We start from the raw sequence: 144,179 nt of genomic DNA, 5'->3' as shown, positions 1-144,179 counted from the left end.
TTCAGATGAACCAGGATGAATCCAATATACACAAACCTGAGGAGCAAGATGTGAAAGAATCCCAGATGTGGATTCAGAACCAGTGTTGTTTATTCAATGACATTTTAAGAACTTATGCTGCGCTGCTACAGTGCCAGGTGACTCTCTTCCCAAGAGAGAGATGTCGGGGTGGTCTTTAATAAATAGTAGAGGTTTATTCTGGCCTGTACTTCCAATTTGAGGGGTAAGTTGTTTCTTCATCTGAGAGTCATATTTCCATCTTTGGTTTTCACTTTGCTTTTTTTCACATATTTCATTTTACGTTTATTTATTTGAGACACTCTGATTTTGATTTTGGACTTAAATATGTTTTATGTGCCCAGAAGAGACACTTTAAGCTAGCTGGACAGGAAAGGTCAGGGTTGAACAAGTGCTCATAGCCTTAAAACCTCTGTCCAGTTAGGTCTTTATGTAGTCTGGCATGATAGTGAATATCAGAATTATGGACTTTACAGTTTCTATGCCTCAGTTTCCTCATCTCTAAATAAGAGTTGATGATAAAGGTAAAATTATTCATGTACTTATATAATGTGTAAATTAAGTGTCTAATATATATATAATCTCTCAACCTAAAGATTTTTTGAATTTAAACGGTACATGAAGATCCACCATAGGTTCATTTCTATCAGAGGGAGAAATCTTCCCTCAATTCTACATTGTTATACATAAAATATTCCTGCTGGCAAGCTGCTGGCTGAAAAGCATGGTGCTGGGATGTAGATGAGACACCAGGGACTAAGCTGCTCTGCAGTACAGAGTAGAAATAATCATTTGCATGCCAGCACATCGAGGATGGCAATAGAAGGGACAGAATCTCTGAAGGCAAGAAAGCTACCTATGGGCAGGACACGACTCCAAGAGGACCAAAGAGAGAAGGAAAGGTGAGACAGGTAAAGAACCAAGTAAGAAAAATTAGAGAACTGGTAGTCTTGCCATGACCAGAGGGCACTGGGTGGCCAAAAGGGCCATCATCTCAGCTTCTTGTCTATCATAGAAACATTTAGGTTGGAAAAGAACCTTAAGATCATCACAGCTGGATAACACTATAAGAAAGGTCAGTGGACTAGGGCTTTTCCTGAGCATGTGTGATGTGTTGGTGCCCAACTCCGGGGAAGAATGGAGAAGAGGATATGAAAGTAGTGTTAAATGTAGCTAGACTAGAAAGAGAGAAGAGTAAAAACACAAATAGAAGGAAAGAAGAAATAATGACAAATAACTATCTAGCTGAGCAAGCTACATAATCATGAGAGGGTAAACCAGAAATAGGTTAATATTAGGGTGGGAACATATCTCGACTTTCTTCCTGTGAACTGCTCTGGCTCATCAGCTATGTAGTCAAAATAACCTCTAATTTGAAAACAATGCATAGGTATTATCCAACCCCAACATGCAGACCACCTCTAAACCCTTATCACAGGCCATGTTTACAGACTGTACCAATAACTGCCTTTATCTGCAGTGCAGCCAGGCTACAAAATGAAGCAGAAACAAAACATTACTTGAGGTCATGGAATCCATGTTACATTGATTTCATTTCTAGATGTAATCAGAAAGATTTAGGATTTTTATATGTATTTTTCTCATGCTAACCACTGATTTAGGCTGGAACTACAGTAGACAGTTGTCAGTATGACAGTGTCTTCACTAGTTTTATTAGTTTGACTGCTTTTGTGGTCTTTATATACAGGAAAAGCCCTAAAATAAATTTAAATATGTCAATTAGCACTTTAAGCAGTAGAATTTATTTCCTTAAGGGAATTTGTATTATTTATGTATAATAATGAAAAGATATGTCTATTAACATTTTTTTGGTCATACAATTACAAAATACTTTAGGTTGGAAGGGACCTCTGGACTTCACCTAGGCCAGCTTCCTGGGCTAGTGATGTGTGGCTACCTTCAACGCTAAATCAGATTTCTCAGAAGCCAGCACTTCTCCAGGTACCTCTTCCAGTGCTCCACCAACCATTGTGAGTATTGTCTTTTCATACACACATTTCAAATCAGAATTTCCCCTTCTGTACTCAGTGATCATTGCCTCTGAGAAGAGTTCAGGAAGTGGAATACAGCAATTAAATTCACCCCTAAGCCTCCTCTTCTCCATACTGAACAAGGCTGGAGCTCCCTCAGCCTCTACTTTTATGTTGGATGCCTCAACCCTCCCGAGCAGCTTCATAGCCTTCAGCTGAGCTCCCACCCCTCTGCACATCTCTCTCTTGTCCCGGGGGACCCAGAGCTTGATAAGGTATTGCAGACGCAGCATCACAAACACAAAGTCGTTGTCCATTATCACTTCCCTTGACTTACAGACTAGGGTGCTATTAGTCTTTCTCCTGTAATCATATTTTAAGACCAATGCTTACTCATATAGAAATCTCTTAGAATACTAAAGAATTAGACTAATGAATTATTGAAAATATCTCAGAGCTATAATTTTTCTTCACGAGTCTATTTTGGGAATTTCTCGAGGCTGTGTGAGTTTAAAAGATCTTTATTTGTATCTCAGAGTAGCTCAATCCCTAGTATAGACTAATCCTTAAATATAAGAGGTAAGTATTATGAAAGAATTCAGGATTAGCCTATCACGTGTCTATAGAACCAACCATTTTTTTAATGTTTATTTTTGTCTAATTTTACTTTGTTTGAAATCAGAAAACTTCTGAAAATACTGAATAAAAGGCAAATTTTTCTGTTGGATTTGCTATAAATCGAATATAATTCATGTTGTATTTAAAAATTTTTTTCAAGAGCAATATGGATAGAAAAATGCTCGAGGAAATTGGTCTATTTTCCCCAACAGTCACTAGGTGTGAAACTTCCCTTAAGAGTGGGGTGAAGAGTTCCTCCCCTTCCAGGAACACTTGAGCAGAGGGAATGCAGCTGAACTGCTTTGCTTAATTAGTCAGTTTATCTGAATTAAGGATGGACTAACATTCCTAGTACAAGCAGTATAAAAGAGGGTTGAGAGTGCTGAAGAGGAAATACTGAAGACTTGTTGGAAGAACGTGTTAGAGAATAAATTTCAGCCTGAATTAAGAACCTAGTAAGTAGAAGACCATATCTAATAAAATAGGTGCTTTTTACTCATATACTTATGTATTTTATAAACTGGCATATTGAAATAGGGCATCATGAGCTAGCAAGTTAAGAGAAGAGTGTATGTGTGCATTGGAAAGATGGGTGATTGTTTTGTGTTCTTTCAACTGTATATGAATACTGCAAGCTGGCATAGGTTTGTGATCTGTTTAAAACTTGTATGATCAAACTCCTTACATACTAACTAATACTGCCTCCTTAAAATCACTTAGATGTCTCCATAGATATGTTTTTGTCTTGTATATGAGCTAATGGTTTAATTCATGGTGTGTGCATATTTTCTTTTTAAATGTATCTACTACAGTTGTCTTGGCAGAGATCAGATTCCATCTTCCATTTGTATGTCCAACTTTATATCTGTTATTCTGTTCAAATTACTCAGGATATGGCTTTGGGGTCAAAAAAAAAAATTGCTAAGCAACGGTAAACTTTTTTATTTATAACAGACCTTAAAGTTATGAAATGCTTATGTGCCTTGACCTGCCTACAGCACTTGCACAGCTTCCAAGAAGGGTCTTTTCCTTTGGATAATTTTCTAGTTGCTAGTACTGCTGAATAACTGACACTGTGGCTATTTGCATTAGCAATGAGAACCCCAGAAGTCCCATCCTTTTGAGACAGATAATTAACCACAATTTATTCTTCAATGAAACTTAGCATTTACCATAAAACCCCAGAGGCATATTTTTATTCCACAAAAATCTTAGCTCATCACATTATGCATAATGGAACATATTTATTAACATAATCTAGTCTAGTAGTGCTACCTCTTGTATGAGCATGCATTTAGTAGGATCAGACAGGGGTCTTAGAACAGGAAGTTCTCATGCAAGACTAAACTCTGGTTTAGGTGCAGGTAATCTTCATAAGTGGAATAAAGCAACAATCAATGCAAATATGGAAAGAGCGGATATATCTGTTACAGAAATGTTGCAATACTAAATAGAGCTTGTGCTTTTTACAATTTCAAGTAAGCATTTATGCATGGTTAACATAGTTCTTAAAAAAACAAAGCAAGTTAATTTTAAAGGCCAAGTCTTCAATTATTTAAAACATAGATATCATACACTGAATTTGGGGTTTTACTTATCTCCTAGGGTTATTACTTACCTTCTACTCGTTGTTCCATGCTCCAAGATTAAGTATGGCTTGTTCTGGTTCAGCATAAGTTTCAGATACAAATAGTAAAAGATTCCCTGTGGACAATAAGGATAGAGGACTGGACCGTAAATATACTGGAGTGAGTATTAAAGTCCATGAAATGTCTTCCATTATTTCACCAAAGTTTTAGTGTCTGGATTAACCACTCATGCAGTTCCACTGAGAAGCTGATCGGGTACAGGAGACATCATGAATGTCAGCACGCTCTCTTGTGATCAGAGATTAATCACTGGGTTAAATACTTTGTATATTGTTTTCAGGTATGGCTTGTGGCCTTCCAGGATACATCTAAGCTCAGTTTAACTTGACCAATGAGGGTTTTAGCAGCCTTTGATAGTCACCCTGCTGACTCAACACTTTCAACATTTTGTCTTGTTAATAGGAAAATTTCTCAAGACTCATTTTTGCGCAGTCTGTGCACAGCCTAATTTTCCTATCTGCAGCTACTCCTGCAGTGACTATAGGAGTGTAGTGCCTGAGACTCCCATATTCACTATGGGAGTGACCTGGTACAACCCCCCAGCCCAATGTGAAAGGAGAGGTCTTGGGCTCCGGTTTTGTGTGATGCTCTTCCCTGCGTGCAGCTCTGTGGCTACTGTGGGCTGCTGTGCCTAACATTGCCTCTTGTCTCTGAGCCAGTTTGGAGCCTCTCCTCTCTAATCTCCTGTAAATCTGACTCCAGGCTGGAACAATGATCAGTTGGTGACTGCAGATTAAGAGGATTACATGGGGGTTTATGTGGCATATTAGTTTTAGTTCAACACACAATTTAGATGAAATTGGAACATTCAAAACTAACCTAATAAAAGTCCAGTCAACTTTGACTCTGTAGTTGTCTGCTGTTTCTGCAGTAGCCATAGTGCTTAGTTTAGGCTAAAGTGAGAGAAATGCTTTCAACCAGGACTCTGCTCTGAGCATGCTGAGAAGCTCTCTGAGCAGGTGTACTTAACTGCATGCCCTAATGCAGCAGCTTGGATCAGACCTGAGAAAGAGGCAGCCAATGACATGTAGCTGGAGGAGCAGCTTCAATGATCTCTTCACTCCAGTGACTTTCAAGGGCTTGCTCATGCCCAGTCACAGGCTGTTGGCTGCTCTTGAATGGCTGAAGGGTTTAGAACTGTGTCATTCGACAAAAGATCACACCAACAACAGTCTTTCTTGTACCTGTCTGGTAAGGGTGTCTCCTAGGCTGTGAACCTGGCTCTGCACTGGAGTGCCATACCCACTTATGCCACTGCCTCAAGCTTTCCCTTGGCTACACATTTTTCCCTAGTGAACCTCATCTTCACTGTTGAACACTGAGTGCCACTTTATCAGGACAAGCTGGAGCAGTGCCTTTTCAAGTCTCCTGTAGCCTAAGCCTGATTTCTGCAGGAACTAGAGCAATAGGACTGAAATTCCTTGTGCTGACAAAGATACTGAAGCCAAGTTTCCCACTTCCTAGGCTGTTATGGGTGATAATAGTGGCATTTTTGGAATCATAACTGTGTTGGGTTTTTAGGGGAAAAAAAAACCAAACAGGCAGGGGGTGTTATTCTGTTCCCACAAAGAACAGCTGCTGGCATTGTCCTCACAGCAGGTTTCTGAGTTGTAAATCTCCAAAGCAGTAAGAATGACATTATTATAAGAGTCAAACTTGGCAGAACACTCTGACTCACTGTCCGTGGCATATGCTTGTCTGTAAAGCGTATGCATAGTCCTGAGACAAACTCCTCAGCAAACTCTTTATGACTCAGTCAGTCTTGAAAACTAGTATAACTGTTCAGTATTTCCTGAAAAACTTCACCATTTTAGAATAATCCTGTACTGTGGTGGTCAGGAGGTTTGAGCAGGATGAGATGAAGTGTATTGCATGACTACTTGGGACTTGCCCTTTCTTCTTTTGTTTGTTGTTCTTATTTTCTTCATTCAAAGTGCTGTGAACTCCCTACCAAGAAGTATTTATCTACTAGATAGTGAAGTAGAATACTAAACCTGGGGCTTGTAGTCACTACTGTGTAAATATTTAATATCATTGATAATGGTTCTTTGGGAAAAAGGGTGTATCACCCATAAGTGTTACTGGCACTGCTATTACATCTCCTGGATCCAAGCCAGAAGATCTGGCAGATGTTAGAGGAAGGACACTCAGACCCTTAAGTGAGGCACTAATGTAAATACAACAGCATGTTCTCTGTCAGTGACTGTTCGGTGTGTGGTCACTTTGGCTGGATAGTGCTGAGTCTGTGGAAGTTGCTAATATCTGTGATAGTTGTGAGTCCAAGGCTGAGTTCCAGTAAAGTTCAGACAGGGAAATATACTGGATTTGAAAAGAATTCTGAAAGAACCAACTAGATTCTGGAGTCATTTTCAAATTTACTAAATTTGTTAGCATCCAAGTGACTGAAGCTATAAAATGAAGGATTTTCTAGATGTGCTTATTCTTTAAATACTCAGCTTGTGTGTTCCTCAGAACTCTCTGTAAGGTAAGATCAAACAAAAAATAGCAAGTACAGAACTGGATATTTCAATGAATATTTATTCCATATTAGTGTTTTAATCTAATATAGGAAACTTTTTCTTGGCTCTAAGATCTTCTAGGATAGGTGTTACTGTCTTTTTAAAGCTTGTGTTGCGGTAAACCAGATTGACTGACAGGAAAATTAATGAAACAAAGCAATGCATGGTTTGTCTATACTGATTTTTCTTTTTTCATCTTTATTTTAGTACATTTGTTTGCTTAATATTAAGACAGATTAGCTTAGTTGCTGTACATTACTTCCCCTACTAGCTGATTTTGTTCCTTATATACCATTCAGCTGCTTCCCTCCTGAGAAATTTAAAGCTAAGTACTTATCACCCCAATGCAGGAAGGGAATGTGCAGGACATAGGGAGAGTTTTCTTGGTGAAGAGAGGTGTGTTTTGTGATGAATGTGGTTACTCTACTCGAGAGGGACAGAGTGAGACCTCAGTAGTTTCTAGACAATCGGAACGGCAAGGCACGCCTCCCCCACCTCCATCAGCCACGCACTGATAGAAATTTGACTGGCCAATATAGGCTTGGCTGTCCTTCCTAATACTGTCTGGAGCCCATTCTGCTGACTAGGAGGGAAGGAAGAGGCTCTTTCTTCACTTTCTCATCCTTTCTCTTGAGTGCCAGCACAGCAGAGGATGCCCAGCAATCACTCATCTGTTTACTGATTCAAAAAAGGTTTGTTTTTAAGGAAAATCTTCTCATTGAGAGGAGTCTGTGCATGTAATGCCATAGCTTTTATCTTCTGAAGGCACTGTTCTGTAACCACGGCATTCCTTGGAGATGACAAATTCTCTGATGCTTTCTTTAATTGATGTAAGTATAGATAAATCATATGCTAACTTGGCAAGTGGCTTTATGGTAAATTGCTTCTGTCTTCAAGCACAGTAAAATGCTTATTTTTTAAAAAAAAAATAAAATGGGGAATTTCAGTTCCTTGGCACAAATTCTGAGTTATAAACTTGGGGTCCGGCATAAGTATTCTAACCAGTACACAAGGAAAAAATCTTAACAATAGTAAGACCTAAAGAAAAAAGGGAGTAGGTATGGTGGTTTCTTAGAGTGTGTAGTAATGTATATGAAAGCTTGCAACAGATAGTTAGGGACTCTTGTATCCTTGCTTGCTTGTATTTAAGAGGGCTGATCAAGTATTTATGTAAGTTAATGGGAATTTCTCCACTTGATCTTATGGGATCTAGTTTAGGTCTAATTACACTTTTAAAACTGTGAAGGATATTTCCTTAACTGGAAGGCAGGATTGGGAAATCTTTGCACCATATCCTTCATAATAAAATAAAGACCTTCCTTAGTCAAGAGGCTTAATTCTGTTTTACATGTTACTTATGGTGAGGCAATTCATGGAGGAAAGATTTAAGCTGTTCTCCTGAAAAACACTGAAAAGTTCTGTAGGTGTAAGTTGAGGTTCTGATCTTGTATCTCTATCCATTATCTCTTTGAGTCCTAAGATAGAAGAAAACAAGAAATCACAGAAAGCACCCCTTGCTTAGGCACACAGGGTGAAAGGTAAACAAAGATCAGACTGCCTGAAGTTGTCAAGTAGATCAGAAAAACAAGCCCATCTCTTTTCACTAACCTTTGGTGTAATTGATTTGGAGTAAATTTTCACTTCAAGATTTTAAGAGGAACAATATCCAAGGCCTATAAAATACCTTCCTCCTGCAAGTGCTTCTGGGGGCATCTGTCCTCAGAGGCAGGAGGCAATAACTGACAAAAGCAGACATGGAATCTGTAGGCTTGCTTACTGGCTTACTTTGAGCTTTGTTTTTCTGTGTTGGTTCAGAAATGGTCTCATTGCTTGTCCCCAGTGTTTTGGAGTGCCACATAATGGCTCAATCCCGAAATAATTTATTTGAAAGAGCTAAAAAATCCATTTGCACTAAGTCACAGAGTTCAAAGCTCTAAGGCTTCAGAGCTGGAAGTTAGGCTGGCCAAGAACTATAGTGTGGCAGTAAGCACTTCCCCCTGGTATTGGTGACTATCCTAGTGGATGTTATCTAGCTGTAATGTAAGAGGATGAATTAAAATATGTATACAATCCAAATGTTCCTGTTAGTCTCAGATATCCATAATGGTTGGCTTGGCTTGCTCAGTGCCACTGGCAGGGAACAGGAGAGCGAGCTGATGCTAGCGGCTGCATGCAGCCCTGTTTGCTTCTTAAACACCAAGACCTGATAACTCCCAGGCTCCTAGTCCACACAGTATTAGCTCTCTACCTATAAAATCATGTTCTAGTCTTGCCAACCTCATATTCCCCATTCACCCCTTCCTTTCCTCCTCACACTGAGGAAGAATTTTGGCCCTCAGCCTGGAGATGAGATTTAGTCTGTGTTGCTCAGGCATAGTGGTGAGAGGGCAAGGGGAGAAGAGGAGGCACAAAGTGGCTGTACAGAGAAAACCTAAGGATGGAAAATGTCTGCTTCTCTGTTCTGGTAATTTGTGTGGGTTGTGTTTTTTTGGGTTGCGCTCTTTTTTTCCTCTCAAAACCAAAACCTTCTGAATAGCACTGTGCTGAAGCATGGGGTGGTCTTCCCTATCCAGTGCCAGACCCTCATCACTTGTTTATCTCTCTGTACCTCAGGGATATATGTCTCTCTGAGTGTCATGTTACAGTAACAAAACATCAGATTATACGTTCAATAAACATACAGTAAATCACTGAAGATTAGTCTTTAGTCCTCGTTCATAGTAAAAAGTGGCAGATAAGAGAGAGAAATGAACTCCTTATTTCTGGTGCTAGGCTATAATTCTATAATCTGAAAAGAGTTTATCTTTAATTCTGGCTTTCAAGTCAGACAAAATTAGTCCATGAATGAAAAACAAGAAAATGGACAAGTAACGAAGCACAGGGTTTTCTTTTTCTTCCCCACTGCACTGAAACAAAAGAATCCTATCCAGGGACATGGCTCCCTCACAGATTTGTCTTAGTAGCCAGAAGCTCTTCCTCATTCCTAACCCTGGTGTTATAGTGGAAGGGGCAACGAGGCTTTTGACTCATCCTAGAGTTTTACTAGGAAGAAATTTTATGAACAAACATCACCAACAATGGGTAGGAGGAAGAATAGTAGAGATTTGTTTAACTAGTGAGTTGTCAAATCAACTTGCTATCATTGCAGAAGGATTTTGAGTTGCGCCACAGAGTTTGGGGAAGAAATGTTTATTGCTGTTCTATTACTTTATTACTGCTTCTTAGTTTACAGATTGGTAAGGGTTCTTCGTGGTCATTCAACAACTACACATTTTAAGTTTAAAAGGAAGAACAAATAGGTAATATTGGAAGATACCTTGATTTCCTGCTGAAAAAGTTCAGGTTCTATAAGAGGAAACTAATTCCTGTACAAATTTTTTGCATTGCAAACTGGTTTCCAAAAGGATTAAAAAATAACTTATTGAAGCCTTTGAGCAAGTGAAGCAGATAGAATGAGATCATAACACAGAGCGTGTATTGCCAGAACACTTTGAAGAGTGGCATCAACTCTTACACTCAGACAAAGGGTTTGGAGTCATCCTACACTGATACAGAAACCGAGTGGTTCCATTTCATGTGAAAACGCCTCACAGTAACCTTGAAGGGGAGCAACTATAGTTAAATAAATGTTTATCTGCTGAGCTGTCAGTATCTCAAGGCAATCCCTGCAAACATGAAAGAACATGTTGTAGAGAAGAGGGCAGCTTAAAAGAAAGTCACAGCCAGATTCCTCCCTCCTTGGGTTTTGGAAAAAAAGTTAAGCAGCATGTGATCGAAAGTTGTGAGGTCTTGTTCTCAGTCTCAGCAGTTATTTGAAGCTGTCAAATTATCCCTTTCACTACTCATATCTGCAAACTCCCTTGCTTTGATCTCCAAGCATTTCCTTGGAAACCTGGATAGAACAACAATTTGCATCAGTAGTTGAGATCAGTTTAGAGGTGATGGTGAATTAGAATAGGTTTGGATGGTTGGTGCTCAAATGCAGTCAGTCTTCTCCATATTCACTTCCACATACAGCCCAATGCAACAGACAAGTGTGTATCTGAGGAATAACATCATATATAATCTGCTGTCTCAAAAATCTGTGGTCAGACTTGCATAACACAAACAAGTCTTGATTTAGCCAGAGGGGGCTGTGGCTTCTGTGGAACTATGTGTACAGGCATGAGTCAGAGCAAAGATGTGCATGTAACTGTGCTGCAATCTAACCTCAGATTTGAGAGGTTATCTTGTCCTTGGTATAGCCTATCCCACAAATGATACTAGGCTTTAACCAACCAATGTAGGTCAGGACAGAGGTCACTTAATGAGGTCTGTATGCTATAGGGTCTGATGTGGTAAACAGTCTTTGGCATAAGTATCTGCTGTTGTGGATTTTGGGGTAAAGTGTGAGCATAATGTAATGTCCCCAGAAAGAGACAAGGAACAGCACATCATATATTTATTCCAGCTGGGAAGTAGGTCTAAATTACTTCTACACAGAGAAAGGAGTTGAAGAGCGAAAGCTAGGGTTTCAAGCAAAGTTGAGGCCAGGATAATTGCAGACAGCAGGATGTTGTGGTACAGCTTTGCACCTACAGGGAAACAAATAGTAATCAAAACCATCAAGTGACAAACCAAGCCACGAGGATGTGGGGGCCATGGGGCAGAACTGTGCTTCAGATAACATCATGTTCTGGTCTTGCAGAAATATGAGGAAAGGCAAGACAGGGGCAGCAGTTTAAGGAGCTTCAGGAACTAAATTTATGCTTTGACCAAATTCTGTGAGGGGTGGAACAGTAAACCATAGTAACAAAAGAACAACCACAGGAGACTGAATGGAGATGATCACCAAAATTTTCCAAATTCCTATTTTGAGAGAAGTGTAAAGTTTCTTAGATACACAGAATATAGCATTTACACTACTTTGCTGCCTTGAGGATCACTGAGAACATATCAAACTAGAGCTGACACCAGCACTCCAGTACTGAAGTGTTTCAAGGAGTTACATATGTTCAGGGTACTCCATGAAAATAGCATGTATGTTTACAGTGTATGGCTTATGCGTCCACCCAAGACAGTTATGATGGCAGGTATTGTAGTGAGAGAGGTTATGTCTGTATGGTATGTCATCATTCTGCTTCCTTTCACACAGTAAGAATTCATACAGGAGTAACAGTGGCTACATTAAAAGTTTGTCTATCTTAATCTGGCACACTAGATAGCTATTTCTTACAGGCTGGCTAGAAACAGCATGACTCTTTTGCAACAGTAATTACACAAGTTAGATTTCTACTGTTCCCATTTCCCTGAGTTGTGCTTTTGCAGCCTAATGAAACAATCAGGCAAGATTTCCAGCTGTTATTAACTGCTTGAGAATTGATTTTTTTTCCCTGTTAGGGAAGAAGGGGAAATAGCAAACAGAATCTGTACTAAGTAGGGAAGCCTAAGGAGCTTCAGTTTAGGCAAATTCATGGTGTTTCCCTCTTCCCATGGTGGCACTTCTCTCTATGTCTATTAAGATTTTTGAGAACAAAGTTGGAAAAACTGAGTGCAGTGGCACTATCATGTTTGCCTGGAGATTATCAGCTTGTTCTGGGGCAGTTGATAAAACAGTATTGATTCTATTTAAATGTCACACCATTTGTTGATAATTGGTTATTAAACTACAGGGTGGATATTTGCTCTCAGTGTTTCTTCAAAATACCATGTAGTGTTTTTTTTACACTGTTTAGTCTGAAGATTAAACACCAGAAGATTCTTTCAAGGACAGGATTAATATGTTGTCTTCATCTTAGTTGATACATAACATGTTATGGAAGATCAAAGAGCAGTTTTAAACTTAATCTATTGAATAGACATCTTACGATTGTGTATCAGACTTGCAAGTTTCATGTTCAGAATTTTACTATATATATTGCTAAAAGCTGTCAGAAGTTCTTATAAGACATGTCTGTTGCTGCTGCTACAGTTACCTTCCTGGCCGAGCTCTTATTTTTAGACCAGTCCTAGTCTCACTAATTGAGAATCCACTCGATTTTATAAAATAAAGGAACGGAAAAAGGTGAATGAGTTTGCCAACAGGCCTGTCTTGCGTGTAGCCCTCCATAGTGAGATTTGAGAGTAACAGGACTGCAGCAGTTTGCGGGGCTCAGGAGCACACCCTACACATCTGATGTGCACAAACCTTTGTTGTGCAATGTCAGTGAACAAAAGCCCCTCTGAAAGCCTAACGTGTATGCAGTCCTCTGAGGAGGAGTTGGGCTGGGAAGGAAAAGGGAGCAGGCATGACAGACACTTGTGATATTTAACACTGAGCTGTATTCCTCAACCACATAAATGCGGCAAATTACAAGAATCTAGACTTTTTACATAATTACAATATTTCCTGTTCGAGGTCTTTAGGAATAGACAGCCAGGAGCTGTCAGACCCCTCCCCCCAAGAGACACTAAAGATCTGCTGTACCACAACTGATAATTATCAAGTAAGATGGGAGTGAAGGGGACAGGACTTTAATTAAATCCATTCTGAGATGAAAGTACACAGCTGAGCAAGGAGTTTGCAGGAACACTGAGAGGATAGAAAAAAGTGAGGAAAAGGAAATTAATTAAATATTGCCCCAAAGACAAACTAATAACTCAAAGTAGTCCGATAGTCAATCTAATCTTGAGGAAGACTGGGCTACTTCCTCTACTTTTCACTTCCCACTCTCAGCCTCTTGCTCTAGCACAGGGTATTTATATTGTGGGACTACACTAGTAAACTAGGCTGCTTTTTGTTGATAATTCCCCTTTGCTGGATTCCCCAACAAGCAGTACTGCCTGCAGTGCTCTGCTTCTCCCTGACCTGGAGCATCTGGCTCCAGCTTGGTTTTGCCTCTGCTCTGAGTGATCTCTTGCACCAGTTCCTGGCAGTACTGCAGCACCTCAGGAGAAGTGGAGAATTTTACCAAAACAGACATTTCCTATGCAGAACAATTGTTCTTTAAAATAAACACATCAAACCACCACTGGTAGGGGAGAAACCTAAGGCTGAGGTTGCCTGTTACAGCATTAGATGAGGGGAGATTCCTTGGGCAAATTGGGATGATTACTGTGCAACCAGAGCGGTGTGGGTTTTTTGAATTGCGGTAAACCAAGATGTGTTCTGGACTGTGAGGCAGAGAAGTCTTGGAGCACGTGAACTGGATGTATTGTGAAGTTTAGGAAAATGGGAACACTTTTAGTGACTTAAATTAGTTGCATAACACAAACAAGTTATCCCTGTGAGGCATAATTTCTTAATGTGGCACAACAGGAGTGTGCCCAGGGAACCAAACCGTTGATGAACAAATGTGTGTGTAAACCAGCACAACTGGTGGTGATGTGACTGGGGGGCTGGACAAAATAGAGTGCTGGTTAGTCAAGGGAAAGGACACATCTCATTCTCTGTAATAAATAGATCTGGATTAATAACAAGACTCTTAAAATTCCAATTATAGTAACAAGCTCAGTTAACAGTAAATTCTTAGTAGATCTAAGGTGTGCTTCCTCTTTGCCAATAAGCAATATCTTGAGCATAACAGTGTTTCCATTCCATGTTTTTGTGCTCTGGAAGCCACTCTAGTTAGGACACATCTCTTTTGGTCGCACTCAGAGTTACGGTCAACAACTCAAGTGACTAGTGGCGTTCCTCGGGGGTCAGGATTGGCATCAGCGCTGTTTAACATCTTTGCCGGTGACATGGACAGTGGGGTTGAGTGCACCCTCGGCAAGTTCACCGACAGCACCAAGCTGTGAGATGCAGTTGACACACTGGAGGGAAGGGATGTGCCATCCAGAGGGAGCTAGACAGGTTTGAGAGGTGGCCTGTGCAAACCTCATGATGTTCAACAAGGCCAAGTGCAAGGTCCTGCACATGGGTCAGGGAAATCCCAAACACGAATACAGGCTGGGCGATGAGTGGATTGAGAGCAGCCCTGTGGAGAAGGACTTGGGGGTATTGGTGGATGGAAAACTGACTGTGAGCCAGCAATGTGTGCTTGCAGCCCAGAAAAGCAACCGTATTCTGGGCTGCATCAACAGAAGTATGGTCAGCAGGTTGAGGGAGGGGATTCTCCCCCTCTACTCTGCTCTCATGAGACCCCACCTGGAGTACTGCATTTGGCTCTAGGGCCCCTAGTGTGAGAAAGACATGGACCTGCTCAAAGCAGGTCCAGAGGAAGCCATGAAGATGATCAGGGGGCTAGAGCACCTCCCTTATGAGGACAGGCTGAGAGAGTTGGGATTGTTCAGCCTGGAGAAGAGAAGGCTCTGGGGACAACTTATAGCAGCCTTCCAGTATGTAAGAGGGAGGTACAGGAAAGATGGGGAGAGACTCTTTATCAGGGAATCTAGTGATAGGATGAGGAGTAATGGTCTTAAAGTGAAAGAGGGCAGATTTATCTTAGATATAAGGAAGAAATTCACTGTGAGAGTGGTGAGACACTGGCACAGGTTGCCCAGAGAAGCTGTGGCTGCCCCCTCCCTGGCAGTGTTCAAGGCCAGGTTGGACGGGGCTTTGAGCAACCTGGGCTAGTGGAAGGTGTCCCTGCCCATGGCAGGGGGCTTGGAACTACGTGATATTTTAAGGTCCCTTCTAACCCAAACCATTCTATGATCTCCTTCCTAATCTAAGGAGTCCTTAGTATACTTAGTCTCACACAGTAGCATTCATTATTTCTGTCCTCTACGTCTTTTGAGAGGAAAGATCCATAACAGAATGTACTGTTGGCTGCAGTCTGGATCAGTACCAACACAGGGCTCTTATTAAGATTGATTTTAATGCTTTTTTTTTGTTTTGTCTGCCTCAGAGAACTGAACTGACAGCTTCCTAGGACTATCCACAATGGTTTCAAGATCTTCCCAAAACAAAATAGCTACTTGTGAGTCCATTACTCTATATGTATTGTTTTTTTCTACATTGATTAATTACTCATACATGTATATTAATTTTATCTGTCACTTAAAACACAAAGTGACTTTCTACAGTCCTCTGCAATCAGCTTTAGATTTGACCATCCCCAGTACAGTTACGCAAACATTCTCCTCACATCTGTCCTCTTTTTCAAAATAACTCAGTGATAGGTTGAGCAATACAATCCCCAGATAATGGTGGCATTGTGCATTACTTTAATATGTGATGGGATTTATGTAGAAGTAGCTAAATTCAGCAGTATGACCAATATCCAGTTTATCATGGTGTTTTAGCACTTGCATAACTTCTTTGTGTGCTTAGATAGCATGTTCTTGCATCCTATACTGGTCTGGGACAGTGAATTACTTTCCACAGACCAAGTCACGCTAAGTACTTAAAAACCTGATTTTCATTACAACCATAAATGGGAGGTGATACACAAAACTCTGCTATGCAATTACCAATTATTTCAATATTCACTTGGGGAATAAGCTCACAACTTTGCACTTTTGCCCCAATGGCTTAGTGTGTACTACCTATAGATTCCTGTTTCTGTTCTCAGGTTAATGTTTTATTAAGTAACAACGTAAGTCTTAACATTAAAGTACTGCCCCTTGAACCAACAGCAAGTGGAATGCAGTAACATAGTGTTGTTCCAGGATTTTTTGAAATAAATGGCATGAGTCATGCACTTGGATATAATTCGGTCACTATCACATCCTGTTAGTGTAATTGGCAATAAAACTTGAGTCTCGTGAAATGTCCTAGGTTCTTCTGATAAGCTAGTGACAATCTTACTGTTAATGACCTGCCTCATTTCATATCAGTGGCTTTCCTTTCATATACTAGCTTACACCGTGAAATTACTGTAGTTTGCTGAACTGGCAAACCTTCATCAGCAAGAGTGGTCAGAGGCCAGCTCTGAACTTAAAAGCCAGTACTTAAGACTCAACAGACCATGCTACGATGGGAAATGCTTGACTATGAGCAAAGCAGGAATGGTGGAAAGAAACCTTATATGGTAGCTGTCAGTAGCAACCTAAACAGAGGATACTGGCTATCACAGGGCGAAATGCAGATTTATAACCTGGTGCTTTTATGTTACCTGAGAAGCTGTGCATACATCTGTCTGGAAGCTTGTACAGTTATAGGGTAGACTATCTTCTCACTGGAAGAGCTTTCTTGCTAGTAGCCACTCGCCAAATGCATGATACCTTCCCGTGGGGTTTATCCATCTTCTCTGAAGGCTCAGGATGCATTCTACAACATCAGTCATCAATGCCTGCAACAGTGCAGTGTAAAACACAGTAACAGTCCTTGGGTACGCCGCTGTTCCCATCCTCCCCTGTCCCCACGCTTAATTACCAAGTTGTGTTTTGTTCCTTACACTACAATCAACACCACAAGGAGAGCACAAGAGATAAGTTTTATGGAGCTATTTCATAACATGATGTAAAGGATTTGAACTGGTGAGCAGTTACTCCTGAAAATGTCATCTTCAACCTTCAGTCCCACTGCAGGAGACATACTCAGCTCCTTGTAGAAATGGGCTTTAAATGTAACAAACCTTGGGTGAGGAGGTGCAACATAAGTTTGCCTGTTACAGAAGTTATTCTTTCCATAGGAAAAGTCTGGATACAAAACTTCTGTCACTGCCCTTTTATTCCATAAACTGAGTACAAAGATACCGTATTCACTTGAAATCACAGTGAAATTAATTTCACTTCTGTCTTCCCGGAATATGCTGTTCTGATTACATAATATTTAGGTGGACTAATAATTTGTAGAAATTAATTAGGTGGTTAAGAAGTATTATATACTTAGCATCCTGAGCAAAAACTGACAACAAGGTTTACTGCAGAAAAATTATTTTACCATTTGACTGCAACTGAAGCAAAGACTATCTTTTCTAGTGGAGAATTCCACTTGCTGTTTCTAGTGCTAATGACCTGAAAAACTCCTGCTTTTGACAAATAAACGTACTAAATATACAATATACTAATTGTAGCATCATGCACCTCCATTTCTGGATATCACGGTTCAAATTACTCTGGTTTCCAAAGCAGGAAAACATGGAACAGAAACACTGTTATGCTCAAGATACTGGCAAAGAGGAAGCACACCTTAGATCTACTAAGGATTTACTGTTAACTGTAAGCTTGTTACTCATAGTCTTGTTATTAGTCCAGATCTATTTATTACAAAGAGAATAACAATGCAGTCACAAGTGTTATACACACACTCCTCAGATCCTGCTCCTCTCCCTAGCATTATGCTCAACCATCCCCTGCTCCTCTGGGCTCTCAGGTTGATGGTTTCACACTGGTAGGGAGTGGGTTATGACAAATCATCTGCACCTCCAGTCCTTTGCTCTTTTTATTGGTCTGTAGCTCCACATGACATCTGAATTTACTATATAACAGTGCCTTTTATGCAAGTTACATGTAATTTCTTTGACTATTTCTTTGTTTGGCTGCCAGTCATCTGGTCGCAACAGCCAGGTTAAGCCAAGAGCTGCAATCTGCAGACAACCCCCTGGTGTTGAGGCAGGTCTGGGGTTCAGATGAGAATTAAAGTCAGGGTCAGGCCTGTGACCCCAGCACCCAAGGTCGGGCACAACAACAGGCAAGAAAGACCACGGTGGCAAGGCAGGACTGAGATTGAGCTGCAAAGTCAGGCCTGTTAGTCAGGATAAAGGTTTGGATCAGCTTGACCTGGATTGAGGACAATGGCCGAGAGTGTCCCCTTACCATGTTCTCCTGAGTGAAGGTGGAGGGGAATCCTTGCTGCTCAGATGGGGTCCCCTACAGCTGGGTGCCTGCACCCATTCTCTGAGCTGGCCCTGAGCCAGGATGAGCTATGTGCTTGGAGCCCTAACACCAAGAAATGCTGAAAATAGTAATAACTAACAGACTTTGACCCCAGTACCTTTTGAAATGCAAAGCAGGCCCTTCAGACATCAGCCTTTCCAGTATTTCATAATCCCTGGAAATGTAAGGGAGTTTCACATCTTTATGTTCATGTAATTGAAACCTACAGAGTGTGACAAAACATTTTTTGTAACATTTTTAAAGCTACAACAGAAGACATTTAAATGTCCCTGGAAATCACAGCTAAAGCTTGGGAGAGGTGGGAGGATCTATCATCTCACTAGTCTTTTCTTTCATTCTCCAGTTCCTGGGAGAAAAACACCTATGTTCACAACATGTAGAGTTTTACCATATTTTTATATGAAGCTTTAATTATACAGATTAAGGTAGTGACACTTTAAAGCCAATTTTTATATTACATTATCTTTTCCTAATTTGAGGGGAATACTTTGGTAATATCGCTTAGCCTTCAAGAGAATAAATGGTGAGCTGCTGCTTGCCAGGTTTCATGAATCTGTGGACAGAATAATGTGTTACACCAATATTTTTGAATTATTTTTAGTCCCTAGATGAAGAAAAAATATCAGATATCAGACCTAAAACTACAGCCAGACAAGCTAAAAGGGTCTGGCAGTTTAACGAAACTGGGATTAGGGCTATTTAAAATAACTGGACAGGTTGGGCAGGGCAAAGTTTGACAAAGTTATTTTCCTAGCTTGATTTCCAGGACCAACTTTGAAAGAAAGCAACATGAGTATGCAGTTCTACCCTGGGCTTGCTCTGCATCCTTTTTAGGCACATTCAGCATTGCGAGGAATGCATGGACTCTGGGCTTGAGCAGTGTTTGCTGTTCCCAGGGGGCTGGAGCTTTAGCCCTGCAACTTGAGTTTTGAGCAAGCTAAAGACTGGCTGACAGTGCAGTGCATGCAAAGGCATTTTATTTCATTTCCTCCTCCACAGAGGTCAAGAGCCATGTCTAAGGCTAGAAGGAGTCATTATATAGATGAGGATGATCCTCGTGTGAGTCAGAACATGGAGGTTCACCTGGAGGGTTAGCAATTTAAATGATCTTTCAAAAACATCACCAGTGGTTCTTCTCTGAAGGTTTTAAGAGGAGTAGTAAACTAAGTGTAATAGGACCGCTGATCGGAAGAACTGTTTTGGTAGAAATTACCTGTCTGTTCTTGATGTCTGTAATAAGACTTCAGGAAAAGATGTGTAAAGAATCTATCTGTCAGGGTATATTTGCCTGCTGGAAGCAGGTTTTGCTACTTCTTGAAGAGAGAAGGAAGTGTCAAGCCCTCTATTGCCCTGGTGAGATGATTCCTTCCTTACAGCATTAATAAAGACAACAGAAGCCGCTCAAATATATCAGTCTGGGGAATTTTGGAAGTATTCTCTGATGTTCAACTAAAACCCACTTAGATGCTGGGTACTCTGCCTTCTTCAAGAGTGAGACCAAAATTCCCATCCTAGAAGAGCTTCATTTTGGAGCATAATCCACCACTTTGACGGTGTTTCCTTTCTACCTGGAATGAACCTGTACCCAGGAGTAGCTCTGGTCTTAACTCAGGGCACGACCTTACAACATAAAAGCTTTTACTTGTCAATATTTAATTCAACATTTACTAAATGGCAGGTGGATGCTAGGCTGACTTCACTGGAATTAATTTGGCAATGTTTTAACTAGCTTTAATCTACATGGAAGGTAATTTTGGAAATAACCCTAACATAATGATAACATTATACTCATAGCTCATAGGATTTTTCCTAAATGATGACATACCAGACTTGCATGTGTAAATGAGAGAAAACAGTTAAAACAACACTAAAACACCACTAATGGCCAACACAGCAAAGGGTAATTATTAACCACATTTTCTTGCGGAGAACTGGGAAATACTCTGCTGTAGCTGATCCAAGGCACCGTTATGTAATAATCAGTAAAAACTATTTTAAAATAGTCAATATCCTTGTTCTGTTCCACTCCCCCCCATCCCCCGATCTGTTAGATCTGCTTGTACTGACACCTACATATCAGAAACTCTGAGATTTTTAAGCTGAAAAGACTACTAAATAAAAATGGTCAGTGTCCTAGCTTTTCTCTCAAAGCTATGATTTTAGCAGTACAGGAACACAATACATTTCCACTGAGGACATGAAGCCATGAAAGACACCAAATTCCAGTTTTGGGGGTTTGAGTGAGAAGATAGATGTTCTCACTTTCACTGGCAAGCATGTACATAAATACTTTAATTTTCCTATGGAATTAGGTATAAAACTAAGCTATACACTACTGCTTTGCCAGATCAGGGCTTTTTATAGAACCAAAATCTAAGCATCAGTTTTGCTTACCAATTTGAGACTGCATTTCCAAAGGGGCCTATCTTTACATGTGTAGTTCTAAACACTGTATACTCTCTGGTTATCACACTTATTCCAACATTTCTGTTTCCAACTTTCTAACAATGAAAAAAAATATCATCTTGAACCTGAAATTAAAATTTCACAGACTTCTGTCTGAATATTCAGTTGGTAAGCTTTTAACTGAGGCTTGCTTGTAAAGATTCTCTCTACTCTTTCTTTTCTGTTTATCATTTCCATGAAAAAAAAAAAATCACTTCTTTCTAGTGTGGTATGTAACAAAGCAATTCTTGGTTTGTTTGTCCTATTTCTTGGTCATGACTGCTCAAGTTGCCCCTGAGATAGTTTATTTGTAATCTTGCTCAGGTTGATACCGGCCAAATTTATAAACTTGAATCAAAAACTTGGATCAGAGATGTAGCTTTGTTTAGTCTGAAAGGATTAGTTCTAGCACAGAGTGGGCCGCTCTTCAACAATCATTGAATTCAAGCTTTTTGAATAGGCATGTCTTCCTGAAGCTTATATAACCACACATAACTTGGTTTATAATGTAGCAGTGCCAGCTTTGTAGCCTTGTCTTGCTTATTTTCCTGTCCTTGTGCTAATCATGGGACATGATGAGCAAAAAGTCCTTTCCACAAATGATGGATGCTACTAAGTAGTGCATCTTGGGTTTAGATATCACAACCTAATCATTTTGGATTAATTTAAAACTTGTGAAGTAGATTTAAAACATAAATTAAATGTATATAGGTCTGGAAGATATCATCTGTCACTTGTATCTGAAATACAAGATTTGTTTGAAACTTGCCTGTCTGCTCTCTCACTCTAGTGAATGAGGAGAGAATCTCTTATTTCCTTATAACCACCATGTTACACAGAGCTAAATTACAAGACACTATTTTTTACCTGTTAATTATAAGATATTGGATGCCAAGTCTAAAGACATTTTTAGATAAAATATGCTAGGGGACCTTACAGAGAACTTCATTCCTGTCCCTCAAAAGCAGTGTTTTCATTGATTGGCATCTTGTAATCGGACAAGAATGCCTATTTCGCTGAAGTAAATTTGATGGTAATATCTTTTGAGAACTTCATTGAGATTTATGTAACAGGATCAAAAGTGATCCGTACAGCTGCCACAACAATCATAACCTGAAATACAAACCAAGTACCACATGTTCAGTAATGCCACCTTCCCTAAAAGAACAAGGTTACTTCAAATCCCAGACAGAATTTACAGGTTCAGCCAACTCACATCTGTACAGCTGCCTCTCTACCTAAAGTATCTTGGATGGTTTAGTATCTGCAAGTTTACAGATAATCCAGCTAAATTAGCTATAAAGGTCCTTGAGGAAACCCTGGCAAGCCTAATTCAACATACGCTGGATTTTCAAAGAAAGCAATACACGTACAATCAGGGAAAAGCCAAAACAGAGAGCATCTTTCCACACCCAAGAGTGTTCTTATCTCTGCTTAGCGTTGGGACATAAGGAACTGATAGCAAAAGCAAGACAAAACTGTTTTGGCTCAGTATTTAAACTGTTATGGAGTTCCTGTCCATGGCATAAAGCCAGAAGAGCAGACAAGGTAAATATTTTTACGAACTACTGTGGTTTTTGTTACTGTACAGTATGTCTTGTCGCAGCCTTTCAAAATCTTGCAAAGGGGTGACTCCTGACACCACACACTGTCTCACACACAGAGTACTGGCCCAACACATCACTGTTAAAAGCCATTTACAGCACATGGAATGCTGTGGGTGTTCTTCCACCTGGTCACTTGTAATCGAGTAAGAGTATATGAATGAGTCCTAGCCTTAGGCACTTGCATTTCAAATGTCTATTGGTCCGAATGTGGGAAGCAAAGCTTTTGTTTTTGTGGCAACTGAAACAAAGACCTCTTGTATGGTACTGCAGCTATACAAGGCACATTGTTTCCTATTGGGTAGAAAAGATTTATTGCATGAATTCCAGCTGAAGCATCATACTATGTTTTTACTGTTAATTATTTATTACTTCTGGAAAGGTATAAAAGAGTTGAAGAGTTGAAGCTGGCTTTGAATTTCATTCAATGATTTAACTGTCCCTGTTTCAGAGGAGAGGTCTGATAAGCAATCCCGAAGAGGGCTGCTTCTGAACTGCACTGAACTTTGGAAATCACTGGAAGTGAAGAGTACTTCGGTTAAGCTGTGAGTAGAGTCTAGAAGTTGGACTTGATACTTGGGAGCAACTTCTCAAATTTAGCAATGTTCTCAAGGGTTTGACTTGGGGAGGGAGGAATAAATTTCCCTTGGTATAAACCAATTTGTGAAATTCGGAAACAAATTATTTCCTGTGCTAGTCAAGTACTCAGCTTTTATATAAGCAGTCATTAACTCTGAAATCTGTCTTCCTCTCCTGGTTAACAGATTTCAATAGAAAATAGCTTGGGTTTTCCCCCCAATTTATATTTAAAAAAAAACAAACAACAAACCAAAACACAAAATGCAAACAAAAACAAACAAAAAAAACCAAAACCAAACTGACCAAACTGAAATACTTAATTTTGAAATAGAAATTCAATCCTTCTCCTTCTCAGTATAAGAGATCAGACTGTGACTTGTATGAAGTACTGAAATCCAGATATAATAATCCATTATCTTTTAAACACACTTTAGGACTGATACTACAGATATAGGAAAAAAGAGACATACACATTTTTCAATACTATGTAAACTGATTACTTGAGAGAACAGGTATTTCTGGAAGCTGGGGTGTCTACAGTATTTGAGACTAACTCTTGCTAAATGGTTCAGCATCATAGGAATGCTCTGTGCTAAATTGAAGTCATGCCACACCTGATTCCAGCAATGGTATTTTAATATGGGGACTGTTTGACATTTTCAATAAACAGTATAAGAAGTATTGACTTGTACAGTCTCGCTTGCACCAGACTAGACCTAGCTTAACAAAACTACTTGAGAAGAAAATAATCCCTTCAGTTCTTAATGGCATTCCAGAACATCTATTTTAACAGATAGTTATATCACTTATCAGGATCTAATACATAAATTATTCCTGATTTGGGGGATACAGAAACCTGAAATGTGTTCTTCACATTGGGTGCTCTAATAAATCAATCTTTTGATTGATCAATGGTGGATTTCTTTTGTGTGAGTGTGTATGTATGATTTACAGTACCAGGGAGAGGAGCACATTCATTGAAGTACACGCCATAGACTACTGACAGAAGCATCTAGCTTGAAGCACAGGGAAGTCCTCAGCTTAAGTCTGCTTAACTGTAAGTACAGCCCCTTTTTGAAAGGCACAAGTACTCAGCCATAGTGAATTTTGGCTGTAGCTGAGTTGAAAAAAGGTAACAGTGCACAAGCTACAGGATATGAGTGAGATTCAAAACTTTTCTCCTCTGTTGTCTTTTACTACGGTTTTAGTGTTGAATCAAAAAAAAGATCTTCTGAAGCATCTACCTATTTCCAATACCTACATGCACAGCGAACCAAAGTACTTAAGTTGGACGATTTTGTCTTCCCAAAAGCCCACCGGGACTTACCAACTCTGTCTGGGTTATTTTTATACCAATGCGTTTTCCAAAGCTTTGTGGTTCTCACCCTACTGCAGTGTTGTCTCACTGCTTCTTTTTCCTCATTTTTAAAAGAAGCCAAACTATTCTGTGCTACGCCTGAAAGGGGTTTATTCTAAGGACTGCAAAGCAGTCCCTTTCTGTCCCTGAGAGGCTGTGCTGGTTTACAATTACAAGGGAATTTAGTCAGCTGGAGGCTGCTCTTCCTACTTCCACATTTTCCCTGCCCATAGTAGTGCAATGTTGACATAGACATAACCTTTCTATAGAGGTAATATATTTTGCACATGGGAGACAGACATGGAAGGTGTATGTGCCCATCGTGAGGAATTTGTGTCAGCAGCACCTTTTATGTCACCAATAAACTGTCTGAAGCTTGCTTGTGTTGTGCCTTGGGTGGAGTGACTGGTTGCTTGGTGTAATTCTGAACAAGATAGCAAAGGGGCCCTGACTGGCTACTAGCCCAAACAGTCTGGACAACAACAATAATTGATCTATTCTAGGTCTTATGATCATCTCAGTTTGCATTTTTTTCTTCATAACTGTGGCTTTTAAGTCAGCTTTTCTGAGGTGGTCAACATCTCAGTGATTTTGTCATCTAACATACCAATATGACTATTTAAAATCCGAGTTCATCTGAAACAGCTCCCTTTGCATACTTGCTTTTTGTGAACATGACAGCTTTCCAACAGTTTTTGGTTTTGCTTACTTGCAGTCAGTTAATGAATGCTGAATGATCAACAGAAGTTCAGAACACAACTTAAATTACAGTAGATTTATTCATACCTCTCTCACGTCAGTTTGCTGTGCCAGTCATGATGCTCCTACCCTGTGAACTGCCAAGCCATCCTTGCCAAGGCTAACAATTTGTAGGGGTCAGTTGCACTGCATGTCCTACTAATGAGCTCAACCTATACATTGCTAAATAAACTGCTGGATGAGTAGGTAAGTAAACTGTAGCTCTGATTGTAATGCTGGAGGTACCTCCCTGGCCTGACGTAAATGAAGATTTCCTGATTTGTGGGTCACCTCCTGAGTAATTGTATATGCTAGGGAGCAGACAGATCTCATTGTCCATGATAAAGAATGAATAATGAATGAATATTTCTGGATCCACAACTTAAGCAACTTACCTGATCCTAGCAATATGAACATCAGAGGGAAGGAATACATTTTTCTGCCCTATTAAAACTTTTCAGTGAATGGCCACCACCAGCAGCAGCGCAAATCTCAGACTTTCATTCCCCTAACTGGAATGTCACTTCTTCAGATTTTGTCAGACACTGCAATTTGAAGATCAGATTTCTGATTGCTGTAATCATGTGTCTCTTCTCTGTACAAAAGTCAGTAAGTGCAAAAATAACACTGACAAATCTGTGCAGGATTTCAGTGATTTCTACTCCCTTCCCAGTCCAGATTCCTTATTTTTTGCATCATGTTGGATGTCTGTCCTGGATATGGTAACATTCCTTTTTCTATAGTCAGTGGATATGTTCAAAAGGTGTGAAACTAGGGTTACCCAAAATATAGGAGGAACAGTTCAGTCTGAACACTTCTTCAGGTTGTTCCCTGATAGCAATTAAACTTTCCAGACACAAGCATTTTAAATCCTAAAAGCATTTTAAAGACTGCTCAAAGAACAAGAGGAAGATTCAGCCATATAAAAAAGTTATTCTTGCTAGTGGCTTAGCTGTGAGGTTGAGTTATGTCTCTTTAGATGCTTTGCAGACTGTTTCTGACTGAGCCTGTGCTGTTTCTGTTTCACTGCTATGCCCCATATACTTTGTCTTGTAAGCTCTTAAATTCCAGTTTGATGATGCTTTATTAATACTGTCAGCACCTTAATTAATTTAATTATCTACATTATCTGTATATGAAATACTGTATAGCACGTGGGTGCTGCAGTGAGCAAGTCCGACATTATTTTTGTTATGCTTGTTAAATGTGGCATGGGACAGGTGAACTGCTGTTGATGAGACTAAGCATCTCTCCTATAAACTGAAATACATTTGCCTTGAAAGCTCTTTTTGAAGAGTAATTTCACAAGAATTGACTAAGGCCCTTTGCGGCAGAGGGAAAGGAGTTGTCTGCAGGTTTTTAGTATTGACTGCACTGGGAGGTAGAGAGGGAAGAAGGTACTTTTTTTGGCTTTGGCACTTCTAGGATGCTGCCACATCTCTAGCTTCTCTTACTCAAAAGCTCAGCCTGATTTCTTGGAACTAGCTGAGCCAACGGCCCCAGTACTGCCAATGGCAGTATCAGACAGGGTTTCTTCTTAAAAAACCTCTTGCATGTGTAATGGCCTCAACACAATTTCCACTCCAATGTGCTGTTTCACTAGACTGTTATCTTCCCATGTATCTTAGCTCACTATCTTGTAGACTCTTGTCTACAAGACAGCTTGCATTCAAGACTGGATCTATGGTTACCATAATGACTAAGTAAGCAAAGATCTCGAAATGTCATCTCAAGTTGCTGAGATAGAATAACCCAGTAATCCATATTCCAAATGAATTGAACAGGCTGACAGACCACCCAAGATCATACAATGAAGCACAGTGTAAATAATGGATAATCCGTCCTCTCTGAAACCCCAGAAATGAGTCTAGTTTTTTAATAGATTATGATTAAATGTCCTTTAACATTATTAAAGCACATATGTCAAGAAATTTCTTGATAGAGCAGTAAATAAATGGACTCCTCCTTTGTAAATGCGTTCAGGTAATGCCTCAGCATTATAAGGTCTAATAATCATTATAAGGATTATAAGGTCTAATAATCATTAAAATCACACCATCAATTAATCCAAATGTCCTGGCTGCAACCCAGCCACAGTAATGGAGTTTCACCTGACTATAAACTCCTTTTGTAGTCGCAGTGGGTCTGATGATCTTACTCTAAGAGAGACAGTGCATCCACTAAAGGGCCTGATGTTGTTTATCATAGTTTTTTCCTCTTCACACTTTACTTGTGTGAGGAACTACTATGCCTCCAAAGAGCACGCTGCCCTCTGAGCAAACTACTTAAATGCAGTTAGCATGTATGTTTCAGTTCCTTTTAACTGTGTTTGGTTTAGTGCGACTACACCTTTCTGAATGAGGATCTGACTTTTGAAGGGAGTAGTTAGACTTCTTATAGGCTTTTTCAAGTCCTTCCTGGGTCAGATTTCTAATTTTATTTAAAAAAAACCCCAAACCACGTTCCTGCCTCAGCTGAACAGTACCACAAGCTTCTCTGTTTTCTTCCCACAGCTACTACCTAACAAGGTAAAACAGAATGGAGAACAAACAGCAAAGCAACAGTGAGATGAAAGAAAATAAGGTGGTGAAGAAAAAAACGGTGAGTGAATTTCCCAATCTTCTGTCAACACGTTTGTTTGTTATTTGGGGACTGGAGGCAGAAATAACTACTTGGAACCTATATGAATACTTGTAGGCACAGGCTCGGTGTCCTAAATACAGGAATGCTGTTGTTTCCTTTCTGCCTTTGGTACCTAGACTGCTAATGGGCTTACTATGAGCCTGCACCACAGACCTCTCTTTTTTTCCCCATGTTTCTCTTTATATGTAGGTCTGGTTTGACAAACCGTTCTAGGATTACTTGACTTTAGGTTAGGTTAAAGCCTCCCTTTTATGTCCTTTCTCACTGAGGACAGTGGTAATATTTTGGAGGATAGTTTCTGTGCTTTCAAAAGGAAATTTTGGGAGGATGTATTTTGTGGAGAAAAGCTTTGATTTTTGTCTCTGACACCTTTCTTATAGAAGAACTCACAAAGCTGTATATTTTTCCCTTTTTCCCCCTTCCACTCTGACATGTAAGAGAAGAGAAAAGTGATGCTTCTTTCCATGGAAACATGAAGATTTGAGCAAGGGGAAGCTGCCAGGATGAAAATTCGAGGGGTATAGAGAGTAGCATCTGTTTAGTTTCTGCAGCTTACTAACGGTGATTGTGAAAGGTCAAAGAATGTGAGTGTGTTAAGGTGAGAACTTATGTACCTGTTAATCACATGGAGCCATATTATTTGTATTTGGGTATGAACTGAACTACTTGCACTGTGCTATTTAAAATGAAACTAAATAAAACACAGGTGTCTGATTCATCCCAAATACACTCCATGTATTTTAGGAGCTTGATTCTCCTGACTTGACTCTTTTACTGCTTATGACCATTCAAAGAGATTATAAACGATGTCTGGATCATCTATCTATGCTGACATTTCTCAGTATGTACGATAATTGTACAGATTAATGAGTAGCATCTGGCTTTCTATTCAAACACTGCTCAGGTTGATCTGAGCCAACGACACTTCAAAGTTGCTGCATCATATACCGCTTTCAAACCTGCAGTGCTTTGTAGCACTGCTTATTGTGGCTTTGAGAGCTCTAAGCTAGTTGTGAGGTACGTAGCATGCCAGAAGTGGAAACAGCACCGAGTTCCACCAATATTAACTGCTGGGAGTAGTTCCCAGATGCACCTAATACTGATCCGCTGACAACTAGAAGGTGTAGTTAACTCTTAGAAGTTCAAAATCCCCATGTTTTCAAACAGGTATCTTCAAAACTAACAGCTGCAAGCTTTTCCCCAGGCAGCATGCCTAATCACCATCCATTACACAGCGGTAGCCGGAGTGTCAGATCTCAACTCCCGAGGCTGTGGAGACATCCCCACGCCGCGTGGTTAACTTAACTGGCAGCAAGTCTTGTGGTGCCTTCACTGCCCAGCCTCGGCGGCTCGGGAAAACTCTTCCCCTCCTTGCTGTAGCGGCGGGTACCGAACGCCTGCCCAGCTGGCACCCGCGGCCCGGCCCCGCCACCAACACCCGCCGTGCGCTTTCGCCGCGCTGCTGGGCAGAGCGCTGCCCCAACTTAGGTACGAGCACGCGGATAATAACCGGGCCGGGGCTCTCCCGCCCCCCGAGCGCTGCCCGCGGCCCCCCGGCGCCGGCCCGCTCCCCGCCCCTCCCGGGAGCCATGTCCTCCCGCGGCCGCCGCTGCTGAACGGGGCCGGGGCCGCGGCCGCCCGCCCGGGCACCCCCCCACCCCCCCTCCAGCGCCACCTCCCGCGGCCGCGCCCCCGCTGCGCCCCGCGCGTTGCCCGGCGGAGATGCGCGGCCGCTGCGCACGTGCGGCAGCGGCATGGACCCGGCGGCGGGGCCCGAGGCGGCCACGCTGGTGGCGCGGGGAGAGGGAGGCGGCCGCCGCCGCCGCGCAGGCAGGAGCGTAAGTAACGCGGGGCAGGGCGGCGTCTCCGCGAGGGTGTTTTGGTCTGGAAATGACCGTCGCTGGGTAAGCGGCGCGTAAACGGCGGGGCGGGAGCGAGCCCGGCCTGCGCCGCCCGCGCCTCGGGGACGATTAACGGGAGCGGGGGGCGACTTCGGTCGGTGCCCAGCGGGCTGGGGAGGGAGGAGAAGCGAGGCTGCTGCGCGGTGGCGGCGGGAGCCGGAGTAACTGCCCGCGGCTCCGCCGGGAGCGAGGCGGAGCTCCGGCTGCACGGCGGCGGCCCGAGCCCTTCCCCGCTCGGAAAGTTGTTGGTGCTGGTGCTGGAGAGGCCGGCGGCGGGCAGAGCTAAAAATACCGCGGCCGCCGAGCCGGCACCCAGAGGACGGGCGGAGGGCAGCGCCGGCGGACCCCGCGCGGGGAGCGGCGGGGGCGCCTCACACCGCCCGGCCCGCCGGGTCCGCACCGGGGTCGGGGGTGCCGGGGGCTGCCCTGCCTCGCCCGCCTGCCCCGGGGGCAGAGCGGCCCCGGGGCCGCGGCGCACCTGCCAGCCCCGGCCGGCTTGCGGCCGTGCTAAAGCGGGACGGCCCTCCTCGGGCCCAGGGCTGCCCGGGCGCTTGGTGCGCGCCTAAAACTGGGTCTCGTTCAGGTGTCGGGCGAGGCGCTCCAAAGTCCAGCTTCCCGATATTACCAGAAAGCCTTAGCAATATCCGTTTAAGAATAGTAAAGCTTCCTTATGTATGCGTGCGATATTTACCACTTACAAATGGCTTAATTTTAATCTGCGCAAGTACGGTATTCTAAACTGTGTTTTGAAAACTGAAATGCAAACTGTCATCGTTTAAAAAAAAAAAAAAAAAAAGACAGTTTAAGACTTGTAGTAGCCGATGCAAATGTTACGCTGCACACCGAACAAGGACGGGAATTGGGAAAAGCCTCTTTCAGAGCACGGTGTCCTGGGTTCTGTGGTAAGACCCAAAATGTGGATTTTTACAAGCAAGCGGTTCTCAGGTATCCAGAGGTCTTGGCTGTGAGTTTAACATGCAGCTGAACTTTCCTGACTGAACACTGATTGCTGTGGTGACAGTCACACCTACCTGCCCTTGCGCTGGCGGCACCGGCGCATGAGCACATGGATGGCGGTGAAGTCAAGGAGCACCTATGAGGGAGGCGTGGTTGCCTTCTTGTTTCCCAGTCACTGTAAAAGACATAATTTTTTTTTTTTTTCATTTGTTAACATTGCCACGGGGTTAATATTTTTCTGAGCAACAGTTTGAAATTTTTTTTTTTTTTGCGCTCTTGCTTCATTGTGCTTTCGTCTTTTATCTGGCACTGCTAAAGCCTGAGCAAATATTTAAAATAGTGTATGAGGAGACAGGTTATGAAGAAGTTGAAGTTTGTGTTCCAAGAACAGTAAAATTTTGAATCTAGTAAGTCTAAGATTTTCTGCAGCAGGCTGCATGGTTGAAAAATTCTTGGTATTGAAGTAGTCTCTAAGCCCAGCTATTTGTAACACTTGAAAATAAAGTGGATGTAGGGTTTTCTAATTTGGCTGCGTTTCCGTGATTTGTACTGCATTATCTCCCACAGCCTCATGTGCATATAATTTGCCAGTGCTGAAAGGTTTAAGCATTTGCTGGAGTTTTTAATAAACATTAGGCTATATGTTCTAAATCATTTTGTTTTCAGGATTTTTTGATGGGTCTAGCATTGTTGGAATAGAGCCCTTTAGCAATATTGCATGAAGATAGCCACATAGCACTTGTGAACTCGGGCTTATCATTCATGCACCCTTTGGGAGCAGCCTGGTAGACCTCCAAGAATATTCTGCCTAGCATCATTAGTTCAGAGTAGTAGCAATTTATTACAAGTGTAGGAACACTTGTGCATGGTAGAGATAATGGGCACCTTATATGAGGTGTTACCACCAGAAGCTAAATAAAGGCTTATGTCAAAATTTCTACTTTTTGCTACCAAAGTAATGGTGCAAAACTCTCTCTCTGTGTGGCAGGTTCATTTTAAGAAGCTGGGTAATAGTAAGAAGTTGGTTTTGGCTTATACCCTGTTGAGTTCATTACATATTTCTTACATGAGCCTTTTTTCCCCCTGTGTACTTCCTCTTGACCTGACTGAAAACAGGCTGGTTAATGAACTGTGTAATCTCTTAAGAAGTTCCCACATTGTGTGGAAGAAGTTAAAACACTCAGCTGTTCCACAGGGCATGTTTTGAGCCCTCAGGAGTGGCAACCATGGAGCATGGCAGGCCCCACATGTGCTGGGTGCCAGGGCAGGGACCGCAGTGTACAACCCAAGTGTCTCATCCCTCCTTCATGGGCTGTACTGAGTCTGTGGCAACGGTGTGGAGCGTGAGCTCTGTCACAGCCTGACAGCCATGGTGCAGTCACTCGCCCTGCTGTGCCTGTGAGGCTGGTGGAGCTCCATCCAGTCCATCGCCAGTGCTGATATGCCCTGTGCTACCTACACAAACCTAGTTCATGCTCCAAGTCTTCATTTTCCACAGTGAACATACGGCCTTGGCAGTGGACAGAATTGACTCATTAACCTCTTGTGTCTGCTACAAGTGATATAACCGAAGCTGAGCTTATTAGACCTGCTTAAGCAGGTCTTTCTGCTTTTGAAAGGATCGAGATCAGTGAGTGATGAGGCTGGACATAAAATGACAGTGAGCTGTGCCTGAAATTCTAGACTCTTAGCAGAGGGTTGGGTTTTTTTTAAAAAAAACACATTAAAAAGCCATCCGCTGTTACGTATTCAGAAGTCAAGAAAGGTGAGCTGTCTTCTATGGTCTACAAAATGACATTCACAACCAACCAGCCACCAAAACGCTAACATCTCTTGGGAGTGGCAATGATCACTTCTGTTTTCTGTAATCCAGCAGGAGAACTAAGTGGCAGAAAGTAATACTGAGGAAAGTGTGAAGGACCCTGAAATGCAAAATCCCTCAAACCAAAGCAGTTGTACTTTTTATTCAACAGCTGACATGGAAGAAGAAATTGTGAGCAGAGGTGGACTAAAAATGGGGTGGGGGGGATGGATAGAGGAGACCTGAGAAGGGAGAGGTACAGGTGTGTCACCGGGGAAAAAGGGCAAACACCAGAGAGTGTGTTTGTGTGTGGCAGCAAATTACTGTTGGAGACTTGCATTTGGGTTACAAAACCTGGTTTCTGGGCTTTTTTTTTTTTTGTGTGTCTCAATTTCACTAATCCTTATCTTCACGGGAGCAGGTCTCACAGGTCCCCACCGTCTCATAGGTTTTCACCTAAGTCAGGTCTGCCCACAGAGCTGTTGCATCAAATATACGCTACACCTTGCTCCATTGTGTTAGTGTTATGTTGCTAACAGTTTCCTTTGCTGAGAATATGCTTATTCAGCATTTTACTTTTTGGTGTGGGGGCTGATGGGATGCATGCAGGAAAAATCTGTGAGGTTGAAAGACGTTCAGATGTTCACTTATGCCTCGGTAAATGTTAACTGAGATGCTGTCACTTCAAATTTACTGTTCCTTGGATTGCAGCATGGGGAAGTCTTTCAGACCATTATTTTGCAGCAAGGACATCTGCCTGCGGGAGCAATGCAAAGTAGCATAAGGAGTGTTTAAAACCTAAGGTAAATTAATTTAAAGTAGACTAATAATGGTTGCATCTTTTCTTTGTTTTTCAGAATTGGTCTGGGAGTCTTATTGTAGCCTCTTTAACTGGTGCTTTTGGGTCGTCTTTTCTTTATGGTTACAATCTCTCAGTGGTGAACGCTCCTGCAGTGGTAAGTGACTGACAAAACTAGAGTTTAGTATCAGTAGAGGGCAGCCTTGTCCAACTACTGCTCTCTTCTCAACATCCTGCTTTTACAATCCTGACATAGTAGGAGAGGTTAAATCTCATATGGTAATTTTCCTTTGCCTGAATGCTTCTTTCTGCTGTCCATAAGGCGTTCACATGAATTCAGTAGCTGTCAGAAAACTCAACTCCACCGTTGAGGTGAGTGGTTGCAAGAGGTTCACTTCTCATTCTCCCCAAGCTCAGACCAATACTACATCTTCTTGCACACTTTTGCGTGATAAGGTATTTTTAATATCGTGTCTTTCCATCTAGTGAGTATTTGGTAGCTCTGTGCACATGTTCAGCAACTTTTGTTTACATGATTCAGTTCTGGAGGGTTGCACAACATTTCATTCCCACAGTGCTGATATTATAAATAATGCCTCTGGCTTCCTCTTAAATAATGGGGCTCTTCTTTTGCGTTTCGTGGTGATGCCTTGTTTGGTTCTGAATTCAAGACTGCTGTGTTGACCATCTGTTTGCTGCAACATATGGAATACATTTGATGAATAGAGTACTGTGAAGTTAGTGTACAATATTTGGGGGGATTTCATTAAAGTATCAGTTACCACAAATGGAAATCTGAACATTTTGTTTTGACACTGGCTGTCTAGAGATCCTCTTAATTCAGTCAAGCACAGCAATAACAATTCAGTGGAGTTGCACACAACACTATTTTGAAAAAGTAGCTAGTAAATTTGGGGAACTAACTTTGGAAATTCAGTTTCAAAATAGTTCCAAAGCTAAGCTGCTTCTTTTGTGGAAATTTCTTATTAAAATAAATGTGTGGCTAGGTTTCCACCTAAACAGGTTGGTCACATTAAAGATGGATGCAATATTTATGCAAATAATGAAAGAATATTTTTTTAAAATTTATGTTTCATATATGTATTTTATTTGGTAAACTGATGACACAAGGGTCTAGGAAGAGACTCACCCTGTAGGAAGTTTTAATTGCCCCCTTTGTAACTTCTGGGAGTTTTCTTGAAGTTCCTGGTACTGTACACAGGGTTGGACAAGTTGGATATTTATTCTAGCATGACCTGTCTAGGCATCACTTCACCTTGCAGTCATCAGAAGGTAAACATGGCTTAGAAGAAATGATCAGGAAGCTGAAATTCTGTGATCAATGGTATTGATTGTCCTGATGGTAGACATCCTTCCTGCGCTGCCTCAGTACTGTCAAGAGAGCAGTGAGAATGATCTGGTTTCTAAACTTTTAAGTGCCGTTTAAAAAATGGGCTGTCCTAATAATCAGCACTCTCCTGTCACTTTCTACAGGAGTAAAGCCAAGAAAGGATGACAGGACGTGCTTTTTGGCAAACACTCAAGACGGTTAGGTTTGAACTATGTGATAGAATATAGTGGTGACCAGAATGTGGGTGGGGAGGTTGAACTGTGCTGTGACAAATGCTAAATTCCAGGTGCTGTGGTTAGTATTGCTTTTGGGATTGTCCATTTTTGTTTGAAAACTTTACTGTTGCCTTTGGAGTGAAACTGGGCACCATACCGATGTCTTTGGTCATACTGTTGACAGGTATGCTTGAAGTCTCCCTTCTTTCAGTACGGTATTTCAGTGTTTGATTTGGGAACTTAGTGGCTTTCTTATTCATGTTAAGCCATACATTAGCTAGGGCTAAGGAGTGGTCCTACTGACAAGGAATACATAACTGTGTAGTTCAAGAATAAAATACCAGTGTGGCCTCTGGTCCTCTCTCTAGCTCCAGGGTTAATCTGTGTCATCCGTTTGCCTGGGACAGGCCACCTTCCTGTCTCTGTCCTTGGAGTTGCAGCAACCGGGTTGAAGGGAAGAGACTGGGCACTGCTCATAGGCATGGTGTGGAGGAGTAAGCTGTATCGAAGCTGTGCTCTGGCAGCACAAGAAAAGGAACCTTTGCCCCATCTGGTTTTCCCCTGTATGTCAACAAATCAGTCTGCTGCAAGGTGACCCTTTGGGAATACTGATGTGAGGTGACTGAGGAAAACCAAAGGGGAGCAGCTTGAAGCTGTAGATGAAGAACAGTCTTGTAAGAGGTTATACTGGGAGTGCAGTAATTCCTTAAAGTTGTAAGCTGAGTTTCATTTATAAACTTGGTAAGTCAAATAACTTGTGATACGCAGTTTGCAGCCTTCATTGTATGGGCATCTCTCTGTGGGATGTTGGGTATCTTCTACCCCAGTTTACTTCATTTCTTTTGATGTGTAAAGTCCTCCAACCTTAGAGAAGGACTGTGTGATGCTTTGAGAAGTACTGGAAAAAATACTTGAGAATGACTGTTGACTAAAACATGGGATGTTTCCAGGATCCTGGAACTGAACATGTCAGCATGGTGACTGAGCTGGGGAGGGAGGAAGTTCATTTAAGATTGAAGCGTTGAAGAACTGTTTGTAAATTCTTGTGTACATTTTCTTCTGGTGCTCCAAGTTGTGCCACCTCATCAAACCACAGAATACCCCTGCAGTTCTCACCAGTGAACTTTACTGCAGGTCATCTCGTAAGGTAGAGTCAGTCCAGCTTTCTTTTTCTTCCAAGGTGGGGAGAAACTTCACCAGCTCTGCTCAGAGCAGAGATCACTTCCCACTCAGTCCCCTACTTGGCTGTGGAAAAGAGCAGTGGCCCACTGGAGCGGTGCTTCCCCCTGCACACATCGCTTCACCGCACGAGAAACCCAGGGTTAGAAGTCTCCATGGGCTTGTTCAAAGAGTAACAAGAACTTATTAAAAGCGTATGGGAGCATTTGACAGTAGGACGACAAATGCTTTAATTGAATACAAGTCGAAGCTGTCTTTTTCCAAGCTTGATTTCTACAATTCTGTGATTGTGGGCAAGCTCTGTAGAACAGCGATGTGCTTTGTTCAGGAAGTGAAGACTCTGCTATTTACTGCCGTGCGGCACTTGCCCGCTTCCTGCAGGAGGCTGCAGCGCTGCGTTTGTTTTAGAGCTGACATGGGGAAAGTGAGACTATTGCAAAAATGTATAGCCTGCTGTCAGCCAGTGCAGTAGTTATCATTCTGTATGAGTGACCCTTGTAACTAGGGGTAAGGTTATCTTCCTTTAAAGATCAGCTCATCTCTTCCCTTGATGTAAGTTATTTACACTTAAAAGAGTCAAGGAAAAAACTTCCATTATATTTAAAACATACCCCTTTATATATATAAAGATATATACATCCCTTATATTCCCCTTGTATTTCCCACCCTAGCACTGCTACCTTAATGAACTGAGGCAGCAGAATACAAGGTCCAGCTACCATTCCTTGTAGACTTTAGTTAGGGGCCAAAATCTTTGTATACAGGTTTATGCTATTAATGTTGTTCAGACATCTGAATAAAATCCCAAACGAGCCTTTCCACAGAATTCAGTGCATTCAAATCCAGTGGATCAGACTTGTTTCATGTGCAACTCCACAAAACCTGCAATGTGCTATTAGCTTCCCATTTATTGGCAGTGGGAATCAAGACACAGGTGATGTACATGCCAGCACATTTATGTTACTATTGAGTGTTGTAGTTTGTACTTTCTTTTCTTGAATATTTGCAGTTATTTGATGTCTTCTTGTAAATAACAAAGCTATGCTGAGATAATTAGTCATTAACACAAGGGGAGAATAATTTGCATACTATTTTTAGCCATTATCATTAGCAAGAAATGCTAATAGTGCTCTAAAAATGTTTTCTCTTGGTATTCATTACTATCAGAAATGAACTTCAAATAAACAAGATATCTGAATCTAAATATAATCTGAGTATTGATGTTAAAGAGGTAAGATGTATTTCTTGATTTAATGGAAGATTCATTTGGAAGTTTACTGTGAGATTCTTCTAACTGGACCAAGCACCAAATTGATTTTTTTTTTCTTTTTTGTGTTTTTTTCCTGACTGTTTGTATAGAAACATATAAGAGAGGATGGGAGAAATACCTGTCCTTTTAATTCAGGGCACAAGAGACCTACTAGAAACTTTACAGAAGGAAGGCAATAAGTGGTATGCTCTACCTCCACCTTTCTTAGGTACTTTGCAGGTGAAGAGGTGGTGTTTCAGACTAAACAAAGTCCTCAAGGCTGGAATACCTAAAGTTTGAACAGGGAAAATGTGCTGTTAGGCTTATACTGCTGAGTTCTGACCCAGGATAATTTAGTACCTATGACATGCTGGAGGAAATCTGAGGAGGAACTGGAGAAAAGTGCAAAGATGAAGCTTTGTGGTACTGTAGAGCTTGTTGGCTGACACAGAATGTGTGAGAGCGTTACATGAGTGTGCTGTGCCCTTCCACGGTAGTGACCACCTGGTACTGTAACCATGCCAGAGTATCGGACACCACAGTGGCATCGGAGGTTTGCTTGATTTCAAAATGGGAACAGCATAAAAATGAGGAGGCTTGACTAAAAAGAAAATAAATAGGTGATGTCTCTGCAAGTGATACAGAGACTATGTAAAGGTGTCATGCTGGAGCTGCCATCTTTGCCTTTTAGACAGATGAAGAAACTTTGGTGTAATTAAAGATCAGGGAAGGGCAGTTGTTAGAAGGCACCCTCCAAAAACCTGCAGTTGTGCTCATGTGAGGAAAGAAGAAAAAGAATATGAGCAGAAAAAGAATATGAGCTCTGGTACATTGAAGGCTAAAAAAGTGAGCTGGTCCTGGAGTTTAGGTACTTAGAGCAGGCACAAAAAGAGTCCAGAGGGCTTGTGGGGATATAAGGCCGATAGATGAAGTTGAGAAAGGATGTTCAGAAAATACAAGGACGAACAAGAAACCTCAATTACTGTTTTGAATTGGAAAAGTCTGGGAAGGTCACATGCTGGAACCTTCATAAAGAAGAATGTGTTGGAGAAGCTGAAATGTCAGTAGAGATATGGAATAAAATTAGCGATAATTTTGTGTCAAGTTGCTGGAATACCTCAACATTTGTTCAAGACTGAAAAAATAACTGAAAATGTAGGCTTTCTATTGCAGTTCAGCTTCTTTTCAAATAACCTCAGTAACAGAGAGACTGAGAGGGTTAATGTGATTTTAAGAAGAAAGTTTTTAGGGGGAAAACTTGGAACGTACATGCTAAGAATTAATTATTTGTACCTGACAAGATAGCAGAAACTGTAGTGGAAAAGAGAATTTGGGGAAGAGCTGGCATGGCTTTTGCAAAGGAGAACTGTAATTCGAGCATCTGTCAGAGTTCTCCAGAGATTCAAGAGACACTTGGACTTTCAAAAGATACCCTGGAAGGGCTCTTATAGAAGGCTCTTAAGAAAATTAAAGCTGCCATGAGAGAATAGTGTAGGTCTCAGATAGCTGAAGAGCTAGAAGATAGGTCTCAGGTTTTCATTTCTTAAGAGAACCAGCTTGTCTGGCAGGTAGATTCATATCAGGGTCTTAGGTGTCTGATTTCATGTTTGATACATGTTTTATTACTGAAAAGAAATTGCTTACCCTGTTTATCAACCTGAACTTGGTGTGGAAGGCAGCTTATGTAAATTTGAAGAGGAGAAGCTATAACATATAGAAGTGATTTGGAATTCTGAATTTTAGCAGTGTCAGACAACTAGCTCTTTTTGACTAATATTGTGGGCCTCTTTTTTTCCCCAAAAAAGTATTAAACCAACAGCTGTCAGATCTTGCCTTCCTCCTCTAACAGATATTTGTCTTGGCTGTAAATACTTTTGGAGAAAAATACTACCTTTCATTGCTTGACTTAGTAGGTCCTTGATTTTGTATGGCTGCCACATTGTGGCAGTGTCATAAATACAGTGCAAAAGTGGACACAGACTCCCTTCTTCCCTCAGTCCATGAATGCTAATTGTTTTCAACTCTCTCTCTCTTTTTTTCGTAGTGTTATGCTAAAGAATTTGTAGAATCACTCACTTTCACAATACTGGCCCTTTGGAAAAAACAGACTAGTGAAAGGCACTTAACTTTGAATAAATCTGAGATCTGCATTCTAGGACTGAAACACAAAATAGAGATGATAAATGTTGTTTCATGGTGAGCACAGTGTAGGATTTTGCCAATAGGATTCCTACTTATATAACTTTTAAGGCATCTTTAAAAAATTTTCCAGAGAATTTCCTAAGTTACATGTGAACTCCTCCACACATACCCAGACCTATCAACAGAAGGCTTTTGGTGCTGTGTGCTTGTAAGACAAGCCAAACTCTTCTCTTAATGTCAGTCATGTTGCCATCTGGCAGGAATTGGTTGCAACTCCCTTCCTATTCGTTACCTTTGCATTTCTACCAATTCACCAACTTCTTCAAGACATTTTTGCCTCCATCTGCTACTGGAGCCTCCTTTCCTTCCTTAGTTCCAAGTTATTGGCACTGTAGATCCATGAAAAGGATGTAAAACTGTTTGTGGTGTTCTAGTATAAGCCCAGAGGACAACTGAGCATCACGCAGCTGCTCGCTCTCTCCTTCCCTCTTAGGGATGGGGAGGAGAAAATAAAACAAAAGGCCTGGAGATCGGGACAAGGACAGGGAGGGATGACTCACCAGTTAGGGTCACAGGCAAGAGACAGTCTTGACTGGAGAGTGAAAAAGAACATCAGTTTAATTTGAATCCCACCACCACCACTAATTTACCAATCTGAGTAGGACAGTGAGAAATTCAATCACGTCTTAAAAACACCTTCCCCCCACCCCTCCATTGTCCTGGACTTAACTTTATTCTTGATTTCTCCTTCTCCTCCCCGAGGTGGTGCAGGGGATGGGGGTTGTAGTGAGTTCATCACCTGTTGTTTCTGCTGCTCCTTTCTCCTCGGGGTGGGAGGGACAACTCCTCACAGTTTTTCCCATCTCCAGCGTGGGGTCCCTCCCACAGGGGACAGTCCTGCATGAACTTCTCTGACGTGGGTCCCTGCCCCAAGCTACAGCTCTTCAGGAACAGCCTGCTCCAGCACGGCCTTCCCTCAGTCCCGGCCTGCTTCGGGCACAGCCACCTGCTCCAGCGTGGGGTCCCCCACGGGCTGCAGGGGGGCATCTGCTCCACCTGTCCTCCGTGGGCTGCAGGGGCACAGCCTGCCCTCTCACCACGGGCTGCAGGGGTCTCTGCTCTGGCACACCTCCTGCCTTTCCACCTCCTTTCTTCCACTGACCTTGGTGTTTGCAGAGGTATGTCCCTCAACTCCTCCTACCAGGTTCCCCTTAAATATGTACAGCTGCCATTGCTGATGGGCTGAGCCTTGTCCAGAGGCAGGTCTGACTGGGAGCCGGAAACTTCTAGAAGCTTCTCACAGGGGCCACTGCTGTAGCCACTCCCCTGCTACCAAAACCACACCACACACACAAACCCAACACAGCTCTTAACATGAGACCGTGATTAATGATCATTGACTAATGGTAGTTAGCATTTAAGAATTTGTGAATGTTCTTTTTTATTAAAGTCATGGCAAATACTAGGCAGCGTGGTTTTCCTTGGCTCGTCAAAAAAACTGTTACACTAGGATGCGATACATCACCTGTCTGAGCTTAAAAGTACCTATGTGAGCAGTGACTGGAGCTCAGCTGATGTGTAGTACCTTGCCAAGCATGGGTGACGTGGTTTTGTGGAGGCTCCCTCCTTAAAAATATTTAAAAAACCACAGTCACGGTCCTGGGCAAGCGGCTCCTTGTAGCCCTGCCTGAGCAGGGGCGTCGGACAAGATGGTCTCCAGAGGTCCAAGCTCAACCATTCTGTGGATTCTGTGTTTGAGCCCTTAGCCCCAGTTCAGGCTGAAGGGTTTATATACATGTACACAATAAGGCTAAAGCAAACTTTTGTTAATGTTGTAACAACAACCTAAATGGTAACATCCTTGCTTTATAGGAGTTTCTGTTTTATAAGCCTCTTCTACATTCATGCCTACCTGTGGTTTTTACTCCACCTTGTTTATGACCACCATGTAGTTAATTATATGTATGCTTTGACTGGTTCAGTTAGTCTGTATTACAATTGCATCTGCAAGTGAGACCTCATTTTTTGGAGAAGGGAGATAGAAAAGCAAGAGTGATTCCTGCAAGCAATCTACTGTTTTTTAAAAATTGTGTTTCTCTCACTTGTGTTCTTAAAAGTGTGATTGTTTTACATGTATTGTTATTATTATGTTTTTTCTTTCAGTATATCAAGAAGTTTTACAATGAAACTTGGGAAAGAAGATATGGCTTCTCAGTGGATGAAAGCACACTGACTCTCCTTTGGTCCATAACTGTTTCTATTTTTGCCATTGGTGGCCTCGTGGGTGCCATTATAGTTACTCCAATTGTGAAGTTCTTCGGACGGTAAGTGTATTGGAAAACTTGTATTTTCTAAAGCAGTTTCTCACTTAGTCTCTCTAGAAGGCTTGACTTTTGTTTTTTTAAAAAACCCTCTTCACCAGAATGCGAATTTAAACACCTTCAGATTATGAATGCTCATTTCTAAGAGTTCTGAATTTTTGGGAGTAAAATTAGTACCGTTCTCTCTGGACTTACTGTGCATCATTTGAGTCACAGAAGCCATTTGCTCTGAATGGGCAGTGGATTGAGATGTTGAGGAGGTTGAATTGTCAAGAGTGCAAAAGGAAAATACTATAGAATAAGAAAAATTTCACAAAGGATTGGCAGATTCATGAGTCTGACGAGTATCTCACTGTACACAAATAAGCTATCAAAATGTCTCATTTGCTTCTCAACATTTGTTGTTATGCAGTAATAAAATTTCCTCTTTTTAGTTTTTCTTCCTTGTGTCCACTTAATGTACAGTTTGAAGAACTAAACGAGGGTGAAGTTTATGTTTGGTCTTCCCCCAGTTTAGGGATGCCTTGGGGATGCCTGATCTATATAATGCAGTTTTTGACCAAGTCTTGACCATAGGGAATATGAGTATTTTAGGAATGTTTGTGCTGGTGTGTGTTTGCATTTTTGCTGCAGGTATTAACTAGATATTTCTGTCAAATTTTTGTTTCATACAGTCTTCCAAAGAGAATTTCAGAAGTAATTTGTAATTTACCTATAGTTAGAAGGGCATAGAAAAAGAAAGAATGTTATAGTATTCACTTTAACTGCTCATTTGGCTTTTCCTTAATTGTAGATCCTATATAACTTGATAATTTTTTCTCAGTTAAATCACTGGAGGCTTAAATACAAGCATTCACCTCCAGTGTTCGTTCTTTTCTGTTCTGACTATTTCCATCCATTTAGACTGTGCTTTCCTAAGCCTGTTTGTCATTCTCCCAACTCTTCCACATCCCATTTTTTTACCTCAAAGGGTACATTTTCAGGTTCTTCCATTTCATGCTTACAGAAAGTCAGTATTCTCTGCTCTGTATATCTATTATCTATTCTTCATATATTTATTCTGTCCCTTCACCATTTGATTTTCAATTTTAAAATATTTTGTGAAATAAAAGATAGGCTCATAGAAGCCTGAATTTTTGGTAGAGTAGAACAGCTTTGTGTGCAGGTTTGTTAAAGTGGTGTGTGATCTCAGTCATACCTATACCACTTTGATGGGATCAGATCATATTTCAAGGGCAGAGCTTTAAGTCTTGCAGACTCTGCCCCTGTTTATTATGTTTATTCCTGTTAAACCATGAAAACAGCTCTTTTATAGATATGGTGTACAAGTACTTGATTATAGATGGGAAGGGATTGCATCACGCAGGGACAGTAGATAAAGGCAGCTCATCAAAGTCTGGTTCTTGAATTTGCTGTTCACACTGCAGTGTGTTCGTTTGGTCTAGGAAACCAGACTGTCATATTGGTTCAGTAATTGAGGAGCACATTATTAAATGTTGACAGAACAATAAAATGCTGCTAAATTGTTGAAGTGTAGGTTGGAGCGTTGTATGCATGATGAAGCTGAGCTCCATTTACACTGACACAGAATAATGAACTAAGGGGGATCAAAAGCATTAGTCACAAATAATGTATGACTTTAAAAGAGCACTCTTGAATCATACTGCTCTAAGGTTAATAACATAATTTCCAAATTACTGGATTGCTAGGCCCTACTTAGTTCAAGAGAGATGTAATTTTTTGAAAGAGAGCCTTCATCACATAAGCCTAAATCCCATGTTCAGATGTGTCTTTGACACTTCACAGCAGTATGCTCATTGTATTGCTTAGCCCACTGCTGGGGAGACATTGGTAAGAGAGGGACAAGGCGTTCCCTCAAGCACAGTGAACTGTTTTGAGTATGAAGTGATTAAGGGAATTTGTCTGGATTATTTTAGTAATGCTACAACTTTGTTATCCTGAAGTCATCTGCTGTAGTTAAAATGCTGACAGTATTCAATCTGTTAGTGGCTTTTAGTTAAACACCTAGTTTGTTTATTTAAACACCTAATTTCCTTACAGTGCTGTTTGTATAAGGTATTATATTTGCTCCCAAGTGGAGCTTTTAGAGTTTTTATTACAGAATTTTGAGACAACAATACATTTTTGATGAAACTTTAATTCTATCATTTTCCTAGTTGCAAGTTTTAGACAAAAATATTATTAGTTTAAATCCCTAATTAAAGCTGTTGCAGCCATGGAGGGCACGTAGTTGCTAGGATTCTATTCTGGCCTCTGGAACTGTCCAGTATCATGAAAACAAACAACAACCTTGAAATCACAAAAGATTAATCATATGTGATTTTGCAAAAAGCCAAGGACAATTCTGAGGAAGAGATTCTCAAGTTATTTCAATATCCAAAATGCCTAAAAAAAGAAAAAGGCAAAAAAAATCCTTAAAGCTTAGCTGTATTTGTGTCTAGCTGATGGGTTAACTGTCTGTCTCTGCTGGGATGCTTATAAAAGCTGATTTCCGCTGAGCTAATTTCTCTTCTCTTAGAACTACTTCAGACTGAGTAAAGGATTGGAAGTTACATTTCTGCAGCAGTACAGATAGTCTGAGAACCATTTTTGACAACAAGCTGCAAAACTTACTTTTTGGCTTAGGATGTAGCTGCTTGTGACAAATGCTCTGTGCTCAATCAGAAGTTTTTGAAAGCATTTTCCTTTTGGATTGCATAAATGTTTTATTTCTTTTGGCTGGAGAGAATTCTGAATTATTTGAATGGAAGGAACAAAAATCTTCATGTATAAACAAATGCTTATCTAGTATTTTTAGTGCAGTAGCTGCAGCAGAATGGTGTGGGGCTCTGGACTGGAACTTGAGAGTCCAGTCTCCGTTTCCCAGGTCTAGCACTGTTTTGCATGTTAGCTTTGGTTAGGTCCACTGCTCTATCTATTCCTCTGTTTACCCAGTTACAGAAATAGGGATGTTGACACACTCTATAACCTTCAGCAGGACTGAAAAAGTAAATGTGCTGTGTGAGAACTAGGTATGATATTTATACTTCACTAGGTTTCATGTACCATTTGTACTGCTTGACCAGGTTCTGATTTGAGATGTGAGAGCAATGGTTAGGCTGACCAATGTCTTTTCTTAAGGGGGCTTTAATGTTGGAAGTTTGCATGCTTACACTTTGTAAGTGTGGTGAGCACAGTTATCTGCCAAGATTGATTCTTTGATTGTTTTTTTTCAAAGTAAAGGTGTCTGCTGTGGTGCTTTTTGAAGTGTGGTGTCTTTATATCACTTACATTAGAGCTATACAAGCAGTGGTTTGTTGGGGTTTTTTGATTTCTTTTTCCTGTGCCTTGTTGCTAAGGTAATAATACAGTTTTGGCCTATGTGACCAGGAAAGCATAGGGTTTTTTTATGATTGTAGCAATTTTGAATATGACCCAACTGGAAGTAAATTCAGACAGTATGGAGAGTTTGAAGAGTTTCACTGTATTTTTTTCTTAGGAGCTATGATGAGAAGTTGTTCCTACTGTTTATGGTTGTTGTAGCTTGGCCCCAGCTGTCAGCTGAACACCCACTCAGCTGCTTGTCACTTCCAAACCCCAAGTGGGCCGGAGTGACTGGGAAGAACTAGGAGAAACAGGAGCAAGACGATTCATGGGTCAAACTAAAAAAAGGGAAAACACCCATTACTGTCACAGGCAAAACAGGCTCAACTTGGGGAATTTAATTTATTGCCAGTTAGCATAAGTATTTAATTACTGATCAGGTATTGTGAAACAAGACAAACATTAGGTTACCTTTCCTTCTACTTTCCCAGGCTGAACATCAGTCCAGGCTTCCCTACTCCCTCTTTGTACCATGGCAGGTCACACTCAGTCTCTTCAGTGAGAGAATGGAGAGTGCAGGGGGTTGCGGTTAGCGTGTAACAACTTCTCTGTGCCGCTCCTTGCTTCTTACTCTTCTCGTATGCTCCAGTTGAGTCCTCCATGGGCCACAGTCCCTCTGGGGATGTATCTGCTCAGTCCTGCCGCACTTTCTCCTCCACTGACCTTCTTACTCCCTCATTCTGTCTCCTTATAGAAGCCACCTCTGCAGCCCCTTCACTTCCAACACCTTGTCATAGACACCCAGCACAGTGTTTTTATCACCAAAAATTCAAATGCTTTACATAGTAACACTCTAAACAATGTGTTACTTCCTTGTTTTTTTTTTTCCAATCTGGCAAGGACAAAATTCTTTGTTTTTATCTTGGTTAGTTAGGCTTTCCTTTTCTGCTTTTTGATGCATAGCATAAGGGGTCACTGGCTAACTTTTCTAAAAAGATACATATTTTGTAGGTTTCATTTAAATTAAAGCAGAGGAAAGTAGTATCTTCAGTTGAATGTATAGCACTTGCGTGACCTTTTTCCATTTTTGGCATTATTTATATCACTTCAACCCACCCAAATTATCTTGTTCTGAAAAATCTGTTTCAAATGGTAAAATCACTCTTGACAGCTATGTTGTATAAATACATACTTTAAATGACCTGTATCTCATTTTTTGATCTTCAAACCATGTTATTCATTTAGTGTTCAAAAGTCACTAGAAATCAGGAAAAGTAATTAAAAATATTTCCTGTCAGAAATGTACTGGAGTGTTGTAAGAAGTTGGATGTCTTGTTCAAAGGGTGGGAGATTTCCAGTTGGTACCTATGTGTCAATGAATGAGGACTGCTGGGTCAGTTTGTTACCTGCTTTGTGAAAGAAAAGGGTAGACAGCCTTTCTGGTCATTCCTCTTCTTTTGTGTGGTATTTACAATACATAGAGATTGAAAATCCATTGAGAATACTTACAAATTTAATACCACTTCAGTTTTTTAATAAAATGGGTGTATTCTCAGCCTGTGTCATTTACCATCAAAGTTAATGGATTTCTTGTAATGTACATCATCAGTGATGTTGTAACTCTGGGTAAGTTTGTTTTCAGATCAGTTGTTTCTTTCATACGTTGTTGTGTGATTTGAGGCTTCAGTATTGGGTTGTACCTCTAGAGCCAAGTTGTACCTTTAGAAACAACGCTGTGCTTAATTATGTGACTGCAAAACCTGGTAAAGACAAAGCTCTGTTGCTTTACTGTGTGTATGAGGTGACTCACAGATGGAAAACATAGGGTATGATCATTCTTTTGCCACGTAACTGTGAAAATTATGGTGTTTTGTCTTGTGTTAGATCATAAGCAATTCAAAGCATCTATCTTGTTGTGATGTGCTGTACAGAGGCCACCACATTTCCAGCAGATATCCCTGGCACTCTGCCTAGGAATCATAAGAAATTTTTCAGTTGCTCACAAGGCTGAACCTGATGATAATGGCTTCTCCAGCCATTCACTTGCAGGCTGCCATTTAGCAAAAAGCCCCTTAAATCCAAATTCATGGAGATATGTGTATGAGGTAGCAGTGAATCTCTGAGTTCTGGGTGGGTTTTCTACTTCATCTTTTAGAGTCATTGCAGCAGAGCTATTGATCTTATATCTTTAACCACTCTTCTTCCATGTATTCAGGAAATGAGACCTTGGATGTCAGTGTTTGAGTCTGACTGTCAGAAGCCCATGAAATCCTACATATTTCTTTTGTAAAGTATTTCTTTCTGAAGAAGTTATGAGACTTTTTGGAGTCACTTTTGATTAATCAGTCCTTTAAACTTGAACAGAAAGTTCTGAAAGATGAAAACTAAGAAGTACAGCTGTACAGCCGTTGGTACAGTATGAATGAAAAATTGAGATGTTTTGTAATTTTTAAAATATATTTTTGTAATTTTGTTTATTTTTTCCAACAAAGTAATAATTTTCAGTAAAGAATATTTCTTAGATTTTTTTTTCATGTTTTATTTGACTGCCATTGAATGAAATAATTTAAAAATTGGGGAAAAAAATGTAAACCTATATTTTGGTTAATTTCAACAATTTTTGGAAAAGGGTTGATTTTTATCACTCATGTGAGCCCAAGTGTTTTCTCTAACTCTACAAGTATTAAGTAATTTTCCTTAATGTATGTTTTTAATATCATGAATTTAAGGGTGAATTATAATGACATAAATATGTCATTGTGGGTAGTTCTCAAAATTGTAAAAACTGCGTATAGCATAAAAATGCCTGTAGTTATATCAGCTTATTGCTATTTGAAGTATATTCTTTGGTTTCTACGTACATACATTTACCCAGAGTTCACTTTGAAGTACAGCTCTTTAGTTAAGTATGATATGTTTTATTTTAAAGCTGTGGTATAGGTTTGGAACTGTATCCATTTGGGTATAGTATTCTATTTTGGAACTCTACATCTAAGAGGAAGTATTTGTTAGGCACTTTTTGTTTTTATTTAGGGATATTTAAGAATAATAGCCTAGAATATGACTAGATTTAACTGTTGTGATGCTGACATCTACATGAAATATCTTTTCCTTTTAGGAAATGTACGTTGCTGCTCAATAATGTGTTTGCGGTGACAGCTGCATTGTTGATGTCCCTCTCCTTGTTGGCGGGATCATTTGAAATGCTCATATTGGGCCGCATTATAATGGGTGTTGATGCAGGTAAGCTTTTATCATGCTGTATATATCTGAAATGCTTCCGCCATGCATAATCCTTCTCCTTTCCCCCAGTTAGATCTTTCTTTACATTAAAGAGGCTACATTTCAGGCTTACATTTCAGGGACTAGCCACACTGATTTCATGGGACAAAACAGCAGACTAAACGTCGGAGGATCTGATGTTTGGAGAAGACACTGGAATGGATGCTAGCTGCTGTGTCCACCCTGGTTGTTGTTCCTCCTTTCCTCCTCTGGCCCCAGTAGAGCATATCTGTATTCATGCTATGAAAATTCTTCGGCTAGGAGGGTGTAGTCTATTTGTTAAAGCTGCTTGCTGCTTTGTGTTTAGAAGTTTTTGGATCCCATGCTAGTATCAGTATGATAAGTAAAAGGTTTTGTACGTCATCATTTGCTCCTAGCAACATGGTCTTCCCACTTTAAAAGTAATCCTTGGAGACACTGCTGCACCAGAATAGTCTAGCAGTGAGGGTCTCGGCAACTTCACAGATCTCTAGATGGTAAGTAATGTTTACCTAATGTGGAGGCAGACTTGATGAATTAAGATAGTTTTACACTCTCAGTGTAATTGCGTGACTCTAAATGGAAAGTGCCTTGACTTTTGCGTCACTGAGCCCCCTTTCTGGCAAGCTTTGGCTATGTTTATAGTAAGACCAAACTATAGTGTGTTGAAAGTGCATGTGTCTATCACATGCAAGGTGAAGTTCATAGGTAATTTTGGTGCTGACTGCTAATTTTTGTCTCAGATTACCACCAAGCGACCAAACTTCTGGAGCTGTATAAATGACATCAGTGTACTAACCAGGGTTGTGCATTTGTTTTCTCCTGGCTTCAAGCAGCATTCTCACGCTTACTTTATGCCTGCTATTAAGAGTGCATTGCAGCTGTAAGCCTGTATTGAGAGAAACACCTGCTAATACCATTTACAATAAAAATATTTTATCTGACAGTGTCTGCTCTGTGCCTGATGCATTGGGGTGTTTTTCCTTACTTGCACCAGTGCTAACGTGCTTGCTTTGGGATGAGCAAATTTAAACCAAAATCCGTTCTCCTGGAGATTCTCATCACAGAGTAACCTTTGGTGCTTCTCATCAAATAGCAGTCTACGCACATCACTAAATTTGTAACAGATAATCCCATGGTTATTAAATGATGCAAGAGTAATTAGACATGCAGAGAAGATAATTCATATTATCTGTGGATAGATTGAATTCTGTTCTTTGCGTGGTTTTTGCCACTCTTGTGAGCAGATTAGCACTCAGACTGCTTTCAGTAGATGTTTGTTTTGTACCTGGCATAATGAAAAGGCTATGGTTTTTTTCCTTCCTTTGTAGGCATTTCTTTGAGTGCCCTTCCCATGTATTTGAGTGAAATATCTCCTAAGGAAATCCGTGGTTCACTGGGCCAGGTCACAGCGATTTTCATCTGTGTTGGTGTTTTTACTGGTCAAGTTTTGGGACTGCCAGAAATATTTGGACAAGTAAGTATTTAACAGATGTTTTCTGTGGAAGAACACAAGAATGCCTGAAGTTTTATATTTTCATATTTTGACTCGAGTTCCTTACAAAAGTGGAAAACAGAAACGTTTTTTGGTTTTGAAGCACTTTGAAGAGTGGTTTCTTCCACGTCTTTTAAAAGCTTGTACATGTGACTAAGTTTGGTAGATGTGGCAAACAGTTCTAACAGCTTGAGCAACTTGTGTGTGGGCATATGCAGGTTCCCCCTGCCCCTTTCTTGATGTACATTTATTTTTGCTGGTTTCCAGTTTCTTTGAGTAACATGGAAGTGCTTAAGAGTTTTTGCATTTTTCATTTATAATTTTTCAGTGTGATAGAACTGAAAAAGTCTTGATTAGATTTCATATGAGGATCTGAATAGGAAGACTCTTGCTCAATGATTATAGTGTTCCTTGTAATGCACTCCTAATTTTAGACTAGGAGGTGGAAGAGCAGAGTTAATATATACCTTTATGGAAAGAGACTATCTATTCTGATACAAAAGGTTATGTCATAGGTTGAGATTAACTTGGTGGCCACTGGATGTCGTCATTACTCTGAATAAATGAAATCGAGGTTTATTCAAGCTGGCACTTGGAAATACTTTTCATCTGGAGATGAATCTTCAAGGTGGTGTGGAGGAAACATCTGCAGCAATCTTCTTGCAATGAAACCTGATCTAAGAATCCCTTCTGACAGCCAGCAAGAGTAGTAAACAGTTGAAAAGTGAGGAGAGCATGTCCTCCTCCTGTGTCCTTCCAAATTCAACTCCTTTGTAAATACAAAATACCATCCTCCCTGACACTTTTATTTTTGTCTGGCAGCTCTCCTATTCTGTCCCTTTATCCTTGGGCTCACTTACCCTGTTTAGCTCTCCTGAAGGCAAATGGTTTTATTCAGTTTACCCTTTACTGAAGGACAGATTACTCCCCCCCAGCCAAAGCAAGAGATTTTAGGAAAAAGCTTAAAATGGCTTTCGCTGACCTTCATTGTGTGGCTTCTACAGATCTCCCTTCTCTTGCTTTGAATGCTCTTCTGTTACAAATGAGCATACTAAATGTCAAGAGACTGATTCAACTGCTTAGAATATATGTCAGCCCTTATATAGTAGGGGTTTTTTGGTTTGGTTTTGTTGTGTTGTTTTTTTTCTTAATATGCATACACTTTTAAAGGTGAGGTGTCATGCAAATTCTTATTTCCCTGTTAGGTCTTTGGGATATTTTGAATAGGACATACTTACTCCTTGATTTCAGCTCACTCTCGCTCTTTTTATTATCTTCTCTCCTTCCCTTTCTCCCAGTTGTTGTCACTACTGAATTAAGGTTGTATTTCTGCTTCTACAGCCTGCTTTAGTATGCAGTTAATTAATATTACACCATTACATATAGCCATTAATTTATGGAGGAAGAAATATGCTTTATCTAATTTATAGAATTAGTTCTTTTCAAGATGGGTAACATCAGCATGTAAAATGAGTAAAGTTTTGGCTGCTAAAAATTAGCATATTTCCAGCAAAATTATTGGATCCAGCTTGAATTTTCCAGTTGGGTATGTGGGTGTATTTTTCTTTTGATGTATTAATAAAATATAGCGCAGAGAGGAAACCTCAGGCTGTTTGAAATATGATTCCCTAGTGCAGTCTTATCCTGCTTTGAAGGCCTTATCAAAATGTGGTTTCAGTCAAGCCAGGATTTTCTTCTCTAGCTTCATGTGGTTCCCATTGAAGTCGGTGGGAGCTTTGCACCAGGAACAGCAGTCGTTGCAAGAGGACATTTCTGCAGAGGATATGTGTGATGAGTTACTCATTTCTGTTGAAGCTGGGAGGTGACAGACATGGTGTCCTGAGTTCTTTAGTCCTTGCAACACTTTCCCCTCCCCAGCAAACACCTTGCTCAAATTTCTGTCACTTTGTTCAGTCAAGTTCAAAAGTAGGTTCAAGATGTTTGCAGGCTGTTTTCTAGTTGTAGGCTTCTCTTTGATGGGTGTCATGACTTCTCTTCACTAATGATGTAAAAGCTTCTTATCAAATCATTCCCATATTTTATTTTTTTTTATCCTCCCTTTTCTTCTGTTGGAGAAGTCTTTGTTGCATATGAAGTGAAGCCAGTACTCCAGATCCACAGCCACCGTATTTTGGAGACAGCTCTATATTCATGGTGTCTTACTGATCTCAGCTGTAACTGGAAGGCAAACTCTTGCTTTCCTCAGAAGCCTGAGGTCATTTGCATTATACTTAAGCCATTCTGTAATATGGCAATCTGTGGTTGAATTCTACCCTTGTCAATTCATAAACTGCTTAAAGCAAATAGACAAGAAAGTTGTGATGAGTAGGAGCTTGTCACCAGTGATCACCATTCTGCACAACTGCTTTGGAAAAACACCTTTAAGTCTGTCTAACAATGTCCAGCATTTTAATGACTGTGGGGTAAAACCTCACAGGAATATTTTTTTGTTGCTCTGTGGTTGTTGATTGTTTCTATCAGAATTTCTTGTAAATAATACTAGTTCAAATACTTCTTTCATGGTTTCATAACAGTTTTCTCCTGAGCTCTTACCTATTACGTGTCACTTGAGCAAGTATCTAAGAGGTTATTAACCACAGTGTCTAAGCAGTGATGTTTTTGAAGAAAGGAGGGGCAAAGACCAAGTTGGACATCTTGCTGGAAGAGACTCTTTGGAACAGGAATGGACATGGGGAGGTCTGCTGGCATGGCCGAGGTCCTGCCTTGTGAGAGGAGGTGACAGCAACATTGCTTGTGTGGCCAGGTACATAGAGATAAGGGAGAGGAACTGACTGCACCAGGTTAACACGAGAAAGAAGAACTGCAGAAGGAACAGAGAGATATAATCTCAAGGACAATATTGTTACAAGAATAACTTTTTATAAATGTACTGTGAATAATTGTATGCCAAAATTCAGCAGAGTGATGTTTGGAACAGACTCCCGGCTGAAGTAGCTTGAGCAGAAAATTTAACTTTTAAATTGGAACTCGATGCATTTATCTGGATTATATGAGGTTGTTGCCTTCAGCGGTTCTGTAGAAGTCTCTCCACAGAAAAAAAGTGTTTATGTAGGCTGTGGGGCATAGCCTTACAAGCATTTCTTAACAACCTAATTGATAACTTCCTCTGTTACTGAATGCCACAGTGTTCCTTTAAACATGGAATTGTGATAAAAATAGGTCTGAAGCACTGAGTGTTATTTACTTGAGGCAATTCGGAAAGTCCTTAATGCTTTTTGTGTCAAGTAGGTTAAGCAGGCCCAAAGTGATTTTTTAGTAATGTTATTTATGAAGACCAGCCCAGGTGAAGCAGGAGGCATGTGAGCAGCCCCGGGTTCCATGCTGGGGGGCAGTGGTCAGCCTTGGCTGTGTTACTGTCTTAAAACTGGTTGGCTGTTTCCTATTCCTTCAGCCTTCCCAAGTTTTCTACTGGAAGTGCTGAGGGTTAACAATCTTCTAATACCTTTTTCATGCCAATTCTGTCAACTTAGTCTCATTATTCTTTTGGTCAACTGTTATTTATCCCTTAATATCTTTCTCTTTTTTTTTTTTTTTTTTCCCCTCACCTACTGCAGTGTGTTTCCTTTCTCCTCTCTCCATCAATTGTGATCTTTGTGTTTCAGGATAGACTTAATCTCCCATAGTAAAACAAACTCTTTAATCTTTTTCTCATCCTATGTGCCTTTCTCTGTAGTAATTCTGGTTTTAAATTTGAACCCCGGAGAACAGTATTATACAGATAACCCAGAGGAAATGGTACTTTCAAAAACAGAAATATATTACATACATCCTTATTCCTGGTTTTCCTGGAAATGTGTTGGCTGAAATATTGCAGGAATGAATTTACTTTTTTTTTTTTCTGTGTCATGCCATATTGCCACAAACTTGCAAAACACTACTACATCCAATTTTAAAATTATAATATAAAAGACTAGATGAAAAAAAAAAATCTAATAATGGTTGTAAAACTTAAATGCAGGCATTATTTTGGATTCTGAATATATAGGGTTTTATTCTACTTGTCTCCAAAGGTACTAATTTTAGAGTACTGGGTCTAAAGTAGTTATTCCTTTAGCATGAAATGCTTGCCAAGAGAGATTTTCTGAAGCAGAAAAGCTGCAGTCGTGACAATGGTCCTCTGCTGCTGTGGTTGATATTCTTACATTATTTCCTCTGTCTTAATTCCCTCCCATCCAACAAATCCCAGCAATGCTTTTTATTCAAGATTCTGATTCTTCTAGGTCATAACCTATGGGAAACCACATCTACTATGTCTCGGTTGAGATTTGGGAAGTATGGTAAAGCTGGCTGGTGATCAGACTACAGAGCACAATGACTTCCATGCTGGTGACCACCCTGACTGCTGAGAGCAGTGTGCTGGCATCTTGGTTTAGTCTTCTGTAAGCCAGAGCCCTTAATTCTTCAGGAAGCCATGACAGCTGTAGATGACAACTTGGTGCTGGCCCACAGGTGTGCAGTCATGTTATCTGCTGTAATGTAGGCACTGATTTACCGCTACTGGCTACAGGATTATTTAATCTGGAGCATTTTTGGTTGTATAGCATGTGCAGTTTTCCATATATCTGACTGAAGGAAAAAACAGATAATAAGATAAGGAGGAACTGGTTTAGACCCCTCACAGACAACACTGCCCTTCAGGTGTTTTCATTCTCTCTGTTTCTGTGATTCTGTGATTTGATCATCCAGCCCATTTTTCTGACAGATTGCTCCCTGCAAAGCAAAGGCCAGTGCGTTGTCAGCTTCAGTTTTGAAAGTTCAAATTCATACTTACTGTCTTGGGGGGATATTGTCTGGCCTGATTGTGGCATATTCTGTGCATCCTTAGGTATCTCTCTGTAACTAACTCATCTAGTTCTTCCTGCATGTGATGTCGTGCTCCAGAGGTTTTCCTTAGGATGGTAACATCTCTTAAATGTTGTGTCTATTGCTTCAGCTTGTTTAATGAAAGTGAGCTTTAATCTTTCCTTAATTGATAGAGGATTTAGTTTATGAATACATTTGCTGAAGTTATGATATTGGTATTTTTTTAATACATTGAGCTTCAGTATCTTTCATCTGTGTACAGATACAAGAAAGGGGGAAAAAACGTTTCCCAGTGTGTATATGTATTCAGGACAGATAAAACTGGAATCATTGCCTGTTGCCATGTCTTCCTCAGACTTCTGCTTTGGGGCCTGTTTCTGTGCGTGGTGTGTAAACCTGAGCTGTAGTTGTTTCCTCTGGAGTTGCACTCAGTAGCTGGCTGGTTCTGGCTGCTTCTCTGACCAGAACAGCTGTTTGCTATAGGTAGGCAATGGAAAAATAGATTTTCTTTACTTCGGGAACACGATTTTATACATGTCAAGTGTTTCTAGGTCATGCACCGACAAGCCTGCCTAACTATATTCCACTGTTTTGTAGTGGATAGTATGTTAGCCTAAAAACCTTGCTTTACTTGCATCCTAAGACTGATTAGGGCAACACTTTCTGAATAATCTTTATTGCTGCTGTAGGTGTTTCCACAAAAAAAAAAAAAAAAAAAGAGTAGAGCAAACAGAAAAACTGTAAAATTCCTCATGTGTCCATCTTTTGAATGTTGCAGGTAGTTTTGGTCATCCTTCTTTAAAAATAATGTAATTGAGTAATACAAGGTACAGGAGGAATGATCGGAGTTGGGAAGTGGCTTCTTGAGAAGGCTGGGTTAAGGCTCGACAGTTCGTCTGGGAAACCTCATGCTGGATAAACACTTAACCAATGCAAAACAAAGTACACCAGAGAAATCTCAATTTGTCTTTAGGTGACACACTGTCTAGATTTTCCTCTATCTTTCTTTAAATACATTTGAAATTTGTCACATTGCAAAACCATTGTGTAAGTGGTTACAGTTACAAACTATTAATTGGATGTTGTCTTTGTCATTGAAACAACATGAATTACAGTTCTACATTCCCCTTTTTTGAGGAATTTGAGCAGCTTGAATGCATATTTGGCTAGAGATGTGTTTTTAAAAAAGGAGTTAGCTGGAAATATGTCTCTGACACATGGTAGTACTGGTCAAACTGGCCTCCCCCCCCCCCCAGCTGATAATTTTAGCAAAGAAGTTCTGTTGTTGATACAAATATCAACTTCTGCAACAAAATGAGCTAAATTTGGGAAAGGACTAATGAACTTCATAGACACTGTACTGTATGTCTAGTAAGGAAAGATCTCTGTAATGAGACCCTTTCAAGTTAGTTCTTTACGCAAGTGAACCTTTTTTTTAAAAAATCAAAGTAAGAACTTCTGTAGGTGCCATGTCAACTCTTAATTTTCTTTACAAAACCTCTTAAAAATGAAATATTTGAAGTGATACATAGTTGTGTATTTAGGAAAGTTTATATAGGAATTTTTCATTTTGCTTTGCCAAGTTCTCTTAAAAGTACTCCTTCACTTGCACTGAAATAGACAGTGATGGATTAGGTGGTTGTACAGCCTGTGCAGCTGAAGGGTGTTCTGAAAACTAAGCTTTGATTTTACTTGTCAAAGCTTCATTTTTAGTGTGTTTTTCTCCTTGTTTTTCTTTTTTTTTTTTTTTTTTTTAAACTGATCCTTCTTCCTAACACTCTTGACTCAGATTCAAGGATTCCCTAAAAACTGTCAGTAAATTATAGATGTATTTCAGAATTGTTCTGGGGACCTGCAGCCTGCAGGTGGACTCCAATGACAAAATGGTCTGTTGGAGATACTCTTGAAATGAATCTTACACATTAGCATGATAACACGAAGAATTAATCAACCAGTTTCCTCATATTTTTGTGAGCTCTTTTGTTCTATATGTTTATCTTCCCCCTTAAGCCATGATAGTGACTACAGTTACAAGATATTTGTCTTCCAAGATATGAGCAAGTATTTATTTCAGAATATAGAACCAAGAGCTCTTGTGGCAGTAAGAGACAGGTAAACTCTTGCAATTGCGTGAAGTATCTTGGAAATGAAAGCAGCTTATGCCTCATGGATGTATGCTGTCTACAGAATATAAAAAGGTGTTTGTAGCTTCCATGAGAGTAGGACAAAATTATCTACTAGTTAGCATTTTCCAGAATCACTCAAATTCCCAAAGTATCCTGTTCACGATGATTTCAAACATCTGACTGTGTGGAATAGAAAATTCTGCCTAGCTATATTCTAGAAATACAAGAAAGCAAAGCAAAGTCTAGTTGGAGGCCAGTAACTAGTGGTGTACCACAGGGGTCAATAGTGGGTCCAGTCCTGTTCAGTATCTTCATTAATGACCTGGATGATGGTGCACAGTGCACCCTCAGCAAGTTTTCAGAGGACACCAAACTAGGAGATGTAGCTGATACACCACAGGGTCATGCTGCCATCCAGAGGAACCTCAGCAACCTGGAGAAATGAGCTGACAGGAACTTTATGAAGTTCAACAAGGAGAAGTGCCAAGTCCTGCATCTGGGGAAGAACAACCCCAGGCATCAGTATATGCTGGGTGCCACCCAACTGAAAAGCACCTGTTGTCTTGGTGGGCACCAGGATGAACGTGAGCCAGCAATGTTCCCTTGTGGCAGAGAAGGCAAATGGATTCCTGGGCTGCATTAGGAGGAGTACTGCCAGCACGGACATGATCCCCCTCTCTACTCAGCACCGGCAAGACCTTGCCTGGATTGCTGTGTCCAGTTCTGGTTTCCCAAATACCAGAGAGACATGGACAGACTGGAGAGAGTCCAGAGAAGGACCACTAAGATGATGAGTGGAGCACTGAGGAAAATCTGAAAGAGCTGGGACTGTTTAGCCTGGAGAATACTCAGCTCAGGGGAATCCTATGAATGTATATAAATACTTGAAGGGAGGATGTAAAGAAGGCAGAGCCAGGCTCTTTTCAGTGGTGCCCAGTGACAGGAACAGAGGCAATGGGCACAAACTGAAACAGAAGAGGTTCCTTCTGAACATTAGGAAACACTTGTTTTTACTGTGAGGGTGACAAAGCACTAGCACAGGTTGCCCAGAGAGGTTATGGAGAGATTCAGAAGCTGTCTGGACATGGTCCTGGGTATTATAGTTTGCTATAGGTGACCCTGCTTGAGCAGAGGGGGTGGACCAGATTACCTCCAGAGATGCTTTCCAACGTTAGCCATTCTGTGATTCTGTGAAATACTAAGTGTACGCAAATTGTATGTAACTATTTACAATGCAAAGATCTCAAGTGTATTCATGTTGAACTTCTGAAGAGTGATTTCCTAAGGCCGTTAAACCTGAGCTCAAAGACTAACTAAACCATACGCCCAAATACATGAGTAGTCCTCTTAATTTCAATGGGACAGTTTATATCCTTAAAAACATGCTGCTTTGTGGAGCCTATTGTATCTAAATTGATAGTTCTTAGTAAGATCTTAAGAAAAAAAATTAGTGTAGGACATGGGAAAGATAAACTAGGAATTTGGCACATCAGTTCTGGTCCCTAATTTTTTTTTTTTTTTTATCGGGAGACATGTAAGTTTGGAGCAAGAGTTTGAGAAGGTGGTTTCAAGTACTCCTGTAAACACTCTCCCATTGACCCAGACTTCAAAAGTTGACTTTAAGTTACCCTGGTCCCTGCCATTCCTCTGTACTGCTGAGCTTGTACAGTGTTTCTTAAAAGTGCAGAAGCAAAATTTCTTTATATTCTTTTAGTAAAATGCAAACCTCTGAATAAAGGCTAGAGTCTTCCCAGAAGAGTGTTTTAAAACTTGGGCTGAGGATACAGAATACACATTGGTGCTTATAAATAGCTACTCAAATCCAGGGGATCATATCTGCTAATAGCTCAGAAAAACTACCTTACAAAGAAAGGAACTTCTTCTAAATACAATCTTAAAAAAAAAAAAAAAAAGAAAAAGAAACAAGAACAAGAACATGTTTCAGTGCTTATTCAGATAATCACTGATTTCAGCAGGTGTTTGTATGCCTTTCTAAGCCTGAATTGATTATGTGTATCTGGATGGAAGTCTGCCTGCACTTCCTGCAGACTGGTACCAGACATGCCAGTTGAGAGTTGCTTCAGGTAGTGATTTTGAAGATGACGATTCTTTTTTTAAATATTCTCTGGGTTCCTTTTTTTATCTAGCAATGGGAAATTTCCTTCATGTTTTCACAGTAACACATAAGACACAGAGTTTCTTACTGCTGAAGCCATTTCCATGTCATTTATCAAGGCACTTGCACTTAATTACAAGCTGTGAGTTGCTGATCAGGAGCTTGGAGGTCATCTCGCCGTATGGTTGATACAGCCAGGGGAAGCTGCTGTGCAGCCACCAGGCTAGAGATACACGGCCTTGATGGTGCTGACAAGGACATTCTGGGTTGTTGCATATTCGTAGTTCAATAGTACCCATGGGAGGAGAAGGTCTGCTCTGTTAATACCAGCCCTGTTGGTGGGATGTGGTGAGTGTTGATATATTTGTAATGGAGACATTAAATGAGGTATTTTGTTTATATCTATTGTGGACCAGCTGAGTTTATGTATTTACTGAAGATTATAAATCAAATTTTACTGGTTCCCCCAGACAGATACAAAGGTATTTAATTATCTCTTTTCTGTACAGAACTCATTAACTAATGCATGGGAAAACAGCTGTGAGTCTTCATTTTTGCAAATGAGTTTCAGTCCATTAGAGTTGTCTGTCAGACTTCAATTCCTGAAGTTTTAGGTACAACACATGGCTCATCTGCCATATGTAATATTCAAATGTTGCAGTTTTGTAGTTGGGAAAGAGAACATCCTGCAGGAGAGGATTTGTCTGAATGTGGCAGTGGAAGTATGGTTATAGAAGAAAGAGAACTATGGAGAGTCATTTATTTATTTACTTTTAGACTTACTGCTGAACAACAGACTGGCAGACCATGTAATGTTTGGATGAAAGTTTATCATCAGTGAGGACTGCTTTCACATAGGCAGTTGAAACAGTGCCCACCTAACTCTTGAGAAGATAGGATTTTCATGTAGCAGTACTCATGTTTAATTTGGTCAGTTGGAAAAGCAGTAGACAAGCTTTCATGGAAAGATGTCCATCAACAGGTCTGAAGTAAATAAAGACTTCAAAATACCATGGAAGTTGAGAACAGTTGTTTATAATTTGTCAGACTGCTTTCTCCTGATGCACTGAAACATAGTTAACACATATAACTAAACTTAGAGCATTTGTTTATATTGTCTATATATTTAAGGTTTGACTTTTGCCTCTTTGTCACACTTCAAAAGGTGGACTTTTTTACTTGCAGTTGACCTCATAACAGGCAGTATCTGTCTGTTAACCTCATCCTATCTTGTGTTAGTTGGACTCTGCTTCAGGAGTTTATGAACAAGTAAACATTTTAGATTTGCCTGTCTCCTTAGTGCTTGAGTATCTGGTAATATTTACAAATCTGTTATTAAGCGATAAATCTGCAGTTATTTGACCTGTGACTTCCTTCCCAGTGTGCTTCACATGCTGAGGAGATATGCACCATTTAAACCTTTCTGAAGCTTCTGGATTATTAACATTTCAGTTTTGTAAAATCATCCATTATTGAAAATTCGTGTCCTAAAATGTAAATTTGTCCTTTACAAATTGGATATCAATGTGTCATAAATTGCTTAAGCATCATAAGCTAGTGTGCAGCTATCGTATTGAGTAGCAGGGTGTATTTTCTAGGCTTGTGTTTATTAGTCTTCTTTTGAAACCACTGGCGGAAAGAAAAATCAGGATGTATATTCTTGATTAGAATTTTGAGGGATTTTTTAAATTTAATGTAAATGTCAAATAAAATGAGATTTTTAAAAAAATCTAACACATCTGTCACCATTAAAAAAAGAGTGTCAAGAGTAAATATTCAGCTGTTTCAGTTGTTTTTAAAACAACAAATGTACTTTGGGGTTTGGGGTTTTTTTAAGGTATATCAACCTTAGTCTAACCTTTATAGCTTCAGTTTGGCAAAATATCACACAAAAAAGGAATTGCATCTAACGTAATTTATAGGTGCCATGAAACATTTTGCTTCACCTTCTGCTGCAGCCCTAGGATGCAGGTCTCTGGAGTTGTATATATTGCATCTGACAGTCCCACAGGGACATCTGAGGTACCCCAGGGCATCAAAATGATACTGTATGCTCATGTTTGAGGAAATGAATCTTATTCTCTTCAAATATTTTCATTTACTATTTTATATTTTATTGTTTTTGGAAGTTAACCTGAGTCTACATGCATAGCTGAAAGGAAGTTTTGTCAGAAATTCTGTATAGCTCCAACACACCTCTAGTATTTCTTTATAAAGAAGCTCAAGTGTATATTCTGTCTGCTGATAACAATCCCATTTGAAAGCTCACCATTTCCCATTGCTTTTCTCAGAAATTTTTATCTTTCTCAAAAATGAATAATCAATGAAGACAAATTATGCCATTTAAGTGTTCAGTAAAAAGCTAGTTGTTACTCCAATAAAAAGTTGGACCAAAAAGCAGACACTTGTAACAGACACTTTAATTCTCCCTCTCAATATGTAAAACATGATCTAACATGCAATTTAATAGTCATGGAATTTGGACACCAACCACTTTCAAGGCTGTTTAAAGTTCTGATCCAAAAGTGATTTACTCAGTAACAAAACCTCCTGCTGACTTTTGTGAATTTTAGATTAGGATTGTAGAGCCTTCAGTCTGGTAACCTTCTGTACAGTTTAGTACCTGGGAAGACACTGAGACTTGAGTAATCTTGTTGTCAGAGCTGTATCTGTAGTAGTGACATATAAAATAAATATCTGTGTGGGTGCAGGACAGAGGTGAAATACTCAGACTATCTGGGTTGCCTCTGTTTTAAACGAGAAGGTAAGCAACTGGTAACTCTGTTATTAAAACATACTTTGACAGAAGTGGGTTACAGGGGTTGTCATGCAAACAGAAAATTGTCTCCAGCAGGGTTGCAACTGTTAGACAGGGAGATGAGCGCCCTCTGCAGCCAGAGGAGGTTGTAGAGCAGTGTTTGGAGTTAGTTGTCCTGCACCCCATGTGAGTAGCTGGTCTGAAGCCTGAGATACAGAAATACTCATTTCTCAGCTGCCTCATGATCATCTCTGCTGTGCCATACCCTTGGCTCAAGGAAGAAAAGGCAGTTCTGATGCTAAGAAATCAGTTCCATCTCAGTGCTTTTTCAGTCTTTGGTCCCAGGCCAGTGAGGCTGTCCTTTATTATTAGGAGGTGGTTTATGTGGCACAGTAACATTAACAGAGGAATGCTGGACTCTTGCAGTCTTCTCAGCTTTGCACACCCAACTAAGTCTACTCAGTCTCTTCTGAGCAGGGATGTGATTTTTTTATGTGGCTAATAGAGTATTTCTGATATGAACTTTTTGTGCCAAATCTCTGCTGAAGAGGATAGGATTCAATTGCTTGAACATGAGCTTATAGTATCATTTTGATGCCCTAGGGTACCTTAGATATCCCTGTGGTATTGGCAGATGTGACACAGAAAACCGCAGAGACCTGCATCCTTCTGGGACTGCAGCCAGAGGCGAGGCAAGATGCTTCAATACATCTAGGAATTATACTAGATATAATTCCTTTTGTCTGCATGTGTGTGATTATATTTTGCCAAAAGTTTTAAATGTGTTCCTGCTTCTTATAGGTACATGAAAAATAAGATACTGCCAAATCACTAGTTCCTGGATATTTTGAGTATCTTGCATTGGATGCAAGAGGCTTTTGTCTCTGCTCCCCATGTATAAAATGGGTAAAATATGTCATTTTACATGAGAAAGGTATTATACAAAAACATCACTCCTGTTTGTAAAGTGTTCAGTGCTGTAGTAAACCCATCATAACCCCACCCCCCTCAAGGAATTAATTCCAGAATTAATATTTAAATAGTGCCTTTTTAATAGTGACTAGTAAATAGACCTGCTCACTGAGAGATCATAGTTCATCCTGCACTGAATGAGACAAAGGGATTTGATAAGATCCCCTGCACATTTCAAGCAGTAAACCTAAACAGGCCCTCAGCAGCTCTGTGAGGTCATATTGCTGTGTATACTGGGATGCAAAGCAGGGCTGGAGGCCTCTGGACAGTGGCCCGTGCTACCCCATGTGCAAGTTGCTGCCTAGGAGGACATGTTTGGGGTGCAGTAATTTCTCTGTGGCTTTGGAATGGACAAGAGACAGGGATGTGGGAAGCCCTGGGGCGGCTGGGGTCAGGGATGTTCAGCTGGACACGTGTGTCTCCACAGCACAGAAAACCGAACGCAGGACAGAGAGCAAACCAGGAGCCTGACTGTGCTGTAGTAGTTGATACTCAGTTGAGAATGGGGAGTGGGATGCATGTCCAGATTATGCTTTTCAAATAAATAAATAAAATTATTTAGAGGGAGAGAGAAAGTAGAGCCCATGGCAGTTGTGTATTTCCTTACTCAGTCTTTTTGATCCTGTATGATCATCTTGTACTGGGATACTTAATTGGCCTTGCTAAATCTTTCAGAAAATGAATGCCTCATGTACAGGGCAGTGCAACACTTCTTCCCACCTCTGTTATATGACCCTGTCAACAATTCAGTTCTCCCTTTAAAAATTTTTATATCTATATGTATATATTCCTAACCTTTCTGTGTTGAAAGTGTCTTCAAATTTTATCAAAATCTTCCTAATTAGTGAAAATATTAAATATAACCAGTGCTTAAGTAGTCATTGAACTTCATATGAACCAATAGTTCAGCTGTCAGCAGTGCCTGTTGACACTTCCACATGCCTGTTTCTTTTCCACCTTCTAATTTTTACAGTTAGTTCCATGTTCCACATTTTAACTGACGATTCTCTGACATGGTAACATTTGCTTTATTGTATTCTGGTGTAGTTTAATCCTATCTCATTTGCAGTTGATAAATCCATGTCGTGCTTTATCCATTTCCTCCCTCACCTTGTATTTCTGCAGCTTTGCACTTTATTATCTCAACCTTTGAATGAGTCTGTGGTTGTCAAACTTGCTCTACTATTTAACTGTCTTTTGTAAATAGACCAAAGCCAGGTTTTTCATGCTCCAGCCTAATCAAATATCCATAATGTGACAGTTTAAAATTAAAATTTTACCATCTTGACATGTTATTTGTACTGATTCTGAGCAGGTGATGAGTCAGGTCCCCTGTAATTAAAATATTTAACGCTCTTTTAAGTTTTTCCCGAGATAAAATGGGATGTGTTGTTTTCATTTCTCTCAGCAGTGCCTGTGTGCTTCTCCTTACTGATGACAGCTGGGGCAAAGTGTTAATATGTCTTCTAAGTCAAGCCTACGCTGTCTTTTGCCTTTATCTTATTATTGCTTCTGAGTATTGTCCCAGTTTGTATCCTCTCCTATTCCTTCTTAAGGAGGCTAGGAAACACTCCTTTTCCCTGCTTCTTTTAATTCTTTTTATAGGGTCTTGTTCAGATTGATTTTCATCCATTTTTTTATGGATCTTTTAAACTCATTTTAGTCCTCCTATTTCTTTTCTGTACTGGGATGAAGAATTTGAGTGTGGATAATGTAAATTAAGAGAAAAGCAAGTGGAACACATGTTCTATAGCACTGAATAGGCATCACCTGAAAAATTTTGAAATGTATGGAGAAGTTTCCATCCACTTCAGTGACTTACTGATCAACTCAGGCCAGCAATGGCAAGTGGGAGCATCTTTGGGACTGTTTACCTTAAGGTTTTAAAAGTTGGCATAATAAAAAGTAAACCAGAAATCTTTCATAGAAGAGGTAAAGGAAGCTCATGTCTCATGGTGAAAATAGAGGGCTTTTTATTATACTGTCAGGGTCTGTTATTTACTGTAAAGGGTAAGTTCAAAGGTTCAGTCTTGTTCATAGCTTTTTTCAAAATAACACTTTCAGAAGAGTTATTTGAGAGGAATGTGACCAACTGAAAAGCCATACACTATGGGAGACATTAAAAGAGGTGTAAGCGTATTCCAGGTAAGTCTTCATAGGTTGGCAGAATGTTAATAATAAAGGTATAATGAGAATACTTTCTTTAAGAAGTGTCCTTGATACTGTGGAAAAAACAACAGAAAATATGATGTGCAGATTAGGAGTAAGAATTTTATCTAGAAGTATTGTAAGAAGTTCTAACACCCTATAAACTTTTTTGTTGTACATAGCAAGTGTGTTTATATTCTAGGAAATTATTCCAGGCAGACATAGAATGAAACTGATGAGTTATACTGCCTGTTTTCTTAAATTATTCTTTATAAACAGGTATCTACTTTGTTTATGTGATTATTAACTGTTCTTAAAGTCTTAACCTTAGTTTAATTTTCTAGCTTTTAAAATGAGATTCAGGCTCATTTGTTTATAAACAGATTATTAACCACTCTTGACTCTCCTATATTAGGTAAAGTTCTCCAGTCAACTGCATTAAAAAAAAAAAAAAAGGCAATGAAGAAATAGTATCTTGAAGTCTTCACAGTAATGGAGGCTCTTAGGAGCTTTAAATTGTATGAAAAAGATCCCTTTCTCAAGTTGTTTTCCCATCCCAGTAGATTTAAAAAACCCCAACCCTTTATCACTTAAAGGGCAAGTGAAAAGTTTGTTTAGGATGTACCCCACATATTCTGCCCGGGAGTTATCTTGGGCCTTAGTTCAGGTTTGGGGCTTGGATTACATCACGTACCATGCAGTACATGGTGTTTTAGGCATTGCTGAAATAGGTGAATGTAAAATAAAAACTATCAACAGAAAATAGTTTGGGGGCTTTTGAGCTTCAATTTCACTCTGAAAAATTATATTGAAATAAAATTTATCCATCTCTGTTTAGGAAAATACAGGCTCTGAATTGATAGATTCATTCTGATGGAAGGACGGGATCCAAACCCCCCGGTGCCTCTCAGAGCTCAATCAGCCAGGATGCAGTGCAATCTGCCTTTGATCTAGCCAAGCTTTTGAAAATGTGCTAGACATGATGCCTGAACAGTAGGCCCACTGAAGTCTCAGCAGGCTTTTCAATTAAGAACCAAGTCTCAGATTAGAAAGCACTGAATTAAATAGATGAATGCTGAACTTGGAGAAAACGGCTAAAAAATTTCATCTTGGCATTCAGTTGGAACAGAAGGTATCTTAAGAACATGAACAGATCAAGGGCCATTTTGGAGGAGAAAATAATACTGCTGACACCTTTCTCCTTCAGCTACTTGGAAGTATCCTCTCTTGACCATAAGCCCAGAGAGTTAGATGAACTATCTAGCTAGCAGGTTGAGTAGATTAATATAAGTAGTGTTGGATATTTCAGCAGCTTGTGCTCTTCACCTACACCACAGTGGGGCTCTGGCAGGTTAAAACTGCCTGGCTTCTGTATGGGGACTTGCCAGAGAGGGGTCATCGGTGCCTTGCGTTGGTGGGGGTGCTGCAGATGGCTCTTGGCGTTCAGGTCCTTGCTGGAGACTTCCAGCAGATCACCTGCAAGGCAGTAGAAAACTTACTTTCTATTTCATTGACTTGGGAACAGGGCTGTCAAGTGTTTCATTTGAATACCTGAGCCAGTGTCACGGATGAAAGTATTGACACGGTAAAGATTTAGAGAAATAATCTAGATTTATTAATAACTAACAACTATTTGTCAATACAAAATAACTCAGACAGAAAAGCGACTTATTCAGATTCTAAAATGACAAGATTCACTCTAACTTACTTAACAGTACCTTAATTTATACACATATGTACATGCGCATACACAAACCAGACATATACGTACAGAAACAAATGGGTTTGGGTTCGGTAAAATGAACACAAAAGGGACAAACACACAGGAACAAGGGCAAGGGTACGTACCCACACACACCCACACCCACCAATAAACAGGTGAAATAGAAGCTAGCTCAAAGAAAATTTCCCTCTCGAGTTTAGAGCAAATACTCCCAATGCCTTGGCATTCCTCAACGGGCGATAATTGAGACTCGAGCGGGGGGACTTCGCCCTGGCCTTCCGTCTGGAGCAGACGATACCTGAGAGGCTCCCAGCTCAGGGGAGATGCTGGTCACAGGCCGCTGCCATCCAGGAGAGCTCAAAGGGCCTCTCTGGTGGTCGCAGTTTATAGGGTCCAAGATGACTGACTTTTGTCAAATGCTATCTGGTGCCTTCCGGCAGTTGCACAAGAATTTGAATAATATGCAACCCTGTTATTGTTCCATCTGACCACATCCCAGGCACAGGTGTGTCAGGCCATCAGGAGATGATGGGCCATTATAACCTTTTTGAGCAATCAGAGGGGGGCAGGAGCCAGGCTCCTCAAGGTTATTCAGTCCTTATCTCCATAGATTGGTGTATGGCTCGGGGGAATGTGGATGGAATCACACCTGGCACCAAGCAGCCCAACAAGGATGGCAGGGAGGGGTAGGAATTGCACCACCACAGCTAGGTTAGCTAATTCAGAGTTTTTTAAGGTCCCATGGACTTTGGGCAGGAGGATAGGTGAAGTGCATTTCTTACACTTAAATTAGCATGGAAGCCAGCTTAAGAGGTGGAATCAGTGGTTGCAAGATAAAACATCCATAAAGACAACCTCACATCAGTTAGCCAGATACCTTTTTTCTTGTTATAAATATAGCTGTCTTTCACTCTAATTGTGTTGAACTGTGTATGTTGTCTTTTCTGAATGGAAATGAAAACGGTCAGACTATGTGTTAGTTGTATCTGTAAGGCAAATGTTGTGTTTTGCCAAGTGGAAGAGGCTTATGGTGAGACCTCAGCCCAGCTTGATTCATTCCCAGCAGCTGTGAAATGCTGAACGGTCACTGCCTGCATTACATCAAGAACCACAAAACTGTGCTAACCTGCAGCTTATCTGAAGTGTTATCAGGATTTTACCCATAGTATGACAAATAGAGGACTGTGCCAAATAAGTATATATGTATATATACATGTATATGTAATTTTAGATCAGTTAGATTAGACTAAGAGACAACATGCGGGTATATGTAACTATATGAAAATAGTGTTGTACTGTTTCTTAAAGCTAATGAGTGATCCTACTGTGAGCGGGCGTGACTTGCACAAGTCAGTATATATCATATTTTTGCACATATACTTGTTAGTGCTGAAGGAAAGGAAAAAACATACTGTGTATTGCTGCAGCGTCCCTGTCATTCTCAGTCAGTTGATGGCTTGAATTCTGTCTGCCTTGGCCTTTGAATAAGGGGATTTGAGCAGGAAGCGTTCAAACTGCTTACTAAGCTCAGGCAGAAGACACCACTCTGCTCACTGGCACAATATGTTGAATGATGAAAAGTTAGAGTATTTCCCATCAAAGCTATTTTTCTATATGGGAGAGTATTTTTTTCTTTATGGGAGAGTATTACTGACTTATGTTTGCATCCATTTGCAGGAATCTCGGTGGCCGTACTTATTTGGAGCAATCATTGTTCCTTCATTGATACAAGTTGTGATTTTGCCTTTTCTTCCTGAGAGTCCTCGGTACCTCCTCCTTGAAAAACATAACACCAGCAAGGCAGAAAAAGGTATGATGTGTTACTTTCTTGCAACAAAGAGTATTTATTGTAGGGATGCAGGGTGGAAAGCAATTCCGCTATCACACTGAAAGCGGAATATTCCAATAGGAGAGATTCTCATGGCAATTGTTTTTCCCTCACCTGTTTTGTTTGTCTGTGTGTGTAAATATAACTGTTGCTTTGAATTTTTTGTAAATTAAATTCTCTAACAAGCTAACCTATATAGCATTATTCATGGTGATTAAAAACCCATACAAATCATCCCACTGTTGTGTGTCAGCCACTATATGTGGGGTCCATTTGGGACTGAAAGGTTGTTTCAGCCTTCATCACTCACCCCTATGTACAGTCTTTGCAGTTTGGCTAACACAAACACTGATTCTGTCACTGTCTTTGACCCTGTGCATCTGTAACTCACTAACCTTTGTAGATCTAATTAAAACCTCATACACCTATTTAACTGAAAATTTCCAGTGCTTCCATATAACTTGCTTCAGAGACACAGACCAGAATATTTTGTTCTTACTTTAGATTCTATATATAAAAGAATTTGCTTGTGTGATCACAGCTGCTGTATACTCTGCCCCAGTAAAATTACTGCAGTCAGTTCTAAGTTCCAACATATCATCATGTTACAGCTGAGAGATTGTTGAAAATTATTGAAAATGTTGAAATGTTTTTACTTTTTGTAGGGCCACATTAAAAATAGGAGTGTACAAAGAAGGAAGAAGTCTGATTATAATACCAAAATATTTGCAGAACATAACTGCGCTTTTAAAATTATTACTAAATACTTCATTTGAATATAACCCTTAACATTTTCAGTCACTAACTAGTTGCTTTCAAAATTACTTGCAAAGTGTGAATCAGCACCTGAAACTTAAATTTAATAATCTTTTAGCATTCTGTCCTATTTCTTCTACTATGAAAAACTGGCCTTTTTTGTTCAGATGATCACTCTGAAATAGAAATGGCACACTAATGAAGAGACTCTCATGTTGTCTCAGTTTGGTATTGAATGAAGAATTCTGTAAATGTTGGAGCCTCAGACATTTAGAGATGCAGTTCAGTGGAGTTTTTTTTAAAAAAAGTGCAAAAGCAACAAGGCTTTGGGGAGGTTCTGTAGCTTTACAGAATCAACAGAGATTTGGAGAGGCAGAGAAGAGCTTTTCCAGGGATGGCAAAGGAAAGGGCTTGCCTGCTAGCCATGGTCAGAGCACCCAGCAGGGATGTAGCGGTAAGCAGTTTGGGCCTGGCTGTTGGGTAGTAACTTCTGCAGCACCATGACTGGGCTGGGAAGAAATGCCTTTGGGTGCCAAGTTTAAACTGGCTGATTTCTACCTGATAAAACGGTAGATGTGTTTCCAGAGCTATGGCTGGCAAAGAGTCCACATCTGCAATGCTGTTGCATAATGTCACACTTGTTAGAGGGATCTGTTGGAAATCCTGCCATAGTACCTGGAAACTTTAGCACTGACAGTGAAGCTGGGCCTCTCGTAGGTAGAGTGTAAAAACTGTAAAAATTGGTAGTAAAATAACACCACTTGCCTTGAAATTCACACCGTTTACTGTTGCTGGTAGTGGGCCAACTGCAGTCTGGGATGTTTTCAGCATGCGTGTTCTGAAAACTAATCTAGAAGCATTACAGGTGGATTTTGGAGAGCAAAGTTACAAAGTTACACCTTATTTGATAGTTGAAGGGAAGTGAGCTTTAACAGTTGGCTTGCTGATTATGAGAAGGTGGCTTTCATGAGCCACCTTAAAGACTATAAATTTAGATACTGTGATTAAAAAAGAGGAGGCTGACAAACTTTTCAAAGTCACTACTTATCAATAGAAGCTTTTGCACTTGATTAATTCTAAAAGAAAAATTAATACTGAGATATGTTGTAGTTCAGAGTGAAAGTTATTTTGAGTGGAGTCTACAGAGCTTTTGAAACAGCTGCAGACCGATGGTTCTAGACAGGGTTTTGCAAAAGGCCAATGGACAGTGAAGTGTATACATACCCTGAATTTCCCTCCCGTCCCTTGCCTATCAAGCAACCATGCTTCCAGAACTGGCCACCTTGTTGCATGGGCAAGGTAGCCTGTAGGATATCACATGCAAAATAGGTAAGGATGATTCTTAGACATCATTTTGGAGTTCAGAAAATCCACCTGTAAAACAGCATAGATCATATCATCTTATACTCTGTGTTATAAAGTATGCCTTGTTACAAAGCATGTTAGGAACACAAGCAATTTTCTTACCATTGCACTTTCTTTGTAATTGCTCCTCTCCTAATGTGCATTTGCAAGTGAGAGTGTCTTCAGATCTCTGTTCAGTATGTGCACAGGTGTGGAAGGAGTTTGGTTGATTCATGGAATGACCAGGCAGAGGACACTTGTGATGTTAGACTAGTGGGGGGGAGTGGGGGTGGGTGGGTGGGAGGGTGGGATGGTTTGGACGCCTCTTACCCACCCCAGGGCAGAAATTCAGATTAGGCATGAACCAAGTTTTAGGTATCTGGAGTAATACAGAGGAATAATGAAAGCAGGTGCAGAGGGAAATTCACAAAATAGGAGGATGAATAACTGTGAATCAACAATCAAGAAAAATCATCTGGTTGTTAGCATTATCTGCAGAAATGGGGAAGGAAAACCCTGAGTATTAGGGAGACCAGAGGAGGTTTTGGGTTATTAAAAAGCCTACTGCTTGTAAGCCATATAATGACAATGCAGTATTGGGTATATGCTTTTGAATTGCTTGCCTCTTAGGTTGAATCTGCATATTAATATCAGAAATGTGCAAGTCTTTCTTCTGACTAAATCCTTTTTCTTTCCCCTAACATATCAAGGCTATTCATGCAAATATGTATTTCACTGTGGATTGTGTCTTGTTGGAGAAATATAAAACTGTTATTTGTGAAAGGTCTCCTGTATTTAAGGCAGATGACTATATTAGTCTTTATAAAATACTCTAAAATGTACATGTATGTCAAAGCTTCTAAAATGGAGACGACACATTAATCTTCCTAACTGTTGTAGAGCAATAAAAATCCAGTGGAATAATGTAGGTCATTGAGTTTCCACCAAGTTCTGCTCCTGCTTTCATCTCCTTCTCTTCTGTCCTCATGAGATAACCAGACTAGAAACACCAAAATACAGGTGGCCTCATTCTCTTTTTTAGCAGAGGAGTGAAAGAGCATGATACCTTTAAGTGGCAAATAAGAGACTGAAGGAGAGAGAAGGACCAAAGTGTGTTGTGTAAGTGATGAGGTTAGATCAGGCTGGCATCATGTGTGAACATAAACCACACCACCATGAGAGAAGCTAGTCCATGACCACAGGAGTAGTGAGGACTCAGATGAGAGGTGTCTCCTGAGCTCCATTAATGGGGATCTGCCCAGTTCCCTGCTTTCACCCCTCTGGCAGTGCAAACCATGCATGCTGTGGGTGGCACGTCTGGTTAATCAGCCATACAGACACCGTGGCTGACTTGCAGTTGTCTGCTGCCAAAAGCAAAGCTAACAGCTGAGCTCTGCTTGTCTTCCTGGAGGTCACCATCCTGTATCTGATTGCCTGAGACCAACAGGAGCTGAGCTCTCTCCCATATTTCTGTATCACTGCCAAATGTGAAAGAACTGATTTATGTGTTGTGGGAGGAGAATGGTTGACTGGACCAACAGCACAATCTGTAAATCTGCTTTGCTCAAGAAGCTAAAATTCTGGTAATGGGGAGAGGGTAAAACCGTCCCAGCTCCCCTTCCAGATCCCATAACAAACATTCTTCTCTCTTGGCAAGAGGAGAAAAATGCCTGGCATTTACCCAGTGTGATCATTCTTCAGTATTTAAATTGTTGAAGAGAAGGACTTTGGAAGATCATTTTTCAGTTGCTAGAGAACAGTGGGAATGAAAAGGATAGAAACAGGAAGAAAAAGAAAAACCTGCTGCCATAATTACATCAGGCAGTTTACCATCCAAGATGTAGGACAGTAAGACAGGAATTTGACGTTAATTGTCTCTTAGTTGCATGCCAAGTGGACCACTGATCTGTGACTGTGGCAGTGATGCAATGTAAATAAAACCAGTAGTAGTAGTAGTGTGATAAAACGAACATTTGTATGACTAACAACACTGGTTATGAATATTTCCAGCTGGACAGTTGACATGTGTCTTCTGAAGAATACTGACTGTTACAAGGAGGAAACCTGCGTTTTCATTGCCACTACAGTAGTAATGAAGTCATCCGAGCCTGCCAGAGTACAAGAATATTGTTATGTCTTAAGGGTCAGATAACTTAGATGAAATGTCACAGTAACATCTGTTGCTGATGTACAAAATCTGTTCATTTAGTATGTTCAGTCGTACATTAAAACTGCCATGGTTATGAAAGAAGCATTACAACAGGTATAACAAGATGTGTAGATTTAAATTCTTATAAAGATGGATTAGAGTTGATATCTTTTGATGTGATAAAAGAGTGAGGTCATTTCTGATTTAAGTAAGCAGGTAGCTAATTTTTTTATAGAGCCCCTCATGGGGCCCACGTGGACGGGAGAATGATTAAAACCATAGTTACGACAAGAACAAATTGCTGCAAATCCAGTGATTTAAATAAAGTTGTTATGACTGACAACAAGGACATGTATGATTTAGTTTTGCTTATATGTGGTTTTCATAGTCTCTAAGCATTTTAAGAAATACTTATTGGAAAGGAAGAGACATCCATGACTAGTCCACTTGCTGGCTTATGGCAGAGGCTCCATCTCAGATTGTTTCTTACTGACAAAAGCTGGAGTGATGTGACTGGTTTGTTTTCAACTTTTCTTAAACCTTCTGTCTTTTACAAAGGATATTTGGTTCACTGGACCTTTGATACAACTCGATTTACCAATTCTTGTGTTAAGGTGGCATGTAGATATTTTGTTTTACTTGTACATCTTGGCTGGTTTCAAGTGAACCTGAACAGGCCTATTTTGTATTGATGGTCTGTGAAACCAGACATAAGAACAGGTAAAAAATTATTCCTAAACTGGATGATAACTCACAGAAGATCTATGTGTTCCTTTACTTAGAAGGAGAGGGAGGTGACACGTGGGGAAAGCCTAAAGCCTTTTGCTTGAAGTTATATTTAATTAATTGAAATAGCAAATTTGAGATTTATTCTTAAACTTTGCTATGCTACATGCTAGTAGTTAATTAATATTTTGCTAGATTTAAATAGCCATTTAAGTCTTTTCTAGCAAAGTACATCTAAATTATTATTCTGGCTATTCAGTACTCTAATAAAATTAGTGGTATATGAAAATGTTTTTTCATTTTGCCAAATATTTTTGTTGACATTAAGTTATTATAGAAAAATTAATACATATCCAAAAGCACTGAAGTTGGGTGAACTTTGTGCAAGTGTTGGGGCAAACAGCGAGGCACCCCATGTGTCTGCAACCACTCAGAACAGTGATCAGGAGATGCCTGACTGGGTCCATCCAGTCCAGTATTCTGCCTGCCACAGTGGCCAAAGAAGATGCTGTTTAAGCATCATGGTGTGTTAAAGACACTGAGTTTAATGTACTTAATCAGTGAAGTGAACATGTCCATGGGAAACAGATGCCAATAATACTCATGCGGCTTGCTTGCTTTTTTTTTTTTTTAAGGTTTTAGAGGCATAAGACCAAACTACTACCTGTGACCACTTCTTTCTTTTTCTGCCTACTCTTGCTTGGGGCTGACTCTATTCTGTAAACCACACAATACCATTTTGATCGTTTAAAATGCCTTCTCGAAGTTTATGTGCTTATTCAGTCTTTACCATAACAACTGCTTCCTTTGCACAGTCCTGGAAGTACTATGGTGGAGAAAGAATTAGTTATTTCTCATGTAGTTGAGGTCTTGAGTGTCTATCTTCAGTTAATTTAAAGGCATGATTGGTTTTAAAGACAGTACCAACTGATTTCTTTCAGACCTTTGAACCACTTGCAAATGTTTCACTTTCACTTACTTGAGATAAACAAAAACTGGTGTTGTAGATGGAAGGGTTTTCTAGCTCCTTTCCCCTTGACAGGAACCATCCACTTCTTTTGCTATTTATAAAGGTGGTGTCCTGACACTTGAAAGCTGAGCATCTGGGACCTTCTGATCCAAGGGAATTAAAAAGAAATCTGGGAAAGGTCTAAAAGTTGCTAGAACTGTGACGACTTAGATGGTTTTAAGCATGACATGAAAATAAGACTTGTCTATAGAGAGAAGCAGCCAGTCACAGAGAGAAATGAGTTGCAGTGGGGAGAGGAACAACTGCTGTGCTTCTCAGTGCCAATAATGCAGGGGTTTAAATGTAAAATGTTTAAATATAAAATGAATAGAACATCGCACATTGAAAGACCTTGGAGTTTTCCCATCTCCCCGCTAATGAAGAATTTATTTCCACATTAATTATGTATAAAATTGTGATTCTTAATGTACTGAAAAACTGTTAATGGAAAAAAAATGAAGATGTGTTGAGTAGAAGGAAAATGTGTTTTTCCTGAGACTGAATGTTGTCTACTCAAAACTGTGTGTGTATAGCATAGCAGTTTCTTAGCATTTCTTGACTTGTTTGTAATTTTAAGTATCTGTCAAAGTTTCCTAGTGGCATTTACATCTCTGGTCCTAATACCAGGGAGGGAAGAAAAAGAAAGCAGGTGTCTATGTTTTTCTTGCCTTGTACTTGGTAATTTTGATAATTGCATTTATTTTTTTTTTTACTTCCTGGTCCCTCTAGAAATATAGCAAGCTCCTTTGTGCAGAAAAGACAGATTGCTTTCTTTTTACTTGACTGCACCTATATTTTTGGCTTGTGTGCCCTACAGTAATGCCAAGGATTCTAAGGACAGGAAAAATAAAGAAAATTGTGCACTGACCTAATTTACACAGATAAACCAGATGCTTAAAAATCTGAGAGAATCTTTTCAAAGATGAGTATGGCGATATACGTCTGGTTCTCATCTTTATCTGAATTTTTCTTTACCAGTACTTTGATAATACTGAGGAAAGTGTAATTTGAGTGTGAGACATTGACTTTGACATACCATAGGCACACATTCTTATTTTACATTTCTTACTGGTGTCTTTGAATACATCACACTCATTTTAAGGAGTGTTTGGTATGTTGTTTAATAATAAACGAGCAGTGGCACAAGGACAAAACTCAGCAGCTTGAATTCTGGGTTCTGAGGTCCAGATATGTTAACTCATTCCTGATTGTAAGGCCTGTGTGAAAACATGAATTTCATGCTGTTTGAGGGATTTAAAAATTCTGACCTCTCCTCTCCTGAGAAACTGGATATCAGAATAAATTAATGTTATGAATTGACTCAACAGCCAGAGGTGATCAGTGTACATCCCTTTAAAAAAACATCCTTCTTGTTAAGCAGAGTCACATAGGGCCCTTTAAAATGCAATAAAGGTGCTAACTGCCTCTAAAAATCTTGGCCCAGAGCTTGAGTTAGTTCCCTGCACTGCCAAACTGGGAGCCAGGCAGAGTGTGCAGGATTGCACTTTCACCAAAGGGATGGAGAGGGCTGCTCTGAGGAGGCCACTAGTTCATTTGTGTGACCTATCCCTCACAGAATTGAAATGCCACTACTTGGCCTTTTCACCTACTGGGTAAAGTCAAAGTTTTGTAAACTCAAAACCCAAATGGAGTACAAGCATTTTGACCATGGCTAGTCAGTGTTCTTGACCATCCAGGTCCTTTCTATAATGCATACTTATTAAAAAATGTGAAGGTAGTTTATTTATAGGTAGTACTGTGCAAAGCTGTGGATAAGAGGAAAATTGACTTGGCTCTTAGGAGGACTAAAACAGCTTATTCACTTAATAAAAGTAACAGTGACCTGCGTGTAAAGGATTGGTTTTAGAGTTAGCATCCTACTGGGTCACAAAGCCTTGTGGCAGGGGTATGTGTAATGTAATTGTTTCTCTGCAGTCATTCCAAGATGATGAGCATTTTAAACATCTCTTACAAAACCAACCCCTGGGGTATGTTCATAAAATTGTGAAAAAAGTATAATCAGCATGTACAGTACTTGTAAAACAAGGTTGGTGGCGATACACCACCTCCATTAGGAGGTATCTGTAGGACGCCTACAGGAGGAGGTTTGAGTTGGAAAGCTTATATTATTCACAGTGGAAGGATATCTCAGCAAGTCATCGATGTGCGATAATATAATACTAAACGGTGTGTATTTCTGGGGAGACAAGGTTGATTGGTTGGTTGCTTACATTTGCCAGGCAAATTCACTCCTGTGTCTCCAGCATTGACAACTATAAAGTTTTGAACTGCTCTGGGTAATTTTTTCTAATATTAATCATCCTGACAAAGGGAATTCTTGCCTATATGATAGTAAAAAAAGGTAAAATGAAGATTAATAGTTATTCCTTTCAAATGTCTGCCTTTTCTTGGTCTACCAGACTTACATGATTTTACATCTTATTACTTCTCTATCCAATCTTACCTCCAGCAACAAAGTCTGATACACTTAGGCTGCAAAAGTGGCCAAGTCAAGTAATGTTCAGAACTGCTTTGCTATTAAACTCTTTTTTCAGATTACACAGGTTTTTGACTCCACACTGGACCTTAGGGTATATTACATATGAAATAATATAAGGAGAGGTCTGGTAGGGTGCCAGATAATTTATATTCTTGTTGCAGTTTCTGAGACCAATTGCAGGGATGAGCCAGATCATACCCAGCACAGAATGATATTGTTAGCAGAAGAGTAATTAAGTTAAGTTGTAGCCCATGTATGTCTCCTGTTTCTGTCACACATTTCCATTTCTGTGAAACAAGTCTGTTAGAAATGCACACATTGCCAAGTGTTTGGCCTAAAGTACATGTCCTCTCTTTGTAGCATTTCAGACCTTCCTTGGGAAAGATGATGTATCTCATGAAGTAGAAGAAGTTTTGGCAGAGTCTCGAGTCCAAAGAAACACCAAGTTAGTGTCAATACTTCAGCTCCTGAGAACCCGCGCTGTGCGATGGCAGGTTATTACTGTGGTCGTCACCATGGGCTGCTACCAGCTCTGTGGGCTAAATGCTGTAAGTGTCCTTCTTCAGGCCGTGGCTTCTCCTGGGATGCTCCTTTTCTTTCTTTTTAATACAGGGTTTATGCTATACCAGTCAGCAACATCTATGACCTTCAGTTTTGGCTGTTTCTTCTTAGTAATGATTTTGTTACACCAGTATGTGGGAAGGTACGTGGAGAGCTGTATCGTTGGGGCGGGGGGGTAAACAAAAAAAAGGGAAGAAAGCCATGTTGTGTTAACTTTGAAGGAATACATGAAAAGGTAACACAGATCGGCAAAGAAAGTGTGCAGATTCTGCTTCTGATACTCAGATTCTCTGTTTCTGATCAGTTAAGATCTGGTCTGATACACCCCATGTTTGTTCACGTTAGGTAAGCTTGGTCTCTTCAGTAGACATTTCTGCTTGGATCAGTTCAGTTCTGTGCTTATAGAAGTCAGCAAAACTTCCTGTGATTTTAAGAAGTTGCACTGGATGTTTGATTTTCTGTTGTTGTTTCATACAATTTGAAGAGTAAGCTGTGCTTCAATATGCCCTTCTTGGAAAGTGGAGCAAAAGAGGAAAAAAGACACAGAACAGTCAGCAGTGACCATTAATGTGTCTGAGGCTAATGGATATCAAAGTCTCCTTTTCCATCTGTCTGAGCCTATTGCATCAGCTAGGAGAGATTCACAGGACAATTTAGGTTGGAAGGGATCTTTGGAGGTCATCTGGGCTGAGCCCCTGCCCAGAGTTGGACTGACTTCAGGGTTGGCTTAGGCTGCTGAGGGCTTTGTGCAGTTGATTTTAAATATGTCCAAGGGTGAAGAATCCACAACCTCCCTGGGCAACTGTGCCAGGTGTTTTCACCACTTACAGTGTGAAAAGCATTTTCTTTATATCCAGACACAACTTTCCTTGCTGCAGTTTGTGACATCTGGCTTAGATGCTTTATGTTGCACGACATGAATGTTCTCATGAAGCACCTCAAAGCAAAAGGGGTTTTCATCATAGTTCAAAGGTGTTAATTGCTTAAATATGTGGAAGGCAATATTACCACTGCAGAAAGGAGCTCTCACTGTGGTTTTGTACATTATAGCGTACTTCAGCTAGTTTCTTCTCCCAAGGCTAATCAGTGATAATAAGTGTAAATGCTTCTCATATCTCAGACAACTAGTTCAGGCTTATCTAAAGGTATCTCTATAGCTTTAAAATTCCTAACACAGAGTGATTTGTCCAGGACCGTTCGAAACATTAATGAAATTAGAACTCGTATCTAAAAGTTTTTAACAAAATACTAGGAAGGAACTATAAGATCTTTTCATACTATGGGGTGAACTATAAAAACGTTTGTATAGGTGGTGTTTTCTAGGATTTCAGTGCTAATGACAGGCTATTTTGTGCCTCATTGTGGATACTTTTTTAAGAAGAGAAATGAAATTACCTTGTCATCCAGTCTTTCTAAGATTTATCAACGCGTAAGTGAAATAAAGTGAACTTATAGCAAGAAAGAGACTGTGCAAATAATGAAGCACATTGCCTAAAAAAAAAGAATGCTACAGCTAAATTTTCAGGGAAAATAGAAAAGTTTTGTGGCTTTGAGAATATTTAATAGGTGACAGAGATTGTCCAGTATTCTGTGGCAGAACAAAGCCACACTGTCATAGCTTAAGTGGGGGTGCAGGGGGATAATGAGACATGTCCAGTTCAGAATGGATGCCAGAGTTGTTTTACAGTGCCGTTGGGTGGCCACTTTCTGAAAAAATGCCTCAGAAAAACATTGTCAGGAAACCTGTGTGTCAAGTTGGCTGTCTCAAGCCTTATCTTTTTATTATTATTGTTTCTCCTCCCATGCAATGCTACTAAACATGAAAAAAAAAATATTCGCACAGAATTTGCATTCTGAAGTTGATTGTTTAAATAGTTAATAGTAATATTTAATAATAAAACCAAGCATTATAAGAAAAATCAGGAGAAATAGCTGGACCACTTGATTAAGAGACCAGGTTTCAATTCCTTGTCTCTTTTGCATGATTTTCCTGACCTTGCTCAAGTCACATGAAGCTCAGAGATTAGAGGACAGATACAAGTGTGACAGATACTGCTGAACCCGGGTCTTGGTTTGCCTGACTGCATCTGAACTAACCTGCTGGATGTGAGCCAGTATCAGCAAGGTTTAACTGGCTGAGAATGCTTCCATGTAACTCACAGCACCCACATTTGCTTTGTCTGTAGTGGCCTGTTAATCAGTCTGGTCTTTTCCACAATTGCCATCTGGGCAGGACATATGGGAAAGTTGGACTTCTTTCAGGTGAGAGTCTCAGGTCACTCTCCAAGGAAATTGCCAACTGGCAGACTTCTGTAATCATCCTGCTGGTATCTGAGAACACTTGCTTCTACTTTACGATAATTTTTTTTTTTTGCTTAAAACGGTATGTTCATTGGTTTCCACATGGAAAAGAAATCATGGTGAAATCCTGATAATGTGTTCAGTTATAACAAAATACCAGACAGTCTGACCTAAATTCACATAAATAAAGCTATATTAGTCTCTTTTTATCTGATAAAATTTATCCATGATGCGTATCATCTGTAATAAATTTGTCTTCCACCATCGTATTTCAGTTCTAAAGAAGACACAAGACTACAGTGAAGTTCCCACTAGTGAACTTTATCCTTTTTCATATCAAGAAATATACTGTGCTGCATATTGCTTTAAGAGAGTCATTCCCAGAGTGGAATCACTAGGCTTCTGTGGGATCTATCCTTAAGGCAGAGGGTTGTATTTCAAATGGCAAAAAATCATGCCGGGGATGGGAGTCTGTGCAGCAATGCATGTTTTTGGTATGCAAAAGATCTATTATGGTGTGTTTTTCACACTTGGTATGGGGAAGACTTGGCATCAGGTAGCGTATGAAGTGGTGAGTATGCAGTGTGCATCACAGTATATGTCTGTGTTGTCACCCGTCTTTTTTTTGTGGCTTACTTTTCCTATTGAAGAGTTGAATTTCTTAGAAAGAAATGTATGTAAGTGGCAAAGTTTTACTTCAGCCTGTGAAGCAACAGTGACCCACCATGGGCTTAGGAAGTCAGATGTACCTGTGTTGATTTGGGCTTAACAGCAGTTTTTTCTGGGGTTTTGGACCTTCTGCCCCATTTTCCACAACTCTTTCATTCCAAAACTTTTAGCCAAATCATTAGCTAATTTTGTTAGCTAATGGAATCATTAGCTAGCAAAAGCCATGTTAGAAAAATAACTTAAGTGAAACTAGTCACCATTAACCTAGTAAGTTTGTCTTAGTAATATCCTAGAGCAGTGTGTTTCCCTGTTTAATGATACACAGGCCAAAAAACAGTCACTTTTATTGTTTTGAAATGTGTATATCTTGTTAATTTTTACCCTAATTTATATTTGTGCTGTTACAGAGACTGCTAAGTCAGTGAACTTCATCCTGTCTTTGCTCTGCTATTTTTTTCATCTTGCTGTGTTACTACCACTCTTGCCATCAATAGTCAGTCGTGCTCTTCTGTAAAACCACTTGGGAAACATCTTATGTTGTAGTCGTTATATCATGGCAGATTACATTCAGGAGTTGTCTGCTTAAGTGACTCTTTGACCTCTTTCTTCTCTTTAAAGGTCTGCATACCTGCAATATCACCATCATTTTTAGAAGCTGTACCTGCTATGCAAAACTGTTATCAAGAATGAAATGCCTAAATTAAATGATTTCTAACTTTCCTTGCATGAAATGTTCAATTTTATGGATGTAGTATGGAGAAATAACTACTTTTATCACAGTTTTGTGCTACCTTATTTTCCTTATATACTGTGTAGGTGTATGGGAGGTGAATAGGTTGTCAGAGTTCTGGGTCACAAAAAATTTATCAATGGGCATAAACATTTCGGAGGGAACTGGGAGCTGACCCTTGGTTTTGCTTCAGTCTGTGCTCTGTATCAACAGACCAGTGAAATGCACAATTAACACCAGTGCATGCTACATGAATATATATAGCTACTTCATATAGAGAAGTTTTCTACTGTCACTTACTGTCATTGTGTCTATTCTGGTGAGAGCTGATGTGCCAGCAGTAGGCATAAAAGTCTTCAGTCAGCTTCTCTTTATCTGTAAGGTGATGCAGGTGACTTTTTAGTCCATGGTATTTTATTTTATTTTTTGTTTTATGTAAGATGAGTTGGATTTTCTTCTTTGGTCTGGGACAAGCAGCTTTGCTAAAGGGCTAGCTGGGAATTCAGAATTTTTTTTTTACAAAGCTCCTGAGTTAGTGGCTTGATGAACAGATGTAGCATGTGCATAATGTGCTGGCCGGCATCAGGGTTTTCCTCATGCGATCAGAACATTCCCATTCAAGCCTTTTCCTTAGCAGTGCTTGCCCTGTTAGGGTTTGTCACATGAAAAGCATATGGGAAAAAATATCACTGCTACTTCTAGGTTTAGCGACATCATTATCTCTGGCTTTCAGTTTTGTTGTCACAGGTAATCAGCTGTGGTTTAGAAGTTTCATTTTCTTCTGATAATCAGTTGTTTCAATTGTTTTCCATCTTCTCTAGTAAATAAATTATCTTTTGTTTCTCCAAGGCAGTCTCTCCTTGTTGCATTCTTTTGGCAGCCAAAAGCTTTGGCTAGTTCTTTGCTGTCACCTTGAGTCCAACATAAATGTTATATGGTTTTCAGGCTTCATTTGTGATGTGAATGGGGCTCTGATACTTACCAGACTTGTTATTTTAGAGTATTGCCATTATATATTCTCTGTCTGGATATTGTCATCACTGGATGTGTTTTTTCTGACGAAACCTGAATGACTTCCTCTAAGCTCGTAACCCTATGCTCCCTCTGTTTTTGTCCATTAGCAACAACTCCTTCTAGCCTATGATGCATTTCATCCTAAAAGCAGCTTTTACTTTTCACCAAACAACTCTCACTCTAAAAGTGTCTTTTCTTTCTGTTGATAATAGAGGGATTAAGTTGATGGCTTGACTGCAGATGTCCATGCTGCAGTGAGGTTGGAATGAGACCAATCTCACACGTTCTGTCCGAAAAGGAGTAGTTCCTGCAGTGCCTCTCAGCATCTCTTTCCTGTTCTTTCCTCTGTTGTTACGTGACACTGAAGTATTCCATAAAACCACCCAAACCTGCTTTTTAGGCAGTGTTGCTCAGCCACACAAAACCTATTTGTATCCTCTTGTTCAAGCTTAAAGTGAGTTTCTTTGATTTACTCCTAAAGTGAATTAAACTAAATTGAGTTAAAACTGTTTGTAATTCTGCCTGGGTCTGCAAGCAGAAGTACAGCAGTGTTGTGACTAATCCACCTGAAATTTGCACCTTCCCTTCATTTGTTGTCCTGCCCAGCCCTTGGTCGTTTGGGAGTGCTCAGTGTTTTAACATGTCTGGTCTCTGGCAGATCAGATGCTAGAACTGAATACCTATATATTGTAGTTCAAGCCATAATGATTAATAACTCATTTTCTTCTCTCTGATACAGATCTGGTACTACACAAACAGCATCTTTAGTGAAGCTGGGATCAATCATGAAACAATCCCCTATGTTACTCTAAGTACTGGTGCTGTTGAGACTGTGGCTGCTGTTTTTTCTGTAAGTATGGTTATAAAAAAAATACATTAACTTGCTTGACATATAAATTAGTTATTTTATTGCTTTATACAGGTTAAAATGTAAGCAGAATAGTATATTGAGGATTAAGTGTAATGGTTGATAAAGCAACTGAAAATATTATTTCTAGGTTTAACCCTAAACCGAGTTTTGTAGCTTGGGATTTTTTTTTTTTTAAGAAGATGCTCTCTAGTTTTAATTACATAAAAGTAGCATAAAAAGTTGATACATCCTGAGGTGCTTTGTATGGCTGAACAGGAAGAAGGTAGGAACAGCAAGGCCTGAAGTATATTGAGTGATAACTCATAAATTGGCAGAATGACTTTATCTGGTAGCAGTTTATTCTCATTCCAGAGTCGTCTTGTGTGTCAGCTGGGAAGCAGGTAGTGTTGCTGGAGAAGGCTCAGGCATAGTACAGGTAGCTGTGTTCAGTGTGGATTGCAGAAACAGCCATATGTCTTACTGAGCATGTTTTAGTGACATGTTTTCTGTAGCAGCTAAAAAACAGTGTGGAGAATCCTTCAGCCATTTAAAAATACGGGAGTAAATGTTTGTGAGCCATCTTGGTGGAAAAGTAAGCCAGCATGCTAGAACAAGGTTGTCCCATGTTGTATTAAATTCTGCTAACTTATTCTCCAAGGGCAAGCAGGCATCCTTTCATAACATATGAGCTCCTGAGTAAGTTGTGTACCTTTGCAATGCACTGAATGTAGAGGAAGACATTTATAGAAAAATAAATCCATGATTTTTTTTTTTCCCTATTTCAAAATGGAAAAGTTCAGTAGGAAAAAAAAAATATGCTAAATGAACAAACTAAAACTGAAAGTTTTAGTGGGAGAATATACAATTAATTGCTAAAGGAAATATATTTCTGTTTGCACTGCAATAAATAAGAAACAATGGGAGATGTCTTTGGAATGGAAAGTTGCAAACAAGCAAATACTCCTTTCTTTGTTAGAATTTTTCCTTATCTTTGTATATTCTGTACCGACTGTATTTACACAATACTGGACACACCAGACAGGCATTTTTAAATGTCAGAAGAATGGTTTTGGCAAAAAAATCCTCTCCAGTGGCAGAGCAACTGCTTATGACCTATAAAATGTTAAACTGAATTCAGCTATCAAGTGTATTTTCTTATAGTCTAGGACATAAGAATTCTCAAAGATCTTCTAATCTTAAATCTACTTTGGGGTAAACCTTGTTTTTTTGGAATTAAAGGAACATTCTTTTTAATATGTGGAAATGGGGAAGTATGGATATCCCTACCTCTTACAGTTTCTTCTTTGTCACACTGCAGAAATGCTTCTTTGTTTAAGATATGTGTAAAAATAATAATGATAATTCTGCTAGTGATTTAAGTGAAGAATACACTTTTTTTGTGGAAACAGATGAAAATTATGTGGAGATGATTCTATGATATATTAAAGCCATTCTATAAATAGGGTTTGTCATCTTTTCAGTTCCTTGTGTGCTATCAGTTTGTGGGGCTTATTCAGAGCACACTGTTCATAAATACTGAGGTGGATGTGTCTCGCATCTGCTTTGGTTCCTGGTATGCATAGTATCTTCTTTTAATGCCCAAGAGGAGTGGTTTTAATACTTTTTCTGTTTAAGCTACTTGCTGTGCCTCTGAAAATACTGATCTGTTGATATCTCTGCTCCCTTCAAATTTGCTCTTTCAGTTCAAGAAAAATGCTGCTTTGTAGCCTTAATTTTATTTCAGTAATCCTTATAAATGTTTCATTGCTGCTGTTTAAAGTAACAACAGTATGAGTTTGTTTTCTAAATGAAAGGTTTTGCAGCTTCTCATTTCTACAGGTAACTTCCTCTAAATTTTTTTCATGCCTAGAACTAAGGATGGGGGATTTCTGCCTTTCCTCCCACTCCCAACCTCTCAGCTGCTGTTTTGTTTGGGTTTTTTTTAAATCTATTTGACATCATTAAGTCAGGTGCATATGTCTTATGTACTACCCAGAGAGAAGGGAAGAAGCAGGAGAAAGCAAGGGGAGAACTTAATCTTCATGGTGTTTTTTTATATGTTGTGCTTGCTAGCAGAAACCAGATTTTATTAACAATAAATTCCAGGATTTCAGTAGGCATTCCTATCAGTAATTGAAGTAGAGTTTTTGTTCTTGTAAATGAAATAGCCATTGAAGAGGTCCACAATGAAATCATGTACCATCTCTGATGGTTATACATGTGTTAGGTGGTCATGAGTCTCTGAGCCTCGGTAAGAATACTTAGGTATTGATGAGCCCTGTATGAATGCTAAAGGAAAAGATTGAAATAGATTTATTTCATAAAGAAGCAAAGTAATATTTAGGAGATAAAGTATCATTCAAACTGTGGAAAAATTTGAAAGTCTCCCTTGAACATGTCTTGTAGGAGCAGCAGCATAACAGTAATAATGTTGATGTGGTCCTTGAGGAAGGGCAAATAACATCCCATCCCTTTTATATCTCTGTATTGCCTCAGATCACTTGGTGTGCCTGCTGGTAGCATGCTTTACCTACAGCTTCATACCTCCTACTTTCGAACAGAAGTCACATAAGCAAGACAGAAATGAAACGTGCATCATTATGTTTCCTTTCATTCATATAATTTGGCTGCAACTCCTGCTTGCACCATCATTTCCTAGTTCACTTCATGAAATATCCATGTTGTAGCATTGCGTACATGATGCCCTGGCTTCTTTCTGGGGAGATGACAGAAACTTTCTGTATGTTTTCTGGTTAATTGTAGACTTCTCCACCCATTCTGCTACACACAGATTCAGTTTGAAGGATTGGCTAGACAAGCTACTTTTTAATGAGAAAGACCATTAATTTCAGTTTGCTTCTGGGGAAGTTTGATTATCCTCTGGAATGAAATATTGAATAGATTTTCTACTCATAGGTGTGTTGCAGCAGTAAGTTATCTAACCTGATGCCATGCTTTGAAGCAGGATGGAATACCTGAATAGTTCCCTGGCAAATAAGTGTTTATTAGAAGTCTGTTCTTTAAATTCTACAGTAAGGGTACTCCACAGATTTAGGTATTCTTAAGTAGGATCGGTTACTGTGCCATTTTGTAATTCTTAGTAATTGAGGTTTATTTAATTTAGTTGTCTTACTCTTAGTGGATAGAAAGAAAAAATTGCTGGTACTTTTCTTTGACAAGGCAACAGGCTGAATGGAAAGGGAGACAGAAGTAAACATGTGAAAAGATTCCTCCCCTCCTCCATGAAACCAGCATAGAATAAAAGGGAATGTTGTTCAGATTAAGCATCCCACATCCAGTTTTGCCATCTGTGGTACCACATTTGGTCTTTATATAATGTTCACAGAAAGACACTAGCTATGACTATATTGAGAAGATTATGCCTTAAGCATTTCCCGTAAGGTGATGCATCAAGGTGTTACTAATGTGCCTTCCAAAGCCTGTGACAGAGACAAGCCATGCAAAGCCTGGAATGAGTTAAAGTATAATTCAGTAGTAGACCATAAAAGAATATAGGAAATCCGTTGCAGTATCACACAGAAGTCAAGGAAGCCAGCTTTCTTAGGTGAAGATGATGTTATTCTGCTTTGGGGTGTCATGAGAAAGGGCTCTTAAATTTGTTTTGTGTTTCTTTTAATGTTAATCGATCTCAACATACAAGAAGGGATTCCCTGCTTAGAGCATGACACATCTTAAAACAGGGGTACTCCAGACACTTCAGTAGGTGTCCTCATCCCTAACGCTTTTCCTCCATGGTATCCAAAGGGTAATGCAAGATATCTCCATTGAAACTTTGTGGCTCCATTGGGGTCAGAACAGGAAGAAATACATTCCAGTGACAGCCAGACATAACAATGGGAAAAATGGGGTGACAAATGCTTTAATCTTGAGGGTTCTTAGAGAGTTTGGCTATAATCTGATTTTTAAGAAGACTTTTAATGCAGTCCTATGTGACACTGTTCACACTAGGTCAAAGGCAACCTTCACCTGCCCATAATCCCCAGTAGGCTGTAAGTAGAGGAGAGTGCAAGATTGGGGCAAACATGGCATTTTCCCCTTTTGCTCCCTTCACCCTGACAAACTGTTGCTCAAGAAGTACCAGAATTAGAAGGTAATATCTAGGCCTGTAACAGCCTGGATAGAAACTTTTCCTTAAATTTGTCTAGTTACTTTTCCACTTTTGTATGTTTTTAGAACCCACAGCATCCTAAAGCAGTGAATTTCACAGTTTTTCATACATATTGTATGAAAAAGTCTGTCATGTTGAGATTAGAGAATATAAAATACAGTAGGTGTGGGCTGGATTAAATTATAACAGTGTGAATGCTCAGCTGACTACAAAACTATTCTTAGAGAGTAGCTATCAACACTTCACTGTCATACAAAGAAGTATCAAGTGTAATTCTGTGCTGGTTTGTCCTGGGTCAAATAATCATAAAAATATCCATTTATAATATGGGAGAGTTAACAAAGAGCCTTTTATAATCAGCTATGTCATTCAGACTCTCCAAAGGGAAAAGCTCAAAAGTCACTGTGTTGGACAAAAGGTAATCAGAAAAATCAGCAGTAGAAAAGAGATACTGACCCAATCGAGCAGATTGGCCAGTGCTGTCATTTTTCAATGGCCAGAGGGCACGTGGGCACATTTTTGCTGCAGGGTGAATCTCACGTGTGACTGTGTTAATGCATGCTACCTTAATCGACAAGCAGTCAATGGAATCACTTAGGCAATGACATTATTCCTTCTTCATCATTGTATTACACTTAGGCTTTAGAATAGATAAAGATTTCTTGTGTTAAAGTAACCATGCCTTCTGGGAGATTAAGTCTCCTTATGAAGGTCTGCCTTACAACACCACTCCTAAGACCCAAGGTCATAGTAGGTTAAAGACTGCACTTATGTAGTACAAATCCTTCTGCAGGATATTTTCAAAAATTAAAGGTTGTAAAAATATATTCCCTGCTGTTGAGTATTAAAAAAAAAAAAAACAACATTTTGAGTAATTTTTTTCTTAATCTATTGAAAATTATCTGTGTCAGAGCATTCAGATACCTTCATTAGAAAATAAAGCGCCAGCCACAATAATCTGTCGTAGATCAAGGTCAAGATCTAGTCTAGCTTTTACAAAATGAACCTGACACAAGACAAAGCTTAATGTTTTTAACAAATAAATCATCAACAGCAGGAGCTTTGCTTCAAAAATACCTACAGTTTACTGAAGTGACATAATAGGAATAAGATAATGGGGGGTTTCTGTGCTACCCTAAGGGCTGTTCCCAGGCACGGCTGAGGTGAAGCGGATGACTAGAGTGAATCCCTCCATGGGCTACATCTTGGTCATGCTGGTCCAGTGAATGGAAAATTTCACTGCCAAGTGAAGATGTTGAAGGATGCTTTACTGCAAAATAGTTCAGACGGAGCTTAGAAACATAGCAATCAATTCCACCCTTTGCTGATAGTAATCCCTAGCCTGGTACCTACAGAAAACGTGTAGGATCTTACCCTGTCATGGCATTAGCACACATACAGGCAAACTGTTGAGAGAGCTAGAGTAGGCACAGATTTATTTAAGGCTTGTGCTTATGTGGTCAGTATTGATGCTAGGCCTCTAAATTCCAGTTTAGATACTTAAATAAAATAACCCATTTCTTTGTTTTACAGCTGTTATACAGTTGTATAATTCATACAGTAGACAAATGGATATACATAAAAATATGAATTCAAAAACCAATTTATAACCATCAGTCTTCTGTTCTTCTCCTTTTTCTGGATGCAAGATACTACACATTGTGTCATAAATAAACCTGACAGTGATATAAATGTGATTACCCCTTTTAATTCTGCTATTTAAAATGGAAATAACACCGAGTTAGCTTGTCACGTTAAGTCTGAATCAAGACATACAGACTTATTCAGACCTATATCCAAAATACATGAGAAAAAAGTGTGGCTACTCTTGATGTCAGCACGTAGATCAAACTTCTTTAGAGAGCTGAGACATCAAGAAAATCTAGTGGGTTTTTCTTAGTATAATTTAGGATAGGACCAGGAAATGAGCAGGGAATAGTATTCAGTGACCTCCCATTTGGGCTGTAGAACTTGCTTACACATTTGTTTTATCCAGAGAAGCTTGTCTGATCTTTTTTAATGTGCTCTGCTTTCATTATGTCAGCCCCGGTATCTGCAGCTGACTCAAGTGAAAAGATTGACATTTGCTTTTTTAACTTTATTCGCTTTTCCTGCCAGACAAAAGTAAGTTGTGTGAACTGTTAACTTAGTATGCATATTAGTTGCCTTATTATCACCAAGCGTTTGTGTTTAGAGAACTTCGGTTACAATATTTTTTTACACATTTTCAGTAATTTCAGCTGTGTTAATTACCATGACTGGGTATAGTCTTCTGCAAATGCATGTTTATGATCACACATAAACAAGTATCAGCCTACACAATTTGGCAAATAACTCTGTGCTATCACAGAAAACAGTTGTAAGATTCTTTTTTTTGCCTGTGCTTGAGCATATACTGGATTTCTTGTTACTTCATTTACTCTACCATGTAGTATATTTTGAATAGTTATAGGTCTTCAATAGGTAACAGTTACCAGCGCATAGCAACTGGAGCATTCAGAACTAAATACCTGAAAACTGGTGAATCATCTTTTACTTGTTATGAGTCATAAAGCATCATAGTGGGTTTTGCAAGTTAACAGGTTTTGGATTTGTATAGTCATAACTAAAAATGAAGTTGTTGTCTGTTTATAACCTCAAAACCAAGGATACTTGCTGTTTTAAAGACATTAGACCTTTCTTTTAAAGTATTTGCTGAAACCTCAGACTTTATCTGAGGGGGGGTTTTTTCCATCAAGTAAAGGGTACCAAACAATTCAGCAGGCAAATTTGAGGTACTGATGTCATGTCATAGGTTTTCTTAAGAAATCCTCAAAAATAAATGAGATTTTACTTAGAAATACTGTAGACCTAAACAGCTTGATGGACTGGGCGTTTGAAGTGCCTGTGCACTTAAATGATTCAAAAAACCTTTCTGGCCTTGGTGAAAGATAGTGCCTTCTGAGAGGGTTTTCTGTTGTGGATTGGCTCGCAGTTGAACAACTTTGATCTGCCACTGGGCCCTGGGATGCTTCTGCATTGCCTTCTGACTAGCAAAGCCACAGACCCATGTCTTTGCAAACATAAATGCTACCTTTTACAAGATTACAGCTTTGTAATTTATAACCAGGTAGGGAACATGGTTTTGATTGTTGCACTTGGCTTTTCATGAGCTTGATTCTGTATAGTGTCCCATTTCAGCAGAGGCTAGTGTGCTTTGTTTGAATTTGTGCCATAAACACATGTGTTTTGTTGGGTTGGAACTCATGATACAAGAGGCAGGTCATGCATCTGAACAAATTAGAGGTGTCCTTAGCTTTAAAATGGAAGTAGGGATTTCTCTCCTCATAATTGTGCAAGTTAATCATGTCTAGTTGAGAAGCCTTCCATGTCTGTATTTCTTAGATTTATTAGTGCTGTCAGTGTACTTAACTTCATATCAACTTTGGAAATTATTATAGGATTCCCAGCAATTCTGGTACGTCATAGTGTCCCTGTGAATAAGAACAAAATTCCTGTTTATTTTCTCCAGTGAATGAAATTGGTCCATTCCATAAATCACAAGAAATGTCACCAAGAATAGTAATTACAAATTTTTTGGAGCAGAAACTTCAGAGAGTGCCCAGAAGCTGAAGCATTATAGTTCTGCATTGCTACTGTATTAAATAAATAGCAATGATGGATGCTTGGGAAACGTGGCATCAGCTCGGGGAGAAGAATGACTGCACATGGATTTGTTTTATTTCTTCATGAATTGTCTCTGAGTAAAAAAGAATTTAAATATCTAGAAACTGCTACCCTCTTCTGTAGAAACAATATGGAACCTGCAGATCTGCTGTATCTCTGCTTGTGTTTCAGTTAAAACTGTGAGTGCCTCACCAACCCACCTAGATTTGCTCAAATATGTCCACACTATATGGTCTCAGTGTATGTAGGCACAAGTGCATACACATGGTTTTTTCAGAGGACTGAGTCCAAACTATCCTCCCTTACTGGGATTTGCTTTGCTTTGAGCTTTACAACCAAAACCAATCTATCACTTTTTTCCCATGTTATGCTCTGTATGAAAGGCATCTATGAACCTTTTTCCCCTCAAAGAGAAACATTCATCCCTTACCCCATTTTAATTACAAAATCCACAGGTGGTGTAACACCAAGGTTTGTTTAATCATGATCACCAATCCTGAATTGAAAAAAAAAAAGGGAAGTTCCCTGGTATGTGAAATTATATGTGCAGCATCTATTGCAGAAGTCTTAGTCTTCTTACAGACCCATCAGATAACTTTTCACCTCCTGGAACCATAAAAAATCTCTCAGCTAAATGTATGTGTGGCCACATGTGTTTGCAAGGTGGACTTATTAATCATAGTGGAAAATATTTGGCATCTTGTAGAGGTTTTGATCTGCATTTTCAGTTTTGGAAAATTTAGACCCTGTGAACACAATGATGTTAATAACATCAGTGCAGGTCTGTTTTAAACACGACTCTGAAATAAATTCTATTATGGTAGCTGTGGAAACTGTCAAAATGAGTATATTTCCTCATTTGAAGAAATAGAGAGTGCTAAAGCTCTCCCCAGAGTTGCTTTCCATTTCTGCAGTGTTACTGTGTACACCTCTGGTGTGGAAGTCCAGGCTGGCGTGTTCTGAAGCCTGTCCTAAAATCTGCTGGTGAACCCAATGCTGCAGGAGAAGAACTTGCCACACAAGGTGTTTCTTCCCTGAGTGACTTTGTACTTGCCTTTAACACATTTCTTCTAGGTGTTGACAGCAGAACGCTGTGCATCATCACCCAGAATTAAGGGCATTACTCTAGATTTCACTTAGTTGCTCATTTTATCTTTTGCTCAAAGGATGTGTGGAAGAGGGATTTAAAGTCTCCAGTAAATAATGACCTGGCAAACAGTTTTGTGATTCTGAGTTTAACTTATTTCAGGCTTCATAAAATTGTTTTATCCTTCTCACAGGAAAGCCATCTGTAATTAGTAACTATAGTAGATATCAGTAAGAATTGTACATCAGCTGTTATGACCTAAAATATGTTTGCCTATTTTAATGAGTCAGACTAGCAAAGACAGTTTCATGTTACAGCTTTTCAAGAAATTCTTTATTATGTTATTTACCAGATAAGTATTTAGATTTTGTGCTTGCTTTTAACAAAGCTGATTTATCTTCAGGTGTCAAATATAAATTCACAGTGTGCATGAGTGCACAAGTATCTGTTACAATCACTTGTCTGAGCACAGCTTTTTGCTGGGTGGATTTCTTTTATCCAGATATTCTAATTACATTAACTATCTGAAATGGTGACTAAATGTTTATATTGTGTTTGGAGAAAAAATAAATTTGAAATATATTTTAGATTAATAAAAATTAAATCTATGCTAGAAAGCTTTTAATCTTAAATTATAAGCCTTTTTAGCTTGAATTCAGAGAGATGTTGAAATTAAGCAGCCAAAATGCAAAAGCAAGGGACTGTAATTTGTTTCAGCATTTTGACATTTAAAAATTACATATTCTAAGAATGTTATTATATGAATTTGGTGCAAATTTTTACCATTCAATGAATGTATAATTATTTATGTCCTGAAAGAAAATCAAACGTCACATAGTTATCATCATATTAATTATTTTTATATCGTGAATGTACGGCACTTGTTTTGTTAATAAATTGTTGCACATGTAGTAATAACTTGGAAATCTACCACACTAACAGTATTAAGCTTGAATTTCCTAGTTGCACATTTTTCCTATCTATATGGTCATATTTGTTCTGTAGTAGGAATTTTAGGCATAACACTAATACCAAGTACTGCTTTGATGGTTTCCTAGTTTTTTTCAGCTGTCTCAAATAAAGATGCTATGCTGACTTGTTTTTTTCAGAGAGGTTAAATTGTGTAAGCATAATTGTGAACACAGTTATGCGATTATGAACATGTCATAGCTGATAAATAGTATAAAATCAACTCTCATGGTTTTGTTTGTGATCTTCATATTTACTAGAACATGTTACTTGATCCGAGTTCTTCAATGCTTTATCAAGAAAGTCAAATGCCTCTTTTTGTTTTCCAGGGCTTAGTTATTGAACGGCTTGGACGCAGGCCTCTTCTCATCGGAGGGTTTGGGTTGATGGTTGTCTTCTTCGCGGTACTTACTGTCTCTCTGACTTTGCAGGTAACGCTGTGGTCACTACGTATTTTTACTCTCTCTTTTGCCTGTTTTAAGCACCAAATGCTTGATACTGGTTTACCTCAGCATTCCTACATAAGTCAATCTTTTTAATCAGTTTGGCATAGGGATTCAAAGGTCTGTCTTTTGCTTCTTTATGAATCTGTTGGTTTCAAAGTACTATGGTTAGCCATAGCAGCCTTTGCATTAAAAAGCCATAGGGGCTTTGTCACATTCAGTCTCCTTAACTCAAGAATTCATGCATATCATGAACTACTATGAGGACAGTTTTACCCATAGTTGGGTAAATAGTTCACCCATATTCTGTGTTTTTATCTATCTTCGTAATGCAGCCTTTCTGAGATTTATTTCATATTTTATATGTCATCCTCATTCTTTTTTCCCAGTAGTGAAAAATTCCAATGTTTACTGTTTCTTTCAAGTTACATTTCTGATATTTTTAGTGAAAATGTAAAGATTTAGCCTTTGCAGAACATTTGCACTTATGTTCTCAGATGTTATTAGCAGTCAGTTCCCCAGCTATTTCAGATGGTCGGAAGAGAATTATTAAACCACTCTAAATACTGACCCTGAGTCATTTTCCCTTGTTAGATTCCATTTACATAATGATGCAGTTTCTTTCTGTTCCTGAGGCCGTTTGAGAAGTAAAACAGACATCTGCAACAGCATGGGTCTGGCTGGTCTTTCATCAGATTGTGTTCCTGGTGTCATTGATTCCTGTGTCTAGCCATTAATCTGACTTTCAAATTCTAGTTTCTTGGTTGAAGTGTCAGTAAGTCCGTTGGACTAGCAGATACATGCCAACACCACGGCAAATTTTTATTTGACTCACCTGTATGTACAGCACGATAAAGCTTTACATCACATACCCATCACGACAGCTATGACAGCTCTCCAGAAGAGAGAGGTTACTGCAAGTTTTGTATGCTAAGTGAAAAATTATCTTCCAAATCTTCTAAAACCCACTTTGATGCATGAGAACCTTCAGCAATTGTAAATATCAGAAATTTAAGTGCCTTTCAGTTTTTCTTCCTTTCAGAAGTGTCTCAATCAGTTATATACTAGAGATTAGGTATTGTGTTGAACAAACGACCAGGGTACAAATAGGCTTGATGTCAGAGGATTTGTATCTACTCTGTATTTGCACCTTCCTTCTCTCAGTGCTTTTAGAGACCTTGGATCTGCGTTCAGATGAGGACTCCACAATGCATAATTTTGATAGATCTACAGGTCTCTTGGCTAATGTTAATGTGTGGGAGACCATGTTTTCCACATAATTAAAGGAATAACCCAGACTGGAAGAAAAAAAGCATTGGAAAATTGGGGTCTCAATTTAACACTGAAATAAATAATTACCTGGTTTAGCAAGTATATTTTTACAGTGCCACCGAAGGTGATATTTTGTGATACTACAGTTACACGTATCTTAACCAACTTTGCAAAAATAGTAAAACTCTAATAAAAATGTCATTCACACTTTGCTGATGGAAAAAAAAAAAACAAACACAGATGAAGAGAGAATGGTTTTTCCCATCTACTAGTATTGTTATCAAACATTCACATACATGATTAAGAAACAGTGTCCTGAAAACTCAGTAGAAATCATTCATTGTATTTAAAGTTCCTGTCATTTAGAGGTCTGAATAAAGAAAAATCTACTTAAAATTAGAAAAAAGAGAGAAAAAAGAGTGCCTTGTGAGGAAGATAGGCAATTCCATTTACAGTTCCCTTACAGAACTATTTATAGTTTGTTCTCTTTTCCCCTGTACCTGTTTGCACACGTGGCCCTCCTTGTCTGCAATATCAGATTATGGCTAAAAATCCCTGAACTGTGGCTTTCACATGCTTTGCTAAGGTTCAGATACAGCTGTCCTACAGAAAGGCAGCCTGTTGTGTCTAGACTTCAGTTCAGCCTTTAACTGGTGAACTTTGAAGCTCTATGGGCCATCATAGTTGCTCTTTTTAAACATGATTGAAATACCTGAAGAGGATATGGAAGTGCTGGATTTGTTCAGTGGAAAGAAAAAGTCTTTCCTAGGTTTGCTTGAACTTTAGCACGAGAAGCTGTAAGCTTTCAGAGTTGTGACTTCTGTGGTACAAGGGATTCCACAGAGACCAAGACCTTTATTACAAATCATCTAATAAGGTTCTACAGAAATACTGTGATTTTTTTTAAGGTAATCCTAGACTGAATTCTGAAAAAGATAAAGATTTGTGGAAAACACTATTATCTGTGATTTTTTTAATATTGGTGATAAGTGCAATATACTTAATGTGAATGTCTTTTATCTACCCAGAAAACAGTGCATTGGCTTCCTTACCTCAGTATATTTTGCATCCTTGCAATCATTGCATCGTTCTGCATTGGACCAGGTATGTCTGTACTTTTTCACATTTCTGTGTACATCAAAGCACAGGCATGTTTACATTCCCAGTATGTTAACAAATCACTTGTAGGGAACTTTGCTTTACCCTTATCTGAAGACCACAAGTGGTCTAAGACAATAAAATGTGACAGCAACACAAAATTATAGCAATATTTTTGATAAAAATCCATGTACATATGCATCCCCACTGCATAATTGAGAATTAGTGCCTAAATTGCAATCAGTACCAAATTAAAATGTTGGCTATTATTGTAGGATTGCTATGATTTAGTAAATCTATAAAAACCACTCAGACTGGAAGCTGTGTTTTATTTACCAATGCTTGTGATAGCAGTTCAACGCTGGGAGGATGCAAATGGGACACTGGTAGAGGGGGAGGAAGGGGACAGTTATGGTTCCTTTCCTCTCCTCCTTTCCAAAGATAGAGAAGCATTGTGCAAGAGGGTTTACACATACTCTTTTTAGGAGGATGATGGAATAAGTAGATGTCCTGATGGTGGAGCTGCTTCTTGTCTGGCAGTTTTCTACTGATTGTATGCATTTCAGATCTACTGCTCTCAGATAGCTGTTTTTGTAGGTTGTAAAAGTTTACCTGAGCTATTTTCCCAGCCTAGGTTTGATTACTTAGAGATGGATACAACTTTGTAGACAACCCAGTGTTCACAGGTTGTAATTTTCATATTTCATTTTAGCAAAGAACATGTTTAACGTATGACAAGTAATAAAGACAGACCTTTCTCAGAAATGTAGAATGAAAAGACAAGAGCAAAAGTCAAATTTCAGCAAGCGCAATTCTGACTGGATAGAAGAGAAAAAATTTTATACCGAAAGTGGTTAAGCACTGGAAGATAATGCTCAAAGAGGCCATGAAATGTCCATCATTGGAACTACTCACAACTCAGCTGGACAGGTTCATGAGCAGCTGGCCTTTCTTTGACCAGAGGCTGAATTCCAGAATTCCCTTCCAGCCTAATTTATGCTGTGATTCTAATTGCATCATACCTTTGGGAAATGCATTATAATAGATACACATAATATGCGAGTACTTGTCTGAGTATAGTATTTCTCTAAACAGTATTGCTCTATCTTTCAGATACTTGATCAGAATTGGATCCTGCAGTTATCAAATAACGAAATGTTAACAAAAATTATTTGCAGATAGATAAAGAGGATTATAATCCAAATTCAATTCACGTACAGAATAAAATCTCAAAACAGTGCTTAAATTTTCAAGGATTCTCTTACAAACTGTTCTCCACAAAAAGGGGGAAAATCAACTGCTTTTTAGGAATTTTTTCACAGTTGTTTGCTGTAAACTTGAAAGTAAGGCTTCTGTTCCCCTGAGTTCTCGGGTTTTTTTCATGTCCCATTTATTGCTTCTTTTTCTTTATAAAGAATTTGACATTAAACATTAATCAACTGTTTGTACACCTTCACCACTGAAGTGATCTAATTATTTAATTGTGGTTTATTTGGGGAAAGAAAGAGTAGCTGATGTTTCATGTGATTCTAATGAAACCTTGCTGTTATTCTGTGGATCCTCTTTTGGAAAAGCTGAAGAAAAGTTATACTGCTTTAGAGGAAAGTGAAGGGAAAACCAAAATACTCCTTTTCCCCTTGCTTCTGAGAAAATAGTTTGTCACTAATCTCTGTGCAGACTGTTCTTCCTCATCTCCAGCTCTTTTCGCAAGGCAAATATTGCAAAAAATCTTGCAATCCCTTTATCCTTCTGTAAGGACAAATCTCATGTTCAGCTAAGTCCCTAGTATTGCTGACATTATGTTTCTTAGGCTGACATTTTTTTGAAAGAAGAATTCTGTGGAATGGAACTGTTCTTGAATTTTTATACCTAAGGAAAGTCAAATGTTGACTTGAAACTTCTTGAGAACTTCCTTTCTGGTGTTTTAAGTAGCTCAAATCAAACAGTTCACATGCAGCTACTTGCAACATCTAACTTTTTTTTTCCTAACGAACTCTGCCAAAACAAATTCCATTTTTTTCTGTATTAAGTCATGTTCCACCAATTTTTAGAACTTTCAGATCAGCATGTTTTTACATGTTTTATTTTCAGCATATTATTTTCAGCATCCCTCTACATTTCTCCTTCACCTCACCATTCTTCAGAACAAATTCTGGTTTTCTTCATTTAGCGTCTTTCCCTGATGCTGTTCAGGATTTTCTGTTGTACTTTGGAGCAAAGTGTCTGCAGATACATGCAAGACAAACAGTTTTTGTTTGATATTACTTACTTGCTTTCTACAGAATTTTAAAAAAACTAAATCTTCTGCATTTTTCACTGTGCTCATTGCTTTTAAAGCCAAAGAACATTAATACTCTACCAGTAGCTACCTAGTTGGGTTCTCTACCTTTCCTGTGTATGTTCAAACATTTTGAATACCTGGCAATAGTTGGAATATCTCAGTAGCATTGAACATTGGCTTGCTTTTTATGAAAAATTTGGTAATTGACACTCAGCTGTTGAGAAGAAATAGCAAAGAATCCCACTGTGATTCCTCTATAAATCAATAGCAATATTTTAGCTGACTTTAACAAGAGTGAAACTTCTCTGTTCTGTTTAGTGGGGCTTAGGAGATCTGAACTACTTTGCTACCTCTTAGCTGGGAGCAGTTCTCTTTCAGAATATGAAAGCAAGTCCCATTATTAGCCATGTTTTAAGATGGATGAATGGGAAGAGGGCGTATATATTTTTTATTAATAAAATCTTGCCAAAAAGTGAGACGTCCACTTTGCATCCACTGCTTTTTGTATCAAGGGACAACTTCAACATTTGAGTGCAATTACTGTGTCAAGTTTTGTCCCTGTCCCCCAGTACAGGAAAGACTTCAGTAAGCTGGGGCAAGTCCATTGGAGAGCCACCAAGTCACGGTAGCCCTGTGGGAAGGTGCTGGGTGAGCTGGACTTTTTCAGCCTGGAGAAGAGACAGCTTTGGTGCACCTAAGAGCAGCCCAAGTACCAATGAGGAGGGTGTTGCAGTGACAGAGCCAGGCTCCTGTTTCTGCTGCATGGTGGAGGGACAAAAGGCCTTATGTTGAAATGGGAAAGATGCAGACTGACTGTAAGGAAAAGCTTTTTGCTTATAGACGATCGATCAGGCTACCAGGGATTTTGAGTCTTTAACTACTACACAGAGATCAGTATTGCGTAGTTTGTACTTCTGCTCCTTTATTTTGGAACTCTGTAGTCCAGTGGGAACTCAGTATTTCTGGATCTTCCTATATAGGGCAAGTACTTTTCATGAGCAATTATCAATTGATTTAAAATTGGCTTTGTTTTGTTCAGAAATACACTGTGACAGTTACACTAAGATACCTTATATGTGACAGATTCAGCATATACACATATATGTATCATACATATACAAAAGAACTAATTTTTTTCTCAGGAAAGTGTGCAATGCCAGTGGAGTATCATGGCACACAAAAAGATAATTTCTTTTAATGGGAAAGTCACTGCTGAAAAGTAGCCTTATCTTTCATTTCCTATTAATGTTACAGTTTTAGCAAGTAAGTAAGAAAGAACATATCTTTGAACATGCCTCTAGTGCAGTGGCTGTAAGAGAGTGTCTAGAGAAAAGTACAAACAGGGAAAGCGGGTGAGACGCTTTTCCAGAACCACCACACCTTTTTTTTTTTTTTCACGTTAGAGTCTTCCTGAGGCATAGTTTCTAAGATTTTTGTAGTCTTCCATGGATTAGCTCATTCTCCATCTGAAACTGCAAAATTTTAGCATCCCCTGTCAAAGAAAACTACACGTCTACCACCTCTCATAAACACATCCTTTGTTTGTGCTCTGTGTGATGCGATGCCCTTTAAGTCCTGCCTTGAAATGGAACAGCTGATCTCCTTCCTCCCTCTTCAAGTTTCTTGTGATCTTACAGACTTTTACATTAACACCCCAGATTTTTTCAGAATGAATGCCTATTTCTTACTGCTGCCTTTTCGGTGATATTTTGACACCCCTTTAGGAGGAAAATTTCACACTTCATTATCTAGTATTCTTTGTAGCACTCTGGTAGTAAAATCAGACAAGACTGTAGTTAGGAATAACTTTCCCACCTTTCTGGTCAGTAACAGGGTTTTTCCCCAGGAAAATGAATGCATATTCTTCATTATTAAGTTGCAGATTTTTAAGGTTTTTAGCCTTTTGTAGAAGTTGTGAGTGTCATTTATTTTTATTGGTTAAACAGGTCCTATTGCCATAGTATTGCTAATGCTCAGTATCTTACTTAATTCCTCCTGTAGTTATTTAGAGCATTTCAGCATCCATCAGAGTAAATCCCACACGGTTTGTAATGATTCAGTAGATACAGATTTTAATCTAGGATGGCTTCATTTTATGTTCATTGAGCTATTGGTACTTGGAAGAATTATCCCATCTGAAAAGAGTAAATAACGTGAGGAATAGAGCTTATAAAAATATTGTTGTAACTTTCTAGAGCATAAAATTACCTTTTAAAAAATATTTTCTGTCTTGTTAGAACATCTGATACTTTCCTGATAGCTTAGATGTTGTGTGGTCTCCCACTTTCTGATAGCATATGGATGAGTCCCATCTGCTCCTTTACAGCTAGGATCAGCTGTTACTATAAACTGTGGGGTTTTTTTATTTGTTTCATTTTTCTGAACTTGGCTTTTCAGCTTGCAGATGTTGTTAGGCATATGGCTAGGGACTGAAACAGTAATGCCAACAACAGGTACATTCAGGCATCCGTGTGATTTGGTACTTCATTTTTATCAAAAGACAAACAGCAGAAAGCTTTCACTTGCTAAAAATTCAAGTCAAATCTATGATATGAAAAAAATACCCTTCAAAAATCTCTTCTTGTTTTATAGATTAGGGAGCCATGCTCTTCCGGACCGTTGCTTCATTGTGCCTATTTGGTTATTTATACACAAGTGAAGATATTTGGTTGCAGAGAAACATACTGCTTTCCAATGTTACTTTTGATTATGGGAACATGTTAGTAAATAATTTCACAGTTTTCACTTCAAGAAAAATGAATAAGCTTCATGGAAATGTTTTTCTTGGTCACACATTTGACCTGAAATAAATGTAGGATATGTTTCAACTGAAGAATTGTCATCCAGCAAAGAGTAAGTAGAAAGGACTGCGGGGATTGGTTCTGACTTCTGAGGAGACAACAAGCAAAAAATCAAAAATCAGTAGAGAAAGCAAATAAAAGAAAAATAGTAAAAGAACATTTTCAGTATCTCAACAAAGCATTTGTGCTCTTCAGGTTAGGCATCATGAGCAAATGCTTTGATTTGGAATGCCTTTACTGTAGGCGTAAATAGTGTCCAGCTCCTTGGAAATTTGCATAGTGATGATGGGCATTTCCATGGGAAATGTCTTCCTTCTTTGACTTTGTCTTAGATATTATTTAAGGAAGAAGGAAAAGCTAAAAGCAGTTATCCTCACTTTTGCATTAAACCTTTGTGGCTGCCTCTCTGTGGACACTGACCACTGGCATGTTGAACTGTGCTTGCAGAATCAATGTCTCTTTCTGGAAAACCACACTAAAATCTGACTTAAACAGAAAAGGTGTGGGTTCTGCTAATTTTTATCTGTTTACCTGAATTCCCAGTTCACCCACTGTACCTTTGCAACAGTTGCCATGCAAACAAGTGATTTTTGATTTCACTGGGTGAATTGAAAAATATTTATATGTATATGTGTGCCTTCGGTGATTTGAGATACATTTTATAAAGCTGCTGGAGATTGGCTCCTTTTATCTACCAGCCAACTAGTTTTAAAAAAACCAAAAAAAACAAACAAAAAAACCCCACAACAAACAACAACAACAACAACAACAACAAAATCAAAAAAGCAGAAAAACAACAAAAACAAAGACCCAGAAAGTGCGCAATCTAGTTTCTTATTTGCCTGCAGGGATGTGACCCCACTTGTCAGGGAGTCTGTCATGTATTTTGGGATGAGGGGCTTGCAGTCTTTGTTTTTGATGCTTTTCCAATTTGTATAAAACAATTAAATGTTCATTCTCTGAACCAGAGAATGGCTTTTCTGCCATGTGTCAAGAGATTGACCCCAGATGGTGGAACATGTGAGGAAATAGAACAATCAGCTGATTAATTGGGGATTACAGCAATGTTGGCATGGACTTCCAGATAACCCTTCCGATAGAAATAAGCGTGACAAAAATAGCCAGACCTTGAGAACTTTGGAAACTCGGCGTAAAGTATTTCCATGCATTATCTTTGTATGAAGAGATTTATTGATATTTCTTCCTTAAAAGAATATTCTGTTTAAGTGTAACACCTTCTATCCAGTTTTGATAAATGGAGAAGGCAATACTGCAGAGAAGGGAAAGGAAACCCTGGTGGGGGAGGTTAGGTATGATGCCTGTTTTTAAATGAACGAGTGTGAGGAGGTGGTCTGTTTTAATAATATACCTGGCTTTGAAGTAATCCTTCCTTTATCATCTTCCTTCAGAAAGTGAAAAAATATTGTCTCTGTCAAATCAAAGGGAGCAGTGGACTTACTTTACCATTGGGAATAAATACAAATAACCCGAGACCTTGTTGTTGCAGTAATATCTGTAGAAGGTGTTTGTGTAGCACAAGTGTGTTGCCCTTCCTTCAACCACTGTGGCTGGGAAGGGAGGTCAGCCACATGTTTGCACAGGCAGGCATGCAGTAACATTCCTTCTTCCATCAAATATTCTGCAGGAGTTCTTTGGAGTCCTCTGGAAGGAAAAAAGTCAGCTTTTATTACAACAATCAGAAACACTAGGAAAAGTTCCTGAAATCTGGGGAGTTACTTTTATATCTATTGCCTGATCATGTTAACTCAAGCCATCTTTGTGCTGGACATTTGTTATTTTGGTGGCACTTCAAGTTTGAGATTAGTGATTTCGTTGAAATCTCACTTCCTCTTTTACATTTTACCTGTTTCTAGTAATAGGACATGTATAACTGCATGCAGTTGGAGAGAAACAGACGTTTAGAAACTCAGGAACAGAGTGAGTACTTAAGTATGTCTGAAAATGACAGTTAGCTAAGGGAGAATATAAGAATGATGTCTGGAAGTATCACATGGAAAGACCTCTCCATAGTTGTTTATATTTTATCTAAGTAATTTGAAAGATTTTTATATTAACACTCTGTATGCATATTCTTCTACATATTCTTAGAGACCTAATGCATCATACTGTCATGCATTGTCTTTTTGTATTGTAATGTGAAAAATATTCACTGTGTTGTCATGTGTCATGTCATCATTTTTGTTATGATGACTTAGACTGAATGTTGGAGCACAAAACTGCTCATACAGCAGTTAGCACAGGAAGGCTTCAAAGAAGGGCTACTGTGAAGGTGAAGAAAATAGATTTTTATATGAAAAAGTACAGAATAACTTTATAGTTACTATCAAAGACTAAGAATATTATTTCTGTTTCTAAATACATGGGAAAATAACACTGAGAAGGGAGAATAAGCTAAAGGCGAATGTTGCTGCAGAAAATAACAAAAACCCAAACGTGCTAGCTAGCCATGAATAAATTTAGAATAGAAAATGCAACAAAACTCAGCCCCTAGAGGAGCTGAGTTCTGTATCAGCTTCTCAATGGAAACAGTAAAAGGAGAAACTAAACAAATGAGTTTTATAAATTAAATACTGCCTGAAGCAGCTGAGGATTTGATTTGAACCAGATGATCCAATCTGATCCTGGATTCCTTTGAGTGAGATGCTTGATCCTCTGAGTAAAATGTTTCTTTGTTTTGATTTGTCAAAAAGCCCATGTCTGTGAAGATGATCTTGTTCTCAGAGGGGATTTTTTGGCTGCAACTCAGGGAGAAGAGTTTACAGCCTTTGGAAGAAGGGGCTAGCCACACACAAAGGGGCTGTGAGGCTATGCAGGGTGGAAATCAGAAGGGCTAAAGCCCAACTGGAAATTAATTTGGCCTCTGCAATCAAGGATAACAAGAAACGTTTCTATAAGTATGTCAGTAGCAAAGGAAAGTCCAGGCAGAGTCTCCATCCCCTGCTAGATGCAGGAGGAAATTTGGTAACAAGTGACAAGGAGAAGGCTGAGGTCCTTAATGTTCCAACTGATTGGAAATTGGCCAGTGTGACGCCCATCTATAAGAAGGGTCAGAAGGATGATCCGGGAAATTACAGGCCTGTCAGCTTGACTTCAATGCCTGGGAAGCTGGTGGAGCAGCTCATCCTAAACACCATCATGCAACACATGAGAGACAACCAGATGGTCAGGCCCAGTCAGCATGGGTTTATGAAAGGCAGGTCCTGCCTGACAAACCTGATCTCCTTTTACGACAGGGCGACCTGCTTACTGGATGAGGGAAAGGCTGTGGATGTTGTTTACCTTGACTTTAGCAGGGCTTTTGACACCGTTTCCCACAGCATTCTCCTGGCAAAAATGACTGCTCAAGGTTTGGGCAATCGCTCACTTTGCTGGGTAAAAAACTGACTGGACGACTGGACCCATAGAGTTGTGGTGAACAGAGTTAAATCCAGTTGGTGGCCGGTCACGAGTGGTGTCCCCCAGGGCTCGGTGTTGGGGCCACTCCTGTTTAACATCTTTATTGATGATCTGGACGAGGGGATCGAGTGCACCCTCAGTCAGTTTGCAGATGACACCCAGTTGGGTGGGAGTGTTGATCTGCTCGAGGGCAGGGAGGCTCTGCAGAGAGACCTGGACAGGCTGGAGCCATGGGCTGAGGCCAGCTGGGGGAGTTTCAATAAGGGCAAAGGCCGGGGGCTGCCCTTGGGCCACAACAACCCCCAGCAGCGCTACAGGCTTGGGGAGGAGTGGCTGGAGAGCTGCCAGTCAGAGAGGGACCTGGGGGGTTGATTGACAGCCAGCTGAACAGGAGCCAGCAGTGTGCCCAGGTGGCCAAGAAGGCCAGTGGCATCCTGGCTTGTGTCAGCAATAGCGTGGCCAGCAGGGACAGGGGAGGGATCTGACCCCTGTACTCGGCACTGGTGAGGCCGCCCCTCGATTCCTGTGTTCAGTTTTGGGCCCCTCACTCCAAAAAGGACATTGAATGACTCGAGCGTGTCCAGAGAAGGGCAACGGAGCTGGTGCAGGGTCTGGAGCACAGGTCGTACGAGGAGCGGCTGAGGGAACTGGGGGTGTTTAGTCTGGAGAAGAGGAGGCTGAGGGGAGACCTCATCGCCCTCTACAGCTGCCTGAAAGGAGGGTGCAGAGAGCTGGGGATGAGTCGCTTTAGCCTAGTAGAAAGCGACAGGACAAGAGGGAATGCGCCAGGGAAAGTTCAGACTAGATATTAGGAAGCATTTTTTTACAGAACGGGTTGTTGGGCGTTGGAATGGGCTGCCCAGGGAGGTGGTGGAGTCCCCATCCCTGGAGGTGTTCAAGAGTAGGGTCGATTTGGAGCTTAAGAATATGCTGTAGGTGGGAACTGTGCTAGGTGAACGGTTGGACTAGATGATCTCCAGGGTCCTTTCCAACCTAGATGATTCTGTGATTTTTCTAACTGGTCATTCATTACATAGAGCATGCAGCCCCTGACATAATTTACATCAATAGCTGCTATTTTTAAATCAGTGGTGCTACAGTGAGAGAAAAGCAGGATTTCAGTTAATCCTTACACAATGGTTTCAGGGCATCTTGACTTTATAATCTTACGTTGTGTAGCATCTTAGAAGAAGTAGTTATTCCAGACCTAAATCCTGTAGGTATTTCTGTGGATGAATAGCACTTCCCTTCAGAAGTCCTGCTGACTTCAGTGGAGTTTGTGTTAAGTCTGAGTTTAGTGTGAATAGGATCAAACATGAATCTGTGGGATTTTGCTTTAGTTTCTACTCAGTTCCTATTTAGTATGCATAAAGATGTGAAAATCAGATCAGTGGTATGTTTCCAGTCACACTCATCACAGAAAAGAGAAACCAGTAAAATTCACACTCTAATGGAATTTGTGGTAGTGAGATCTTCATTTTTTTGACTGTTGCTTTTTATAGCAATTGCATTTTCAGACACAGCTAAGGAACATCAACAAACCAGACCATTTCAGAAAAATGTTTCACTTACTTTTTGTCTCTGAGAGTTATGAGTTTTATAATACTTGTCATGGTTTATAGAATGTGAGTGAAGTCTGTCCTTCTGAATACAGATACAGTAGAAACATGATAATGGTATATTCAGCATTTGTTAAATTGACATTATGAAGTAAACAAAGGAAAGCTCAGAGGAAATCATTGCTGTGCCCTGAGGTGTATCAAAGATATTTTGGTATTTAAAGTTTAAATCAGTCTGTGCTCTTACTCTGAATGCCAGTGTGGAGCTGTATTGACAGCAGAGCAGTTGTGATAAAAGGGTCACTTTGAAAGTCATGAGGTTTGTTCAGTCTGAAATGCCATCCAGGAAGAGCAAAAAAACTCTTCTCTTGGATGTGAAGCACAAACAAAGGTGTGATAGCACATATGTAGACATGAAAGTACTGAAATGAAAGGCAGCATCAGTATTATTGCCTGAAATAGGCATTTGCAGGAGCTTTGTGTGATGTTGGTTTAGCTTCTCCACTTAGTGGGATGTAAGAATTTCTAATGCTCATGACTTCCACAGGTATTCTTTTAGTTCACTTTGAGAAAGAGTTTGGAGCTTGCTTGAGTGGGATAAAACATCTCTTTGTAATAGAAAAGTGTATGATGTCAAAAAGAAATGAATAAGCCCGTGTTGCTCTATGTTCCATTAAAAAGTGGTAGATTTGAAAGTTGAGGTTAATTTTCAAAACTTTTATTCTGTAAATTAGAAGCTGTTACAGTCTTTCCAGCAGATAAGCCTCCTTTGATAATGTCAAATAGTTCCTGCATCAAATACAGAATTAGCGCAGAAATAACCTTTAGTTTTCCTGCATATTTAAGAAAAGGTTTGGTTTGATAGTTGTAAAGCTTTTGTGGGCACAACAGTAGATTTAAAACATGCTGCACTGGAATAAGTTACATATTCCAAATGTGAGTTAGAATTCAGTTCAGGAACTTGTAATAACCCAGAGATATACAATTATTATGCAGTACAGACCAGTCTCAGTGGATGATTTGCTGATTAATATATTTTGAGATTAATACCTGTTTTATGTTTTATTTGAATGCTTCTGTCTTTGAAGAGCAGCATAGAATAAACATGTAGCTTTTTAACAGTTTTGTTACAGAAGTGATACCAATTCTTTATAATTAGTGGAAATTCTAAAGAAAAAAACCCTAGTATTTGAAAGGTAACTATCTGTTGGATAACAGCATTGCTGGGGATGACACATAGAGTTAACAGCAGGAAACCTTGAGAACCTTATCCCTTTAACAACAGATTTTACAAATTATCTTAATTGAAGCTTTCAAAATGTGAATGCTTTGACACTTGAGAGCACTCCTCTTACCTGAATGTGCATGTTTTCCTGAATGATTATTTATTACTTGCTGATGGCTTGCAACTCCAGCGCTTAAGAACTGTACTGATGTACCGCTAGAAAAATGCACCCATGTATTTTAGAGCCTCATGTAACTGTGAAAAATTGATTTATTCAAAAGCTGTGTGACTTAAGCACATTGTTCAGATTAATGGGAACTGTATATAGAAAGCCAAGTAGAAAAATATACTGTATCTTCTGTGAATTAGTATAAAATATTTATACTTACAAACGTGCAAACAAATATATAGAACAGTAGATGTAGCACTAATGGATGTAAGACAATAAAAATATTTTATTTTCCTTGTGCCCTGGCACAAGGCACAGCAAAGTTCTAAGTTAATCTCATCTATTTTTGGTTAAGCTCCATGGATAGCATTTAAATACAAATGTTTACTAGTTTTATGTTGCAATGAAAGTTGGTCTAGGGTCTAGACAGTGTTTCTCTATAGCCTTCTACATAGAAAGCTAAATAAACAGCAGTAAGAGACTTTGAGGGGAAAAAATAGGCAAGAAAAACAATTGCATGAACAAGGGTAGTCTGGTGGTATCAATTTGACTAAGCAAGCAGTTGTTTCCTTTCAATCTCCAGCTGTTATCTGTCCTACTCCAGAAACTTCATTTATTTGGTAACAGTTCTGGCTTTGGCGACTTAATTTTGGATTTCATTAGCAAGAAGGTTTATATCTTTCATTGCAGCAACACTGTTACTGTCTTTCTTCAAGCTGGTACTTCGAGTCAAACAGCATCTTCTGATTCTCTCTTAATTTTCCTTTCTGTTTGGTAGCAAGCAGATACTGCTGTTTACTATATCTATTTTGGTTATCTGCCACAGTAAGGAAAATAAAATTTTTTCTTGTCCTGCATTCATTAGTTCTGCATCTACTGTTCTCCATACCCTGTCTACCATCCTGGAGCTGCAGCCAAATTCTTTAATTACTGGCACTTGAAGCCCTGTGTCCTAAAGACTTCAACAGTTACCAGAAATCATAAACAGTGAAGACATGGTCTGTTACCCATCTTAAACAGGAGGAGGAGGACAGGGAGAGACTCTTCTGTCCCAGCTTCTCTGAAAATTTGGTCCACTATTTTTACTCTTGGGGTCCTTCAGGATGAATGCAGCTATACAATGACATAATTGTGCACTGCTACTATGATTAACTTGTTTGTTAAGATATTTCATGAGGAAGGCCTGACATGCCACACTGAGTTTTCAAGACTGTTTTAGCTTGCATAGGTTTACAACCAGCAGTATTTTGTGCTAATGGGCTGTCAACCTGAATTCCTGACAGGGAAATCGTGTCTGGTGACTTTATATTTCTTTCAGCAGATTATTGTAGAAATAATAAGCCTAGACTAGATAGGGGTTGGGTTTTTTTCTGATTTCAGTCCTGACATAGTCATGTGACTATATGAATATTTCATTTACCTAGGACCAAACACACTTGCGAGTTTTTAATTCAGGTATTTCCATGATATTGCCATCTGTATAGTGGATGAAAATGTAAGGGACACTTATGTTCTTTTATTAAAGTAAAAACTCATCACTGAGATTTTTTTTTTCAGTAATGTAATACTAACAGAAGTGATGTTAATCAGTCTCTGATCATCATTATTAGTGAGAAAAATTACAAAATTAATTATATCATAAAGATTCAGTCACAGTTCAGTAAAAAAAATTTTTCTTCACATTCAAATAGAAGAACAGAAAGTCAGGCTGTAATTAGGGTTCTGATATGATAAAGTGAGTCTGAAAATATAGCAGAAATGTTTAAAATAATATTTACATGTAGTTAAAAGTTGAGTGTGGTTTTAATAGTATTTTATTCTTTAGCAGTTATGCAGAATTATAATGGTGAAGCAAAAAGAAATATTGCTAAGTACCACAATAGAGATTCAATGATGATATTCAGGTTTTACCAAAAAAAAAAAAAAAAAAACCAATGAAAAAAACAACCAAAGAACAAGCTGTCGTGATTTGATCCCAGAGGGCAACTGAGTGCCACCAAGCCGTTCACTCACCCCTTCCACCCCAGCACTGGGAAGAAGAAAAATGAATCAAAAGGCTCAGGAATCAAGATAAGGACAGGAGGGATGGCTCATCCATTAGGGTCGCAGGCAAAAGACAAGGTCATTAGGGGAAGAAAAAGGACATCAATTCAAAACACTAAACAACAACACTTAATAGAATGGGACAGTGAGAATCGTTACCATATCTTAAAAAACACCTCCCTCCACCTCTCCCTTCTTCCCAGGCTCAGTTTTGTTCCCGATATCTCTACCTCCTCAACCCCAGTGGCACAGGGGATGGGAGGGTGCAGTCAGTTTGCTGTTTCTTCTTCCAAGGGAAGGGGAAGCACTCCCCTACTCCACGTGGCATCCCTCTCACAGGAGTCAGTCTTCCACAAACTTTCCATCATGAGTCCTCCCCACAGGATGCATTCTTCTCAAGATGCTCTGGCTTGGGTCACTCCCTCGTGTTGCAGTCCTCCCAGTGCCAAACTACAGCATCAGGGGCTGCTTCTTCCTATAAGGTCCCAGGGGTCCTCCACAGGCCACAGGCACGTCTCTGCTCCTCTGGTGACCTCCATGAGTGACAGGGAGGGCAGCCCTGCCATCTCACCACAGGATACAAGGGGGCTCTCTCTGCTCCAGTGTACCTCTCCTTTCCTCCTCCTTCCAGTGACCTCGGTGTTGGTGTTCGCATAGGTGTCCCTGTAAGTCCTCCTCACAAGTCCTCCACCCCCTCTCAGATTCCCCTTCTTAAATACATCATCACAGAGGCACAGCCACCATTGTTAATTGGCCCAGCCTGCGCCAGAGATAGGTCTGACTTGGAGCCAGGGGAGCTTTTGAGAAGCATCTCACAGGGAGCCACCACTGTAGCCCCCTCTCCTGCTACCAGAAACCCACCACACAAGCTCAGCACAAAAGCCAACGCACAAAAAACAAAAAAAAAACCAAACACCCCCCCCCCCCCCCCAAAAAAAAATCAAACAACGATAGGAAAAAAAAAATCACAAAGTACCCCACCAGATTGAAAGCATTACCAAAACATCAGAAAAAAAGATGCATCAGAAAAAAAGACCTATGTTTGGACTGCTGGTTTCTATTACAATTAAAAAAGAAAAAAAGGAAAAGCCGTTAAAATTGAAGATATTACTCAGGCTTCCAGGAAACAGCTGTATTTAAAAGGAATTGTTATAACTTGTGTAAAGAACAGTATCTTAAAAGTACTGAAATTATTGGGGTTCATCAGTTATGTAGTAAGTATTTTGTATTCATTAAACAAATTTTCAGAGAAAAATTAGTAAACAACTCAAAACTCTGCTTGAGAGCACTGCCTTATGGAACTAAAAGTTATAGGAAAATGCACTAATTATTGTTCAAGAGGGGAAGAATTTCACTGAAGAAGATATTATCGGGTGGTTCAGATGAGGTTATTCTTATGTCTTTTACATTACAAATTTATATGGAATATCTGCTTTAGAAATAGTTGCTTAAATAGATGTAGAAAGAATACTGTGTGGTTTCCTCATTAGCTAACAGCCTTGTTGTTGTTTGTCAGCCATGTTAGTGTAAATTACCTGAGAACCAAGAATCAGAATTTTAACTAATGATGTTACAATAGAGTATGTCAATATTTTTGTTCTGCACCATTGCCGAGTTAGTTTATTTACCCTGAATGATGTGGGTTACCTTGCACCAACAAAGTTTAGAATACCTCCAGAACTGGCTTTCTGTAAGCTGTTGGAGTGACAGATTTTGTAGGTGCTAAATGAAAGGCCAGTTAATCAGTGCAGAAAACCTTTTCACAAAATGCTGTATTAAAAACTAGACTGTTAATAACTATAGGTACTAATTATATTATTGGTTTTTGCCAGGTTTTGTATTATTTATGTTTTCTGATTTAGTGTTAGTATGTAATTTTAGTTTGTCATAAACTGACTTAGCTTTTAATGTTCCTAATTCAAGTGCCCTTTAACCTAAGGCAGAAAAGTCCATGCCTTTCAAATGGTACAAATTAATGTGGTTAATGAACTGCACTGTTTTATACAAGCAAAGTGTCTGTTTTGCATAATTCTGTGGTAGATGAGATCAGTCATTCTCCCATGGAGAAGAGCTGGAGACAGACAGCAGTCTGTAGCATGAAGCTGTTACTCAGTAGACCCCTGTTCTGCTCCAAATTCTCTCAACGAGATTAGCTGGGCAATACAGCCGTCATACCTGAATATGTCATGTTTGGGGGGGTATTATGCTATCAAATATGATGTACAAATTAAAATAATCTGACAGTTTACAGAATGCCTCTAAGATTGAGGTAAGTATTTTTCAAAATTCTTACTCTATCTGTAGACCCATGGAGATGGAAGAAACTCAGTAGTTGCATTGCATCCCTCACTAGTAGTAGTCCTGCAGTATATTTTCCCATGAGGTTTGGTGGGTTTTTTGAGGGGGTGTTGATTAGTTGGGGTTAGTGTAGGTCTGGGTAGAAACTAAAAGCCTTTTGCTCTCTCAGTGAAGAATATTGAGTTGTTTTTCCAGCAGTTTTCTTTCAGGATCTTCCATTGCTTCTCTCCCACATCTTCCCTCTAGAGTTATCTTTGCCCCTTGAATTGCAGATATTGAAGCCTTTCACTGAGACAGTACTTTATCTCCCAACACTATTAGGATGTATCAGTCTTCTCTAGATGCCTTGCCTTGATGTCTAAAGCTGTTCTATTTGATCTTGTCTAGAGCTGCGCAGACTTTTTTTGTTTCAAAACCAGAACATTGTTGCAAAGTACTTGTCTGTTTTCTCAAAACATCTCACTTTGAAGACTCCTTCTCTCGAAGCATGGAGTTGGAAAGTCTGGGAACTCTTGCCCTACTCAGGGATTTCAGGATTTCCGGACTTCCTCCTGTATGGGCAGAATTTGGAGTTCTGAGTTGTACAGGAGGCCCCTAGGCTGTGTGGCCACCAGTGGTCTCCCTGGTGGGGCTGGCAACCCTACGGCTGGCTGTGGAGCCTCTGCCTGAACACACAGAGTTTTGTCTTGAGTGTGTATAGAAAGATGAGCTTCTGGCTAAGGGAATGACTTCTTAGGGCACAAAGTTTCCATTGCCTTTAGAGGTGATTTGCCAATGTAATAAATCTCTCTGATTTGTATTAGACATTTATTCTTTTAACAGTCTCATTTCATAAATCATATATACAGCCATGACTTCAACTCCCAGCTGGATAAAACCAGAATAAGGCTTTCCTTCCTTTTTTATGTTTCTGTATTCAGATTTTTGTACTGAACTGAGTAACTCCTGCTAAGCAGTATTTATTTGTAGCTGCTTACTGAACAAAACAGTAAATACGTATACTTCACTTTTCAAGATAAAACATGTTGGTACTTGTGCAAATTTAAATATATATTTGAAAATCTATAGCATGTATACCAAGAATATTATTTCTGTTCTAGTATTCCAGTTTCATGCATAAAAGACTATTGGGTTGGGATTCTGGATGTTTACCAGCAGATGACATTGATTCTAAGTGTAACTCGACTAATTATGGAGGGAAATTAATAAAATACACAGATGTAGAAGTATTGTTGCATGTCTAATTGTGTCATGTGGGCTTAATCTAGTTTCATTACACAGCCCATTGATACAAAAGTCCTGCAATAAGATCTGTTGTTTCCAATAGGTGTAGCACGCTAACAGCTGTAACAGTCTTTCTTTAATGGTACTGCATTATGTGAAGATCTTGTTACATTCACTGCAATGCTAAAAAGAAAAAAGTATTAGAAATAAATCACTGTAATTATTGTGGTCAAGGCATTACCTCTTTAAATTCATGTTCAGAAGCTACCTTGCTGAAAAACTCCTACAGGAAATCCTAATACATGTTTTTGGTTTTATGTTCAGAGCTAGAATAAAGCTGTTTCACTGAAAATTGTGCAGAAGGCCTTCCAGGGGAAATGCTAATGCCAAGCTCATCCTCCATGAGAAAGAACATCAGCTAGCTTTTTGGTGAAGTGATTTCACCCACGTTCAAACACATATTAAAGTTGCAAAACCCATGACAACATGTTTAAAGATTCTTTCAAAAAATACAGTGGTGTGGTTGGGTTGCTTTTGGCTGTGATTTCCAGGCATCCATGTTTGAACGTAGGCCAGTATGGACCCATCTGGCATAGTGATTATAGGACCTTGCAAGGAGACTGACTCTGAAAGGAATGGTTGGTGAGGTGACGTAATATTGTGATCTGATCTCTGCAGCTCAGATCCAACTGACCTAATCAAGGAATGCTGCTGCTTCCTTCAACCCCATGCACCCAGATTTCTATTTCAAAGAAACTAAGTTCTAGGAAATAAGGGGTCCTTGAGCACACCTCTGACAGCTTAAAATGACTGAGGGTGCACTCCTGGGGCTGTAGGTTCAGCTGATGTCAAGTGCCTTCAGTGTTTGTGTCTTAAGGCTTTATGTTTTTCCTTCGGCTTGCCCAAATTTCTTTTCCACTTCACTCAGTTGTGAAGTGTGTTCTTTACAACTATGGCTATCGGTAGGCAACCTATGAAGGTCAAGACTTGGCTCTTCCACACATATAGTGATATACAGCAGTGACCTGGCTTCATTTGGTTTCTCATATTTCTAGACCTGGTCTGTCTTTCACAGACACCTATTGCTTTTCAGTTTCCTTGATTCCTCCATATCATTTTTAAGTCATCCCTCTACAGAAACTGACTTTCTCTGTTTTGTGATGCTGTGGAGATGCTTGTCTATGCCACAAGAAAGTCTAGAGGTCTGTCTGTACCACCTTCCCCCTTCCTCTACAGAAAATTTGAAAGCTCAAAGGAGCTGCTAATTTCTTTTTATTTAGACTTCACAAAATACTATTTTTATGATCACTGATTATTTTTCAAATTAGATTGAAGAGCTTTTTTGCAAGTGTGACTAATAATAAATTTTAGTGATAATTAACATGTATCTAGAAATTACATTTGAATTTCAAGGAACCTTTTTCCAGGATAGTGCCTGTGCATTTTTATTTCCATAATATTTGTGCTTTCTGATGTGTTTCTGTCCTTTTGTACTTTTTTTTCTTTTTTTTTGCCTCTGGCTTTTTTTCCTCTCTTGTACAATGTGTATATTTTCCCAAATGGGTCTCAAACAGCATTTTTTATTATACTGACAAGAACAGCAACACCTCTGTAGATTGTCCTACAGCAAAGGCATGACAGAATAAATGATCATAAGTAAATTATCTTACATGATTTCTGTGTTTCCAGTCCTTCAGTTCCTCTCTCCAGTGGGCAAGTACTCTGGCAAACCACTGCCTCGCATGGCATTTGAGACCTAAAACAGATGCTGACAGAACAGATGTGATTTTTCTTTTGCCTGCCATATCTTGGGATTTGAATACAAATCCCAAGTGTATGAAAGAATAGGCACAGGAAGCCGCCAAGGATTGATAGACCGTGCGTTGCTCGAATTTCGTTAAGCTATGCATGATCAGCTGTTTATTCTAAGTGTTCAAAGTGCTCTTGGGAAGGGTCACTTTTTTTAGTCACAGAATTCAGATACTACATATGGCTTGTGGAAAAACACTAAGCTGCAGTTGGATGGCCTAAAGTCTCCATATCTCAGTTTCCTATGTATAAAGTAGGAGTAAATAAGTTTATTTGCTCTATACTTTTTATGGTGTAATTTATACTGGCAGTCTTTGGGACCTAAAGTTCAGTTGAAGCCTTTGCTACCATTATAGATATGTTCTCACAAAAAGTCACATTAGCTGGTGATGGAGAATGATGCCTACTAACGTATATAGCTGTTTGCTGCATCACATCACCTTTCTTTTGTGCACACATTCATGGTCACTTCATTTGAAAGATCTGGAACGGAGAAATATCTGATGCCATGTGTCATGTCTATGTCCTGTTACATGTTTACAAGTTCCTATCTCATACCACTCATAGGACAGCTGCTGGTGCTGTTGAATACAAAGGGCTACATGACAGTGCATCACTATAAAACACCTGAAGATGTGCTCACAACTGCCCAAGAGTAAGGGTAGTGCAAAAGATAAGCACATAGATCAAGCAGAGACATGCAAGGAGAAAATCTGGTGGATGGATAAGTCTTTGGTGGTGTTTTTATCTTAATTGATCATATTTTGGAAATCAGGATTGTTATAGAGGTTTTTGAAAGGAAGTGTGTCTGTTAATGTACTTTTGATTGTTCACACTAACTTATTAAAATGCTTAAAATAGAGAAAGGATTTACATAGTACATGTGTACATGGATCTCACCTACAAAGCTAAGTGGTGAGGCAGATAATACTGGCACACATGAAGACCTAGAGGTGGAAATAGTTTGCACCTGACTGGTGTTACTAGATTTACAGTTCTCCAAACTGGTGAAATAATTCTGCATGTCTAATGTGCAACATTAACTGAAATATGTAACCAATCAGCAAATGCGATCCATGTTTTATTCTATAAAAATAGAAATATTTATATTGAAATATCCTATTGGAATAAAGGAGGCCAAAGATCATAAATTGAGATTTTCAGCTACTAGACAGCTATTCCCTGGGGGTTATGTCAGGCCAGCAATATGCCAGTGCTGTACAAAATAACTGCCTAAGTGGAAGGAAACATGGGTGACAAATATGGTATTTAACTGAGCTTGTTATTATGGAGGTCACAGTCCTTGGCTGATGGGAGAAATAGACCTTGTCAGAAGTGCCAGCCAGTATATCTAGTAAGGGACTGTATTAAATAAGCATCAATGAAAAGTGTGCTCATAAAGAAGCAAATGTTTTGCCTTTTTTATTGCTGAAATAAAGTGGGTAATATTTATTAAAAAGTACTGTTTGATCTCTTCAGCGCCATCTTTCCAACTGTTAAGGTCTAAAAGTATTTTGGAGTATTTCTGAATTTTCAGAATTTCAGGCAGTTTAGTAGAAACATTCTTATTAAAATGGTTCATTGTGTGGTACTGTGGAAGCTGTTGTATAGGTTCATTGATCTGTTACCTGCTTGCCATCACTGGAAGGATGTAAAACAGGAGATGCAGTGGCATGAAAGAGATATATGTCATTTCTCTAAAGTATAATTTTGACAAATCATGTTTTACTGGCTCAGAAGTCCCTGCATACACCTGAGCAGGGAGCTGTAGAGCAGCGCCCAGTCACTGAGGTGTGCAACACAGAGCATGCTCATCTTTGTAAGTGAAACAGCTGTTGACAGAGGAAGTTTACTAAAACCACCGACTTGTTGGACCCTGTTTCAGGTGGGATTCCGTTTGTCCTCACTGGAGAGTTTTTCCAGCAGTCACAGAGGCCGGCCGCATTCATGATAGCTGGGACAGTCAACTGGCTCTCCAACTTCGCCGTTGGACTGCTCTTCCCTTTCATTCAGGTACTCAACATTCTTGATAATCGATATACTATGATATAGTTGGTATAACGTGACATACGATGTTTGAATAAAAATTTCAGGTAATACTAAATGTCTTTTTATTGAAGTAGATGAAATTACCATCACCAGTTCAGTTGTGCTACCCACATGTCTCCTTGTTTGGATGTCTCAGCAAAAATTGTGCTGCAGGAGAGAAATGACTGTAACCATGGACAACCCTATATGGCAAGTTCCCCATGGGAGTGGTTTAGCAACGCAGTCTGATGGCTGTATCTGGAGTTTATAGTCACTGATGGTGATTGTCACTGCCTTTTTTCAGCCTTCAGGCTACCCATCTTCTGATTCACCTTTTTCTTTGAGAATCCTTACTAGTCTCATTGGGGGATAGGTGCTCGGTGCACCTTCATCTAAGCTTGGCTTCATGGCTCTCTTTTTTTCGGTCCCTTCTGTCAGGCTTTTATCATCTTCAGCTGGTTCCTTCTCGCTGTAGCCTAGTTGCTGCATGGATGAATTTGTTCCCGTCCCAGCCTTCCCCAGGCTCCCATAGGCTTTGCTGTTAGTGGATTGCTTTGTTTGCTTGGCTGAACTAGTCGCATGGAGGACAGAGGCCAGTTTCATCAAGAGCTGTCTGATAACAGATGGTTTTATTTTAACAAGATAAGTTTATTTTCTAAAAAAAAAAAAAAAAAAAATTAAAAATTTGAAAATCAATTTCAAAGTTCAACATCTCTGATTCCTAAGAACACTTCATCACTGTTGATCTGTTGTTGTATGTCAAAGAGGCTTCAAGCAACTTCTCATTCAAAGCTACACTGAGGTCCTTTTCCTGACCATGAACCTCTCCCAGGGACCGTCTGCAGTCTCTGGAGCTCACGCAGGAGCTGATTCACTGTCTCAGGAAATGAAGGACAGCTGATCACTCCCCTGACTGACCATGTCCAAACTCTTTAAGAATGAAGCTTACAACTACATGACAAAATAAAGAAGTCCTAACTGTTTTGTTTTGTTTTTTAAATGCACAGAGGAAGGGCACGGGGGGAGCAGGTCCTCCAGGCTGCTTGCAGGTTCTCACACCCAGGAGAGAGATTTTTGGATTATTCTTCAAATCATTGCAGAGTAAAAGATTTGAATAACAGGCAAGGAGGTGTTACTGCTGTTTTTGCCTTCTTACAACTTAAATTTATATGATACTTCAGTACTGTATGCATAACAGTATTTGCAGATACTGTAAAATTATATCATAAGACTTCATATATTCATTTTCGTTTGACAAGTAGAACTGCTTTTACTAAGTAGTACTGTTTAAAAGTACCTGTATGAGATAGTTTATGGGAGAACTTGAAAGCCTTATAAAGTCTGACCCTTGATTTAAGTTTGACACTTAATTTAAAATTCTTCTAAAATTAAAAAATCTCTAGTAGTTCTGATTGCTTGGATCACCTTCAAAAGTCAAAAGCTGTCATTCTTCCAAACTGCACTTCTACTAATACTAACTTCAATTAGACTGCTCAGAGCTATAAGTCTTAAGAGCCTATTTTAATGCTTACTGAAATTAATGTGTGTTTTTCACCAGTTTCACGATGAAGGACTTGCCAGCTTAGACATTTAAGGTGAGATTTTCAAAAGCAGGTAGAGACATAATTCTTTTTCCACTGAAGTCATAATAGAACATCTACCAAATGATGGAAAGAATTAGCCAATTCCCTTGTGTTTTCCAAAGCCTAACCTTAGTCATCAGCATTAGTATGGTCCAGGAGGCAGCCATGAGTTCATCAAGCAAGCAGATGCTTCTGTGGAATTTAATAGCTATTTCTCCAAGAAGATGGGCACTGACTGTTTAAGCAGTATTACACATGGCCTTCCACTGTGGCTGGCCAGGCAGTAGCAGTCCCACCACCTTCCTCTGTGGCAGCTGGGCAGGTGGCAGGGAACAAGGTCTCAAATCTAGGGGTGTAAAATCAGAATGCTTTTATTTGTTACATTTTTAAATTATCCAAAGACATTTAAGGGAATAATCATGTTTCTCAAAAATAGCAGTATCTGCCTCCTGCACAAAACTGGGGAGTTACCTCAGCTCTGGCTGTCCATCGGATCTGAATTCATGCAACTCAGGGCTCTCCTTTTCTTGTCCTACCTGACAGATCACCTGGTTGAACTGTTTAAAAAGGTCCTCAGTTAATTCAAACAAAAAGTCAAACTACATTCTCTAACTTTTTGTATGCATATTAAAGCTTTTTGAGTGATTTAGTATGCATCCATATGACGTTTGTTGTAGCCTTGGGGCATCTATAATTTTGTGTCATAAAAGTTTCCCATTGTGTGATTACAAAATTACCAGTTTATTTTCAATGAAGGTAAATTATATTTCCACCTTGCAGGACTTCGAGTTTTCTCTTCTTTAAAAAGTAATAGAGAAAAGTCTTAGAGTCTGCACCTAGAGATGAAAGCGGTGTTACTCAGACTTTGATTTTTAAAGCTTTTTCATAAGATCAAACTATAACATCTCCTCTTTCCCTAACTTTCACTTCTTTCATATTTCAGTCAACCTTATTCTCAAAATTCAGTTTGTGAGTCACCTGTTCCTTTACAGAAAAGCAATAGCCTCTTCTTAGCTCATTTTTAGAAGTCTAAAATGGGAAAAAAATCTTTAAAATGCCTTCACAGAATGAATGCCAAATCCCTTCTGTGTATCTAAATACTAACCTGATAGCTTGAGAAACAGAGGGCACTTTTTTGCTTCTACAAAATTATCCCAAACATTTGGGAAACAAATATGTTAACTTTAGAGGTACTCAAAAAATCAGCCAGTAGTTTGTTCTCCAAATGTCACCAATTAACTAGTTTGAATGCCTGTATTTTCTCCCCTCAACCATCTGTAGATAACATGTAATAGAATAAAACACAGGCTTGAGTCATACATTAAAATGTATGGATGAGATTGAAAAGCTAGTATACAAATCAAGCTTTGACACATTAAAAAAAAAATAAAAATATGGCTTCTGTTCCAGCCCTCATCACTGCCTATTTGAGAAATTCATTTGTGTGAAGGATCGGAACTAAGGTTAAAATGGCAACCGATACTATATGGAATTCAAAAGTACATTTCACGTTGCGTGATTACTAGGATGTGTCTGATTGTAGGTGTGGAAAAAAAATATTTTTAAAAATCTTTTTTTACTGCAAAATAGAGTAATTGAAGAAGTAATATTGCACTTGATCTTGGAACATACAGAGAAATTATAAAAGATCTTGGTTTAGGTCTGAAGGCATTTCAGACTTGTGTTTAACGTAGAGCTTGAGCTTGTGAAATGTCAAACATGTCACCTTGAGTGGTCCTCAACAGTGTCTCTTTCCCATTGCTGTCACTTGAAAATGAAGGCACGAGGCTTTTCTGAACAAGGAGATCTTAAGAGACAAAGACAGCTTTGATAAGCTGATAGATCAGAGGTGCATGAAACAGTTCGTCAAGATTTGGTGACCCCTCCATTCAAAGAATTTCAGTGCTTCTACAGGTGCTAAAGCAAGGTTGCAGTGCCTTGTTATTTGGGTGCCAAATCTCCAAATTTTCATTCCCTCGAAATACCCATTCATGTGTTTGGAGTAACTGAGTAAGCACTTCAGCCCTCTGCCCTCTCCTCTAACTGGCATATCTCATGCTTTTGCATGACACTTGCATGTCAGAAGTTCATAACAGTCCATAAGCAACCTTCTGCTTCATACCCTGTGAGCAGTGGTGCTGGGAGTATCTCTTCAGAACTGAGCCATTGAATCAACCATGTCACAGTAAAGAAGTAATTTACCCATTTGGGGAAGTCACAAATATTGCTTGTGTGACACTGAAGGAATTAAAATGCTGTATCTGAAATAATTGCAATTTTAACACTTTTCATTCTCCCTTTCCATTATATACTCTATACTATACACTTTATACTCTTGATGCACTGTGATTGGATTTGAATCTCAAATTTTTGTGAGCTAGCCAAAATGAGTTTGCCATTTAGAAAGGTTCAAAATTTGTCTGAGCTGATGAAAAGCTTATTGAATATATTGTTGTATCTAAATAGGTATGTCGTGTCCTTGTTCTTAGAGAGCCTTATGCAAATGCTTAATCCCAGCATTTGATTTAAAGGCAGCTTGCATTCATAAAGCTATCAGTGTGCATTCATCTGCCTTTGAAAGATCTGAACCTAAAATATCCAATACTGGCTGTTCAACTCATGTCTGTTTTCTGGTGTTTGTTACACTTCTCATTGTTTCAATATGTAGGGGTGAAAATAATATCATTTTGCTTGTGCGTGTCTAATTTTTTCACTTTCCTAAAAGATTTATAAGCTTTTTATTTAAAAGTTTACATAAATGACTCAAATTAAAAAAAAAAAAAAACCAAAAAAAAACATGGTTTTGCAGTGTGTTCTCCACGTAAATGAAATTGCTACACTAGACACCACACTATACACACTATATGGCCAAAAGTTTTAAAGATAGACTCCTGTAAATTCTAAATTCTTAATCCAAATTACAAAATTTATCTGATTTTCAGCTATGTTGCTGAAATTTCAGCAGAAATGCTCCAGATTCAGCATCTCACAGTAAACCTTTAATAGCTGGCTGGCTGAAGACCCAACTCAGCTAAACTCCCTCAAACACCAGATCTTTCTCCCTTGTTTGCTTTTTGTGATGATTCAGTTGTTATAGATAATTCAGGGCAGCAGCAGGGCTTTTCTCACAGTCATAATAAATAATATTGATTCTTACTTCAGCCCTATATTGCAGTTTTGATGCGCAGTGTTACAAATCATCCATTATTCCTTTTGTGACTAATATCCTCTGGAAAATGTTTTAAAGCACTTTCTTGCTGAGAAGGCATATAAAAACACAACTGGTCTTTCTGATATGTTTATAACATATCGGTCTTTGAAAATATGACTCTTTAATATATTCAATTATTTTAGAAAATGAAAAAGAGATCAAGTCTTCCAAAGGCTAGCAGTTCTCCTGAGACCTCCAAATAATGCAGTTTTTTGAGATATAAAATAAGTATTTCCATCATGGACATCTTGTGTACTGATCACCCAAGCATAATCTTCATGTGGCACATAAGTTGTGTCACAGTTGAGCTTGCAGTGGGAGCATGAATGTGGTTGGAAATTTGCTCGTAGACAGTTTGTTGTCTGTTGAGAAAAAGCGTTAGGTGTTGTCCCACTGATGAAATTCACATACTCATTTTAAAATAGTATGCATTGATGGAAATTACTTCTGGTTGCTTTATGATATAGACAGAGTATCTCAACGTATGAATGTGACATGACAAGCTCAGAGGATTAGTCACCTTCTCCATGTGTTGCTAGCGTAAATTCTGTTTCCTAAGGGTTTAGGTTCTGGGACTGTACGACAGGTTCTTTCCTTCTAAGTAAATGCTAAGCTAGCTGTAAAGCTGGAGCAAATGGAGTATCATAAAACAGACTGCAAGTGTTTGCTCATACTTGAAAAGAGTTTATGCTCAGTGTGCAAACCTGTGAGTAATCGATTTACCTTTTGTGTGTGTGTGTTCAGAAAGCGTGTTGAGAGTGAGATTCTGTAGTCACCCACAACAAACCATTTCATCATTTATTCACATCATCAATTGGGAATGGGGATACTATTTTATGTCTCAAGTGAGCAGACATAACAAACCAAAAAAGTCTTTGGATTGAAAGTTTTAGGCAATTGCAGATTTAATTATAGAATCATTCCTACTGGAAGGGACCCCACCGGATCTCTAGTCCAGCCTCCTGCTCAGAGAGCATCAGCTGTGAGATCCGTCCAAGTTTCTTAGGACCTTGACTAGTTGTGTCTTAAAAGCCTTCAAGATTTGGTACTTCTATGTTAGTTTGTGTTTAAATTCAGAGGACTCAGTAATCAAAACCAATGATAGCTAAAGTGCGACCAGAATTTGACTGTTTTCTGAGAACAGTTTTAATCTCAGTTTTAAAAATTGAGTATTATTCACTGTCAAGCCTGAGTTGGAATAAAACATGCTAATAAGTTGGAAAAGAAGTTGAGACTTCCTGCTGCTCATCAGTGTATTTTATAGCGTAAATCATGACAAATGTTTCACTCTGTCTTAATAAATGGTTGCTTTCTGGATGTTAACAGGTGAATCTGCTCTACTTTTCCTCTGTGAAACTATTTAGAAAATTAATCAGGAAGAGTCTATGGGTAAATGAGTCTATGAGAGTCTATGGGACATATATACATCTAACTGTACGATCTCCCTTTTCTCTCAAAATCGCTGATCATCTTGAGAGAAAAGGGAGATTGTACAGTTAGATGTATAGAAGAGAAACAAAATCAAAATAGGACCATTTTAAGTTCTCGTATAATGTTAATTTTGTGAAATCTGTGTGCCTATCAGAGTGCAAAATATTTGTAACAGTGGAGATTTTTGCCTTGCAAGCTCCCTCATGTTTCAGAATGAGAAAGCAGCAGCCAAATGGTTCTTCCCAATATACACATCCACAGGTGTACCTGGGACGCTTCTCACTTTATGCATTATGGATCAGTGATATTAATGGTCATCAGAAATCAGTGGAAAGCATCCAGTTTCTTCAGTTTCTTCCTGAGAAAAATACTAATGCCATTTTGATGAGAGCACTCCTGTAGGAGTAAGCCATTGTGAAGATCTTTTCATGCTGAGGCTAAAACTAGCACTGTCCCCAGCTAGGGGAGCAGGAAGCCACCTTCACCAAGACATACTTTACATGAAGGTCTTCCTCATCACAAAGGGTTTCCTCTTTAAATGCCTCAGTTCTGTCTCTGTTGTAATCTTAACAATGATATGTAACTAAATCACAGCTCAGGATAACAAACCTGAATATGTCAGATTTTCAGGTGAAATCAGCTGACTAGAATGGGCAGCACTAGCAGAATAATTAGTACTTCATTCCATAATTTATTATAGCCAATGGAAATTAGAACATACATATTTTTACTTTGTTGTTGTTGTTGTTTTTGTGAATATGTAGGTTTTACTGAGGAATTCCAGGTATTTCAATATGTGTAATACGTTCATTTGTGTGGTTAGACTGAAGCATTCCTTTCAGTAATTACATTGTAGGTATTTTATAAACCCTCCAGGTTGCTAAGAAGCTTAATACATGACATCAATTAGTCTTTGACTAGAATTCACAAAGAGATTTAAAAAAAGAAACGAGGTTTTTATGTGGGGAGCAAAACTGTACTTGTTCGTAGGCAGCATAAAGGAGAATTTTGAAGGTCTCTTCTTTGTGTTCCGTGGGCTTTCTTCTTAGCAATGTGTGGTTTTAATCTAGACTTGCACTTGCAGGCCTTTTAAAATTAGACTAATTATAGCAGTGGTTATGTGGCTTCTGTTTTTCCCAAGGTAATAGATTATGTGGCTTAAGTTTGCTGACTCTTGTTCCAACACGTAGAGCCTGACAGATATCAAATCTTAACTTTCTTTCCTGGACAGTGACTCCACACTATGAAAGCGTGCATGCTGCAATGGTAGTCATGAGAAGTATTCTTTAAGGTCAAAGTCAGTTAAGACCATCTTCTTCATTGTCAGTGGGAAGGGTGTTTTAGTCTGGAAAACATGCAAACCTATTTTCCTGCACAGAGCTGCAATGCTTTTTCTCTCTGTGCTTACCCACACCCCAAAACAGACTGGGCTTGCATTTGCACTTAAACCTCTTCTCGCAGGAGAGTCTTGAAATGTGTGCAACTTAGATTTATATCCCTGCTCACCTGGAAACTGTGTTCTCTTTCATCAGGGCACTTGGACCCAGCTTCACTGGTAGCAGTGCTTACTGATCAGTAGTGTACGTCCTTAGGAATTTTATTAATCTAATCAAGGGCAGAGCTGCTAGATGCTGATATCGTACCTTAATCTGAAAGACAAGCACAAAGTACTCAATGGTAGATGAGACCACACATTCAAAAAGTCAGGTGGTGGCGGGATATTCCTTTCAGTTGTGGTTACACAGAAATAATAAAGCACTTAAGAGACTGATAGTACGTATTTTTAAAAAGGGGATGCTGTTTTATTACTGTCAGCACCATGATAGCAGTCAGAGACTCCACCTCCTCAGCTGCATGTGTCCCCCATTCCAGGTGACTTTTGCTGCCTGTTAGGTATGAGCAGAGCCTTGCTTTTCATGCTTCTGCAACCCTCATGAAGCATAATAAAAACTTTTTTATCAGACTCTGTTGGAATGAATTGACTCTTGTATTGATTACTACAGTGAATGTGAAGTTCACATTTAATGCAGTGCAACACAAGGTCCTCTGCACTAACAGCACTGCAAAGATTTAGTTCAGATAACAGCTGTAGCAGGGAGATGCTTTGATAGCCAGCTTAGTTTAGAAAGTTCCCAGGCATGCCAGACCCACTTGCAGTTGCTTCCCCATTCTTTATTTATCTTGGGTCCAGGCCTGTTTCTGTTCACTGATTTCACCAGTAAGAATGGTGATGAAGCAGAGAGAATGCATGTTATATTTTCAGATAACTGCATCTCCAAGGATATTAAGAAACCTTTTAATCATGAGAATAGTGTAGCTGCGTAATGATGTGTGGAGAAATTGTAGCTTGTCCATTACTGGAAATCTATAAAAGGCAGGCAGACAGATGTTTTTGAATAACTGAGGCTGCCTTAATAATGGGAGTAGACTGGGTGGCATCTGTGTTCCTGGTTTTCTATGAGTTCATTGACGTCTTAAAGCCTTCAGAGCAGGAAGTGTCTCTCATTAAGTGTACACACAGCATGTGGCTCCTTTAAGGGTCTTTTAAGCTTTTTTACCTTTGTTACTGTGATACATCAGCTTCACTGCAAGAAGGCTGTTGCAGGTTGTGGTAGCAGGAGAATCCAAACTCCAAAAAATAGTAGAAGACAACTGCAATTACTCTTCTCCTTGGAAATGGTGACAGCATAGTAGGAATACTGTAATGATGCTTTGCGGTAAATTATCTTGAAAAATGCAGAAAAATTAAGAGGGACAACAGCAAAAATTGTGATGAACTTGGAGTGAAGCAAAGCAAACCTAAAAATATTTCATCTGGAGAAAAGATTTCAGAAAGGAAAGGCTTACTGTGAAAGGCTCCCTACTGAGGAGGGAGAATAGATCCCTTATTTATTCAGTTCAAAAGAATTAGAACGTGTTAAACTTCTCTTAACACATCAGAGAAAACCTTGTGAATTTCAGAACAACTTGGGTAAGAATCAAGCATTCATGGAAATTTGAGGAATCTCTAACCTGAAGGCCTTCAAGGTTATATTAGTCATCCTTCTGTAAGCTTATTACAATTTAATATATTCCTTCTTTTATGGATAATGAGCAGAAACAGATAATTTTCCCTCTGGCAGTAGTGACTCATTACAAAAAAAGAAAAATGCAACAAATATGTCCAGAGGAACTTATATATACTTGTCTGGTTTAAGGTACAAACCATCAATTACTTCTGCATTAGTATTTCCTAATTGCATAAGAGTGTCTCTCACTTGTACAGTACTCAGTTACCGCTGAATGTTTCCAGTGGATTTCATACTTCTTAATAAGGTATTGATGAATTCAAAATTTCTGTTTTAAATTTAACAAATTTCATCCTTCAGTCATCAGATACTTTATTTCTTGCAGTTTTTTGTTTGTTTAATCTTCTGTTGAACAAAACAGTCTGGCAGGCTTGATATATTTTTATGTTCATGTGAATGTATTTCAGGCAGGGAACTTTCCGTAAGTCACTTGCAAACCATGAGGAGTTCATCATTCCATAGGATATTTATTCCACTCCTTGATTTAATTAAGAACTTCTTAAACAGAAGAAAAATGAATGGCTAAATAACATAGAAAACAAATAAGCTTGCTTGTCCATAAGCCTTCTGTTTTCTCTTTCTCACAGGCACATGTATAAACATAAACTATTTCCAAAGGACTCAGATGAACAAACCCCAAGTCTTGTAAATATCTACATACACAAATGGATACAGGCACACATTTATTAATTTAGCCAAACTCAAAATTGTTATTTGTGGATAGTTTGGCACCACCTCCTTAGATTTTCTGTTTTATGTTGCTGAAAACAAAATCTGAGGCCTTGCCTGACTTTGCTGGAGCTTGCAGTTCAAAAATCTGTTTTAAAGAGTGAGTGATAGCTGGTAGAAGGTGGTAATGCTGAGGAGGTGTTAGAGTGTGGGAAACGGGGACACTTGGTAAATCAGAGGGTAAGTATCTGTGGAAATAGGTGCAGTGAGCTGAAGCAGACAGAGGGGACAACAAACAGCAGCAGAAAAGCACAATCTAAAAGGTTTGAAACCCTCTGGTGCCATAGAATAGGCATGTGTTAAGCTGTTACCCTCCGTAAGTTTGCAGGGACAGACTTCTGTAATCCAATGGTGTAGCAGGGCCTTAAGTTACATATTATTTAGAAAAAGGTGCTGTTGAGTTTTTGTAATGCATTGTGTGAATACAAAGAATTACTAAGCATTAGTAATAAGCAATTAATTTTATGACATGTTATTTTCATTACATGCTGATGCATTCTTATTCCATATTTCAGTTTGTTCCATTAGGTTGTTATAAGGCACTTAAAGACTACATGATAAATTAGTATTATACTTCAGGACAACATAGCAGATTTCTCCAGAAGTTTTCTGTCATAATACTTTCTAGAAGACTGTGTAGTCTTTTTTTGGTGTCAAAGTCATGGTATATTTTCAGTGCATATTCAAGAAATATTTAAATTGCTATGTATTTTATTGAAATGGGAATCTTAGCATGGATATACTAAACTACATTGTAGAATAACGTGCTTTCCTTTCCCAGTAACACTGGAAGCAGATGTTAGCCAGAGAGGAAATAAGGAAATAAGTCATTTTTATCCTTCATTAATATTCTTGGGGTTCCATACTTGGTTCTGTAACATTTCTTGTGTTACCTTTGCCTGCTGCTCACCCTATTGCCCCATGTGTATCCTCCCTCTCCCTGGGTTATGGTGATAGCGGCTGGCCAAGCTTATGTTTGCTTCTGTTTTGTATCCTTCTTTGGCAGACCCTGTGTCATCCTCAGGCAACTGGCCTTCAGTCTGATGAGTGCTTTAGCAGGGGGATACCTCTGCCCGGTTGCTCCACCTCTGCAACCAAAACCGACCACCCAGAGCTCTCCTTTTCACCTTTCTGCCCTGCAGAGACCAGCTGCATCTTTACTGGTTCCCTCTCTATCCCATCAGTAATTTTCCATAACAATTCATCTTCCGGCTTTCCTCCTAATACAAATGTTTCCAATAACCAGGGATCGCAGAGCAATACCCAGTTATGATTATAGGACCACTAAGTGGAAAACTCATTTTACTCCCAGCTGGAGTTCGATTTTTGCCTTTGACACTGTGGGGCTACACATCTGCAGCAAGGAAAGAGAGAGTTTCGAAATCAGTAGAAGTGCTGGGGAAGTGATCAACGGAGGTCTTCAAATCTGTTCGCACAGTTGTACTAGAAAATTATGTGTTCCCTATCAAAATGACAAAGAACTGAATTGCTGCTATGGTTTCCTTAGGAAAAAGAAATTACTTAAATGAGGTTCATTTATGAGGAACCTCTTTTTCATCTTGCCAAGCCTACATATAGCCCCTGAGGACTGCAGGAATTTTTCTCCTCTTTTACTTCTGCCACAGGAGAAACTTGTGTTATCCCATAATGGGATACAAAGGCATCATTCTCTTACATCATTTTTGCAGCAAGACTGAGGCAATAATAGTAATAAACTGCAAGATGCTTTGCAGCTCTCTGGCAGAGCATAGCATAGACTATCTCACTTTCGCAAGGACTAATAAATGTCACTGTGCAGTTTGCATGTTTTGCTCACTTATTAAAAAAACAGCTTTATTTTACAAAGTAATAACAGTTATATCTATCCTCCATCATCTGTTTTTTTTGCATTGTTTCCCTGTAATTGGAAAATGGGGCATGTTGATAAAGCAGACATATATTGAGCTGTGGGTTCCAGAGATGAATACTCAAACCTCAGTGAAGACTTGCGTAAGAAGCATAAGTTATAGATCGGTGCCTGGCTCTTCAGGCTGGAGAACCAAGTGACTGACAGAAATGACCTCTGTAATTCTTGTCCAGTTCACTGGCAATGGAAAATTATGTGGGTTTTATGATGGACTAGCAAGTCACCAGATTTGGGGCAGGCTTCAATAATCTCTGGGAAATTGATGGAAAGTTTTAGGGCTGTCCTGTCACTCCCCGTCAATGTCCCTCCCATAACGGTTTGTGTTTTCACAGGAAGGTTCAGCCAACAAGGTGATAGGGTATTCTGAGCCATAGCAAACATTAGAAAAAGCTTTAAAATAATTAAAAAGTCCTGAAATGAACAGTGTAAGAGCATGAGCAAAGAAAGATAGGAAGAAGATTATACAGTAAATAGTGTGTGACAAAAGATCAATTTTAAGTATTTATTATGAAGAGCTGCCTATATCCTCTGTAGCTGTGACTGGGAAACACTTTTTGGTATTGAGCACTGATGTTTGTATCAACAAGGGCAATAAAATTAGGACAAAGCCGTAGATGTGCAGCTCACTGCAGCCTATCATAGTCAGATTGTGTCTAGTTTCTGAGCTGGTGGGTGGAGGTCTAATTCTTGCACCCTGGTGTAGGAGGTCAGAGTTGGCACTTTGGTTGCCAGATGCTGATGTTGAGAGGCAGAGATGGCAGGAGAACAGATAGCTGGCTGGACATCACATCACTCAAATAGTGAGTGGTTTTACTAGCTGGGTAGTGAGGAACTCCAAGACTGAGACTGTGAATTTTCACGTGTCTTCTTCATATGAGCTTTTTACTTAGGCTAGGGTAGAAGGCATCCAAAAGAAGTAAAGTACAAATTGTCACTAGCTAGAAATTGGGTAAAGTTTGATTTTCTTTTATTTTTAGACTAGTTAAAATGTCTTGAAAAATAACCTGCTTGGATCTGTGATCTAGATGAAACTCAGTATCACATGGGATACAGGTGCTACAAGGCTTGTAGCCTTAGTTCATATTGCTTACTAGTATGATGCAATGTTCTGTATGTGTGTTAATTTTCCCCCTTCAGAAACAGATTTATTTCTGCCTATGAAGTCATAATCTGAGTCATTATACTTGTTACTGGAGGCTCCCTTGCACTTCTGCTCTGTTTCTTCCTTATTTTTACACTTTAGATTTTCCTTCTCATGCATCAAGATTCATTTACCCAGCAAGATTGTCTTTTGGTTTTATTTATTATTTCCGTACTGTGTAATAATACCCCTTGACTTTTTCTATCATGCAGTACAAGAATTTCACTAACAAAGGTGTGCACAGAAGCCTATAGATTCCTTTATCCAAGCTATTTTAAGCTTTTGCAAATTCATCTGATATTTAAAGTAACTACAGTCCACCTGTATTAAGGGAAATGGCTAAAGTTCCTCTCAAAGGTGAGAAAATGAAATATAAGCTATCAGAAGGTTAGATATGAGAAAAAATAACCTTAATTCAAAGCAACCTACTTCAAATATAAAATGCAAAGATCTGTTAAGTTTTTTATGAGGAGGTAGTGAATGTGTGAGTGTTCAAGTTGAAATTGCAGTTCATGTCAGAAAATGTCACTATTTTTTCTTAGAAGTATTTTTTATACATTGTATTCTAGTGCTCTGTCCTTCTTCATTGTCCTGCACCTTCAGCAGAACCGTAAATTATGTCTGAAACTGAAGAAGGTCAAGGGGTACAGGACACAAAATCTCATCCATTTGTTTCAGTGGGTTATATTAATATGAAGCAAAGTAAGTAAAGTCAAATATCTACATGAATAACTGTTTTGCTGATGATCATTTTAGGAAGACATCTAACCATTATTATTTGACCTCATCACTTAAAAATCCAGTTTGACCCCTATCTCATGACTCTAATCTTAATGGCAACTTCCAAATGCAAGCACCCATTGCCAGTGCTAAGGGGCTGTGACACTGCAAGTTAAGAATTTAGAATCCCATTTTGGCATTTGCTGGGAAGAGCTGAAAGTTCTTTTTAAAAAATAATAATTAGTTAATCTTGCTAAACCTGATTCAGAAGTTGTTCATTTGCTCATTTACTTTGCTGTGTATATCTGCCCTAGAATATCTGTTTTCTTGTTTTCAGTGTCACAGTCTGGCTTAAAATTTAACTTTTACTATGGAACAAGTTGAGGCAGTAAGCAACCATCATTAAATAGCTCATGATGATGTTCTACTCAACTACTTTTATATTTTTCCAGACTGCAGTGTTCACAGCATGTAAGCTATTAACAGGAAGACTATTCTCAGCTAGCAGACTTTTGAAGTGGCAAATTGTTAATTTTTTATTAATCAAAACCAGAAATACTACCATTTCAGTGCCAGGGTTTTTTTTTTTTATTTGTTTATCTTAAAAACATGAGCTCTTTTGCTTATTCATTCTGGGCACTTTAAGTCTGAATTAAGAACTTATTTATTTAAATAAATAAGGGGGGGGGGTGTTTAAAAAATAAAATGCTAAAGAATTAAGTATTCTTTACCATTTTGTTTAAATGCCTGTGCATTCTGCCTAATGTGTATAGCAGCCCTACACAAGCTGGGAATATGTTTGTTAACCTCTTTACTTAAAAAAATATGGCTGGGCTGCACCTACTTATTCATACAGCTCGTTTGTGCAGCTACATCTCATCCTCGAAGTCAGGTTTGATAGCTTGCCACACCTGGAATGTCATTTGGGGGAATTACCTGAGTTCTTTGATTCTTTTTTATGGTAACTGCATGCATGTTTTAGGTGAACCGTTTCCTGGTTTTCCTTTTTTTGACAAATACAAAGCCTTGACCAGCTGCAGAAAAATGATTAAAAAAAAAAAAAAAGATAAAAATGAGTAATTCAAGATTCAGCTGTCGGGACATTTTCAGAAATGCTGTGTTTTAAATAGCCTCCTTAGAAAGCTGGTATGAAAATAGAAGGTGATGCATTTAAAAGTTTATACTTTTAAATATCCTGTATAGCAATAGCCCTAACCAGCCTTGAAAAATCCAATATAAATCCTCCTTTGGAGAGGTTTGATTAGCCTGCTGAGTAACTAGGAGCAGGCTGTAGGTATACAAGGGAGATTGCATCAGTGTGTCTGCTGTTCTCTTGCCCTTCCCTGTGCATCTGGGAGGGCAGGTGACCTTCAATAACTCACAGAAAGCCTGGCCTTTTAAGGACCTTCACCTGTGTATTTAACCTTGACTCTGAATAAATATCTATCAGCCTTTCAAGAGATAGAGCCCTTGTTTTTTAAGAAACCACCTGAAACTTTGAGCAACTTTGAACCTTGGATGTTCATGCAGGGGAAAACAGCTACAAAGCATGGACTATTGTAGTGCTTTGTTCTGTCTTCCTTATAATCTTTTGGTTTCTAACCTTGTATGTAAAAGCCTGGCTTCAGGTATTGCTAAAGAAATGTGTTCCTAGCTCTGGCGAGCCTGTCTGGTGTTGGAGGAGGAGAAGCACCTTTGTGAAGGTGGCAGCTTGTTCTGAACCTGAGCAGTACATGCAGGCAGTCTGAAGAGCCTTGCCTGAGTGGACGCGGCAGGGGTATATGGATGGGGGCTGGCTTGGTGCCTCCTGCATGGCCAGAGTTGATGCTGCAGTTGATGCTGCTCAAAGTTGAGTGTAGGAAGTCATCTGTCCTTACATGGGAAAGCTGAGACATAACTGAAACCGCATACTTTCCTTGAATTCATTCTGTATTTAGTTAGAATTTCCATTCAGAATTGACCTGCTTTTGCTTCTTCCTCCGCCCTTTCCTTCCTCTTTTAACCCTCCCCTTCAGCTGTTTGGGTATGGTATTTTTTATTAAGAGTCAAGCTACTCTCTAGGTGGATACAAGTATTCAGTTTTTGAAAATGAGGCTTCTATCCTATGTAGTTAGTGAAATAATGTCATAAAGTGTAAAAAAAAATTTATCTTCTCAAATTTTATCTCATATATTGTCATTATTCTCATATCATTGAGAATGTACATGTCAATAAAGGATCTTGAGACCATGTCTGGTGGGCCAAATACACGGTGTTGCAGAGTATCTGTGCTTTGCCATCAAAGACTTAACTGAAGTTCTTCCTATTTTTTTACTCTCACTCAAGCCCAAGATAAGCAAAGCTCTGTGATTTTAGTTCTGGAGTGGCAACTGCACAGTCTGTATATATGTCTTGTCTCTAGCAAGTTGGAAGGCATAAAACAAAGAGAGACTGGATTTGGAGACTACAGATGTCAAAGAGTAAATGAGAGATACAGGCTTGATATGATACCATGTAATAGAATATGATATGATGTAATATAATATCATTATAATATTATAATATAATATAATGTAACATAACATAATATAATAATCAGAGAAAGTAATTTCATGGAACAAAGACACAGATCCATTTTCCTTTCAGATCTGTCTATCAGTACCTTTTCTGTAGTAGCTATCATTCAATAACTCAGCATTTACCCTTTTCCCAGCACATTATCCTACCTTCTGGATCCCTTGATGGGCACATCAGATATGCTGTGGCCATTCTATTAATTTTTCCACCCCTCAGATCTTTTCTCCAGTGCCAGGCAATTCAGAATATATCAGAAACAGATAAAAATGAATTAAACATCTAGGCTGAGCTGTATCCCGCCTGTGTCCCACTAAGGGTTTCTATTGACTTAGGATTTGGGATTTAACATTTTTCCTTCCACTTTATCCTGTACTTCTGTTCTACATCCTTTATCAGTGTGCAGTGCAGGTAGAAGGTTTCATGCTTATAATGAGTAATTTAATTCACACATGACGTTCTTCTGTGGCAAATGCAGGTTTGGATGATATGAGTTGAACTCTGAATGATTTACTTATGAATATGAGTGTTTGTCTTTCCTCTGTGTATAAAATAATAGCCAGCTTTAAGGAAATATTAGCTAGTAACAAAAGGGCATTTTTTGATCGCCTTGCAGTGTTCCTGTCCGGGAACTGTCCTAATCCTGCTGAACACAAGGAGTGCAAAGTCTTGGTCTCTTCCCACAATCCCATTTGTAGTATTTATAACAAAATTTAATTTCTAGCTTATTTTCTGTGGAACTTCAGTTGGAGATCCTTGAGGGCTACTTCTAAAGGGATCTGCAAAAATTAACGAGAGCAGGTTTATTACCAATAAATGTAAATACATTATTTAAAATAATTGCAAATAAAATACAGACTCATGAGAGTGTTCTGTTCAGTTAGAAAAGGTTTAAGGAAACATGAATCAAAGAAGAAGATAAATGCTAATTTAGATCATAGACAGCAAAGAAATAAATGGGAATAAGAAAGGTGGGACAAAGTTGTGGCCACACTACCAAGAGGTGTAGGTAACTTGTGACATCTGATCGCTGGGCTTGTTCATAGTAGGCATTAATGATTATTTTTCATCATGGAGATTTAGTTCAAGGAAGATTTTAAAAAGGGAAAAACGTGATTCCAGATTGGAGCTTTACCATTCAGCTGAACAACAATTTCAAAAGCAGAAGATCCAGATGCAAAATCTGAATTCTTAATATGACAGGATGATTTATGAGGCACCGTGAAGTTATTTTTTCCTGTCTACTAAATCCATTTGCTTCTGCCTCTGTAAAAGCTTGAAAGTCATATCTGTTCCCATGCTAGAATATTTTCCCCCACCATCACCTGTGCTCTTTGGCTTGTGAATGTCAGGTTGCACAGGAGTTCGTGCTTCTAGGATTTAACAAAAAAAAAGCATTGATGATCTCAAGAGTCCATATTCAATACCAGAGGACACACTTTCCAGCTTTTCCTATTACAGACAGAGGTTGAAGGACTGAACTAGGTAATGAATTATTCACAGAAAACTTTGTGACTAGATGGGCTGGCAATCAGCCATGGTATTAAAAAGCAGCTGCAGAAAAGGGGTTTTCCCTTATTTTCTTTATTGTTTTACACACCAATTCATGTTCTTCTTCCATGCCATATATGATGTATACTGAGCAAGTGAAACATAAAAATAGTCCTAGGAATTGCGCAAACCCTGAGCCCCCAAAACAGGGAGCTTAACCAGCCTACTGTGTAGGACTGGTGTAACTAACGATGACGGGAGTGTATTAGAAAACTGTGGAAAGTCAGGGTTACATCATTGTCTTGCTGTGTCCTCGGTGTTTCAGGTACATGGCAATCATAAACACATATGTATAGGAAGCCACATCTGTTTCCTCCATCCTGCGTGGTTTTCCTGGGGGTAACCTCTACCTTGCAACACCTCAGGTGATGTGTGAAGGATCCAACTCATATTCACTGTTCATGACTTCCCACATGGCACCACAGAAAGGCTCTCTTATTTTTGGAGCTGGAGGATACCCCTTTTGTTGAATTCAGCCTTGTTAATAAAAACAAGTCAAAAATACGGGTTCATTGGACGTTTGGTTTCAGGACCCAGAGTAAGGTAAATCAATAGAGGAGGAAGAGAGGTTGCCTCAGAGGCCAGCGGTGGCTTCACTGGAGCTACAATACCAAACCTCTTCCTAGCTGAACAAAATGCAGATGGAAATATTGTAATTGTCAAATGGTTTTCAAAACTGTACTGTTGAAACATAACTGAAAGCTATTAAAGGATCTAATAATCACCAGGCAAGAAATACTTTGTTTCAGTGAAGTGTAACTCCTACTAGTTGGTTAGACCCTTTATAATCAGTTTATAAATTAACTTATTTGTGTCCATACTCTCTTTTTTTGCAGTGAGGTAAAATACAAAACATTCAAATATGGCCTGTAATTTGTTTTCAGTTAATTCTTACACTAGTTTCTAGCATGTAAGAACTCCATTTTATGGTTTTTTTCCCTGCTGTAAGCTCCCGTAACCTTAGAAATGATACGAATGTCTGCCATTTGGGATTTTTTCTTTGTTTATTTTTCAAATCTCAAAGCTTTTCCCTACTGTGATGCAGGTGCCACTGGCTATGGCAGGTTTCCCATGTGTTGTGTACAGGTGCATGGTATTGCAAAAGCATGCCTCATTTTTTGTACCTAGGAATTACAAGGCAGTATGCAGAACAGCGCGGTGAAACATCTGCCTCATTTCCAGAAGTGCTGCAGCAGCACAAGGCTCAGTCAAGCCGTGTGCGTGGCAGGAGCCCTGCTGCCGCCTGCTCCCCTCGCACCCGCGGTGCTGGAGCGCAGGCTGGTGTCTCCTGGTGTCACCCAGATTGCAGATCTACACACCTCTGCCAGGAACCTGCTTTTCATTGATGGGCCACAAGCAGTGTTGGAAGAACCAATGATTCATGCATTTTTATGAACTTCCAAGCACTCTGACTTGCAATGAATGCCAGCACTTACTGTTCTTCGTTAAAAATTGCTCCATACCACCCATTTTTTCTTTCAAACCATTCCTGATGTTGCTTTTATTCTGAATTTTGTCTCTTCTGTAATGACCATCTCCTTTGTTTTCTATTTGCAGAGTGGTTTACAGACCTACTGCTTCCTAGTGTTTGCTGCCATCTGCTTTGCAGGAGCTGCCTACCTGTTTTTTGTCCTGCCTGAAACAAAAAATAAGACATTTCATGAGATCAGCCAGGCATTTGCCAAAAGGAATAAAGTGTCCTTAGAAATGCAAGAAATTAACCATTATCCAGGAGAGAGGAAATCGAGTGCAGAACAAGAATCAACCTTCACATCCTCAGTGAACAATGGGGAAACCAAAAAAGGGGTTGTGTAAACCGAGGATGCTGTTTCAGAGGACGGGGGAAAACATGCCCTTTTCATTCAGTATGTTTATATCAGTGCACAACTTGTAATTTTTATGTGACAGCATGAACTGCTTCCCCCTGAATATGTTTTAAGTGCATATGGGTAAACTCATTAGCAGCTAGGGTGGTGGTTGAGGAAATAAGAGGTGTGCCAAGTGGCAGTTGATTAAATAAGAGCCAGAGTTTTCTTGGGCACCCATGAAATCGGTGCTGTGGTGAGTGGGGTGGGGAATATAGACTCAGAGAAGTAAAGTGGCAGTGGGAAGCTGAGGTTGTGAGCAGCAGCTGGCTGAGCACCCCGTGTGCTCACGGGGAGGTGTGTGTGAAGTCACCAGGGAGGAGGAGACAGGGAAAAGGGAAGAGATCCCAGTAGGAGTCTGCTAAGAATCGATGCAAGCAAATCTGAAGTGCTGCTGGCTCCCAGAACATCATTCAAGTTGCACATGAGAACTGAAGACTTGAAAGAAGACTCATGACACTCTCCTGACCTCCCATTCCTTTTCCAGCTCTTTTGGCTTTCAGTTGTTTTGCCTGAACATCTCACACCTTCCCACAAATGGGGAGCTCCCAGTCCTGATGGGTTTCCTTGTCTCTCCTGCAAATCCTGATCAGCTAGTAATAGAGTTGCCCCTAGTGTCTGGGTTTGCTGGCACTGCATTTCTGTGGATATATATATTTTTTTTTTTTTTTTTTTAATTTTATTTTTTGAGACTAGCTATAGAAGCTTTATTATGAAAAGAAAACTAAACCTCATGGTGAAGTGAGAGAACTCTGATGGTACGTTGTAGCATTAAAAAAAATCAAACATCGAATGTTCCAAGGGCTGGGGTTTTTTGACTGGGTTTTTTTTGCTTTTATTTACAAGTTCCTTTTAAAACAAGTCTTAGGAGCCAAAATTTCCCCAGACCAAATAAATGTCATTTCTTAACACTCAGGTCTTTCCAAAGGAATCTGGGTGCCTATTTCTTATTTAAACACTGATTTAATTTGGGCATTAGATTGAAGATCCAGGCCTAGTTCACATTAATAAGTTTCTAAGCTATTTAATGCTTTGCAAAAGTTTCCTTAAAGTCTGCGTAATTTGTGATAGAAAGACTCATCAGGCTGTCAGTGGTTAGGTGATCCATTCCCTTCCACAGGGGATTTTTTTTTTATGAACATCATCTTTTGAATTTATAATTTTGGTAATAGTTTTTCTTGATTCTTCTAGGTATCTGGATGCTGAGGGGGTAATAAGCACTTTTAAATTTAGTTAGCTGTTGTATATGAGAAGTCAATAAGTCTTAGAGCTGCTCTCAGGAGTAAGGCACAAGAAGCACGTGCAGTGTGTAGGTAGAGCCAGCTTCTTCCACAAGTTATATTTACTAATCGAGAAGTTCATATGTTTGAAGCATTTTGGAAAAAAGAAATTGTATATATATTGTGATATATATATATACATGCATATATACATATATGAATAGATATATTAAAAATGTGGAAAAATATTTATATTAATATATATTCACAATGGAGAATTGTTTTCCAATATTTTTTCTGCAGATTTCCCCAAGTGATAAGCTGTTTATTGTGTTGTTCTACACTGTAAATTAAAATCAGAGATCCTAATGTTCAGCTATTACTACTAAATTATGTATATGGTTTTATACTGTGATTTATTTATATGTAGCATATTTACTGCATACATTGTACGCTGACCTAATAGGGCAATTTCAGTACTGGGTAATAGAAAAAAAATTGATCTGAGCCTTTATGCCAGAATTTATGCTCTTTTACTGGGATGGAGGTACAGCAGCAAGTAAGAAAATGAAAATATATATGAGCAAGGGAATTAAGAATGAAAAATCAGATTTATCATATTGGTGCTACTGTTAAGAAACAGAGTGAATCAGGTTTATACCAACAGATAATCATAGGTAGAAGTTAATCAAATACAATGGAGAAAACTGAAGAAAAATGTTTTCTAATAACTACTTGTAAAATTATATATAGAGCAAATGAACATCCCATCTTTCAGTGGCTCTAGTTGCCTGTTCCCTGTGTTACATGAGGCTTGCTAAGTGAATGGCTGTGTAAAAAATGAATTTGAATGCCACCCCTCCAGACAATTTCAGGAAGAAATTCTTCTCTTCTGCCTGTAAGCCAAGACTGGCAAATTCAGACCCTCTCATTCAGATTGAGAATTACTTTACTTTTAGTTAGGGCTACTAGCATGGTTTGATGTGATCTGATTTGAGTCAAGGTGGCAAGATTGGAAACCATTATTATTATCGCTATTATTAGAATTAGGAGAATTCAGCACTTTGTGATGTTCATTAATGTGCATTGCAGGCATTACTTGTTGGTAATTGTTGCCACTTGATAACTTCAACAAAATACCATGTTGGCCTGATACATCAACAAGATAAAATCATTTTACAGTTGCTTACAGTTGCATTTGGAGCCCAGCTCTCAATGTGTTGGGAAAGAGATGGCTCAATAGAATTTCCTGTCACAGCTCCGGGGCTCGTACAGCATTAACAACAGGGGGTTGTGCTTTTCTCTTCTGCAACCCCGTTTGCCTGTCTCTTGCCCTACCTGAGATAAACACACTCCAAAGAGGCATTTTCTGTGCGGCTGCAAAGAAAGCTGCTACAGATGAATATGCTGTGGGACGGGGGTTGCATGTCTCGCCAGCGGTTTGCTGCAGCCCATGGTGCAGGTTAAAAGCAATTCCAGTCTCCAGATGTGTATGTGTGCAGGTGCTTTGCTCACTGGCCAGGGAAGGTGGCTGCAGCCGCCTCTGCCTTGGGTTGTGTAAGTTTCTGAGGACGCTTCAGATGTGCCACTACTGCATTAACTTTCTCATCTCGGACCCTAATTAGAGTTTTGTGTTATTCTTCAAGTTGTTCCGCAATGGTTTTTTCCATTGTTATGCTGCTATAGCTTCTCCAGCAATGAGAGGACAAAATGGAAAATGTCAGCAATTTATCATTTGGTTTTTCTTGTTGAATGTATCAAATTTTCTACAGTCCATGTGTTTGTCAGTGCATGTTTTGTGGTGCCACGTTCTCTTTTCCTGTCTGTCACGTTGGGATGAGGTATTGCGAGATGGTGTTTGTACAAGGACCACAGGTGGGTTACATGTGTGTGATCAACTATGTCCATGCGCAGTGATTGCAAAATGAACCTTTGGAATTAAACTGAAATTATGTAGATTTTGTTCTGGGTAAATCTGAATCTCTACAGCTGTACAAGTTTCATTGTACAATTCGTGGGTTTTTCTGTGTCCCAGTACAAGACTGTCTATGTCTGGATGACCCCAGCCATTGTGGACTACAGCTGGGTGTTTGGGAGTTATGCGGAAGAAAATAATTCCTGAAACATATTTTTGGGGGTATTTACATTTAGATTCTCAAGTCAGAGTCCACACTTCATACTTTCATATGTTTATATTGGGCTTTAGAAATAAAAATACAGACATCAGTGAGAGGCGAATGATTAAAACCAGCTAGTAGTAGTAATAACTTTGTATAAGGATTGTTGAATCTGGAGAGGCTTTTTTGCAGAAAGTTGTCATTTGCAATGGATGACTTTGAATTGCTAAAGCTTTAGTTTCGGATGAGAAATTCAGTCAGATGACTATTTCTGCTACAAAGATATGCAAAACCCAAGATCTGAAATATGTATTAAAAACATGAATTTCATACTTCAGGTTCTGAAGCCAATTTTCACTCCACAAAGATCTGTTTTCTAGTGGGGGAAGATGTGAGTAGTTCAGCCATATGGGACAATTTTCATCTTCAGAGTAAAATGAAAAAAAAAAAAATCCCCACACCAAAAACAACTCTTTGAAATTTGCATTCTTCCTTTTGACTGTTTTTATGTGCTTTTCCTTACGGAAATCACTATATAGATTCTTAGGGCTCCCATCACCTCACACAGCAGGAAGAACAAATCTGAGTAAAGCATTCTTAGAAAACGCCTGTGGTCTTTTACTTTCAGCCTGACTCCAGAAAACAGAGTTCTGATGCAGTCTAAAAACCCGAACTATATAGACCCAAACTATGGAGCAGGTTTGTTAATGCAAATACTCAAGCTGTTCAAAAAATCAGGGTTGCGTCCATACTTAATTCTCTCTGCAAGTGATTTTATTTGGGAGTGAGCCCTATGAAAAGGTGAATTTCATGGCAGAAGCTTGGGACTTGGACTCCTAATTAAGTTATCACAGCTCAATAAGCAATCATGCATAACGTGAGTCACTACAACCCTCTTGCAAGCTAAGATGCATTAACCTTGCTTTTTGCATGACCTAAGAGAAACACAGGCAGTGGATAGTCAAGTTCTTTCTTGAGATGTTCCTGCTAAAACTGCACTACAGTCAAATTCTTTTAAACCTAGGATTTCGATTTTTAAAAAGCATAGAAGAAAAGCTTTCAGGAAGCTTTTATCCAGTGATTAATAAAGTCAGCAGAAATCTCCAGTGGCTTCAACCGTACAAATGAACCCAAGAAAGGCATGGTATATGTAGAATTCTAAGCTTAGGAAACCCTGCAGGTTTCTTATATTTAGATAGTGAACTGATGGCTTGCTTTCTCAGTCTGGGAAAACAATATAATTATTCACATGCTGCAAAAGCATTAACCCGATGCTTCTCTTCTGAGTTTGGGGTCAGGGGATTGGTTGTTTGGTGATTTGTTGGGTTTTTTAATTTAAGTGGGAGCATTAGTATTCTGGTTCATATGCCAGAGTACCAAGCATGAGACTGTTTGAGTTGCTGGTTGTCTTAAGATAATTCCCAAAAGGTAAAAAGCAAAATATAACTCTTGTCAGACTCTTGAAACACAATACATTAAGAACATGGAGGTAGGAGATAATTTGTCTGCTGTTGTGTCAGCTGCTGCGCAGAGACATTGATTCTTGTCTCATTTTCTCTTGTTTCAATTTAAAAAATCAAACTGAAAACAATGGTCACCTCTTTGCATTTGTGCCACATTTTGTTTCTGACTTGTTCCACCCAATTACATAAATATTTTTACTGTTCAGATTTGAAAACAGGAAAGCGGTAGTTACTTAGGAAAAGCAAACATGCCAAAGATTATAAAAATGATGAAAACAATTTTCTTTAGAGGCTGATATTTTCAAAGATGAGTTCAAGAGTTAATCACTTAAATACAAATTTCATGTGGTTTCATCCCTTTGCATTAAACTCTACAGACTATATATCTGCATATGTATATATAGACACACATGAAAAAAGTTTAGCAGCTTTAATTTTCATACATTTAAGAAATTGGGCCATTTGGATATTATATCAAGTTGTGAACTAGACTCTGATGGTACTCAGATACTTACTTGCATTATCAAACTCAGCTAAAGTTTGCATGAGCTTAGGTTTGTAAAAGTTGACTAGTAAGGCTGTCTCCTTTTGGCCAGCCTTAGATTGTTCTTTTTGCACTTTTCTAAATTGCTAGGTGGAGGCTACTATGCTTATATATATATATAAAAAAAAATTACTTAGATACATACATGAAATATATATAAAATATATATTACATATACAAATATGTACAAACACAAACATATCTTTTGCTAATTGGATCCCACTCATAGTGGTTTCACAGATCAAAAGAGTTCTTTATCCATTTGCAATTACTCTGGAAAGAATACAATGCAGTGGCAATGTCAGGTATATCTTCTCTTCTGTAGCACCTTGGTGCTAGCAACAGAAAAATTATTGGGAAAAAAAAAAAAAAAAAGGAAGGCGTGGCCTTTCCACGGTGACAGGAAAAAAAAAGACAAAAATTTTGTCCCCTTTTACATATATAAAATTATATTAATGTGTGTGTATGTGTATTATATATTATATAACATTTTGATACATAGATAATATTATATAATTTACTTTCCTCAAAGGAAAAATAATGGAGTTTTTCTAAATTCTGTAGAACTGTATTTTGTAAACAAATGTGAGGTGAAGAGATAATCTAAGAAATTATTTATTGCTTTAACACAACACTCCAATAAACCAAGATTAGACAATTTATATTCTATCGCTGGCAGGCTGAAGCCTCTCTTCCTAATCGATACACTCACTGAGCTGTGATAGACTGATCATCTGGATAACTAACAGTCAGCAAGGGTTTTTCATGTGCTTGTTGCACAGCACAGGAATCACCTTGATGCAAAGCTGGAAGAAATCCTTCTCAGGGTAGCTCCAGCTCTGGATATTGATGCTAAAATAATTGCCAACATGTAGTAAGAGAACCAATTTCCTTTCATCAAATAGGCTTCAGGAGGAACTTGTGAATAAAAGAGTTATCCTTAATTGTAACTTGGGTTTTCTTTTGAGACGTCAAAGGAAAATATTAAAACTCTTTATCCAACTAGAGAAAAAATTTTTACTGAAGACCCTCGGGAAGCAGGATGTATTAGCATAATGCTCAGTCTGGGCTAAGCCAAATACACTCTTCCAGTATCTAGTGAAACTCAGATGTATTTTGTGCACCAGTAGCTCACAACCTTTTGGTGGGGAGGTCTTACTGCCACCCTCTCCCTTCCTTTCCCTCTTGTCTCCCCACCTTCCCCTGTTACAGACTGTGCTTTGCTTCTCATGCTGACACACTCCAGGATGAGGTGAGCCAGCGTGTCATTAGAAATTACATTTTCATCAACTGAGAAGTGAACGGGTATTAAGAGGAAGAAAGGGGGGGATCATCTCTCAGCAGGACAAAAGGATGATGCTGTGCAACCCACGCATGGCCCTCTTGCAGACAGATATGGCTTCACTGTTAAACTTTTTTTGTAGACTTTAGAGAGGGCATGAACACTGCAACCATGAAGAAGGTGGGAGATATTAAGTTTGTGACCGAACAGTTGATGACAGGTGAAATCTGTGTCTGAGAAATGTTTGAGTGGCTTAGACATTGCTACTGTTGATTTAGTTAGTATAAAACATAGGAAGGCATCTCAGGTATCACTCTGAGCTAATGATAAAAGCACTGCTCATTTTGCAACAGTAATCAAAGAAAACAAAGGGCCAAAGGACATCACAAGAAAAATATAATATTACAAATCTGGTTCTCCTCTCTAAAAAAGGGGCATAGAAGGAGGCAGGTGATAATTATTTGAAGATTTCTAATGAAAAAGAGTTTAAGAAGAAATGTGGATGAGAAAACAGGATACAAGATGGATGTCTTGGTTTTACAATACATAACAGGATCTATTCAATAAGCAATTAAATTTAAAAGTAATAGAAAATTCAAAAGTGTATAACTAAAGCTTTAGAATTCATTGGCAAAAAATAGAATTAATGAATTTTTATAGGCTAAGGTATTTAAATTTATGATAACTTTAAAATTTAAATTAGGCAACAGAAATAAAAAGGAAAAGCTACAGCTAATAGAAGATAAATTTCTCTAAGGAGCTGAGTAGCCTATAATTGGCTGTTAGATCATTCTTTCACCTTTTGAGATGTACAGATAATTTATGGAGACAAGATGACACTCTATCTGGATCATTGCTCAGACATGCTGTCGTAATTCTTAGAGGTTGCAGTAAACACTATGAGCTGACCCAGAATACAATAGAAGTGGGGAAATCCCAGCACTACCCAATAAATAAATAAATCATGAAATCATAGAATGGTTTGGGTTGGAAGAGACCTTAAAGATCATCTAGTTCCAACCCCCCTGCCATGGGCAGGGACACCTTCCACTAGACCAGGTCGCTCAAAGCCCCGTCCAACCTGGCCTTGGACACTGCCAGGGAGGGGGCAGCCACAGCTTCTCTGGGCAACCTGTGCCAGTGCCTCACCACCCTCACAGTGAAGAATTTCTTCCTTATATCTAATCTAAATCTGCCCTCTTTCAGTTTAAAACTGTTACCCCTTGTTCTATCACTACCCTCCCTGATCAAGAGTCCCTCCCCATCTTTCCT

The 144,179-nt window shown here is 39.2% G+C and overlaps 1 protein-coding gene across 2 annotated transcripts; it reads left to right on the top strand.

Moving 5' to 3' along the window:
- Nucleotides 1-29,635: 29,635 nt before the first annotated feature.
- On the top strand, nucleotides 29,636-139,550 carry SLC2A9 (solute carrier family 2 member 9). Of its 2 annotated transcripts, none has more exons than XM_074904522.1 (12): nucleotides 29,636-29,744; nucleotides 33,423-33,521; nucleotides 41,664-41,824; nucleotides 48,264-48,388; nucleotides 49,738-49,883; nucleotides 68,246-68,378; nucleotides 77,241-77,428; nucleotides 82,895-83,005; nucleotides 93,186-93,287; nucleotides 95,600-95,675; nucleotides 116,381-116,508; nucleotides 135,974-139,550. In XM_074904522.1, the coding sequence occupies exons 1-12, from the start codon at nucleotides 29,661-29,663 to the stop codon at nucleotides 136,229-136,231; spliced, it is 1,611 nt and encodes a 536-aa protein (XP_074760623.1). In that variant the 5' UTR covers nucleotides 29,636-29,660; the 3' UTR covers nucleotides 136,232-139,550. The 2 variants fall into 2 exon arrangements, with proteins under 2 accessions (XP_074760623.1, XP_074760624.1); XM_074904523.1 differs by having other exon boundaries at nucleotides 29,661-29,753.
- The last annotated feature ends 4,629 nt before the right edge of the window (nucleotides 139,551-144,179 follow it).

The sequence above is a fragment of the Athene noctua genome, chromosome 4, assembly GCF_965140245.1.
Source record: "Athene noctua chromosome 4, bAthNoc1.hap1.1, whole genome shotgun sequence".
Classification (NCBI taxonomy): Eukaryota; Metazoa; Chordata; class Aves; order Strigiformes; family Strigidae; genus Athene; species Athene noctua.
Note: the sequence above shows the minus strand (reverse complement) of the source record. Positions and strands in the feature narration are given on the sequence as shown.

Coding starts and splice junctions, on each gene's coding strand:
- SLC2A9 (XM_074904523.1), top strand. CDS start 29,661: ATGGACCCGGCGGCGGGGCCCGAGGCGGCCACGCTGGTGGCGCGGGGA. Junction 83,006..93,185: donor CTGTGGCTGCTGTTTTTTCT/GTAAGTATGGTT, acceptor TTTGTTTTCCAG/GGCTTAGTTATTGAACGGCT. Junction 116,509..135,973: donor TGCTCTTCCCTTTCATTCAG/GTACTCAACATT, acceptor TTCTATTTGCAG/AGTGGTTTACAGACCTACTG.